The sequence below is a fragment of the Oxyura jamaicensis genome, chromosome 1, assembly GCF_011077185.1.
Source record: "Oxyura jamaicensis isolate SHBP4307 breed ruddy duck chromosome 1, BPBGC_Ojam_1.0, whole genome shotgun sequence".
Classification (NCBI taxonomy): Eukaryota; Metazoa; Chordata; class Aves; order Anseriformes; family Anatidae; genus Oxyura; species Oxyura jamaicensis.
The window spans coordinates 87100231-87237753 of NC_048893.1; the positions used below are offsets into that span (position 1 = coordinate 87100231).

The window sequence follows — 137523 nt, forward strand, 5'->3', positions numbered from 1 at the left end:
GCTTAATGTTCTCGCAGCAGGAAAAAAGAAAAGAAAAGAAAAAAAAAGCGCCATGCAGGCATTTTGAGCAGCCTCAATACTGGGCTGTGTGTTTCCTTAATGCGTTTTCAGGAGAGACGGTTGTTAGGGAGAGGGAGTAGGATCCCATTTTGTATGCAGATTTCAGTGCTGAGGTCTAATGTCTCATGATGCTGGGGCAACAGATATCTGGCCATTCCTTCTGCAGTGATCATCAGACGACCTTGAGATTTACCCAACTGGGGCAGTGCAGTTTCTATAAATACCCCTTCTTCAGGATTGTGTTTTCAGCTGCATCAGAGAAAATCCTAGTGAAGAATCAATTCAGTTGGGCTCTCCCTCCCCCGGCCCTTAGTCTGGGTTGTAAAAAAAGCCTCGGAGGTTTCTCTTGTAGCACTGACCTTCTGAGCAATCTAATGATGAAGATAGGAAGAGGCTGCAACCAGACAGAGAAAAAAGAAAAGCCTTTGGCTAGGAGGGAAATGTGAGTAATATACACATTGTTGGACACTGGCCAAATCACTCTAGTAACTGCTGTTAGCTCCTCTCACCAAGAAAATGATCAAATGAGAAAGAGAAGCTGCAGTCGGGTGTCAGAAATGCTGAGTCGCAACGGGAGAGTGCCGCATCCGATGGAAATTTACCCAGGAGCCGGCGACCTTCACTTGCTGCTGGGGACAAGGAATGGGGGCTTGCAGGGATATCCTGCTCTCACTCACACGCAGCTGTACCACCTCCGTGTCACTGCCCAGGTAGAGCACAGCCCGAAAAAGGGTGCCAGGATCTGAGCTCAGGAGCTGTGCAAGCTCCAGGACAGAGTGGGCTGCCAGGACAGCCCCCGCGGCACAAAACGGGGTGGTGCTTACACAGCATGCAAGGATGGCTGTCCCCACAGCATCGCCTGATCTATGGTGATTACTTGCCTCAGGTGATTATTTGCTGCTCATCTGGCCACTCCCCTGCTGCATTGGACACATGGTCCAGAAATTAGGCAGTTGGGTCCAGGTGACTCGTGCCTGGGGGTCTCCCACTTGGAAAAGGCAGGTAGCAAGTTGACTCCACTGCTCCCTGTTTTTAGGGCTTCCCTAGGGGGAGCTTCAGTGGGGCTTCTGTAGCCATTTTCTCCATGTTTCGGACACTTATGGTAAGCACAGATAAGAATTACTCTAGTTTCACCCTTGTCAGAGGGGTCTGAGGTTTGGGATATCATCAGAACATCTCCCTTCCTCCTCACCCCAAGCACTGGAACATGGTTGAGAGCTTTGTGTACAAGATTGCATCCTCTCCTTGAAAGAGTAGGGAATGGAGGAGGATGTGTAGTTATGCCAGAGGACAAAGGATATAAGGCAGTAATTCAGAGTTGGAGCTTAAAATACAGGGCAACTATTTGCCCTATTGAGTTGTAAGATGAAAAAATAGGGAGAAAGAGGCAGTTGGTGATGCAATGATGGAGATGCTGGCTAGATGGTGCTAGCACATACTCCTGTGCATTTGTCAGAGACTAATACATTATTACTGATTTTCCTTTAGACAGAGGTTTAATTTCCATTGCAAAAGCCTGAGGAACTACTGCCAGTTGATGGTACTGCTGACAGAGAACTGGTAGTCCCCAGTGAAGTTCTTGTCCCTTTCAAAATCTAAGGGCTTCTGGAATATAGGAAGGATAATGAACTCTTCGCAGTGTGATGAATGATACGCAGATGACTTACTCAATCCAGTACTCCCATGTTGGCTAAACATAACACAAAAAATGGTATCTCCCTCACATCATCCTTGAAATCACCCCTTCTTGCACAGCGCTGCAGGGACTTGTCCTTAATCCTCTGGACTATACTGGATTAACCTCTCCTGTTTGCACTAATAGAGCCAGCGCCAGTCACCAAGGCAACAGCAGGCTCCTTGGCCCGTAAAAGGAGCACGTCTACATGGCGAGGTGAAGACCTTGGCCCAAGCACACCCGCTCCTATGATCCACGCACTTTCCTTTTGTATATTGTGCTTTTAGTTTGACCTCAGCCTGCTTGTGGATCTGCCCTTCAGAAGATCCAGGTCCAGGTAGAAGAGATCCTATGTCTGCAGTGGTGGAAACCAAAGTGTTTCTGGGACACCTGCTGGTGCTTGACCCACCAGGCTGTGTAAAGGATATTAGGATGATACTCAAACTCCAAAGCTTGGATTACATGCCCTCTAGCTCTTACTGAATATCTGTGTGTGAATGACATAGATGGAGGGTAAATTGGATCTTGGAATTAGGCACAGACCTAAACTGAACTCCCTATGAAGCTATGCCTTACAGAGAGCCCAGTCACCACTAGAGGGAACAGAAGGCCACACTGAATGACAAAATTGTAAGATTGCTCTCTAAAATAAATGCAGTCAACTGGAAAATACCACCAGGCATTCTCCATTAAAACTAGAAAAAATGAACCTGAAATACAGATACCTCCTAATCTGCTGGGAGGAGAAAGCAGAAACTGGAAATGGAGAACAAGCAGGAATTTCAAACCTCCTTCCAAGCTCCATCACCAACTCTTCCATATAAGCAGTGGAATAGAAGTGAAACCTTTATATCTAAATCTCCCTGAGGCAGCTTAGGAGGCCATTGTCAGTGGAGAACTAGGCCAATGAAGGCTAATTAGTGGTGTGGAGGAGTACAATACTGCAGTGCCAACATGTTCCCACCAAGATCTAGACTCCCAAGAAGTTAGGCAAAGCTATAGCCTGGGACAGTGTCTGTTTGGGTGAGGAGAAGATATCACCTTTTCCATTTGTAGCATAAAGATCCTACAAGCATCCCAAACCCTTTTCTGTAACGTACTGCATGTGGAAGCAGAACCAGCTGCTCTGCAGAGGTGCAGCTCTGCAGCGGGATGCATTTTTGCGTCCAGGTTTACCATGCACAACAGTGGAAAAAAAAGGCACCCAGCTGATGAGCTAGAAAGCAGAAGTAAAAATTTGCCCAAGGCACTAGAAATAACCTCAACTTCAGCAAATGGTTATCCAGCACTGAGACGAACAGGAACAAACAATGAGACCAAACAACACAAATCCCTGCGAGTCCACGCCTGTCCCTACCATCAGCAAGAAAAGGGCTTCACCAGCCTCTGTTGCTGACTGCTCCTTCAGGATACTGCGACACAGCAGGACACCTTCCTGGGATACTTCACACCAGCCCTCCTGCTGGCTGATGGCCAGCATCCCAGAGGCTTAAATGGACTACAGGGGCAGAGCAGTCCTTTTCACTTGGTAATTCTCCCTAAAGGTCAAGGTTGGCTGGCCAGTGCTGTGGGAAGAAACTGCACTCCTACTGTCTCTGCTGCCAATCATTTTAATGTACCTGTAAGTCTTGAGGGCTGTCCCTTTCCTGGGTGATGGATTTAGGCATCTTTATCCTTCAATACACCATGTCACACCAGTTGCTCTGACTTCAGCCGATTCACTCCTGATTTACCCTGCTAAAATCAAAAGGAGAGGTAGGCCTCTGTGTTACTGTTCCTAGGAATGAATGCTGAAAGTCTCTTTTGATCTGTGCAACAGCTACAGGGAAATCTGTATTAGAAATTGGCCCATTACTGCCCTTTGTCCATATGACTCATCTTGATCCTATTGCTGTCAGTCATTAATGTAATTCCTAAGATTTTTTTTAATTATTTTTATTTTTTAATTTCTGGCTGCCAGCTTTAGTTCCACCTCCTTCTTATGCACTAGTTTTCCCCTAATTTCTGTAGGTGCTACCCTGCCTGGCACAGAGTGAACCTCTTCCCCTCACTCACACAGGAGCATCTGGGCAGCCCTGTGCAGTGTGTATTGAACACCTGCCAGTCATCCTCCAGTGAGTAACTGGGTGCAGAGGCCCCCACCTGAGAAGAAACAGCCCCAAAGCCAGCTAATGGGCAGGTTCTTTTCTGAACCCTCTCCTCCGCTGGAAGGAGAGGACAGCCTTAGTTTAAATGTGACTGGTCACTGTGGCTGTATGACACAGAAGTCAATGGAACAGCAGTATTGATCCAGTCCAGTCCCCGTGATGGCACTTTTCAGGTCTTGAGCTGCCTCTACTCTTCGCCCCAACCCTCAGGGCCAGTCCCATGACTTCTGTTGCCTGCCAAGCCCAGCTTAGTTCTGTGTTCAGCTCCTAACTCGCAGACTGACTCACACAAACATACACACAGTGTTATCGACACCCTCAATCATGGCCTGTCTTTCCTACTCTCTCCTCACCCCAAAATGCGAGTTGCCCACAGCCACAGGGCAGGCACAGATGTACAGAGGCTGACTCACTCCAAGGCTGCATGCTGCAGCCCACCCATGCCCCATGTTTCCGAGCAATCCTCCCAGGCCATCTTCACCTCAGAGGTCAGCCGTGAGTAAGAATGATGTGTTAGACGAGAATGCAAAATTCTTTTGCCAGTGACAAGGAGGACTCGGGGTCTCATTTGACTTAACACTGCTGGTGAGACAGGCTGATGCCACACAGCACAGTACTGGGAACAACTCAGAAACCAGGGAAATGCCGACTTGCAATTTCACGCTCTCTGTAATGAGAGAATGTTCATGTGCCTCTGTCTAGATCCCAGTTCAGCCCTGAAATTTGAATCCTGAATAAACAGCAGAGTTGGGTTTTTCCCCAGTCTTTTCTGAGAGGTGCTTCAGGACTTTTCCATGCTGCCCAATGAAGAACATTGTTGCCTTGTCCCATACAGCTCTAGAGTCTCTTATCAATTGTGTGGTTGTCATCCACTCTTGACTTGGTAACCACAGATACACCATTTCTAAAATAAAATATCTTTTAACTAAGAGAACATATCCTTCTGTATAGAAGCATATTAGCAACTTAGAAAAATCTGGCCCATTCAGACTTCTGCCATTCACCATTTCTAGAAGGTCAAGTTTTGTGAACCTTTGGCTTGGTATGTCAACTGGGAGCTTGGACCTTTATTTCTGTGAGGCCAGAGTTTATTTCAAGGGCATTTCATCCCATCAGAAACCAAAAGCACTGCATATACTCCATGCACATAGGTCTTACTGTCTCATTCAGGAAACTGCTGTCTCACTGGGATGACCATGAACTGACAAGACATCTGTGTGCAACAAAACTACCATATCTAGGCCTTAATTCTTCTGAAAATGTTTGGCTCCAAGAGCTATGCACAATAAGCTGTTCACCTTCCCTTACCTCTGGTAGAAAGTAGGCTGAATCAAGAGAAGAATTATAAATGGGACTTGGAGAAATGTTTAATTCTTCAGAAGTATTTGGGCAACAGCACGATATAGTAACTGCACACTTCACCAGTCTTCCATGTGTTTGTATCTTACCATCTTCATGAGAAGTTTGCCACTGCCCTACAAGCAAGAAATGGCTGAAGCATTTGAGGTATGAGAAAGCCAAAAGAAACGTGAATTGTCTCACAAGCCAGCTCTGTAGTTGTTAAGCCAATCCTCTTTCCCTGAAGCCATTCTGATGCCAAGATGATATTGCCATACCTTTGGCAGGAAATCACACTCCAAGAAAGGAGGGGGAAACTGAAACAGTAAAACCATGCTTTACCTTACAATAATAACCATCCTTACATAGGCAAGCCTGCAGGGATATGTGGAACCTGTGCCTTGTCATACGGAGAGAGAATTGCCACATGCCCAAGGGCCTCACTGCAAAGGGGTCCATTTTAGCATCTGAACTGTATATGATCACTGATAGTTCCTAATTTTCAAGGTAAATATATATGGTATTTTATTAAATAAGTAACTGCTTGCAATCCTGTTACCTCCTGAGCATATCTTTACCTACAATGAGATTAAAGTAGAGGTTGCTCTCTCTGAAAGCTCCAGTAAGAAGTGCTTCTGTTAGACAACCTTCCTCTCACTCCGATGTTACAAAAACATCACTGCTGTGGGTTGCATGATCACCACCAGTGGACCTCAGCAAATTATGAGACAGCTCAAGCATTGCTGACCAGTGATTAAGAATTAACAGGAATCCAGCAGAGGTACAGCAAAAGAGGACATCAGAGAACAAGGAAAAGAGCTGCAAAGCTCCAATCAGGGAGAGAAAATGTTCCATCTACATGGCAATGCCGTTCCCCTTCCTAATCTCAGCAGATCCAGCCACTTCTGCAAGAGTTCTCTTTGCAAAGTCAGTAGGGGTGAGGTTTAGACAAGGGGAAAAACAAACTTCCTGAGCATGAAATGCAGAATGCAAAAGACAAAATCAGCCTGAATAGTCTAGCAATCCATTAACATAAGGTTACATGACCCATATTTTCCATGTTTCTAAAACACATCCAAAGTAGCTAACATCTCGTATGTGGCGGGTATCCAGAGAAAGCCAAGCCAAAGCAAGACCGGGCAGTCCTCCAGCGGAGTGGTTTAGCTTCAAAAGCTGAAGTGCTCTTAAAAACTTTAAGGGGGAACAAGAGGCCATCTTTAGGTGCTGTTTCGCCAACTGTACATGGATTTCCAACCCGATGAGAAGTTCCTCTCTCCAGATTAATATTCCACCTTTGTGCTATAGTTTAGCACACCTGAATGGCCCTATCTAAGCAACTGGAATGGGTTTCATCGTTCTATGAATTAGCACAGCTGACATTGCCATTTCCAATATACTCTCTGCTCTGTATCCAGGGCAAATTTCCCCCAGCACAGAAGCATATCTACTTATTTAGCAGCAGTCCAGGGCTCAAAGTGGGGAGGAATGGTTTTACAAATGAAGAGTGCTGGAGAAATTCTGAGTAAGGCAGAACATAACGAGCCTCCAGTAACAAGTGCCACAGAAATGCATGGATAAGTAATCGTATGTTTAGAATAAGGCTGTATCAGCCTCTACTACTGGGGAAAATAGCATAGCACAGAGCTCTTCTTTCATCCCATCTAAAACTACAGTTTCCACCAGCACCAGAGTAACTAAGATAATGCTGCCGACAGAATGTTACTTGCAGTGTAACACTCACAGTATTGGCTGACTCCCTTGCAAATCTCCCATCCACATTCTTACTCCAGTCGCTGATGTTTTTCTTGGGTAGAGGTAACTGGCACATGCTGTAACACTGGACCAGCTGGTAGGCAGCTTAGCAGAGTGGGGCTAATAACTTTTATGGCTGTTTTGCCTTGCCGTGTTCATCCAGGTAACTGGTGAGGTAAAACAAGTAAGAAGAAAACCAGGTCTTTAAAGAGTTTTCCTTCTGAGAACACTGAGATGGAAGACATGGTTTCAGAGATCTTCTAATATCCTTAAGGGAGAAAGAGGGGTAGAAGTCATTTTAGAGAAGATACATACAGCCAAGGAATTTCAGCCTCAGCAGTCTGCAGCATGCATCATGCATTGAGCAGGCTAAAAAGGATAAGGGGCTGTAAGGCTGCTCATATCAACCCAGCACACGCAGCAGCACTATTCACATCATAAAACCAGTCATGACATCAAACTCTGCTTTGCTGACAGCAGTAGTGAAGGAAGCAAGAGCTGATTCAGCTTGAAGACTGAACTCCCACCTCTATCTAGTGAATGTGAAGGAGTAGAAGAACTGGAAAAGACCAGAGGAGTGGAAAGGGAAAAAAAAATTCATCTTCTCATACTGAAGCTGGCAGACAGCTTCCTTGGTGTCCTTACATTGGCAAAAAGCCTGCCCTCCTCCTTAGCAGCTGCCTCTTGTTTCAATATACTAATATCAGGATAACAAATGTGTCCAGAGAAGGCATTTACACAGTGCCTAAAATACCAATGCCCATGTCAATAGAATTGCAGAATTTTGAGTTGACTCCTCTTACTTCACAGAGCACATTGCCCAGAGCAGGTGCAGAAGTGTTTTTTTTTTTTTTTTTTTTTTTTTTTTTTCTGGAAGGGTTAAAAAAACAACCGACCAACCACAACAAAATCCAAACCCTAAACACCTCCCTTTATTGAGCTATATCATATTTTATTGACTATCTTTGTTGGGGCACACTGCAAGGCAAACACTGAAGATTTCATGCAGGATGCATTTCAATTGTTTCTATGTGGGAACAACAAGCAAATCTGCACAGGTAATCTTTGTTTAAATACAGGCTGGGAAAAGATCACCCTCATCCTCACATAGTACTGCAGGTACATACAACAGACACAGGAGAACATGCTCCAAATCTACACACATTCCAAGCAAGCTACGGAGCTTTTCAGAATGGCCTGTTTATAAAGCAAAATACTTATGCCTATAACACAAAGTTAAATGCCACCACTGTAATGGGCCACCAGAAAAAAAAGCACGAAAGATGAGAATTACTGCCAGCGTCCAAGGTCTTTGAAAGAGCTGGGACTTTGCGATGTGAAATTCCTAGCTGTTAGCATGTAAAAAAGAAACAGGATTGGCAGTGTGTAAATGGATTGCCATATGTGCAAATGAAAGGAGTGGTTGGGGATCAGATCCAGATTCACAAATCTGGAAAACAAAAACACTTTCAGGCATAAGACACGCTGAAAGTGAGGATAAAACAGGGGCAAAATGGTAGAAGGGAAAGAAGATAGGAGGGAGAGAGGATACAAAAGAACGGAATGGCTTAAAACAAGGGAAGAGACGGTGACCTGCTTTTGTTATTGCTAATGTTACTATAAACTCTGTGCATGACCTTGATGACAAGTTAATTTTATTATGCTTTTCCTCAGTTTCCTGCAACTGTAAAATAGATACAATAACATTTCTCTACCTCATAGGTATAAATGCCTCAAGTTCCTTAAATGGAAAGCGATGGCAAGGTATAAAATACAAACTACAGTGTTAAAAAACATCAGGCAGGCATAAAAGAGAAAAGCCAGCTCAGAAAATAATCACCAGTATCTGTGGAAAAATATCATTCAGGGTGCCATAAAAAGCTAAGTCATTCTCACAAAGAGACGTGGCTGAGGAAAGCAGTGCTCTATCCTTATTATCATTACCCTTCTCAGCACAGCTTTCTATTGAAAGGACATTCGATATAAACAAATAAATGCTGATGTGATAGTGACAGATGAAGGCAGATCAGGATCCCATTGTGTTAAGCACTGCAAACACCTAATGATCCTTACTCGGGAGTTGCTTATTTAGAGTGTAAGCAAGAGACAACAACAGATAGAGTATGCTGCTACGAGATATACATACTGCAATGATTTTTTTTTTTTTCTAATTAGGTTTCATCTTGGTGAAATGATAAGTGATCCCACTATCATACTTTTGGGAATCTGGATCTGTCTGTTCTGTATGAAAGCAGCCAGCAATTCTCTGCCACAGAGGGCAGAGACTGCATCAGACAATTCGCACAGCAGTAACTATATGCACATTATTTTCTCTGCAGTGGATGACAGGGAAGAAGGAATTTTTGGCAACACTCTCCAGACTTTTTTTCTGTTCCCCAGTGAATCTCTGCTTAAATGAAGGGCACTTTCAGGGTACATCATTTCCTTATTCCTGCAGCTTGGTCATTATTTTGTCTGCAACGCTGCAGGGATCTTAGCATGCAGCTTTGGATTCTGCCAGTCAGTCTTGCCAGTATTTAAGGAAAGCAATGAAGCCAATGCAGCAAAAATGCTGATTGTACTATGGTCTGGGAGTAGTGCTATTCACATTCAGCTCACGATGAGGCCTGTTACAACATCATAAATCCTCTGTAGCTGCAAGAGCAGGCTGAGGGAGAGAAGCCTGCTGTCTCTGCCTTTCTTGCATAGCCTATTCTTGTCACTGTATGTCACGCTCTCCTTCATCACCCTCCATCACTTCTGCACAGTTCAGGCAGATCCCAAGATCCAGGTTAGCAGGGTTATGAGTTAGCAAAAGCCTTTTTCCTCCATGACCCAAAAGCCACAAAAGCCAGGGAGTTTCCTGCTGTTGATCCACATGCTTGTGCTCTGAGTAAATTTGACATAAGAAATATGGAGTCCCCCATGGTGCCAATATTAACAATTTTCTGAGTACAACAGCACTTTAAGTGGGAACAGAGACAAGGCTCTTGGAAGAAATAAAAGCAGCTGTAAATGTCAAATTCATTTAATGTTGGGAAATCATATGTCTAGAGAGACAGGTTCATAATAGTTATAACTGCTGGGTAAGAAACATTTTTTCATTTTCTGCTGAATAGTTGTAAGCTTTTTTTTTTTTTTTTTCCATCTTGCTTCACAATGGACAAGACAGAGACTCTTGAAAGTTTTCCTGTGAAAACACAGCAGGCTGCAACAAATAGTTCATAGCTAATGAATATGGGCATTTGCTTGGGGTTGCAAGACACTGATTGTCAATTCCATAGTAACAGACGGTAACTTAACAACTAAGGTTACAGCATCAGGCTAGAAAGCCAAAAATGAGCAGAAAGACAAAAAGGAAGAGCCAAAATAACTTTCTCAAGGATATGGAAGAGTCTAGCAGCAAAGCCAGCTTGAGCTGTGACCAAGCCCTGTGTGTCAGGATTTATCAGTCCAGGACTCCAGGATTTAGTAAACCGGCACCTTCCCTTGACCTGCCGATATGCTGAAGCTTAGGTTCAAATCTATGAAAATACTGTTGGAATGAAGACATAAAAAGAGTTTCAAGCAATTAGCAGTTCTTTTATTGGGTGCAAGGTTGCCAGGGCACTTGGAGAGTTGCAGCACTACTGAGCTAGGGACAATGACAGCTTCCCAGGCAATTGATCTAACACACTGCTGACATAAAAAAATAAAATCATGCACTCTTTTAAATTGCTGGCTTTTGCATGCTTCATACTTAACCAGGTGGGAGCTGGCAAATTAGCCTAATAGCAGCTGAGAAAATCTTTGACTCGCTGCATGTGTATCATGCATCTGTACCTGGGCTGCCTATTGTTTTATGGGCAAAATGTACAGCTTTCAATATACCACTTATAACGGGATAGCGATAAAGACAGCTACAGAGCAGAGGAGTGCAGAGGTAGCAGAGTAGCAGGAGCTTGGATTCTGTTACCAAGTTCATCAGGTCACAAAGATATTACATTGCTATACGCTGTAACTTACACATTCTGTTTGCAGGTGGAAAAACTGGAGGTTGTGCATTCTCCATCCTTGGAGGCTTTCAAGACTGAGTAACACTGCGAGCAGCCTGGTCTGACCTCTGCTGACCCTGATTTGAACAAGAGGTTGAAGCAGAGACCTCCAGAGGTGCCTTCCAATGCCAACTATCCTGTGCCCATCACAGCACGAGGACAAGGTGCTGCTGCCCACAGTTAGCAGAATGGCAGCTTCTGGCCCTCACTCCCTTCAGCTAGTGCTAAAAATTTGTTGGCTCCTGAAGACAAACCCCTCCATTCCCTATGCTCCACCAGGAAGTGTCACTGAGGGTATGGCTACAGAAGCAGCTTAACCTAGTGGTGCAAGAAATATCCACCCACACCTTTACTTAGCTTAAATCATGAGCTCCAGACCTAATGAGTGCTGACACTTTGCATTGAGCTGCAGGGACATACGATTTAGCCAGGCCTTCAAGTCATGAGCAGAAATTTCTCTTAATCATGTCATACTCTCTTGAAGGCAGTCACACAATACAAGCACAAACTATTCTGCTACTGCTCCTCACGCCTGCTCTTCTAATGCCTCACCTTATGAACAACCCAAGCACGTAACTTTGTTTTCTGATTTTTTTTAGGGTTCTGCTGATTCTTTTTCACTCTTTCCATGTTTATCTTTACATTTGCTGGCAAGTATTTTCTCTTCATTTATCCACATGAAACAAATAATAATGCCAAGTTTATTCACTCTTAAGGCTATTCTTCCACAGAGAGACCCCCAGTGATCTCTGATGATGAACAGGGGCTGTAAATACACTAAAATGAGAAGAAAAATGGGGAGTCTGCTGCCTTAATAAAGCTGTTGGAGCTCTCAAGACAATAAAATAACCTAGAGCATACAGCAAAGAGAAGGAAAAGATGCATTATTCTGTGGATGTAGTTGACAAGCCATCAGAATTTGCTGTGATTAGAAAAGCTAAAGACAGTAATAGCCACGTAGGCATTTTCCTCCTTGGTGCATACAGTTATTGCTTGGATCTAGCACAGTGTCAGGCTTGGCAACAAAATGCAAGACAGCTCTTACAAAAACAGCCTATCATGTGGATGGGCATAAGGCATGGTAAGCTGTGTGGTGTGATGGTAAATTCTGCATGTTCAAAAGTTGAGAACAGGCTCAAGATCTACATGGCTCAAGCATGCAAGACCAACTACTGTAATAACATTTCAGGGGCTCTCAGTCACCCTTGCTGTGGTGATGAGGAGAAACTGTTCTGCCCATTTGCCACAAACAAGAAAAAGTAAACTAAGAAATAGGCGATTTCTAGCAATAGCTATCATTCTAACTGCCTGTAACAACATGGGAGGAGGAAAGCACATCACAGATCAGAACTAACTATGGCAATGTGGAACTACCACAAAAAGGGTATGACCTTATCCTAAGGACTTGGGGTACCTCTTTTTATCACCCTGAGAGTCAAAAACCAGTGCCTAAAAACCAGGGTGCAGAACAGGTCAAGCAAACATATTTTTGGTTTTATGTTAACTCTGTCAGAACGGGATCTGAGCCAGGACAGCATCAACTCCACCTATCACGTGCACTGAAATAGTTCATCACCCAGTTGAATTGCGGGACTAACGGGATATCTTTGCTACCTGACTGTTCTCCATTCATTTGAACAGATACAATGACCACAGAGACCGGGTTTCAGATATCATCGCACTCTCCATGTTCTGATTTCTCATTTGAAATCCCAGATATTTCCTGGGGGAAGGCAACCTTCCTTTGAGCTTTCATTGTGATGTCACCTCTGCACAGCAGGTGAGCAGGAGCTGCTCATAATTAACCAGAGTAGCAGGAAGAATGACCTCCAGCCAGCCCCTGCTCACAAGATAACGCAGCAAGATTTGTCAGTGCCATGTAACGAGGGCCTTGACAACAGCAGTTGCCAGTCATGCTTGGAGAAAAGTCTGTAATCCTTTATAAAAGTGAGGAACTTATAGCATGAGTAGGCATATCTGACCTAGCTTTAATCCACCTGATTGAGGTATCCTCAGCAGCAAAGACAGAACTGCCAAAAAGAGAGAGCTGCCACATAGATGGGCAGGGATCCAGATGGTTTTGTACGGCCCAAACTGAAGTCCATCCTACTGCTTATGTGCTGCTATAGCTTAAGGTGGCTCAAGTAGCTCTTCGTGTAGCTCTTCACGTGCTGTCATTGTTTTCCCAATTCCAGCTGAGATATTGCCTCGGTTCCTCATGCAAGTGCTTTCCGCGACGCTGCTGCTGAGCCAGTTGGGTCATGGCAGAGTTTGGGGGAAAGCTTCAGCCTCACAGCTACACTCAGTGAGTGTCATTTCTCCTTAGGAATGATTTGGGCCAAAGTGCCTGGCAGAGGTAAAAAAGCACAGGGCTAATGAATGTGGGTGAGGCCACTGTCCTACAGCAGGAAGGAGTTTTCATCCTCCTCTCCACCTTTGACACAGGACCAGGTAGAATAGGACAAAATATCCACATTCCCAAATGCCACAAAACAACTTCTTACTATTTGGCCTAAAATAGAGAGTCGCATCACCATGATGGATGCCAGCTTGCAGGACCAGAAAGACTCACAGATGCTCTGAAAGTAAGAAATGTACGTAAGGAGACCTGGGCACCTCTGAGGTGCTTGCATGAGGAGCTGCCCAGGGCAGAGGGGATGGAAGAGAGAGAGACGCATGCAGACTGAGCAGCAGGGCCTCTTCTGGGACTGGGCAGATGGAGCTCATTTGGCACAGCCATGGAAAGCCACCTTTATCGTCCACCCACACAGACTCTGGGACTGTCGGCTTGATCGCTCTCATTAGCAGCCTCACTTCTCAGAGCCAGCAAAGAGGGACGGCGTGTGGAGGGGAAGGAGGGTGAAACAGCACGGAGAGGACAGAAGGAGAAGAAAGCAGGGTGAGACAAGGGCGCTGGATTACAACAACAGGAGAATGGGACTGTCTCAGCACATTTGCTGAGGAGCTGCTTCTGGAGCAGGACAAAGCAGGCGGCTGTTTATCAGCAAACAACCACTTAGGTCCCGAGCTGAAGAAGGATCTGCCTGCAACAAGAGGGTTAATTTTAAGTTGGCAGAGAGCTTCTCAGACATTTTCACTTCCACCATCAAATCTCTGGGGCTGGCAGTTGCTAATTACAATAATGTGAGGTGACAGTCACATGACATGTGGTGGATGGCTGAGCTGGGCTGAAAATCCAGAAGGTCATGATGAATTGCAGTGACAGGATTCAGAAACCCCTTCCCCACATTTTCTCTCTCTCCCTCCCTGCTTCTTCCCCCACCATCTGCAGTACCACAAAAGCAGAAAACGTTACAAAAACAAAAACAAAAAAGGAAAGAAAGAAACATTCTAGTAACTAGAATGCAAACAGAAGGAGGGCATGAAGAGTGGGGACAGGAGCTGGGTTTCAGAGGACACGCTGTCACTTCAGCTATCAAGATTCCCAAACCATATGCCCAAAAGAGCCAACCTAAGCATCTCTTTTAATTTCCCACATAGCATGGACCGGGAGACAATACCCTGCTTTAGGGACTGTTAAAGTGGTATAATTCTGAACTCTTTAAGATTTTATTTTGACAAAAAGAAGCCTGCAAAGAGAGGGCACAAAATGGGTATAAACACATGAGCTCTGAGTGTTCCCACTCAGCATTCACATTGCACTGGCATAAATGATAGGGTCATTTATATACCCCAGAGACAGGGTCCTTTGCATCATTGTAAAACTGAGCGTCTCCTAAGTCACATTCTCACCCCTTCCACACCTTATCTAGCACGGAGAAAAACGTTTTTGGCTCAGTCCCATTCCCATGACCAGTAAGCGAATTATAGCTACTGCCTTTCTCACATCAAAGATCAATCCAGCCCTGACCTTAGACTTACCCCGTGGGCCTGTCCAGAGCTATTATGAGTGATTAGTTCAGAATTTCCCCTGCAGCATTTCACAGAGATGTTATGATCTGCAGGTCACGGTAAGTGCTAGAGAAAGCTATGTGAAAGCTTTCTAATGATATCAAAATTATGTGAAGGAGAAACCTGCTCACCATCCGCAACATCTCCGTTCCAAGACACGGATCACAGCTGAATGACCTCGCAATGCCAGTCAGTCAGATGGCTGCCATCACACCGCTGGAAAACGGGGGCCCATAGTCTGTCCACATATATTGAAAGTGCTGTAGCTGGCTGCTGAGGTCTTCTTTAAAAAGTTTCTCATGGACTATACTGCAAGAAAAGGTAACTGAGCCATAAATGGGAGCAGTGAGATTTACAAAATAAAGGAAACAGGACTTGCGCTTCTTTTTGATCTCTTTTCATGTTATGAAAAATAGCTCAAGAATACTTTGATTGCTTCTTCTAACTTATTCTGCATTTTTTTTTCTGCAGTTAAAGGTTGGACTGGATGACCTTAGAGGTCTTTTCCAACCTGAATGATTCTATGATAATTTAACATTTCTCCTACCTATTTTATCACAACAGATTTCAAGAATCAGCTGAAGCTACAAATTTTGAAGGCAAACTTAAAACAAACTTGGAGAGGGAGAGGGTCATTTTTCATAGATCTATTCAAAACCCCTCATATATCCACATTCAGTATCAATTTTATTCAAATGTCCAACAAGCCCACTGCAGAAGAAGCATCTTTCTGAGGGATAATCTTAAAAAGTTTTAGAACATTTCTGCCTTCAATGATCTGGTGATGACTGCTCTTCCAAGAAAGCTCTCTCCAGATATTTAAAGAATCACCAAATTTTAGATAGCACAGAAGTAGCCAAGCTGGAATTTAGCCCACAGGGCAGGCATAAATGACTATATGAAAAATAGATGAGGAGATCTTTGATGAAAAGGGGGATTCAGTTACTCAGCTCATGTATAAGAAGGTCCTAGAAAAACATTGCCTGCTAATTCTGTGAAGAGGTTCGGCACTGACTCAGACCGAAGCATCTGGCTCTCTCCTGAATCAATGCCACCATTTCCTGAAGCCTTAAGGATTTTTTCTCTTCTTTTGGCAGCTTCACCTTCAGACACTGCACCCTGCTTGACTCATCTTAATATGGGATTGTAGCTGGAGACCTGTTACGGATTTTAGGCATACATGCTAAAATAAATAGTGATAACCACAGCAGCAGCAACAGCAATAAGAAAAGACCTTTTTAACAAAGAATACTAGGAAAAAACACCTATCTTTTAGCAGTGACATGCAATTAGAAAAACACTGTGCCCTGTCCTGACATTTGAAATTGTAATTGCAAACACTCATCAAATTGGCTTTTCCTCATTGTAATGATCCTGAAGAGTCACTGTAATTGCAACAGCTCTGTAATTTGCAGCAACTTTAGGGGGTGAATTTATTAGCACAAATGGTAGGAGTTGTAGGAACTTTTACTTTTACTATAGGGCAACTTTTACAGCCTGATGCATGGCGTGGAGAGGAGCAGTTATATCACCATGCTGACAAAAGCCTGTATTTCTTTGCTATCAGTGGAGCTGAAGAAATAATGCCTCATTTTCTGTTCATAAACTGTTTGTGACTTCTTACTACACGTATGTAATTGTCAAGTTACATGGTTCCTCATGCCCAAATCTGAGGAATGGCTGTATCAGAAATGGGCCAAGTGCCCCCTAGTAAATCTATTTAAAATTATTTCAGGGGTGAGGTCTGTGGAAGTCAGTAATGACAGCGATAGGCTCCTGGATTACTTAACTGAACATCAGAATATTATGTGTGGACATCCAGTGATGCCTGCACAAACCCTGCAAGATGATAAGCATGCCTCCCCTTGCACAATTTCACTTTTCCCTATCCTGCTCAAAGCTTCTACCTAGTTTTGGGGGTAATTTGATCAATCTGCGAGACAGTTGTTCACTGATTACTTGAAAACTGTTTCCAAAACATTAATTTCAGCATTGCAGATGCAAAAGATTTATCATAGCATCCAGACAGTTTTCCAGACCAGGAAAGCTTGCTTCAATTAGTTCTGTACTAATGCTTATGAGTGCAGTTTCCTTATCCTTTTCTCAGAGACTCTATGACCTGAGGTTTGAATTTTCCATTTCCTACAAAACCCATGATTTAATACCACGTATTCAGGGAGAAACCTATTACAAAATAATCCAAAAGGCTAATGATAACCTTGCATAAACAGCACTGCAGTTAGAGCTTTCTTTCTCCACAGCGATATTTCAGACGGTATCACATCAGAATTTTCTACAGCTACTTTCAACGAGGAAATGGCTCTGCAGTATCCTCTAGTATGCCAGGATCTTAAGCAGTACCTGCCCTTTTACAAAGAAAGAGCAATACAAAGCAGAAGCTGAAGCCATGTCTCCACAGGGAAGTGACAGGAAGAAGGAGGTGGGAAAAGGTGTGCTTTCCCACGACTGGAGGCTAATGCTAATGGTCTAAATTAGGGAATTTAAAATCTGTTTCTAGCCCTGAGGTGCTGTCTGACATTGGGCAGACCACTGGACCAACTCTGTAACATAAGGAGGTTTTTTTTGAACATTTCGTACTTTTCAAGAACATGAATGAACTCAATCAAAGTACTTTGAGAACATCAATTGAAAGACACTAGGAAAAAATACCATTAACAGTAGGAAATCTTGGCAAATGAATGAGCTCCAGCCTTCACCATATACATTACTCTCAAAGAAGGCAATAGCGCTGAGCTAAAAAGTTGACAAGGATATATCTTTGTCCTTTGTGAAGCACAGCCCTCTGGCAGCTTAATCCTTCTCAATACTACCAAGGCTTCTGTAACCTCGCTTCAAAAATGTAACAAGGCACCCCAAATCCACACGCCTTTATGAAAATTGACAATGCACGCAGCTTATAAGAGGAAATGTCACACTGCAAAGATGATTTGGAAAAGTAATCAGCAATTGAGTTCAATTTACAGCTTTCAGAACGTGCAGCCTCCCTGACTCATCCAAGCCACTCTGCTTTATCGGAACTGCCAGTATCACTCTGAGACAATGTATAATAAAATATGGAAAAAGTGTTTGAAATGTGTGACCTCACTGATGCAATGACATGAAAAACACTTTCTTCTCACTGTGAGATGTAATGATGTGGTTGCATTAGCTTGGAATCAGACCATATATTACTGCTGCTGCTGCCACTACTTCAGCCCTACCATTTCATGTCCAGCAGACTTCACGGTTCAGGGCACGCACATCCAGCCTCCTTCCCCAGTACGAAACGCAAGCTTCACTTCTGGCTACAGTCCTGAGTTATATGGGATGGAGCCACCCCTGCACATCATAAGGATGAAGTATTGTGAGACAACACCCTTATACGCCCCTTCCGCCCTCAGAGAGGGGCAGAAAATGGGTGTCCATGAGTTACTCTTTTGCAGATGGAGGAACATCAAATTATGATTTGCCAAATAATAAATAAAGCTTTTCTATTCTTTCCTCTATTTTAGTATAGAGCCTGGATGCTAAAATAACCCCCTGTGAGCTGGTTACTGTTATTCATTTGAATAACACTACTGCATTTATGATTTTAGTTCCAAATACTGCAGTCTTTCTGCATTTCATGGCTGTAACATACCATGGTGAGAGGATACTGCAGCATTTCTCCTAATGGCTCCAAAGCGCTACCAATGCCTGCAGTGCTAGGCAGTGCTGCATACAGTATCTGCAGAAGGAGAGAAACAGAATAACTCAGGTTGGAAGGGCCATCTCTCTTAAGGTTTCTAGCTCAAACTGTGCTCACAGAAGAGCTAACTTCAAAGTTGGGCCAGGGAGGGAGGATAAACAATAATCGCTTTCATCTGCCACTCCTGGGCAAGATAGAAAGTAAACACTTGTTTACATAGATTAAATGCAGCATTTCTAGGAACTGCTAAAGAACAAAATCACCAGGCAGTATAGATTTCATAGCAAGGAACTGATAATAAAAGGTCAGCCCTAGCACCTCATATTGCTACTTCACTGACATTTTCTGTTTTTCTAAAAGTCGAATATGCAAGCTAGGCAGCTGCCTTTTTTTAAGTCAAATTAAAAGTTAGGTCATTTCAGAGAGAGGCAGATTTCTAAACATCCTTGAATTATTCTCCCAGTGCAAACTCCAGCTGAAGCCACCCAAAGTCAATGCTGCAGACTAGTTTGCAGCTCTTCCAAAGTCTGTTTCAAACCAGTAGCTACTGGCCCTTCAACTGCTATGCTCAATTTACTGGTCAGAACACCATAAGGCACAGCGGTTAGCGTGCCAGTGAGTCAATGGAAACACATTTAAGACTGCAACTCTCAGCACTGGCAACATCAGTGGAATTATCTGGGTTGGAGCAACAGTGTGAAAATTTAACAAAACAAGCCTCATGTAGCCCCAGCTTTGCTCCATGAACCAAGCAGCTGAATGAACATTACTCAGAATGAAAACTTGTGTACGTACACTATTCTTTTTTTTTTAACCCCTAACAGGAGTTTTCAAATCACAGCTCCTCCCACTCCCCAAATACCACCCTTTTCTAAGGTGACTAAAAACTATCATGTCCCTCCTGTAAGAAATTCTGCTCTCTCTTGTTTTTATTCAGTATCAGAATGAAGCATGAAATTATTCAAAGTTCCCAGAAAGCACTGGAGTCAAAAACACAGAACTGGGGATTTTCAGGTAGTCCCTGGTCAGGACATGTCTGCACTGCCACAACAGCTACAGGAGTTGTAGCTCCACACCTTTCCTGCTCACTGTCTTCCCTGCACTCCTCTTCAGCCAAACTACTTCTTGATCTTGGTGCAGCATGGAGGTGCCACCCCAACCACTAAGAGGGAATGGGCAGAGTAGACCTTATGTAGGAACAGTGTCAACAGACACCTCGAAGCTTCATGTGCATGTCAACTGTAGGCAAAGGAAGACCGTCCCCTACTCTCCATAGAGGCTTCCTTGCACATCCTCTCTTTCCCCTGATTTTGTGTGGGTTATCTGAGGACTTCAAAGAATGGTGCTTAGAAAGGGTTATGTGGGGTGACGATCATATATATGATAATGTGGCACTTCCTGCTCAAATGACTTCCAGAATGCCTCTCGGGCACAGAGAGCAGTGTGCAGCGCTCCCAGATGTTGACTACGTGTCTAAGGATATAAGAGGGAAAAAATGTACACAATTGAGTTAGCTGGAAAACTTATGTGAGACTGGGCAGTTCAAGTCTGTACTCTGATGCTCATGGGAACAGTATGTTTCTTCAGTCTTCAATTTCCTCTTTCTTTAGACTTTGGCTACCTATGTCCCCTACTATTACCTAAGATCTTGAGCAGGGCAGCTCCAAAGAAACAACTGTTCTGTGTTGTCTGTATTTCCCCTTCCCCAAGCCTCTGCTACTGCTTCAGCTGGAGCTGAGGTTCTGAGCTTGATGACCAGTTTTAGGTTGCCCGGTGTATGTGGATCCACACTGGCTGTCAGCATGGACCACTTAGCTATTGCTCTACTGTGCTCTGAGCAAAGAGCTCAAGCCCTACATACAGTTACGTCAAACAAGGCTAAAAGCACACAGACACCTGGCTAAAGAGGTTGAAGGCAGCTTTTGAGATCTGGCACTGGTTAGTAAAGGTGTCCATCTCCTGGGATGCCTAAGATCCTGCAAAACAATGACAAAACAAAGTATCATGGGTTTGGAGATGCCTAGAAAAGAGCTACCATTTGGAACAAATCAACTCAGTTACCCATCACAGATCTTCCTTCTGAGAAGATCAGTAACAGAATGAAAGCTCACATGGAATTGTTTTGTTCATGGCCCAAATGGGGAAGAGGGGTAATGGAAAGGGTGGGAGAGAAATTTGCAGCAAGAAACAGTTTCTGGATCCTTCAGGATTATTTCACTGGAAGAGACAGGATCTGAATCTGGAGCCATTCCAATGGTCGTACTTTTCAATAGTAACACAGTAATGGCAGCATATGCATATGCAGAGTATGTTAGGTTGACTTTGGACTGTCTCACTTTCTAAATGTCCTCAAGTCTCATAGTTTTCTATGAGTCAAGCACTCAGCTAAATAAAGCACACCATTCCATGCTCTCCTGAGTAGGGTGGTTTCCTGATAGAGAAATTGAGAATATGGCATACAAGCACATTTCCAAGAGGCAAGGCATGGTTTGAATTTGCAGCACAGCAGTTCCTCAGGTGTAGCTTCTTGTTTCTAGCCCACGATAAATGCGAGGTAGCTTAAGAGGTCACGCTCAAAGATTTCAATAGGCCGTAGCGACACATGAAGTTTTTCTCAATGTAACTTCCTTATGTGCTTTATCTTCACATTAAAATACCCGCCAAGTTTTACAATGCTCACACACAGTCACAGCAAAATCAGCTTTGCATGGAAGCCTATGCCCTGCTTTGCAGCGTGGGCTGTTTCCATGCCAAGCCAGATTCTCAGTCATTCGGGCTCCACCTCTCCTCCAAGCAAATCAAACCAAAATGTCTAAAGGATTTTTTACAACAGGAGCAGGGAGTTCCTCCACCCTGCCCTATTCCCCTCTTTCTAGGAACTGGCAGGATCCCTTCGCACATAGTTAAGGGAAAGAGAGAGGGGGGTAGACACGATCACATTTTGTAGGATGTTATTAATGATGGAAAACAGCTACTTCAAATAGAGCTTTAATTTCAAACGAAGTAGTTTTCAAACTTAACTGCTGTCTTGCAGATAGAAGTGGGATGTCTGTGACAGCTGTCCTACAATGTGCCTCTTGCTGTATACAGTAGCTCTTCCATAAGGGATTGTAGATGGTTTGTGGTGGTGGGAAGCCCCTGCTCCTAGGGCCTACAGAGTTACTGTACTTGCAGAATTCCACCTTAAAAGCAATTGGACGTGTCTGTAACTCAGAGCAGTTTTGCTAAGCAATGACACATTGCACTTGGATCTGGAAGCATAACATCTGGAAGCCAAATGTTAGAGACAATATAAAAGGGCCAGCCCAACAAACCAGTGGGGCATTTCTAAGCCAGAAACATCCTCAGGATGGACCTTGTCCTTCTCTGGGTGTTCCTGCCTCTGGTGACAGTGGCATGGGGCCAGTATGGTGACTACTACTACGGCCCCTATAACTATGGAGATAACGATGAATGGGTCAATGTGTACCGGCAGGGTTTCAACTTCCAGTGCCCGCACGGGCAGGTGATCGTGGCCGTCAGGAGTGTCTTCAGCAAGAAGGAAGGCTCCGACAGACTGTGGAACTACGCCTGCATGCCGGCAGCCCAGAGCCTCGGTGAGCCGACAGAGTGCTGGTGGGAAGAGATCAACAGGGCGGGAACCGAATGGTAGGACACCCCGAACCGTCCTGGGAGGGCACAGCCCTGATACCCTGTCTGGAAGGCGGGTGCTCGTACTGCAGCCATAGCAATGGCAATGCGCAGTAACGTGATCCTAGCCAGAGGCTTCGCTGCCCTGACCGACTGCCTGAGGCCCATTAATCACGATGCATGCGTGAGGGTCATCAGCAGCACCCCCTTTGCCTTCTCTGTAGTGCTTTCTTGCTGGAGGGTCTCAGTGCGCTGTGCTGTTTGGTCACTTGCAACCTCAGCTGCCAAGGGGTTTGGTCTCACAAATGTCACTTTGCAGGTTAGGAAAATGAGGCACAAACCTTCAGAGAGTACAGGACAGAGTTGCTCCTGAAAGGCCACACACTGAATCAGTGACTAAATTGGAGAACAAACTGTTTAGCTCATGACACCGACCTCCTGTTCTTATCACTAGAAAAAAAATATATATATATATCTCTGTATTGTGCTGGCTTTTCTCTTTGTGTTTTCATTGCTGAGCTTTTTGGCTTAGGCCCAGTCAAAGGCTGTTTTCTAGTCACGCTGGTATTACAGGAACCAAAAATCCACACTAACGATGATGATGGTGGCATATATATCCCTGATAATGACAGCATACATATCCATGATAATGATAGCAGAAGATCATATTAATTCCTTCATACAGCCACCTTGGGTACACTAAACATTACATTTTCTGTTACGCTTACAGGCAAAAGTGATCATATTTTGTAGCCACAATAATTTTTGGAAATATGTATGGCATTGCATGTTTAGGCAGTATATACCCAATATTTAATTTTCTACTGATTTCTTCATGAAATGTGAAACATTTTCAGGAAACTCTGAATATGAAATATTCTTTGGACAAAATGAAATGAATGCAAGAATATTTTCAAAAATTTTAAGTGGTTGTGCTCCAGAAATTGCAATGTGACTTTTGCAAATTTCACATCATATGGGAACAGGTTAACAATGAAATGTTAAGCTTCTGCTTTTTAAATGATTCAAAATTTTGCCCTGAATTATTCATAGTATTTCATTTACCATGTGATACATTCCTATGGCTGATGCAATTTCTAAGGAAAAAAAGACTGACCCCATACTTCACTTTTAAGAACTGAAAAGAAAGGGGGAGGGCTGCAAAACAGACAGAAAGAAGACATTGTGATAATACTGGGAGACTTCATTTTTCATACATTGGTGTAATTTCTACATACTGCATAGTAAGTTTGAATTAGATCTTTCTGTTGTTCAAAATAAAATGGTTAGTCTCTTTCCAAAAATCCCTGACAGCAACTGCTCAAGTTTTCTTCTTACAAACAGGGTAGTGTACAAGTCTATACAGAATGTTTTCTTCTGCTAGCTGAACCATTGGGCCATATTCATTATCACACTCCGTGTGCTTAGCATGACTACAACCACAGCATACCATCTGAATCTTATTTTCTCCATCTCTTATAAAACTCTTTTCACTTTGTCCTCTTTTTTGCTTACATGTTTCCTATTGCCATTCATTCAACCCTATCTTTCTTCCAAACATGTTTCTTGTCCAAGACCTCTTTAATGTTTTTAACTCTAACTCTCCCTCCCAGCTTTTGGAGTTATTCTAGTTATTTCTTCCCTAGCTGACCTTTCCAGTCTTACATCCTTACATCTATTTGTCTGCTCTGCATAGATCTCTTTCTTTCTTCTACCTGTTTTGGAGGTGGAGTGTGGGGAGTGTCAAATGCATCAAAGTAATTGGGGAACACATATCTCTTTGCAAAGGTGAACCTGTGCTCCTAATTTCTTAAGCTATTTCTGCACATCTTAGCTAGCTGTGCCTGGTCATGTTCTGCAGTTTTCTGTACCACAGGGCTGAGCTGGTTGCATGTAGAGTGCTTCATGGAGGATGGCTTGCAGCATACCAGCACGTCCCTCACTGTGCTCAAACGCTGCTATCCAAGAACCCAGTCAGCTCATCCCAGACTGGAGTCAGTGTGGGCCAGCAAAATAATAATAATAATAATAATAATAATAATAATAATAAAATAAATAAATAAATAAATAAATAAACAGAATGGGGTGTCTGAGACCACACCCAAAGCTCAGATTGGTGTGACAGCATGGAGGTAATCTGTGGGGCCTGTGATAATCCCACACCTACCCTTTTGGCAGTCTTTACACTGCTTCTCATAGCTGCCTCTTTTTTCTGCCTTCCATACCCATTTTCAGTGCTACTTGGAGCCACCCCAAGCTCTAAAAAGATTCACTCACTAATCAGTTTGGATTACAAATATGAGTCATAACCTGTATCAATTCCTGTTTGGCCAGCCCTGTTTCTGCACTGATTTCCTAAATAACGAATGTGTTTGTGAGCAATATATCATCTTCACATCAGCTGACACAGCACTCTGCTGGGCTACCTAGTCCATTTCTCTTCCTGGGAGGATGAACTGCAATATTTCTTCTTTGGCTGCAGTCACAGGGTATTTTGTCTCACCTTGCACATCACAGCCAGGAATATTCAACGTCTTGTTTCACAATAACCACAAAATTGCCAAGTTTTTCCCATAATTTAAGCTACATGTCCTCTGCTGTAATTGAGGCTTTTTATTCCCTGCCCTACCTTCATGGAGTAATGAGAGCAAGCACACTGCAATCTTTGCAAAATCTCTTAGTAGGTAGCAGCTATGCCTCACCTTCACTCATGCTTTTGCTTTCAGACTGAACACGTCTCTGTTCTTCTAGTTTTCCTTTCCAAGTTTTAAGATTCCAACGTACAGCTCTCCTCTGAATTCCCTCCAGTGTCTCAGCCATGTCCCGGAAACACCAAAAAAAGTTTCTGGCAGAAACCAAAAAAATGACCTCTGACAAATGATGTTTGTGGCATTTCACAGATCACCATTTTTGACTGCTGTGCAGCTGCACAACAGAGCCAAATCCAAGCGAGGTTTCTTTAGAAAAGATAACAAACCAAAAAAAGCTATAGAGAGAAAACTGAGTGGAATGCAAAGCCATTAGCATTGTGGGGAAAATGGTAGACATGAATGTAGGGAGTGTAGGGCTGGGAGAGCTGGAGGTATTGGAGGGCAGGAGGCGACCACTGACAGAGCTGTTTTAGGTAAGTTTGCTTCCTACACTAACACTAGGTATTATACGGACTTCTAGGATTAAATCCGTAAGACTTTGCATCTCACAGATACAAAAAAAAGATTAAACAAAAAGAGGGGAATGACACAGATCCACATTAGACATCTAATTAAATAATGTGTGCATTTGCGCTTCTGAAGAAAGCATGTTCCTCTGTGTATTGCGGAACCTGTGTTCTTTTGTGTTTTGCTGAGAAACGTCTGAACGTGCTATAAGACTCACAAAGAAAATTTTGGCAAAAGATTTGATTAGATGACTAATTTCTTCTCAGCCTTCCCCGCTCCATAAATCTGTGAATATATTTAAAGTGAAGTATGCGTACAAAGGCTTTGCTAAATCTGTCCCAACAACTTACTCCTGGTCCTACTGTCTCTGCAGAGGCTATTTGCTAAGCCAGATGCTATTCAACACTGGGAGCAGAACCTGTTCCTGAATAATTTGGAAATACTCGTGTCTGGAATAGGGAAGTCCTCAGGACATCCCCTCATCCTACACAGTCCTTGGCCTTATGGTTATTTATTTGCTGTGACATCTCAAGGATTTGTGCCTTTTCAGAAAGAATAAAGCATATGTTTTTAGCTTGACTTATACTGGAGGAAATTTGACCTTGGGTATTTCACCACCTAAGGAAATGTAAGATCTAAGGTCTAAGCTGGTGAGACCACTTCAGTGCTTCCCTGGATACTACAAAGCTGTCTCCACAGTCCAGTCTTTGAACAAGGTACTTAAGAAAAACAAATTTTCTGGCCTAAAAGTGATCGTATCAAAGGACAGGGATGAAACAAGCAAATAAGCTGAATAAACTAAAGCTTATAAGTGAAAGGCAACTTTCCCTTCCAGGAGAAAATGTTTGTTTTACACCACATATGAGATGGAACTGTGCCATATCCCCAGTATACTCCCCGTTATCCATACAGCACAAAGTAGAAACATTTCTAGCAAAGAGCTATTTCATGCAGGTTTATTGCCTCTTTTCCTTGTTTAGGCTTCTGAGAAAGTGTTTGGATGGAACTTGGAAAAAAAGGATATCTAGATTCTCCCACCCCACTCCCATTCTCGCTCTTTGCCTTCTCTTTATGCACACAAAGACACAAAGACACACACAGTGATCCTTTAAGCAGGCATGCAACCCTATTTCCCACAAACTGGGTGCAAGGACAGAACATGAGCAAAGGAAGGCAGTGTCTGTAATAGCCTCCTGTTCAGATGCTGGCAGCTCACCCCAGTACATCTGTGAGGAACTGTTTTTGTTCTCTATCTCTGACCAATCCCAAGACACAAATTTGAGGCTGTATTACCCAAGCCTGATAATCAAGCTGCCTTTTAAAATATTCCCCTTTGTGCTGTCTACACAAACAAGTTAATTTCTCCACAATCCTAGGTTTATGTTAAAGGGATAGCGCTCCGGGCTTTTAGCACAGCTGCAGTGAACTGAGTCCAATGGGAGCGCTTGCAGAGGAGGGGGGTCTTTCTGTGGGTAGGGAGGTACCACCAATACCTGTCAGAAAGAAATCAAGAGGGGGATTATGACCTTGCCTTCCCTTTGCACAGTGAGGAGAAAGGACAGTCAGCACTTACCCCTGAATTATTATCTGGCTCTTGTGAGGGAAATAAAACCATAGCAGAAGTTCACAGAGAGGTTGCCTTTGGCGTGTGGAAGTGGATGACAACATCTCCCCACCCCACAACAGATAGTGAAGACTCCTTGTAGAAGTGGCTGCTGGAGACTGGCATGGCCTAATCAAACACACAGAAGTAGTTCCCATAGTCCGACTGCAAGTGTTCCAAGTGTCTTGAGCCTGCCCTCAGCCACTTCTCTCTCCTCACTCATCTGTAACAACAGATGGATCATCAAATTAGCTTTCATCATGCGACTAACCGAATTACACAGAGGGAGGACAGTCCACAAAAATAACCTGGGACTACGGGACAGGGCCTCCCCTCCAAAACTGTACCAAAAGTTCTGGATACTGAAAGCAACAGGTTTGGGTGAAACAGCACAACAGGAAAACAGCATATCTAATGTCTCATTATCAAATGCCTCCCACACTCTGGCCATGGTCCTACCAGCTGCATGTGGTTAGGCCACCTCTCTCCATGTGTGCTCCGGGCAGGACTGCAGATGGAAGCATGCAGATTTATTTCTACTGGTCAGTTTGTCATGTCTGACATCTCTCCATAATATACAGAGCCATTGTGCTCTGACAGGCTCCAGAGAGGCAGCTTTAAAGTAATTAATGATACACATTTTACAGAAGCCATCTGCTCCACAGCAAAAAAAAACAAAACAAAACAAAAAACAACAACAACAAAAAAAACCTGGGACACTCGCAGGTAACCCTGTTATAAGGAACAAACTGCCCTTAATGCAGCATGACCACATGCCTACTGTGTGTCAGACTGCATGTTGCAGGACAGCTTTGGGGAGCACTACCTCATCAGCATGGCAGGGGCTCAATATGGGCTCTAAAAGTATCCGTTACTGCAGCTTGACAGATTTTTCTTTAGGTCATCATCCTCAGGATACGCATGCTACGCAGGCTAATTTCTAACATATCTGAGGGACAGAGGGCCTCAGGGACAGGTTTACAACACAGCATTGGATGGGACACAGCACTCTGGGGCATTGTCTAGCAAAGAACAAAAATAAGACGCAGGCATAAGTATGAAGTGTCCCCACAAATGGTGCTTTTGTTCAAAACAATAATACTATTGCAAGCAATATTTGTCTTCATTTTGGCACGCAACTGTTGAGTCAAGGAGCTATATACACTTGGTTTCTGAGACTGTATCAACATTTGCAAATACTGTGGGATGATTTAAGTGGTTCTGTAGGGTGAAACAGTTTGTGCACAGCACCCAGAATCCACACATGCATTTTGAGTGGGTTTGCTTCAGACCACTTCTCGTCTGGTCCCATGGCTAAACGTGAATCGAAGAACAAGGAAAGCTTTTGAATAAATTTTCCAGTTAAGTTTCGTTGGCATGGAATTCAATTTACATGCTCCAAGATCATTTTACAATGGGAACCAAGGAGCAGAAAGCAAGGATGACTGGGAGACTTACTTCGGATGTACAGTCTTGACCTGAGCTAAACTGGTAATGCAGATGCACCCTTTGGTTGCTTGCTTTGACTGAACTGTACAACACTAATTACTAACCAGGTCAGAAGAAGATTTGGAGAAGGGGTGGCTTTTCACAGCAGTTGCAGCAGGCAGTGGAAAGTCTCGGCTACCATACCCCTCCCTGTTACTACACAGAAATCCTTCCAGAACAAGGTTCTCCACTTACTCTCCACAAAACACAGCCACCGTCTCCACCAGATGTAAACAAGGGAAAGGAAGAGCAACTTCGCATTCAACAGCACCTGACCCACACCACCACCAATCTGCCCACTCCTCCATCTACCAGCCAGCTCACCTCCTCTTCTCCCAGTACCAGCTCCAAAAGGCAACGCTTCATGGAACGCAATTTGAGCCAACAAGAAAAACAAAACAACCCATCCATTGCCAAATTTAATCCCACGCACTTCCAGCTGGTTTCTCACACTCTTCTGCATTCACCTTCTAAAAGGTATCTTAGCAGTGTCAGGACTTCAAGAATGAAGAGAACCCAGCAACATTATTTCTGAATTATCTCTATAACAAGAAGTGCTACAGAGCGGGTATGGTGAAAAAGGCCATTTTTTAACTCGGCCATAAATCAAAGGGCCTGAATCACTGTTTTTTATTCACCCTATGTGTTTGCAGGATTTACTGTGACAGGAAAAGTGAATTCAACACAGAAGGAAGAAATCATCGCAAATTAAGTCTTGTTTTCAGATCAGTGCATATAGCATCTGACTAAAAAGGTGTGTGGGGAGGGGGTTGTTTGTTTCCTTTGAAGACTTATTTTCTGATTGTAGAGAAGAGGCCAACTGGGAAAAGAAAAACAGAAGAAAAGAATTTACATGAACTCACAAATACGCGTTCCACCTTCTGAGAGCATTTCCTCATTTCTAGAGGAATATTAGGATTTGACTTGAAATTTCAAAGACTGGAAGAAAAATAATCTTGTATTATCTCAAAGCTAAAGAGAAGTGCTTCAATTTCACCATTATCTTTCTCTCACTGAACCCAATACTAAGCTTGAAAAATGGACTGCAGTGCTTTATGTATATGAGACAGAATTAAAGAGGGAGACATGAACATGAGATTAAAAGATCATTTCACATTTTCCTTTGAATGTTTTAAAAATAAAATAGCAATGCAATTACAAGGCACAATTTATTTCCACTTATACTCTGCAACTAAGAAACTAATTTTTAAGGAGACTCCAAATATATGTGTGTATGTATACATATATATATATTTTAAACACACTTTTTCATGAGAAAATAGACTCATGATCAAAAATAATGAAATCTTCCTGAAGTCTGGTGTTCAAATATCTACATATGTAAGCATAGGAGTGTTACATTAGCCACATTTTTTTTCAAACCCCTAGAAAGAGAAGGGTCCACCTGTGACAACTCTGAAAATGGATCTTTCCATCAACATTTGAGTGCATTAGTAGAAGTGTTAAGAAAATAAAAACAGTTGTAGGGAAAGGAGAGCAGGGCTTTCCAGACTGAATGTGACCAGGTGGGGGGAGAAAAGGGGAAGGAAGAACCTCTCACAAAGACAAACGTGGGTAGGAATATCGAGTGCTGATCAATGGAAATGGAAAATTGCACGGCAAAGCCAAGCTTCTGAGAGGAAATGCAAAAGAGAAGAGGGAACAAAATAGTCACAGTATTGCACCTATACACAACAGCTAGAAAATCTCCCAGGGCACAGGGAGCAGAGGAAATGCCTGCAACTGAAGGGGGAGAGGAAGAAGAAAATGAAGAGACACAAGTTTGGTTCTACTTTACACAGATTAATGCAGAAAAGTGCTCATTTAGCAACAGGTACATTCATTCCCAATATTTCTGTGCATCAACCTTTCTTCCATCAGGATAACACCAATCATCTGACACTATCCAACATGTTTACACAGAGTCTTAGCCATATGTTCCCGTGGCCCATGTGCCAAAAAACAGAGCAACTTCCTATCAAAGTCCTGCTGAAATCCTCTGAGTGTGAGCCAAGCTGCCTTACTTGGTGCGATACCATAGCAACTCAGAGTCCCCATCACTGCTTAATTCTGAAGGTCCTTGAAGGAGTCTGACAAAGCACAGCACATATGAGTGACCCCAGCAACGTGGGAGATGCGGGGATACAAACAAATGTAAATAATCTTGTCTGAACAACACAGCGCCATGGAAAAGACATACAGAAGAGACCTCTGGCTCAAAGGTGGAAGCTGAAAGTCAGGCAGAGGAATTCATCTATGTGCTGGTCAAAACTGATCACTTTTTCAGTTTTTGCATTCAAGCCCTTGAGCCTCACACTTCGCAAGCGCTAACACCTGTATGCACAAGTGAATGACTTTCAAAACACCAAAGCGTTAGATGATGTGTGTCTCTTTCTGGAAAGGTTCATGCATCACAGAATCACAGAGTGGCTGAAGTTGGAAGGGACCTTCAGAGATCACCTAGTCCAAGCGGGTTTTGAGTATCTCCAAAGAAGGAGACTCCACAACCTCTCTGGGCAGCCCATTCCAGTGCTCTGTCACCCGAACTGTAAAGAAGTTCTTCTTCATACAGTGATGAAACCTCCTGTGGTTCATTAGCCTTCTCCCATTACCCCATGTCCTATCACTGGACACCACTAAGAAGAGTTTGGCCCTATCCACTGTACATTGCCCCCTCAGGTATTTTTAGAGGTTGATAAGATCCCCTCTCAATCTCCTCTTCTCTAGGCTAAACAGGCCCAGCTTGCTTAGTCTTTTCTCATAGGACAAAAAAATTGAAAATAAACTATGAGGTTACTGAATGAAACTGTGATTTATTTTATTTTATTTTATTTTATTGTATTTCTTAATCATAAACTTACTTCTTGGATATGTCAATGTATTTGACTTTAAGGTATCACAAGGAAGGTTTGCTACAGGTGGCTACACTTTTCCTTGATAAAGGGTGAAAGAAAATGGAAGAAACTGAATTCCTGTAATTTTCCCCAATGGGGAAACAATGAGGCTAGGAGGGTGCTTGAGAGAATGAGTGCTCATCATCTGAGTTAATGAGCTCTCTGTTTTCTTGTTCTCCTTGTCTTTAGTCTCAAAGAAGTGAGCTCTTCAAACTCTGATTATTACTTCAATTACTTTGGGTACCAGTGTCCAGATACTTGTAGCGTGAGCAGAAAGAGAGGACTGTATTTGCATGCTTGGAGGCCATGCATATTCTCCTTGAAGGCACTGACTTACCCATATGACAGAATTCCTGAGTACATGGAAAACATGAAGAAACACATTTTTCACAAAATTTATGTTAGTCTTATAATTTCATAAGACCTGGTCTCAATTTTCCTGATATAATTGTTATCAAATCATCGTTTCATCACAAGCCTGTAATGTTTTGCAGTGACTGCCTTCTCCTTGAAAAAAATAATTGAGAAAGAAATAAAATAAAATACATTGATGAACTTCTTATATAAAAGAGTTTCTAAGGTATCTTTTTTGTAGAGAAGCAGTCGAAAAAATTACTCCAGTGAACTCTAAATGCTCAAACTCCAACGTAAAGGTATTAATGGACTACTTTGAAGTCAGTCTCGTGATTTGTAAACAGTTGAGAATGGCAACACCACAACAATTTTCTTGTTTCACTGACATATTGGAATGTTTAAATACTTAAAAACAGTTAAAACTGTTGTAAGTGCAATGTAAACACTAAGACATTATTTGTCAATTACTGCTGCTTTCTTATATAAACTGGTAACTAAATATACAGCACATTCATCCAGTGCTTCACAATACAAAGCAAAACCCTTAGCTTCTGCCCTGAATCAAAAATGCTGTTTCCAGAAGTGCTTGAAACTAGTAAGGAATCTAAGACAACGTCTTCTTTACAAGTTCTCTTCTTTCACTTCTTTTTTAGGTACCAGACATGCTCAAACAATGGGCTGGTGGCTGGTTTCCAGAGTCAGTATTTTCCATCTGTGCTTGACCGTGAATGGCAATTTTACTGCTGCCGCTACAGCCGGAGATGCCCATATTCATGCTGGTAAGTTCAAGCTGAAACCAAACCTATTAGTCTCTTTTCCCCAGCAGTTCCTGTAAGTGTCTTTGGCCACATCGCCCATCAACATTTTTTTTTTTTTTAAGAAAAAGTTAACTGTGTTTTATGGGACTAAATAAGTTATTTGTTATCTGACCACAGGCTTCTTGAGGATCCATGACTTAAGGGAAGAAAATGAGAGTCCTGAACAATACAATACAGTAGCTAGCCCTAAATAAACAGATCTGGGTACCAACAACAACCTAGCTATGCTGGAAACTATGACAGGAATTTCCAAAGTGAAATTATGTTTCAAATATAGCTCCTATTACCTGATCCAACACATTTACAGAAGCACCTGTATGCTACGCTATTCTGCCACGATGACTCAGAGAAAAAAAAAAAAAAAAAAAAAAAAAAGAAAAAAAAAAAAAGCCTTCTGTCTGACAGCCTGGGATTTTTGTATTTTTGGTACATAAATATTGCTCCCCCTCTCATGGCTGTTCAAAGCCCAAAGTCAAAATGAGCTCCTGACCATAGCTGGAGCCTAACAAAAAGGTGGCCTCACCTCAACACAGTATCACAACTGGTGCTGGCAACCTCACAGAGGCTATAGGAAAATAAGCTACACATCCTGAGCTTCCCTGTGGTCCCCTGGGCGTGGTTCCTCTAAATTGAGATGGAAGCAGAGAAGGGAAAGATCATATTGTGTAGGGAAAGATCATATTGCTCCTGTCCAGTCAGTGTAACAGAACTCCTGACTTTAGGCTCCAGGGCTATGAATCTAGCTATTCTCACTGATACAAAGAATAACCCCTGAACTTAAAAATAAATAGTAAATAAATAAGAATAATAAGAAAAAGGGGGGGAATCTGTGTTTGAATCTTTGCTTCCAGAACCCAGCTTTGAAGTAAACTTCCCATCGAGATGCATACAAACTGTTTACATGCCCCCTGGTCTTTCTTTGTCTGGCTGGCTACTGGCCAAACACAACAGCAGTGCCTTGCTTTGCAGACTTCAGTCTCTTTGCAGCAAGGAGGAAAATAGATATGTTTTATTTATTTATTTCTTATTATTTTTAAGGATTTTAAATGACAGGAACACTATAAAAGTCTTTGAACATTCTCTTGCCCCCTCTCCAGCCTACCTTGCCTACGGATGCTTTCTACCTCAGGGTTTATTTACACACCTGCCCAGGCTCTTCCCTCTGAGGAAAACTAAAACTAACTTTTAAGCACTTCTTCCAAACTCTCTTACTCCTCTAATGCTGCCTGTATTTCCAGTGAAAGAGCATAAATCCTCTTTGACTTCTTTTATTGTTGACGGTTCTGCTTCCCTCAGATGTTGTCTTGACAACTTGGAACAGCTTTGTCTTTGCCTTGCATATTGGCATTCAGAGTAGCGCAAAGCCCAAATGTAAATGTTTGGGGTTACTGATGTCTTGCGTTTCCATCCCAGCTGCACACAGACTCCTATACTGCCCTTCTGTTCAAAACAGTGACAACACTCCACTTCCCATGCTTGCGAAAGAATGCCTTATGCAGTTCAAAAGCTACTGTCTTTCCATGCAGATAAAGACAACATTTGCATGGCAGGTGAAGTGTTTCTGCCCTAAGCATGGTAGGAGTCCCATATGCTCACATCCTTCTGGGAGTGGAGAACTGGACATCACAGTACAAAACCTCTGGAAAGATCTTCACCTGGCTTGCAAAAAGCTTCTGGCATGTAGTATATGATCATGGATACATTACAAAACCATTTGGCACTGGGTATTACCAGCCTCAGTCCCTCCATCTGGAGCTCCGTTTGTTCTCGTCAAGCTACTGGTCATTTAAGACCTGTTTGGAAAAAGCCCTAAGCAGCCTGGTCTGACCTTGTCGCTGACCCTGCTTTGGGCAGGGTGCTGTACCAGAGATTTCCTGAGGTCTCCTTCAGCCAGAGTTATCTTGTGATCCTAAACAGAAGGGAGAGTGGGCTGGCAGGCCCGTGTCATGAAGATAAACTCCCTCTTCTCCAAAACAGTGGTCTCTTGCTCCTGTGAACAGCTTCTTTTCTGTTTTATTCCCTCTATTCTGTCCAGACAGTGTCTGGGGAAGTGCCAGTTTTTATGCTAGAATACGAACAACATGAACTGCAATGTGGTAGCATGAAAACCCATGCCCTAGAACCACTTCTAGTACTACAGATATGTCTAGTCTGAACTGCTACACTTCAATGTACAGCAACTAGACTTCCCGTTCACTAAGCAGGGGCTCTCACTCGAAATTCCACTTCCAAAGGCATTTGCAAGAAACTGTCAAAAAACCTTGTTCGTACATCACATTTCTGGTCTGTATCTTGCACTCAGTTTAAGATGCATTTGCCACTGAGGCTGTTCTCCAGTCTGCCAAACAGTTCCAGGCTACCAGGGGTAATACCTCAAAATGTACATACATACAAAACAAAATAAAAATGTGTGTGTGAATAGGATATTATTGCATTTTCTACCCAAACCTATAATGATATTTATTCTGTTCCTGAAGCTAGTTGTCAACAAACTATCTGTGGAGAAATGGCTATTAACCTGCTGATGACTCATATTTCTTGGTTGAAGCAGCTTACTTTCATGCAAAGGCATCTATCAGTACACGGCCATGTGGGAAAATAACACCAGGAAAATATGTGATGACATGGTGCCTCGTGGATCATGTGTGATACACAGGAAAATCCACATATTGGATTAAAAGACAATTCACATTGCAGAATTTCTTCAGAGCCTTGAATTTTAACTTGCAATGAATCTCTCGTTATGAAACCAGCTATAGACAGAAAGGCATATCTGAGGAAAACTGAAAATATTGAGGGCCTTGCTTTAAATTAATTCTCACCTTGGGTATTTGATCCCTTCTTCTTCCAGTTGTCTCCTTACATGTCTCTCTGGCAAATACATATAAACAACAAGACAGATGATTTTTATGTATGGTTTCTCTTGGCTCTTCTTCTTCAGGAATATATTTGTCCTTAAAAGAGCTGTTCTTCCCTACAACGAAAAAGACAGTTTTCCCCCGTGAATATGAGCCACGCAAATATTTTGTTAGAATTTGACCCAGTTTTTACAGCCAGAACCTTCTTCTCTGTTGTTTGAGTCCTGATGACACTTATTGGAATTCTAATTTATGACACCATCATGCAGACTAAAATCCACTCTTAAACACTTTGCTTAATTTAAGCACACAGTTAAAGCCAAACACATGCTTAAGGACTTTGATGCTTGGTAGCATCCATACACTTACTCTGAGGTCCCAGCACTTCACTTTTGTTTCACAGTTTATCTTCTCACCATTAATTCCCAGTTTACCTGCACAGTAATCCCATACTGCAAATAAATATACTAATCTCTTCCAGTCTCACAGTTTTACATTTGCTATTTTATTTTTTTACAAGCACTTTGTTTCCTTCATTGCCATGCCAAGCCTTGTCATGGATTCTGCACATTTTTACCATTCTGAAAATAATTAACATCCCCCACAGGAGGCAGAAAAGCTCCAATTATTTTACCTGGCTGGGGAATGCTACCACAGTAAAATAAACTGTATGCTTATTCAAACCATAAAGGAAACACTTCCATTGCAGATGCAGAGACAGCATTATTAAATGGTCCCATTAGACCTCAGATTTTTCTCTTTGCCAGGAAATTGAAAGCTTGACTCCATACTCTCAAAAGCAAACACATGTCACAGAGCAGCCCCAAGTCTGCACAGACTGTTTACGACTGATTCCCCTCTCCAAATAACCAGCAGTCCATGTGCCAGAAGGTCTGTCTGGAGCTGTGGCTGCTCTCTGTCACAGTGACACTGTCCAGGCAAACAATTACTTTTTCCAAGAGCTACGGGATTAAAGAACTTATTTGTTTTCTTGACTCAACCTGCCTCCAAAGCCATATTGAAACTGATGAGATCCTAAGCAGGCTTCTCAGAGATTACCAACAGCAGAGAGATAAAACCAGGAGGTGAAGTCAGAATAGATGTGGAGGAAAAATAAACTTCTGGAGAACTCAGTTCCCCTCTGCTCCTTTTTTACTGATTGTATTGTTACCCCAGGAAAACCTTACAGTCCAGTCCCCAGGACTACCTTCCAGAAACATCCTAGGAGAAGCACATTTGGCCTTTGCTTAACACAGGAAAGCTGACTGATGTTATGTCAGACACATCTTCCTTGAGGAATGGGCAGAAGATGCCCTGAGCTCTCAGGTGCTGCTTTTATTTGAATTGCACTATTTTCTGTGGGCCTTCAAGAGCTGCGGTCCCATTGTGTTGACCTCATGGCTCCTCAGCCCTGTGAGAGTTTATGGTTTTCACGACAACAGTAGAGACGTGCCTAAGTGAATCTATGGTCTCAGAGCACAACCGGAGCAGCAGTGAAGCCTGAAATTAATCCAGAAACACACGTGGCATGGCTGCAAGAGAAAACTGCTCATCTCTAGGGCAGCTCCAGGACATCTCTCCTACCCTGGCCGGCCAACAACCTGGGGTCTATACTGGACTCATTGGCAGGGATTTCTGTAGTCAGTTTACTAAGACCTTCTTTGGCTTTTCAGGACAGCATGCTATTTAAAAGGGAATGCCTGCTGTCTTCCTGCTGGAGGATGAATTTAAATTGACTAAAGTGGCACAGGATTCCCATTTTCATTGAATGTGGCATGCAGGCTCCCAGTCCTTGAAACAAAATTCTTTGAGGAAATCCGTATTCTTGAAGCACTTATAAAATAGCATCTGAAAGAGTAAGGCCATTCGTAGGACACTCCTTGTCCTCAAAGGTCAGGAAGTTAATGTTAAAGCTTGCATTTCCCTCCTGAAATGAAACAGAGCTCCTTTTGGCTGTGGCTTTGTTGGAGGAAGAGTTCAGCAATGAGGAGGAAAATGAAGGTTAGAGACCAGCCATTCATCTTGCTAGTTGCACAAGAAGAGAAAAGGGTAACACACACCAAAACAACATACTTACTAGAAGGGAATAAGTACATTCAACAGTTGGAGCAGGAAGCTGTGAGCTCTACCACTGGCTGTCTTTGATATTTCAAAAGACTCATTTCTTTTGTTTGCTTCATATCGGAAGGCAAGGTATACCCACAATTACCTTTTTACTTCAGTAAGGGGTAATAAGGCCTCGGTGTGACCAGATCTTCTTATCAGTGACAAATAGATTCATGAGAACTATCTTTGAAGTCAATCATTAAAAGAGTGCTAAGGATCACTGTAGATTAGTACAAAGCATTCTTCTCAGTGCTAAGTGAATAACCCTGTGTTTTCTATTAATCCCTAACATAGTCATTCTTCTCCATGGAAAATAAACAACAATAACAACAGTAATCCTGTTACAAATCCTGACTTTTTCATTCCCTTTCCTGCCCTGAGCAAGATTTGTAGGATTATAGTAAAGTATATCAGAAAAACGTGGGAATGGGTAGGGGGTGGAAACCAGTCAGAGGAGATGCCATCCCACACCAGCTAAATACCCTGTTATGAAAAATACCTTTTCTGCCAGGTTTTCCTGTTTTCCTTCATACATGTTGAACCTCTTACATTCTTTCTCACAAGCTTTTCTTTCCCAGCCTTTAATGTAGAATTTCCTGCTTTTTGTTCTCAACAATGCCCCTACTGCTCCAAGCATCTTGTGTTCAAACATCATACAATTAATACTAACCTGAAATAGATTTGCAAAGCAGGAGCAAAATTTCTTTGCCTTCTGTACTAATTCTTGCAAATGGATGATACAAACTAAAAAGACAGTCACTTGCTAAAACTATCACGTTATTATTTCCTCCCCTACAATTCCTTCCCCAAACTTAACACCTTTGTGCATATGTGGTTTTAGGAAACAATCCCACTGCATTCAGCTTGCAAGCTTCAGACTGATCCTCTTGCTCCTCAGGGTTTGTTTGACATCCAGCTACTCAGTGCCTAGATGCCAAGATCAATATAACGCAGGTCTTCTCACTGCTGCTCTGCAAGCCTCTACACTAGTGTTTTCCTTCGTGTACCCTTCTGGGCACCAGAAGCACCACTCTTTATTCCTGGAGGCCTTTGGTCACTCCAAATGGCTGCAGCAGCTTTGTCTCAGCACCCAGCAGTTCCCAGACTTCCCCATCCTCCCCTAATCCTTTTTTTTTTTGGTAAGAGGTCAATGCCAGAAGTGTATCCACACATGCTGCTGTGGATGGGTCTTCACAAATGGGCCTTGTTTTTGTTCTTCAAGACTCCTTTGGGTAGGCAAAGCCTCACCAATGGGCAGAAGGTGTCTTTTACTTGTTTCATGAGTCTTCTTGAGTATAAACCACACATTGCCACATGTGCCTCACAAATATTACCGCGTCTGTAAATAAATTATGTCTGTATGACCCTGGTGGGTAGTTCAGAGATGATATGCAGAATCACATCATTGAGTAAAACACAGTGTTTTTAGTCAAAAGACTGATAATAAAATTACACACTGAGCTACAACAAATGCTGTGGGAAGCACTGCCCTGTGCTGGGCAGACTACTTGGAGAAGCCCTTTAATGCTGAGTTAAATGACCATTCTCTCTTCTGTGACAAGAAAACCAAGTACCGAATATCCCTACGCATTAAACTCTACTGCGTGATCTCTCGGGGAGATACATTTTATGAGACTTATCCCCAGGTTTCCAAAAAGCAGGGATAACAGAGAAGGGCTGGATAACACCGCAGAGCCCTGCTTTGCGGATAACGAATTGCATTTCCTTCCAAAGGATACCGCTCTATCCAGATGACCTTGAGATGCACAGGCTTAAGGGAATGGTTCCATAAATGAGTGCAGCAAACATCAAAGAGAACAGAATGAGACAGACAGACCACACGGACCCAAGTGAACTTGAACACTGCTTTCAGAGCACTATTTATAATTTTTCTCTGCAGAGCGAATGGAGTCAATAGGCATCTGTCCGTATAACAAGAAAAACTTCAGAGCAGCGCTCAACCCTGGTTTGTTTGTTTGTTTGTTTTCCTTTTTTTTCTAATTGCATATGCTTGCTGTTTGAACATATCTTAGCAGAGTTGCCGTAAGAGGCGGAAAAGCAATGTGGAGACGTTAGTTGAGAGGGAGGGGTAAATGATAGCAGACAGAAAGAAAAGAGTGGGAAGCTAAATGAAGGCTCTCCCTGCTGCATCCACTCGCTTCAGAATAACACTGCCTGCTTCTGCAAAAGGTCTGCAGGACCCTTCACAGTAATTCATGAGCTTGTCGTCAGATTCACTTTTCACGTGAAAGGCTCATGAAGCAAGTTCAGAGAACCGACTCTCAGTTATTCATTTCTGCCTCTGAGTAGCGCTGAAAGCAGATTTTTAACCTTGTGTTTTGCAGAGCCTGGCCTGCCCAGAACATAGTGCTGGTCAAGATTACAGAACATTTTCCTCACTGTATGCCAAACAGATGTTATGAAACACATTTGGTGGAACATATATAAACACACGTCTTAGTGTCTTCTCAAAATAATAGCACAAAAAAAGCCCCAAAACCTGGAGCTGATGGGGTAAAGTGAAATGAAATCCTGATCCATATCTGGTCCTTGTGTCATGTTTTAAAAACCTACTATGACCCAGGAATCTTCAAGGATGCACTATCAGATGCTCAGGCTACAAATTAAAATTATGTAAGGGGGATCTCTCTAGCATAGGGAACCGGCCACACTATTGAACTTTCTTACTCCTCAAAACAGGGTGTCCACATCCTGCCTGTTGGGAATGGTACCACACATGCTAACTCCCAACCTGCATCTTTGAGTTTTCTGCAAAGACCGTGCCAGTTGGTCTGGGCCAGAAGTGTCCCAGTGTTATGGTTTAACCCGGCAGACAACTAAACACCATGCAGCCGTTCACTTACTCCCTGCCCCATCCCAGTGGGATGGGGGAGAAAACTGAAAAGTGCAAGATCTCATGCTCTGAAATAAAGACAGATTTATGAGAAAGAACAACAACAAAAAAGAAAATTATAAAAAAAAAAAAAACAACAACCAAAAAAAAAAAACAAACAGCAGCAACAAAAAGAATAAACAAAACAAGTGGTGCACAGTGCCACGGCTCACCACTAGCTAACAGATGTCCAGCCAGTCCCTGAGCAATGGCAGCCCCCCAGCCAATTCCCTCAGTTTCACTGTTCAGCCCAATTTAACATGGTATGGGACATCCCTTTGGTCAGTTCAGGTCAGCTGTCCTGGTTCTGTCCCCTCCCAGCTTTTCATGCACTCCCAGCCTCCTCGCGGGCAGGGCGGTGTGAGAATCTGGAAAGTCCTTGGCTTAGTGTAAGCACTGCTCTGCGACAACTAAAACATCAGCGTGTTATCAGCATTACTCTCATCCCAAATCCAAAACACAGCATCATACCAGCTGCTAGGGAGAAAATCAACTCTATCCCAGCTGAAACCAGGACACCTAGGGTTTGTTGCTACACTTTGCAAGCCTAGGCAATCAAATTATGGTACTCAGAAACAATCTCCAGTGTTGTTTAATTTACTAGTACAGACATAGCCCCATTTTCTCTGGTTCTCCTGCTATGGATCCAGAAACACTCTCAAGTTTCCAAATTCAGATCCATGGCTTCACTCATGCATGCAAAGAAATCCTCCTCAAGGCACTGAATTCCACAGAATTGAACCAGGTAAACTACAGTACGGGTAACAGAGGTCAGGCTTTGTGAAGTATACTCCAGCTCCCATCAGAGCTCTGGACATGGAGTGCAGAGCCCCCAGAGCAGCTCTTTGTTAGCTGGGGGGCTTTCGGCAAGTTGGCTATACAGAGGGACCAGCTTATCCTCAGGTTAAGGTCCTTTTATGGTGTCATAAAGGTGTATTAGATATTCAAGTCACAGGCTGTCTAGGTAAAAAAAAAAAAAAAAAAAAAAAAGTACTCAAACCTGTGCTGTAAGCTGTCTGACACTGACAAATACATATTTGGGAACACAAGAGGAGATGTCCTGAAAGCAAAAATGATACTGTCAGCCTTCAATTGAAAGAGTGCCTGAATTATGTTTGCGGTGGTTTGACAGAAACACATTAAGGTGACAATCTTTAGTCTAAGAGAAATTACCAGCTAAATGGTGAGAAGCCATGAGAAACAGTTTTATAATATTTGTAATTATTCTTTCTGTGGGTCTGACCCAGTTCCCTTAAAATCCACATCTCATTTCAGACTTTCATGAGAGTTGGACTGAATACTGTAGCTCTGATTTTTCCACTTGCAGAGCCTACTGATGACTCTACCTACTCATCCATCCTCAAAACTGCTGTCATATGCAGTTCCTTCCATTTCTCCTAGTGCGCAGCAGCTGCCAGCATGACCTATGAAATACTGCTGCTCATTTCTCCTCAGCAACGCAGCGCTAAGAGGGCTCTGCAAATCCTTCAACCCTTGGTCAGAGCTCTGATAATGAACGCTGTGACCAGCCCCGATCTTCTGCTTCCCAAACACGCTTGGGCATGGGCATTCTTGTACCACAGCTCGTAAGTTGTTTGATGACTGTCATGGCAAAGGGCAGGAGGCATGAGAATGAGAGATGTTCAAAGAAGTTGACTGTTGAGACTTGGGGATCTCTAAAGCCATGCCTGAGTTTCAAGTTTCATCCTATTTTTCATTTGGTAAGGAATAATGACTGGTTTGGAAAGATGTTCTGAGTGATGATTTTCTTTTACTTTGAAAAGCTGGAAATGACCCAGAATTTAGTCAGATCTGCTTTGCAAAGATTTAAACAGCGTAAAAAAGGGGTAAACAAAGTGATCAAAAATACATTTAAAACATACAGACAGTGGTGGCGATTTCAGAGGATTTTTTTTTGTTATAGCAAGTACATCTAGGTCAAAGCAGTCTAACTAGTCTATATTCCAGTGTTCCTCAGTTTTCAGGTAAACTCTCAGTTTCTGAGTATTCCAACAGTGAGTGGTTTGGGCCCCAAATACCACCAAAGCACCTAATTTTACAAACTTAAAACCATCCCCCAAAATTATATTCTAAACGAGTAAAGTATTTAAGCACATGCTCAAATCCCACTGGTTTAACACTATGCAAACACACACGAGTGTTTGGCTGGGATGTGCTAGGCCCACCTTCAAGTATCATTCAAGTACTGCTGCTGGGCTGAATTAAGTCAGAAACTGGGTGCCAGGATTTTGGTACCGGCATTTTAACCCTTTTAGTCCGCACAGAAGCTCAGCCAACTTTTCAACAGGGACAGCATTTTCCTCACAGGGGACCCGATTCTTCCTGTGCTGTCCTGGAGCAAAGCTGATTCAACTCCACTAGCAACTCCCACATAAAATGGTGTAATGCAGGGAAAGACTGAGCGCCAGGTCTCCATTCCTGACCTCTAACATAATGTTGACATAAAGTACTGGTCAAGGTCCCAGCCTCTCCCTGCATCTGTTCATTAATCTGTAAAATGTCTGTAAAACCAAGTGCAGAATTATTTGGTATTTCCCAGGGAAGCGGCAACCGTAATTTGTTTAATAAGTGCAGAAGCCCTTTGAGCTTCTTAGATAAAATCCACTGAACAAATATTGTCCGGGCCAATATTTTTACATCACAAGCTAGGCAGAAAGTGGAAGGAACAAAGAGGAATGGATTAATTGCTACATTCATTTAATATAATTCATAAATGGATAAATGCTTGTAGTTATTTGACTTGGCAACATTTACAGCACTTTATAGCAGTGAACCAAACAGACTGAAACAAGGCCCAAGCAAGTCCCTGCAATAAAGATGTAAGTAATAGACAAGCGTTAAACTGTTGTTCAGGCTGCTTTTATCCTACAGCTGCAGATGTATACACATGCAATATTCCAACTTGCTCTGAACAATTCTAAACTTACTGAAATTTATTCAAATAGCTACATGAATTAATAGTATAGAAGAGAAATGCAGCCTCAGAGGTAAAACTGCATCTTATGGTGCTATAAAGAAACATGAACTTACAAAGAAATAGGAAAATAACCTGAGTTGCATCCAATCAACTGGATTTTTAGGTAAGATGGTACATTATTTTATCTTTTTTTCCCTTCATCTAAAGGTTAACAACAGAATACCCAGGGCACTATGGAGAAGATATGGACATGATGATGTATACTTACGACTACTACATCCGCGGGGCAACGACAACTTTCTCTGCTGTGGACAGGTTTGCTTTTCATCTATTTCACTAGAAATTGAGAGAGAGAGAGAGAGACAGATATCTTCCTTTCCTATTTCCCCCAAACAGTACACAGCCCCACATCATCTGTAGCACTACTCAGTGTCAGGCTTGTACTTCTGAGGACCAAAGTTCACAGTGCACGTGGCGAGTTGTCCAGGGCAGTGTATCAGGACACTCTAGGGACCCCAGTGTAAGAAAGACATGCTCCTGTTGGAGCAGGTCCAGAGGAGGGCCACAAAGATGATCAGAGAGCTGGAGCACCTTTCCTGTGAAGAGAGGCTGAGGGAGCTGGGGTTGTTCAGCCTGGTGAAGAGAAGGCGCCAGGGAAACATTATAGCAGCCTTCCAGTACCTAAAGGGAGCCTACAGAAAAGACGGGGATGGACTCTTTTGTCAGGGAGTGTAGGGATAGGACATGGGGGAATGGTTTTAAACTAAAAGAGGAGAGAATTAGATTAAATATAAGGAAGAAATTCTTTTCTCACAGGGCAGTGAGGCACTGGCACAGGCTGCCCAGAGAAGCTGTGGGTGCCCCATCCCTGGAGGTGCTCAGGGCCAGGCTGGATGGGGCTTTGGGCAACCTGGGCTGGTGGGAGGTGTCCCTGCCCATGGCAGGGGGTTGGAACTGGGTGGGCTTCGAGGTCCCTTCCAAGCCAAACCAGTCTGTCATTCTGTGATTCTATGATCAGGAAAAGGGGATTTTAATGCACAAGGGGATCATTTGCCTTGTCCATTTGAGTAGAGAAATACATAGTAATGGTAGGCTTGGCTAAATCTGAGCTCTGCAAAGTGGAACATCTTCAGGATTGTTTCTCACCTTTGTCTAGCTAGGAAATATTTTATCTATGCTGGTGAAAACTCATCCTGTGACAACCTATCCTTTAAGGGGATGAAGGACTCATTTTGGACTAACTTTCTTTGAAGCGAAATGAGGAATTTGCCAGCATGCAAAGAGAAGACCACAAGACCACATAAACTGTAATCTGAATGCTGTAACTCACCTGATCCATTGCAACACAATTCTAACAGATATGAGCACACCAGGAAATACTGTCAATGGAATGTGCATGGATCTCTTTCCAGAAAATGAATTCACTAATTTTTCTTGATCGGTCCTGGTCATTACTTGTAATTTGCTATTCTTCTTGAGCAAAGCTCGTGATGCTGCAGTCATGCAAATGGATTCATAATCACCCCGCTCAGTTAAAAAGATGCCTTTCCTCCTCTCTACTATGCATGCAAAGTGTTAAAATTTAGACCAAGTATAAACTCAACAGTGCTGTCTGCATGGAACCGTAGAGATCCTAATAGAGAAGGTTTAAGGAGAGTGTGAGCAGCCACTGAAACCTGACAGTGGAAGAGAGGTCTTTCATCTCGAGCTGACCTCTAATTCATCAACTCTGTGAGCTACTTCTTTGCTGATGTTTTTTATCAGACACCTCAGTCCAGTAGTATATTAAAGCATTTGTTATCCAACACAACACAGACAACAAGGCAAGGTACACCGCATTGGCTTACCACTGCCAAGTCTGGCTAAAGGAGAAGGGGAGAGAAACGGGAGTTCAAATATACCGACATTTCAAGCTGTCTCTAATAACACGCAAAAGAGATAAGATGCTTTTGTCACTGGGATGTTTTCAGCTTGCTGGAGTTCACTAGGGATCCCCTGAGCTCAAGGATTTCCTAAAATAAGACCTTCCTAGAAATGATAACACACTGTCAAACTGCTGCAGATTCCTAACCATAATTTTCTGGCCTACTCATTAGCCGATTTATTAGAAGGTTGGAGCTGTGTCTGCAATTTATTCTTACAAGTGGAAGAGTAACCTTCATAGTTGACATGAAAGTATCTTTTTATCCAGTTCAATAAGTAAACTATAAGGCTGCAAGGAACACCCCTATTCCTTTTAATTATTATTTGTTGGTTGGTTGGTTGGTTGGTTGCTGTTTTGTTTTGTTTTGTTTCCTTCTCTCTCTTAAATATTCCCCAATGCTATTCTTAATCCTGGTTCCCCATGGCCCCTGCAGAGAGCCGGAGAGAAAATACAGACAGTGCTCTCCCCTCTAGCTGGATTCCAGCCATCATCGGATGTGGACCAGGGTAATGTCAGGAGTCACAAAGACATATCTGGAAAACAGAGCAGCTGAGGTAACCAAAGCCTCTGAGTAGATTTCTGCCTGTGAGTGCTGAAGCTTACCACAGCCTCCTGTGTGGGCCGGCAGCATCACGGGGATGTCGGGAGGTTGTGGTTCCCCAGTACATGAAAAAGGGAAAAAACCACCACCAACTCTGTCCTACCACTGCTGTGATGGCAGAGACAAACCTGCAATAGTAGCGGGTGAAAACTACAAAGAACACATTCTGCAAACGTGATCTAGGAAGTTTTTTTGAACTGATGAATATTCTGGCCTCCAGCTCCCAGAATGCCTTAAACTGACTTGTTCTGGTTAGCATATGAAGTGAAAAACTGTCTTGCTATACCAGTTTGCAATTCAGATTCATGCAGCAGCTCTCTCAAATGACTCTCACAGAAGCGGGCAATGTTTGTTATCCTAATTAGCTGGTTTTTTTTTGCAGCTGGCTGAGGCAGAATACGAGCAAAAGAAGCGACTCCCAGACCCAGCCTGTCAGAATCACACACACATGCAGCTTGTCTGTGCAAACGCATTGTAGATCTTGAGACTGCTTTTCATCTTCAAGCATGTAAACCTTGTGTTCAGGCTATTTAACTCATGACAGGCAATGTTCTCAAGCTAACAAGAGGCACAAAAAAACCTTTGAAGATATTTTAGTTTAAGCTTTCCTAATCACTTCAAACAGTTAGGTATTTTTAGACTTCTTTTTTTTTTTTTTTCTAAGAAAAAATGACTATCCCTCTGCTTTTGAGAGCTAAAAGACTCTCTGACAATACTTGCTAGTTTAGCAGGCCATAATTTTGACCCATAAAATCCTGTTAATCCACGATTCACCTTTTTTTTTTTTTTTTGTCTCTCTGAGCTATCTCAATGACCAAAGGAATAGTGTTTTTGAAAAGCATACACACAGTCCAAATGAGGACTTCCTAAAATAATTCTAAAAATTCCTAAAAAATATTTTTGCATTTCATTAACCCTTGGTAATAGTTTTATGAAAAAAATACAGTAAAAAAATATCTAGGAAAGGCCTGAAGAAATAAAAATATAAACCACTACATAATTAAGCACAGACTTACTGACAAGTATGAGACAGACCCTATTCCAAACGAGAATCAGCATTAACCTGTGAATTAGCGTAATAAGTTTTCAACTAAAAAACTTCAGCAAATGAAAGCTGGAATGAGAGGCTTTATGCATACATAGAGCTTAAAACTCAAATTGATCTTCCTGCAGGACACAGTCACCCAGGCAATGGAACCACAGAGGAGCAGCCATTAGTAAGATGTGGCCTTGTCTCAGCACATCTCTTGGAGATGGCCACCAGAAAACCAGGACCGTGAAGGGGTCTCGTAAGGAAAGCTGCTGCTGAGCCACTGTTCAATGGCAGCACTATCCATCCCATGTCTCAGGTTTAGGAGACCACTATTAGCAGAATCCAAACATTCAGAAGCATGTGGGAGTACTGCTCCTTGCCAGTTCAAATGACTGCTGCCATCTTCAAGGACTGCACTTTAGATCAAAACTCCTCAGCCTTTACCAAACAGCCTAAATGGAACATTTGCACTGTGTATGCTCCACAGCACGACAGCATTTGATCCTTTGAACTCATGCCATTTTGTCAAGGGAAATGTAGTGCACAATAAGCTAAGGTGGAAATTTGCAGCTTGTTAGCTATTGAACACTAAATCACTGGCCTCTGCTGTTGAATCCTGCTGCTCCAGCCGTGCTTCCTACGAACAATTGTTAATAGGTGTTGTATCACTCTCCTGAGGAAGAGTACAGACATCCAATTACTCACAATCCAGGAACAGCATGAAGTCTCCCTACACCTAAAAATGTTTTTTTTGCCTCACATGTGACTTGTGGAGATAAAGGACGAGAACTTAATTTAATTTCTCTCGATATTGATTCCTTCACATCTTTCATAAAGGTTGCTAACTAGCGGACCTATCAATAGGAAAAAAAAGTGAATTTTGCTACGTGGATAACTCATCTCTTAAAAATAACTTGAAACTCACCTACATGTTTTACTTCATACATATTTTGGAATGTTGCATCATATGACAATAACTTCAGGCAGAACCATCCTTTTCTTCTTGATCACTGATTTGATGTCGATGTAGGATTGATCAACATCAATAGTCATTGTCTTCTGAAGGATGTTCAGAGACCTGATTATTCAGATAGCTGATTTTCTTATCCTGTAGGGGAGTGGGAAGGAATTAAAACTATCAGGCATATTTAATCTCCTTCCATCCCACAAAAAACATGAGGTATTCAGAGAAAAGTTGGCTAATGCCAGACAGATGGTTTTTTGCCACAATACCTTGCGTAAAATTTTCTTCCTTGTACAGTCTTATCCACTGCAGTTGCCTTCTCCATCTCACTAACATCTTTCTCTTGTCTCTCTTCCCATGCAGGGATCGTCAGTGGAAGTTCATTGTCTGCAGGATGACAGAGTATGACTGCCCATTCCAAAATGTTTAAAAAGATTGAGTATACCCGAATTGGAAAGCTTGGGAATGGACAAGGTGTGATGAGGGTCAGTGATTATATGGGTGAAGGGCAATTAGGCTCACAAAAGATGTACCAAGACTCATCAGCTGTCTGCTGAAGATACAATTCTTCCCTCCGGAGCTATTAAATAAATTGCCAGCCCACATGCTTGCAACAGCAGTTTTGGAGGATTCCTTTGAGCTGCACAGGCAGCTGTATCCCCCAAGTAAAATTGCTTAGGACACACACTTGTTCATGACACAAAGATCTATGACATATGCACAATTACCTTTTTTTTTTTTTTCTACATGTATATATATATAGCCATTCTGAACACATACAACTTTCACATAGCAACTTTATATAAATTGCTTCCCAGCACAGTCACTCCAAATGAGGTGGAAACATACTATAAGCTTTCCAGCATGCAGTAGTCTTTCCTGTCTTCTACTTCCAACTTGGAACCAACCCAGCGATATCCACCAGCTTCTCAGTGTTTAGCTAGAAGTGTGCTGAAAACAGTACCGGTAGGTCTTTGACATACTGCATTGGGGTTACCTGCTACAGCTCTCAGCAGAACTCTGTTGCTGCAAATGTCTACCTACCCTGGGGAATTCCAGCTATTTACAATACTGGAAGATGTCCGTACCTGATTAAAATGTCTAATGCAGCTTTACCGAGAGCCTCCTTTATATTGTCCTAAAAGTTTTCGGTGACATAGCTAGCTGGGAGCTCGGCTCTGGGCAAACCCAGGAGCGGGTCAGGCCACTCTCCCTCTCAGTAAATATACATGCTGCACTTGTCAGGAGTCTGCTTCTCATGTGGACTGGGTTTCCACTGTGGGTGCCTATACAGCACCCATCTGCCCTTGGTAATGTATTCTTGGCTTAGAACAGACAAATGAAGTTAATGGCTTAGATGATCTCAGTTCCTCTGACTTGTGCATCTCATTCCCTGTAAATGGGCTGACCACGTTTTCAGAAGACTGCACAGCACTTGTGCAGCTGTAATCCAACAAGAAAGAGCGCTGATCTCCTCCAGGAAGATCTGAGGTAGGATTTTTGCTCTTGAACAAACCAGAATTTAGAGCTCTGTTTCTTAGCTCATGAGGTCAATGACAAACTTAGCAGTGGCTTCAGCGGTGCTGGCTCAAGGGCCAGCTACCAATCTAAGACTAAGCTTCATAGGAAACAGTGCTGTCAGACAGTCAGTTTTCAGGCTCCAAGCATTTTTAACATATTTACTAGCATACCCTCAAGTGTGAGCATTAAGACTACACTTGTCCAATAAATGAATAATAGGTTTGGCATTGCTGTAGCCTTGTCCTTTTTTTGATTATACACCAACTTACTAATTTGCACACAAAGAAACCTCTGTCATTCCCGGCAACCGTGATGGCAACTGGGGAGTTTCTGTGAGAGCCAGCTGCTGAGACAAGCAAGTAACAGTGGGCAAGAGAAATTAAGAGGCCCAGGGAAGCTGGAGAAGCTTCTTAGCTGACCCTGGTAGACAGGCAAAGGAAGCCGTGAGAGCTCCAAACAGGCGAGCACCAGAGGAGAAGGCACTCATGCCAGGGAGTTGAAGGAAAAGGACAGGCACTATAATTAGGCACAGAAGGATCTTCTGCGGGAACACCTGCCCTAGAGATGGACACCAAAATATTATGCAGTACATCCTTCCCCCACCACAATCTTTACTGTGACCACTCAGGCTCCTCTCTACTCTGTGTGCATGCTGTGGGCTCATGCAGGCCTCTGAGGGGACAGCGCAATACCAGCTTAAGCTAATTTGGGTTTCCAGCGCTATGGAAAGAAGCAGCTCTGGTCTCTTGTCCACTGGAGCTGCAGTGTCTTGTTGTCCCACATGCCACCCTTCTCCCTCAGCCCTGTCCCAGTCACTTCCTTCCACCCATGCTCTATTCCCAGCTCCACCCTAGCAGTGCATCTGTGTGGGATGCACTTCACAGGACTCCTCTTCAGAAAGTTAAGTAATTCTCAGATGCGGAAAGGTGTGGGTGGGAAACAGAATGTATCTTGGGTGAAGGCAGAAATGGGATGTGGACAAAAAAAAAAAAAAAAAAAAAAAAGCAGAACTGAGGCAGAGAAAGAGTGGTTCCCATGGTCTTAGGTCAGCTGGTTAGCAAAGCTAGGAACTGAACTTAGTTATTATCTAAGTTGCACCATCCACCTCTAATGCTTTGGTATTCTTTGTTGTGGGGGGCAGACATGACTCGAAAGCTGTCAAGGGTCCAGCCTGAACTCCTCGGTGCAGAGCAGGATGGTGATGCACCTGCCTTGCAAAAGTTCTCTAGCTTTAAAATCTGATCAAGCCTCCTTTGACCTTTCTAACACCATACTGGGAAAAAGAGCCTTTCAACCTCCTCAGGCCACCCTTCCGTTACCTGAACCATCTTCCCCTCCTGCTAACACAAACCAGAGGCCGCTGCAGGGAAATGAGCAGCGCTGTGACCGCTCAGACCAAACCCTGCCTGGAAGCTGTGCCCGTGCACAGTATGGGGAACCCACGGCCCCCCCGTAGCCTCACATATTCCACAGCACAGGGGCAACCACCCCACTCTGGCGCAGGAATTAAGAGTCACCCCACTCTGAGAACAGCACAGCTATTGTGTTACCAAAGTCACATGCAGGCCTAGTGTTTTAAATCAAACCTTACTTTTTAAATACATAAAACATCATCAAAGTCTTATTTATTTCATAAATAACAAGAGTTTGTGTTCAGCTTAAACACCAGAGAGAAAAGCATTCTTTTGTGAACGCTGAGCATTGCCCCAGCCATGTTACCAGGGCTGCAGATGGCATGCCAGCAGTGTTGCCAGTGATTTTTTTTTAGCCATCCTAAGGCAGACAGAGTAATCTTCACACTCACAAAGCAAAATGCAGCAAACATCAAAAAAGCAAAACAAACAAACAAAAAACCATAACCTTCTGAGCTATTCTAAGTCAAAATAAAAAAGGTGAAGAAGCAGAAATGTAGGCGTGAGGACTGGCTGGAGTAGAGAAATATCAACATTTACTCCCTTGTTGGGTCTCCTTAAAACTGGAATTCAGTCAAGGTTGATGTAAGCCAAACCTGCATCTGCCATTTGATCCACTCCTCCCAAAGAGAGGCTTGAGTAAGAGAACAGGAGAAGTAACTGGGGCAAATAAGACAGTTCTACCAGCCCCAGACAATCACAGAAAAGGAGGACTTGACTGCTTTTCCTCCCAAATCACGAGATTAACTTAAAAGCCATGGGACTTTTGCAGAAAAAAAGAGCTCCATTTTTTTCCATATATTCCAATTTCTCATTTTTTAGGGTACATAAGCAGTTCCAACATTTTTCAACGTTTTTCATTTTCAGTATTTGTCAAATTCTTCAAATAGAGTATTTTTCAACTACTTCTCAACAAGTCTGAGCCTAGAAATGTGTTTTTTAAGTGATGGCTAAGATTCTTGTTTAATCACTAGTTTTGCAGGACATCAAATACTATGAGACTAATGATAAATATATCAGACTTAGCAACACAGCAGCAGTTAAAAAAAGAAATGTCAAACCCTCGCCATTGAAATACGTTGTAGAAATGCAGCCCATTGCCCGTAAAATCAAGAGAGAGCTTTCAACTGCTTCCAGTCCAGCGTTCAGGGTTTTGTAATACAAGATAAGCCTGGCACAAAGTCATGGCAGCACCTAAGCAGAGAGATGCCAACACAGCTGAAGGGAAACCAGTCTGCGGATGAAGGAGAAGACCTGGCAGAAGATCAGCTGGCTCTTAGGAGAACTTACTTAGACTTGACCCTTGACTCAGAGCCACTGAATCATTTTCTGTTTTTAAACTTTATTTCAAGTCCATGTTTATCACAGCAGCAGCACGTTACTGTACTGGCCTGCATCTTTAAGGCTACGGTACAGTTGCAGGCAGAGTATGAACATCACTGGTAGTGGCACTCAGTGCCAGAGTTGTTGGCGTGAACCGTAGGCAGGAGGACTTCTGTTGAAAACACATTACCAACGATAAAACACTGCTTGTGCCGAGGCTTACTTTTCAAGACACAGCAGTTAAACTGGGGACTGCTGCTTTATTCCTCACTATTTCAGTGTACGGGTACGTGTTCAGCTGATGCTTCACACAATAATTATGATCTGAGCACTGAGAAGTTTAGAAAAGGTAGAACGGCTGCCCACATGCTTGAAGTTAAAGACATGCACAAGTGCCTGTGGGTCAGAGCCAGCAGGCTTGGCTCAGCCTTTCTGAGCTGCATACCTGAACAGCATTGATTTCAGTCTTATCCACTGAAATCAATGGGCTGGCCCACTTGTGAACTTCAGCCAAAATCAATGGAGTTCAGTCTTAAGCAAGAGTCAGGCATCTAAATACTTTTCAGGATCTTACCTTAGCTGGTGCATATTTACAAGTAAGACTGGAAAAACTGTGCCATGAGTTAGAGGGAATCAATCAAAGAGTCTTCTGGGAAACAAGGGGATTGACAAGGTGCTATATGATCCGTTCTTACTTCAGACATAAAATTTTAATTGATTTCATCTTGTGGAGACCAGGACACATTCTGCCTTATGTTAGCTTTACATTATTTAAAAAGAATAAAGAGCAGCTTTGCTGTAGGAATAAATCCTAGATTTCCTACCTGCATATCAGCTTCACAATAACTGTTATTCCACTGACTCCAATGACAGCTTTGCCCAAGTGCTCTGCTATACCCCAAGTTTAAAAGTCGGAGTGTAGCATAAAAAACATGTCAACAGGGTAAATCCCATTTTGTTAAAGAGAAAGACACAACATTTTTTTGGGTAATGTGAGCTTTCATTGACATGCAGGCCTTGTTTGAACCAGACAAGTCACCACACTGCAGGACCTCGTCCTAAAATGATCAGCCCAAATGGTGGGGAACGCATAAGACAGAGCAGAACAGGGATGGTTCTTTGAGAGAGAAAATGGAGGAGATGAGAACTGAAGAGATAATAGTAGATGAGAGACATGACCCCACGTGAAGAATTATGCAATTCCTTAAAAGAAATGCATGCTCCTGTATCTTGAGAGATGCAATGAGTAGTATAATATCAGTAAAATTACAGGAATTTGGAGAAAGCTCCCAAAATAACTTTACAAAGAGCTAGCACAGTATATCAAATACTCCCCTTGAAAAGAAGAGGATTTGCCAAGTGAATCAGAGCCAACTGATAATGTTAATATAATTCTTTTAATCTATCTTGGGAGCTTTCAGCTCTTGACCAAAGAAAACAGAGAGATGAGAAGAGAAGCAATGAGCTAACAGTAGTGTAAGCAGAAGGAGGAGGTGAAATCACAGATGAATAAAGAGGGAAGAAATATAAAACAAAACAAACAAACAAAAAAAAAAAAACAGAATCAAATAAATCCTCGACAAACTAAAAAAAAAAAAAAATACACCAGCACAACATGTGGCCCCAGAATTGAACTCTTAGCTTTCTGTGGTTGTATGAGGCTGCATAAAAGGTTTTGCTTCAGCTAATATAAATATATTGCCCAACCTCGTTCAAAGTTTGAAGTTGCTTAAGACTCTGGTTTGGCTTCAGACCCATCTTAGAGTGAACAAGCTTTGACTCAGAAATTGATATATTCATCAGCAAAATCACTGCCATAATAACAAAAGCAATCCAAAATTAAGTGCTTCTGTCTTCCACTGAAATCTAACAGATGCCATGGCTATGTCCTGGTGCAAATGTACTATAACCTGGAAGGCAAGAAAATAACATCTCCTCTGCCATTGTTGTGGCCAAGCTTCTCCTCCTTTACTTAGTTTCATATGATTTTGCTGCCTGTTCTTGTGCTTCCACTCTCTCTCTCTCCTCCATCCATGTTATTCTTATAGCTGCTGAAAGATTCTGGGGCAGCAGGCTTCTCTTTCTGCATGGCCTGTCAAGTCACACGCAAATTAACTACATACAACACCATACAAATGGTAAAAGGCAACAGCTTAAAACAGCGTATCATAGTGTAATTTCCTATGTACATCCCCACTGCCCACTGTCCTGGTCCAAAGGTCACTGATACTGGTGGAAGGCTCTCCATGAATTCTTATAAGGTTTGCACTATTCCTTGTGTGAGGAAATAGAGCCATCTCACATGGAAAAAGTTCGTGGATCTTTCCCAGTCCATAGCTGGCACCAGGCAGAAAAGCACATTTTAATAAGGTGTAAAACAGTACTGCTGTGATAAGGAAACTAACTCTCATCGTACTCTTGCAGGGAAAGTTCCTTTCTTACTTTGTTTATCCTGATTCTACCTAATCAGAGTGAATTTGGCACTGGTTGAAAATAAGGTGTCCCTGGAGAAACACTTAACTATATAACAGTCACAGCACTTCTGTGCCACGTATTTCTGACCTCCCCTGGACAGATCTCTTTGGTGTCTAGGAGAACAGCCAAGTGTCTGGGGCTCACTCACCAACAGCTCTACTGCTGAGGCAAGCTTAACTAATGCGAGTCACTGGGGCTTCTCTGCTAGGAACTGACTCGTGACCACAAACTTAATTCAAGATCAGCAATCAGATGCTCAATAAATTGTAACAGGCTTGCAATTGTTACAGCTCACAGACTGGACTGCAGCATCAAGAAGAGATTTTTCCAATGGTTTTATTTGCCGAGGGTACTGCATTGGGTTGGAAAAAGTCACCTATCTCAACTTCTTTAGCTGCAGTCCAGGGAGAGAGCTACATGAGACAAGATTGATGCAAGCAGCCTTCTTTACTCCACTCAGAAATGCCAAATCTGAACCTTTCTAGCAGCACTACCTGCATTTTGCTCTTCTGCTGGTTCAATATTGCCCACTTCCCTGACGCCTCCATCTGATGCCTGCCGTCACTGCAGGTGAGAACTATGGCACATACATCACAAACTGCACTTAACGTTGCAGCACAGCAAACTTTGCATCACAGGCACAAATACATCAGGGCAATAACCTGAGCTATCAGCTGCTGTTACTCTCTGCATTATTTACCAAAACAGTCATGAGAAAAAGGACTTTGAGTAATGAAGTGCTGTTCAGCAGATACAGTAAATACACAGATCACCATGGCATTAATTTGAAACGGTGACATTAGAGAGCAACCACTCTGCAACCACTTCATACAGATTCGGCACATTTGCAGGATTACCAGCAAGAAAGGTACATCATGACTTTAGTCAATCCTTTCCTGTTAAGCTGAATTTGTCTCCTGGTCCCTTGCCTAGTACAGGCAGGCTGCAGTAGTGGGACGCCTCCTGCTCGGTGCGAGCTGAACACACAGCCACACTGTTCGCTCTGGGCCAAGCAATCTCACACCCAAGGTCCCTGTTCAGCCTCTGTGCTCTCCCTGAATTGTGCTGCATGCCACGGGCTGCTCCACAATGCACCTGCTTTCAGCTGCCTCCTTTCAAGCCCTCTGAGATGCCCATTTCACCCTCTTTCCTCTTGCACCATACTAACAATTGTAATGAGTAAGCAACAAAAAATCATTAACATCAACAAATCATTGACACCACAGGGAATTTCAGGTATTTCAACGCAATCCAGTGGGACCTCCTCGTGCCCATTTCCAACAAAACAGAACCTTTACACATTAGGAGCCACTAGTCTGGTGCTTTTGAACAAACCTTTCTCTGATACCAAGATTTCTCCTTTACATCAACATTTGGGCTGACTGCTCTATCTCACGTTCCTTGTATTAGCTGTACACCCAGTGGTTGGCTTAATAGGTTGGCAAAGATTCCTAAGACAGACTTAGCTCAATCAGTTCAGGGATGCAGTATGTGAGCGCGCTTGTTCTCCAAGTGTTGTGCCTGTTGATCTCATTACTTAGGTTAGATTTAAGCAACCCTGTTCTGCAAAGCCAGATACATTCACTTGTACCACAACACCCAAATTCCATGTACATATTCAATAAAGCTAATAACATATTTCCATAATGTGCTCTATGAATACCTGCAAAGATAATGAGCTGTTGTTACATCTTTGTGAGCTGAAGTTTACAGCAGCAATGAATTAACTCTTTTGATCAAGCAAAAAGAGCAAGTGAGTAATATATATTATTCTCCAACCTGCTCTATTACAAAATTGAGTCAGTCTGTTGCTTGAGGACCATGCCGAATAAACAGAGAGCATAATGATGTGGTGTGGGATGAGCAGAACTAAAGAAAATCATGATTTAAATGCTTTTAGAACCAAACACCCTGAGCAAGAAGGACATGCCATGGAAGACACACCTCGGTTCCCATGCTGGTTCTGAATTTCCTTTGTCTCCTTTGCCTCCCGTTGTCCCCGAGGGTCACAGCCACAACAAAGAGCAGATCGTTGTGAGGTGCTGACACACCAGAGCATTTTGAAATGAACCTGCTTGTCAGAGCAGTATAATTCCAGTTGTCAAGAGCTTGGCATTAAGTATCTTAGCATGCTTCTCCAGCTGAGTTAATTATAAACTATCCAAAATGGCTGGTGCTTCAGAGATATCTGTCAGAAAACAGAAAAAAAATATTTCTACTGCTGGGGCTTCCTTTCTGCTGAGATCTACTTCTTCCTGATACAAAGAGAAGGTGACACTCTTCTAGAGGAGGAAGGTAAATTAGTGCACTGTGACCCATCCTGTCATAATCAGATACATTTCTCTATTCTGTATCCGAGCTATTACGCTTAGCATTTGCTTTGATGTTGCTAGGTGGTACTCTGCTCAGTGCACAACTAATGTTGTGCCAGTGTTTTATTTAAATATTACACATTTAAATATTACACATTACATGATGAAGTGTGAACATTTCAATTAAAAACAAGTTAAGAAGCAATATTTGTTATGAGGCTTTGCTAGTAAAGCCGTCAATTGTCTGAAATTATCTTCCAGTCTTTGCTTGGGCAAAGGCCTTTAACTGATTCATGCCAAGACCTTCAATTTGGGGAACAAATCCATTACACTGTTTAAATGATCATGCTCCACCAAGTTGTTCCACTTTCAGTTTGTGTCTTGAAAGCTTGTGCAAGCCAAAAAGATTTGAGTCGTGCCAGCAACTGTTTCACAGAAAAAAGAAAGAGGGAAGGAATGGATGTAGGAAAGAAACCTCCACAAAGACAGGGAGTCCCGGGGAATAAGCATTCAGAGCGGTGCAGAGATGTGTTTAGTCCCTTGAAAAACCCTCTCATAGACCACTGTGAACAGTCTCCATGGAAAGAGTGCCCAGCAGCTGCAGTGCTGGCCAGGGACTTGAGAGGCTCCAGTCTGGTTGCCGTGCTTTGTCAGCAACTCTCCACGTGAGCCAAGCAGGCCACTTAAGTATGTTCCCGTGGCACAGTGCAGAACAAGGCTAGAGATCACGCTGTGAGCTTTGAGCAGGTTGGTACTCCTAAAAGGCCCCATCCAGAGATGCTATCACACACTTTCAAAGCAATACTCTCACTGTGTCCAGACTAATTAATCAAGGTGCATCCTTCAACCAATGTGGCTTGCCCAATTCCAGGACAGCTTGCTTAATACTAAGACTGCTTTGTCTCATACATAATTTATGTATGTGAAACGTGCCCTGTGTCTCATTGCATCTCATCTCTCTCTGCATGCAGATGTTGTCAATGAGCTGGCTGTAAACTAGGCTTGGCCATCTGCAGCCTTTAGGAATCACTCTGCTGAGGAGATAAGGTGCACCATTGGTCTAGGCAGGCATCAGCTTAGCTGTGCCAGCTCTCTCTTTTCTTTCAGGACAGAGCTGTGGGGCTACTCTGCTGCCTTTAAGCTACTAGGGCTGTGAATATTAACTGTTAAAGTGCTGTAGGCAAGACATAGGGTACAAAGGACACCATCCCCTGTCCCCATCACACAGCTCTACTGTAGCAAGGAGAGAAAAGGTTCTTAAGGGGTCAAAGTGAGTTTCAGGTTAAAATGGTTTACAGTTAACAAGCTAAGGAGCTGCTAGGAATATCCCCCTTGACCAACCTACTGATTTTATACCAGCATATAAGACATAGAGCTGGCATTTAGGAAGTGTGCACACTGGGATCTACTTGTGGTGCTCCGTTATTACTAAGTAATTTCACGTATTTCATTTTACAGAGGTGACTCCTCAAGGTATAAAAATGGATTTCAGTCTCACTCCAAAAATACTAATAAACCCTTGTTATTTTCCTTTGCTCTTCTATTCCATGTTACCTAGCACCTCTCCCTCTGGGAAGTAAGACTTGCTGAGGTTGGCACATGGATGTTTCAAACAGCCAACTTCATATTGCTTTCATTCAGAAGAGGAAAAGCAAGACTCCCCCATCAGGGGGTGCCTGATGCCTTTTTTCTTCCCCAAGGATTTTTTTTTTTTAAAATGGCAGAGTACAAGACAAGGTAGTGCAGCTGAAAAGCATAACCAACCCTGGAATCCTGGAAGCCAGGCAGAGCTCTTGGGAACTCTGCTCAGTGTAAGACAGACCATGCCTAAATGAAGGGAATAGAGTGCTTTAAATAAGCACTTTAAATAAGGCAGAGGAGAGACCTTAAGCTGGTTTGCCTGTATCCTAAGTAAGCTTAAGCACTGCTGCCTTGTGCACAGCCTGAACCAGACCGCTGTTGTCTGGGAACATCTACTGAATGGGGTCCTGCAGGTGAAAAATGCCTGAGAGTCTTGCTGGGTTTTAAGGCTGGAGCCAACTGAAACTGAACAGCTGGGTTTGTGCTCAGTGGCATAAATTAGTCAGGACTTTCCGGAAAGATTCATACACACGTAGCAGTCAGGCACCTCTGACTGAAACAGCTGCTGGCTGAGGTTTGAAAGGAGGTGCTGAAGCACCTGACTGGGCACTTAGGCTTCTCAGTGGAAGTGGCTCTTGAAAAACAGTGCAATTGTACACGCATGTCCTGTGGTAGCCCATACAAAACAGATCAGACTCTGGGCCCCGAGGTCCTGGTACTGCTCAGTTAAGAATCTCACTCTGGAAAGTCCCAGGCCAGACGCTGAAGGTCAAGGCTAGATGTAACTTGAAGACGTTGACATAAAGCTGCTTGATACAGTAGCCAAGAAAATGTGAACCCTTTTTAGCTCCATGTTCTCAAAACTTGTCTCCATAGATAGCTAGTGACACATGGGAACAGTCACTGTTCTAGTTAGCGGAGCCTTTTACAGGCTCCAGAGCTTAGAGAAACTTTGAGTATGGAGCAGTTTGAAATAATACCCACCTGCTGGAACTGGCATTGGCTGGTTGCTTAGGGTAAATGCTAACAAACCAAGCCAAAATGTTCCACAGCTAATGACTTGACATTAAATCATATTATTCTATGGAGGAGGTTGCTATGTTTTTGTAATGGAAGGTTTTTCTACTTGTAAACAACCGAGTGTTTGAAAGCGGTAACTTGATACTGATAATAATAAAGGCATGAGTACAGAGTAAAGGCACTGCATTTTCATAAGGCCAACCTATAAAGATATTTATAACAGTCAGCACCCTTATAAACTCCAAAACACAGCCCACAAACAACCATGAAATGGATACGCTTAGACGACTGCTGGGCTTAATCCAGTGCAAGCTGCAATCAATGGAGGGACGTCAGGGATGCTGGGCAGGGTCCAGGAGTGAGCAAATTAAAGCACAGCGCAGAGTGATGATCTGGGCAGTCTTCATCCAGCAGGCCAAACACATCAGACAGTGGCAGACTTGACAGGAATTCTCTATGGAAAATCCTTCCTAAAGCAGAAATGGCCTCATTTTTGAGCTATTACAGGCATGTTTTTCAACACCAAAGCTAAGGTCTCAAGCCACAACTAAGGCTTTCCATGGAGCTTAGGGGGTTTACAGTGAGTCTAGTTTAGTACAGTATCACTCCCTGCTTTGCAAATCCTGTTAAATTTTTTCCACTCTCTCACTACTGTTTCCAGTAAAGACAGTTTAGCGTAGGCTAAAGGAAGCAAAAAGGAAAACTTCAGTTGCTTAGCAGTAAAACATAGACAGTTTCTGAAGACAGCTTGGATGTCTTGAGTGCTGAAGGCCAATATTTGGGTTGTTTCAAACAGGCCTGGACAAGAGAAAACTTTCGCAATTCTCTATATTTGTGTATGATTACCAGGTACAGGCGGAGTATTTCTGACACGTCTGTACTTCCGTAGACATTTCCAGTAAGAGTTGCATAAAGGTGATGCCCCTATGGATCTCCTAAACAGATCCTAAGGACTTATGTCTCTCTCTCCATCCTCAAAGGTAACTAATGGTCCATGCTTGTGGCCTCCTGGAGTACTGCCTGCTTGCGACTACCTGGGAAACACTCTTCCTACACGTCTACTTGCTTCTGATACTCTCCTCCTGCCTCTAGCCTAGAAAATGAAGATGATCTCAGCTGACAATCTGACTCCCCAGGAACTCAGTAGGCTTTAGACTGATGTCTGCATGGGGACATAATATGAAGCTGTGTTAATTTAAAGGTGTTGCTATGATTTGGGGGTATACATATACTGAGGGTAAGATGACTTCTTGCTTGACTTAGGGAGGCAGCATGAGGACACAAACGTAGACACACACAGAGCAACACCTCCTGCTCACTGTGACTCAGCATCAGAGCACTGTTGCTCCTTCTGCTCTTTACCTTCACCTAATGTAAAAATATCACCCAGACAAACAAGACATGAGATACTCACCGTACAGGGAAAACCCAAGCAACATGAAGCTCCATTAAGGGATGCTGATTTAATGGACACATGAATGATAAATGCTACATGCACAAAGGGAAACAGCCCAGCAGAATGGTGAAGTGCTGTGCAGATACAAGACAACACGGTTGCCAGCTAGGAAATTAGGCAAATATATTAGATATCAGAGTTATTTGCCTTCTGAGATCAACTTAACCTAAAGTATTATTTCTCTATTCTCTCCCTTTAACCTGAACAAAATGCTAACAATACATTTATTATGCACAATACAATGTGTACATCACTGCCTCTAACCGTGTGCTTGTCAGGGAAAGCCCAAGTAAAAAGTCAGGCAAATTATGAAACTTGGCTGAAAAATACTCATCAGACATCAAGCAAATCTTCTCCTTATTCCGCTCAAGAAAGTGCAACTAGCTATTAAATATTCTTACTGATGATAAGTATAGCAGAACTCTAGTAAACCCAGAGCTATGTCTTTTATAAAGACCAGGGTAGGCTTTCTAGGTATAACAGTATGATGCACTTAAGTAGAGATGAAGCTGCATAAGATACAGAAGACATGTTAGCATCTGTGGTGTATCCCAGCTGAGTATACTGATTGTCTTGAACAATTAATAGATGCCAATTATTAGCTCTCTTGACCATATGAAATGGATGTAGGAGCTCTTCTTTAACATGAATTCACTGGGGGAGAAAAGCTGTCGATTATCAGCTGCTGTGCACAGTCATAAAGGAGTAAGCGTAGCCATGGGCATCTTTCCACCATCTGCTGTCACTGCTCAAGAAGTCTGTGGAGGTAAGAAGTTTGTGGAGGAGAGAACGAAGACAAGCAGCTCCTCCTTCAGGAAGCACCAAATGACCCCAGCCTCCTCTATAATGCATCACTCACAGATGAGAAACCAAGACACCGTAACTTGATCAGGGACCAAATAATGATTTGCATACAGACCACAGCTCCTGGCGCCAAGCCATGTTCTATGGCATCAACCGTCCCCTCTCCTCGGAGCACAAGTATCTCCAGCACGCAGCAGAGGCAGTGCAGGAGCAAACAAACAAATGAGAGAGAGGAGGTGGGGGGAATATTTTAGTCTTCATTTGAAACTCACCGGAAAGTGTCCTCACTGCAGCACTTCCTGCCGAAGCTCTGATCAGGCTCCAAGCCTTGATCCCTGGCTTCAGCTTTGCGTGTCTTCTTCATCAGAATTAGCCTGACAATGCAGGGAAAAATGGCAAAGGGATTTGTTTACACTGTACGTGGACTCCCTGCTCACCTGTTACACGATTAGGTGGTTACATAAATGGCTCAAGGTGTCACATTCCTTACCCGGGCACTGACCCTTGCAATAATCCAGGCAATGTGACTCTGAGTAACTGGTGGGTCTATTTGCGACAGGATTTCATGAGCGGGGCCTGACACAGGGAGTGTTCTTTCCATTTTTATGTCTGTGCTCATCACTAGATCGTCATCTGTGGACAGAAAAATTCAGGGAGCACTGATGCAGAGAGTTTCCGTGATCCACTCCCAACTTGTCTGAACTCTAATGGGATTTCAATGCTTCCCTCACCTTCCTTTTTTTCTGAAGACCAGCATGAAGAACAATCGTATCCTAAGTTCACCAGCTTGCTTCATTGTATAAAAACAAGTAGATCATGACCTTGCTCAAGGTTTTTCTCTCTTCCACCACAATGATTATCTGATTAAAAGCCCAAAGAAACCTGTGAAAACTTCAACACAGACTTCAAAGAGATCTATAATCAGCCCTTTTTCATCTATCCCTTTAAACACTCCTGGCATTTTATGCAGCACATTGTATTCAACAAATCTGGTGCCATTCCCCTACAGACCTCAAAGCATTCCCAGTCATTAACAATCCATGATAACAGAGGTAAATATTATTCTGTGGCTCATTCTACAGCTCCTGAAAGTGAGGGGATTTATCCAGTCTCCCACTGAGTTAGTGCCACAACTGTGACAGGGATCTTGCTCTCCCTGCGCTACGAAAGAGCCTCCTAAGAGACATTTCCATCTTGTATACTGGATTCATTTTTAAAAGACTACAAAGGCAACATGCAGGGAACACCATCTCTGTTTCTCCTAGCAGAGCCCTGAAGGCGTTTCTCACGTGTTGCCCTCTAACTCAGTATCACAGCAGATCGTCCACTTCTCAGAAAGAACAAGGCACCTGGGAAAGCCTGATGGTAACACTAGCAAGCAAACAGCTGATCCCCCCAAGTAGCACCCGCCCCTCAGATCTAAGTCTTTTAAGCATAATGCTGCATCAGTTCACACACAAAAAGGAGAGGTATAGGAGCTGTGAACAGAGCTGCACTTGCTGCTGAATTCACGCAAATAACAGGAACAGCGCTTGTTTGGATACATATTCCCCAGACAGACGCCCTGTTGTCCTGTGCACCAGAGACTGGCAGCTCTTCCAGGTGAGACTTCACCTGCTGGTAGCTGCATGGACTGCAGGCAGACAGCAGGGCTGCTGCTGGTCTTTCATGCCACAGGCCCACAAAAACTTCCCTCTTCTTCTGATGCAGAACAAGTTCACTCACAACAGGAGGCTTACACCTTCCTCTTCAGCATTCGGACAGCCCCTGTGGCTAACCAGCACAGAAGTCTTCTCACGTCCTCAAACACAGCAGCGTCTTTGTTCTCATTAAAAGATTATCCAATATTTCATGAAAGCTAACAACCTTGTGGCCACCAAAGAATATTTTTTCTTCCTTTTTTATTGGACAAACATTAAGAAATTATTACAAATGTAAATCAAAATGAAAGCTAATGTAACCTCTTACATTATAGTTCCCAAATCTTTGTTTGGGATAAAGAAATCTTTCCAAAAAATGTTTGATATCTCCCAACTGATTTTAAAGCTCTGGGCCTGCAATTTCAGTTTTTCCCCATGTCCACTACAGGTGAACTTACTCTAAAAGAAAAGTTACCATGCATCAATTTGCTATGTGCTACAGTTTCTCTTGAGATATGGGATCTGATTGATCTAGTAGATTATAACCCAGAAAGGAGCAGCAAAAAGGGAAGGGCAGGTTTTGGATTAAAGCATCTCTTAGAGGAGCTGTGACATGGTATCTTGCAGCTATTTCAATAGATGGTCTCTCTTGCACTTCCAAAGACAAATGATACACAAAGCAGTCTAGCTGCTGCTAACTCTATTCTAGTCTACAGAAAAACTGGAATTTTGGAGAAGGTAGAGTATGGATGATCTGAAGGTTGGCTACAACTCCTGAATTTAAATCTGTATTACAAACCCATGTGGCACCCAGTTGCAAAGCTCTGGAAAGGTAGAGCTTTAATTCTTCAGAACCTAAGAGACCCAAGGGTTTAAACTATATCAGAGCTGCTTCTCAAAAGATTGCAAGAATAACACTTCGAAGTGCATAGAACATAACACGTAAACTCAGTGTAAACTCATATAAGCTCAGCTGCTTTACCTCATTACGCATTTTTAGCCCATGATGCTTTGAGAAAGAATAAATCCCTTCTCTAATATCCACAGGCCTTAATAAAACAAATAAGCAAGGTTATATTAATTTAAGAGAAACCTACCATACAGATGAAAACTGTTAACATTTCCCTAGTTTCATCAGTATTGCATGGAAAAATCTTGCTCACAGCTGAACCTGACCTCACAGACCAGCAGACTGGTCAACAATGACATTACTGCTATTTGATTCAGTTATCAGACAGCCAGAGCAGATCGTGCAGCTAACAACAGAAAGGATATTTTTCTTCTTATCATGTATCCCCTTCTTAATCTAATCACCCACAGAGCAGTTTACCTACTTATTTCAAATCAAAGTAACTTCAGTAAACAAAGCTGACACCTTACAAGGTAGCAGTTTCAGATAGCTTTCTTAAATGAAGCAATATATGGAAGAGTTGAACTGCCGGTTTAGGTTTTAAAGAAAGGGGAGCTTTACCAGTGCCAATGTCAAGGCAGCCTTTTTAACAACATGTGTTGGCATGCAGATGCACACACTGCCATCAGAAACATTCTTCAGAATAAAAAGAGAACAGAATGGAAAAAAACAAGATCCTTAGAATACAGAAACTATGAGCTACTTTTGCTCTGTTACTTTCTTTTCTGAACCTTGCAAGATTTTTACTTCAGCTGCAAGAATGAGTCAACAAAGTAGATACTTGCACAGACTTCCCATCAGCAGGTGTCTCCCAGATAGCACTAGGTTAGTCGCAACCTGGCACTGAGAGCCTCTCTTCTTCCCTTCTTGGGTGGCCAAGAAAGCTGTCTGGCTTCATTAGATGTTGGTAATGAAGACAGAGAACACAGAGCTGTCTGGTAGTTTCTTATTTCTTCTTTTTACACATTTAACTCCCACATTCCATATTTTGACACTCCCACATTTTGGGAACCAAACCTGCAATCTAGTTTGTGAAAACACCTTCATGTAAGGCTTGCTGAAGAGGGTGGGCTTCAGCCTAATCATACTAGGAAAACCACTGACGGAGAAGTTGTGTTACAGCCACACAGCCTCTCGAGACCATACAGACTTTCAAAATACCCTGACCAACAGGGTCTCTCCCAGGGGAAGCTTGGAGAAAAGCAATTAATCTTGCCTCAGGTACCATTACAGGCCAAGGCAGTCATTAAAAATAGCTAATGGCTTAGTCAGTCATTAAACCTTGTCACTTGCCCATGCATCCTATTACCTTCTTTCAGCACGCTGGAAATAAATCTAACTCGTCTATGAAAATCAGGGACATCAATTCATCAAGCAAGAAAATTAGGGAAATAATTGGGTAAAAGATGACGGTTTTTACATCCACTTCTGACCTAGGAGCAAACAACTGTTTTTGCACTGTAACAACATAGAAACCTTTCAACAAACTAAATTTCTGCCAAACTATAACTCTTATTTGGGCTTTTCTCTTATTATTAAAGGTTAAAAAAAGGAAGAAGAAATAACTTATAAAGTGTGTAGGTGTGTGTATACACAAGGGAATAGTCACCCAGTTTGTTCCCTATTCATAACAAATCTGTGAATGATTTTCAGGGTAAGAACTCAGCTGGAAACTGCTGTTAGCAAAATTACCCTTGGTCAAAATGTTCGTGGCACCCGTACACTCATTTTTCCCCTTGTATTTCATATCATATACCTTATCACAGAATGGTTTGGGTTGGAAGGGACCTCAAAGCCCACCCAGTTCCACCCCCTGCCATGGGCAGGGACACCTCCCACCAGCCCAGGTTGCCCAAAGCCCCATCCAGCCTGGCCTTGAGCACCTCCAGGGATGGGGCATCCACAGCTTCTCTGGGCAGCCTGTGCCAGGGTTTCACCACCCTCTGAAAGAATTTCCTCCTAACCTCTAATCTAAATCTCTCCTCTTTTAGTTTAAAACCATGTCTCCTTGTCTTGTCATTATCTAGCTGAGCAAATTCTTCTAGTTATATCTTCTAGTTTACTGTAAAAGAGGCAGCCTGCTTGACCATTTTATAATGACAAAAATGCAGTTATAGTAGAAATAAAGAAAAAAAAAAAAAAGATTACACGAAAAATTAATTTCACAGAAATTAGTAACAGCTATTGTTAGTACACAAATTAAAATTAACTAAGGGAAAGCACTTGTAATGATGAGGAGAAAACTGGATAAATCTGTCTGGGGCAATGAGTGATTCATTGTGGTTGTGATGTGACTGATAACATTTCATGTCCACATGTCCAATATAAATCAGGCCCAGCTTCATTCACAGTGGTCCAAAGTAGTATAATCTGATGCGATGTTCTCTGGCTTCAGAAATCAGCTGATGATTTAAATCCAGTTCCTCTCAAAGGGCAGGAGTCAGTATTGTAAGGATGCCGTCCAGAAAGTTAAGAAGGCTAGTGTTTATTTGCCCAAGCAAAACCTTTCCTGCTCATTTGTGCTTCTCATCTAGCTTAAGGGGAAGTCTGACCAACCTGTTGAACGCAGCACAGCCACACCTGTCTATTTATTTACATACTGAAACTGTAGTAAATCTCACTGAGAGGCAATTAGAGTAAAGCCACTGAGAATACACACATAACATGTCTAATCAATTCAGAAGCCATTATTTCTGTCCTGAGAAGAGACTCACTAAGTGTGGTACTTTTTCATTCAACCTTTATTGCCTTCATTAACTGCAGGTGGAACTGAGGCCTGTAAAAGCAAAGATAATATTCCTTTCATTCCCCAAGTGCTCGCTTTGCAAACTCAAGCACGCATTTGCCAGCAAATGAAACCAACACTGGTCAGTGCAAAGTTTAGTCCTGCATTTTGTGACACAGTCATAGTTCTGCAGCTCTCTGTTTAGATGAAGGTCATGTCATGGCTGTCCATAAACCTCTGATTCTGACAGGCTCAATTATCACAAGGTCAAAAAACAGTTCAAACCCTGCTGATTGCATGGGAAGCACACAATATTTGTCTCTCTGTCTTATGAAAAAGTCAATTTGGAGAGTTACAGGGAAGCAGAATCTGTAAATATTTATGCTATTTGTTAAAATTATAACACACGCAGGACTCAGAATGCACCCCACACATCAGCAAAATACAATAGCACCAGGTTCCCTTGTCTTAGAAGAACGACTCCTTCACACCCCATCTCCACTCAGCCAAAACCTGCTGAAGAAGCCAGTCAAATCCTAGCTTTACTACCTAGCGAATGTCACCAGCAAAGCCCCATTGTGTCAGGCCCAGGGGAAGGTATTTTCCACCTGAATATTACCTGTCCCCTCAATCATATTGAGGACCTCTTGATAATCTCCCGATTTTTTCTATCCTGGGAAAGATACGAAGTGTAGGCAGACAGTTCAGTTTCACAATTGCACTTCCCTGTATAATGAAATTGAAATGAAGTTACTGTGTCATTTACTTGATGCTTTAATACCCATCTTACCTCAAATACATGAGTGCCAAAAAGAAAAAAAAGTGAAATATATACTTTGTGTAAGACCCTCAATCAGCTACGAACACCTCAGCCCATGGAAAGCCAGAAGCATGGCAAAACACATCTTCCCTAAGTATGAATTTGGGAGGAGCACATATTGGAATTTTAGTGGGAAGTGCACACAAGAGCAGCTGATAACAGGGCACTTACAATGTGTTGCAAGATGCAGGTCAACCACAAACACTGCTGTGAATTTTTGCTTCTAGGATATTACTTTTATAGTACTCTGAGGCTACATAAACAGCAGTCAGGAAAAGTGTACCACAGCACAAAATTAAAGAGCAAAAGTATAGACCTTCCAAGTATAAATTTGCAGTCAGGGCAGAAGCAGGCTCTAAACATTCCCACAGCCTGTGCCTTACCACCAGCATCTCCCATTCAGACCGATCTTCAACTGAAAGACTACTCTCCAACTCTGTTGCTCTAACTGCTTTGCATCAGAAACATGGAATAAAAAAATGAAGTCTGCTAATACTTAATGACGTGTAAATCCGTCCCATGTCATCCAGTAACCTTTTTGCTTCTTGAACCTTTCATATCTCTCCTTATGATCTACATCATATGATTTTGATCGAAAGATAACTTTAAGAATTTTTATGGAATAAGCCCAGGAGAGCTGTTTTCATACCATAAATTTCCCAGTCTCTCAGCAAGCTCATGTTCTTAGGTTGTTGCTGTTTCCTTGCCCCTCATCTATTTGTGTGTACCTCCACCTTGAGTAAAGGGACTGTGCCAGTTCTGTGCTCCACTAGAGAGGAAGCTGGTCAGAGCTCCATCACTGCAGCAGGAAGGGGGAAGCCCACAGGCTCCATACAGGACCGTGTGCCTCCCATTCTTTCCTTCGCTCAGATTTCTGTCTTCTCCTGCTTTCCCCATGTTTCTCCTCCAAGAGATAAAGCAGCAGTAACACAGGCAGGTACTGCTGTGCCCTATCTGGAAAGCAGCTGGCCTTACTTGCATCTTTTTGCCAGCTAGCCAGAGAACATTTGCATTTTCAAGCCATCACCCACAGTGATTTTACAGGGAAAAAAAAAAAAAAAAAAAAAAAAAGCAAGTATTACCCAGTGCTATTCAAAAGCATTAATTATAATACAAACCCTCTTCTCAGGCTCATTTGCCTCCTCCCAGGCTTGTACTGGAGCCTGACTCACACTTCAACCACAAATTCCCACTCTTCACCACTGAGGGCCAGATAGCAATTTGGTGGACATTAAGGATACCTCAAGCAGCACAGTTTTTCAAGCCAATTCTACGGGAACCAACTCTGTGGATGGAGGACAATGAAATGCTGCTGGGCCCAGCTCCAGTACAAGAAAGTGCTGCAGAGGTTTGTCTTCCCTCTGCAGGAAGGCTGATGAACCAGAGTTAGTTGCAGACCCTATGTCCCCTATGGAAAGTAAGTGGCCTGCTTGGTTTCCTGGAAATTTTCCTTTGTTTCTCTTTGCAATTCTAAAGTCTAAACTCTTTTTAAGATCAGATGAGAGAGCTAATTCCACAGGGTAGTATACAGTTCAAAATAACAACCAAATGCATCCAACAGGAAAAACAAAATCCCACTCGTGAGCCTGGCATTTCATGCAGCAGCAGTTTATTTGCTGCTTTCTGAGATAGAGCTGTACACAGCTAGTAGCGATCAAGTGCTGCAGACCACTTACCTGCCACCACAACTCTTCATAAACCTAGTCTGTCTTTTTCATTTATTTTGTTCCCTGTTAGGCTCTAATGACCTTAGCTATTACTGCGATATGAGTAATCCACTTTGGAGACTTTGTGGAGGTTGCATGGCTTGATTTGAGATGGTTTTGCACTGGGGGACCATATAAATCACAGGAAAACACCCAAAACTAACTAGCAAACTTAAGGGACATCATCATAGTTATTTTTCTTCTGGCCAATAGGATTTATAGTCTTGCATTAATAAGACTAATTGCACCTCAGTACTGCCAGAGTGACAGCAATAAGCATTTCAACTTACCTCACAGCAAAACTAGAACTGAAATACACACACATCTAAGTATGATCCAAACTGGCAATATGAGAAACCTTGGCTGGAGGCAGGAGAATGAGAAACCTCTCAAAACATCACCTCAGAACAAAACATGTGGAATGCAAGAACAGCCTTTAAACAAGCATGGTGATACTGTATTTTCCTTTAAATTTGCTGAAAAAAATGGACCACAGCTTGAAAACTCAGACAGATGGATTTTCTTGTCTGACAAGCAAACTAGCCTACAGATGAATAATTAAAGAGTAGTTTTCCAGCACCCTAAGGCATATATTTTTCTCTTCATTACACTCACACTAATATCTGCAATTGCTACAGCAATAGTCCTTAACTCTTTAATCCCCTATTTTCAGCAGAGATTTTTGCCAGATTTCTTCATCGCCTATGGTAACAACATGCATTTGATTCTGTGCTTATATACAGAAAACACCCTGCACTTCTGATGGTTGCCTACAAAAAGGGATGATTCTTCCTCTAGTGTCAATGTAAACAGTATTCCTTACATTTCCTTTCCCTGAAGGATATGTCTGATGGGAGGTTAAGACCTACCACCTTGACCTAGCTAGCCTAGTTTTGCATCTAAGCCATGTGTTGAATCAAGTTATAAAAATGTAGCTGCCTACCTGGGGTCAAGTGGGCCTATATATGATAAACAAAGTGCAAGAGAGTAGGGAGGAAGAAGGCAAAAAGAAGAGGAAATATAAAAGGAGAAAAAGGGTGGGGATGGGAAAAGCAAAGGAAGTAGCAATGAGAGAAGAAAAACATCTGTTTGGTTAACAGTTTGTTGTATTTGCTATGTATCTCAGTCTGAGCATTCTGCAACATACACACTCGGTTTGTTGATTGCTCAACTCTGTTAACTGTGAGGTTTCATTTCCGTGCCTAGTCCAACCCAATATTTACAATAAGAAGCACGGTAAAGCAATCACTAGGAGATCAAATCTCTCTGGAAAAGAACAAGAATTCTTTAGATAGGAAATCACAGGAGGTGCCATGAGAGGAATAATTCTGGATTCAGACCAATTAACAACTTACGTATGACCATCAGAATGCCCTTTTTTGTTTATTAATTTTATATGAGAACTGCGAAGTAAGGGGAAAATATTTTTTACAAATTCCTTAAAAACATACAGCCAAATTTAAAATAATCCTGCTGTATGAAAGCTATAAATAATATGGTGAAAATGTTTAACAATATTCATGGCCACAGGTACATGTTAATCATGAAGTAAACATTAGCTGTGACACGTGACCTCCTAGCATTAGCTTTTTTTAAAAAATTAAGCATCTAAAATGCAAGTAAGGAAATGAAAGTTACTTTACTTATTGCCCTTAAGTAGGATGTGTAGACACTTCCAAGAATGCCATGAGGCACCTCTGTGCATCCTTAGGGATCTAATTGTGTGTAAAAACGTGATACCCTTCACTTAAATGAGGCAAGTTGTGTAATGAGGCTGCTGGGAATGTGAAGTTGCAAATGCATCAGTCTGTTTGTTCCCCTTCTATCTTTGCACAGGTCTGTGATGTTTTGTTCTCAATAAATCACTTTTTTCTTTTTTTTTCCTCTCTCTAAACCATAGGCTGTCTCTGTAATGCACCGCAGCATCAGTGGCTGATTGGTAGGTGAAGATTAACTGTTGAACTCATCTCGATGCCTTCATGCCAATCTATAAGAGTTTATCAGAACAAAATTGCACAAGAATATTCTTCAGTGTTCTTTGCCAGGTAAAGCTTTGCCCTCCATCCTTCAAATTTACCCTCCCATGACCTTCTCCTCTCAGATAGGTGGTATCCCCACTCCTCTCTTCTCAAAACGCTTGTTTCTGTTAACCTCTGCCCCATTCTGCCATATTGCCATTTATCATGTTCAGCCTACCCAGAGAGACTCTTTGGGAGTGTCTCTGGTTTTCTTTTTTTGACTTACTGAAATGTAGGATGCCCATTCCAAAGTTTGGGGACTCCATAGAATTGCTCCATGGGCTTTACCTGCACATAGATAGGAACTCAGCATCAGCAACGACTTCACTGAAAGAGCAAAGATTTTACATATCATAAAATGCTCAGACTGCAATCGGGAAGAGGTCTGCAGCAGGATCCTGCTAGTCCTTTGTTGTATCGGAGACTGTATCATGCAGAGAGCCTAACTCTGTAGGACAATAATCTACTTCCCCTCACACTCCATTTTCTTGCACTTCTCTATCACAAATCTTGTTACCACTTTGAAAAACACAGAGCTGAGAAGAGCAGTCTTTTGAGTGACTAACTCTCCAATGCAACTTTCAAAGGAAGCCGTCTAGATTGCTCAGAAGCGCACATCTCTCCAGAAAGCCAGGAGCCCAGTAAGAACAGAGTAACATCCAAACCACGGAAAAAAACTTTGGCACTACTAGTATAACAACAGCTGCAAATTTGAGAACACAGAAAAAAGCTGTGTTTACAGGGTGTACTGTCCTTATGCAAGAAAGCCATTATATTGTCCTTCCTCAGGGCACACTGGTTGCCAAGCCAACTTATGTGTTCAGAAAATGAACTGAAAGTATGTCTTTTTTATAATGTGTAACATGCAATCTATCAGTTCGCAAGAAGAATAAAGCAGTATAACCACAAAGATGAGTGAAGACCATTATTTCATTACTTTTGTCAATCAGTAGAGAATATTCACTTATACAGCCATGTACCTACCAGACAAACACATAAGAATCAAATCCCTTTCTCACTCATTAGCCCCTAAATTTATATCCCTCTTTAACCCCACAAACCTTGTTGACTCCCTGTTTCCGAACTGGGTTTATCTTCAATTCGAGATGCTAATGGCAGTTTTGGAGTGGAAGAATGAACTCTAGAACATGGCCCCAGTGCAGACTACAGTTTTAGATTGCAACATCCTGTCTCAAAATGTGATCTTGTAGGATCATGAAGAAAAGTTTCCAAATGGAAATCTCTTCCCCTTCAGTGAAGTTCTGAGGTCTACAAACTGCCTGGCCCAATGGGCCTCAGAGGGGTGTATGTTATTGCCAGGAGTGGACACAGTGATGGCAAGAACATGGGTACTGCACAGATGCACAGCCATGGCCATGTAACCTGATGCAGTTGCCCCTTCCACACTGTCAGCTGAGAGGAACAGCGACACAAGGAAGAAAAGAGCTCAAAAGCCACAGCTGTTCAGTGAGTCAGTCTGCCTTGCCTGACATGTAGAGGTCAAGGAACTAGAGAAAAGCCACAGTGATGTGCTGGGAAACTCTGAAATCTGATGGTGTGATGGGTTGACCTGGGCTGGCTGCCAGACATCCACCACCCAGCTGCTCTCTCACTCCTCGTCCTCAACAGTACAGGGGAGAAAAGATCCTTCCTCACACCTTGCCCCTACTCCCATGGGGGTGCATTCCACAGGCCACAGTTGTTCACAAACTGCTCCAGAATCAGTCCCCCATGAACACAGATACTTGCCTTCAGAAAATATCTACCTGCCCCACTATGGTTTCTTCCACAGGCTGCAAGGGAATCTCTGCTCTGGTGCCTGGAACACCTCTTCTCCCTCCTTCTGCTCTGACCTTTGTGCTTGCAGGGCCATTTCTCACACTTTCTTCCCTCGTTCCTCAGCGTGGTGCAGCACTTTGCCCTTTCTTAAAAATGTTTTAAAAGAGGGGCCACCATCTTTGCTGATGGGCCCAGCCACATCCTAAATGAGTTGTTTTGGGGTCAGCTGACTCCAACTGAGTCCAGCATGAAGCACCCCTGGTCTCTTTTCACAGAGGTCACTCCTACAATTCCCCACTGACAAAATCTTGCCACATAAGTCTAGAGACAGATGGCAATATTTTTTTTCACTGGGAACTAGACCATGACTTGGAGAGCTTAGAAGCATGAGTTGGTATATTGGAAAGTAAAGGGCCAGCTCCCACAATAAATTGTTACAACAGACACAGAAGGAGGCATGTACACACTAAAAAGGAAAACATATAATTAATCTATATTGACAACATTCACTATTTACTTACATGGCTGCATTTTTGTTGTCCTTCATCATCACCAACCGGGTATCAGGCTCAACCAGGCTCAAGCCTCTCGGTGACAAGGCAGTACAATTATCCTCCATTTCGTAAGTGGAAAGCCACAGCAAAGTGACAGGGAGTTTGTTCATGGCCTTACATGGAGTTCATGGCAAAGTAACAATGCTTTTGGTTGCCACTATACTCCTCAGGAGCTGAGATCTATCTTCAGTTTGCAGTATTTGTTCCGCAAATCATCACCTGTTTGAAAAAAAAGTTGGAAAAAGTTCTGAAAGTCTGTAAAAAAATAACAAACACATACTATTAGTAAATGTGACATTTTTAAATTTCCACCCTGTATCAATGACATGGATTGAAAGCTGTAGAGCTGAGCTGCTACAGCAACACTAGTAAGGTGATTTTTAGATTTATTCTGATAGCTAAATGCTCTGTTATACTACTAGACCTCAGAAATTAAATTGCTTTAGAAATAAATAATAACATGGAATAAACATCGGATACCAAATCTATACTTAACTGAGCATTTTATGTTAAAAATGAAAGAACCTCTGGCCAAATCATCAGCTATAGTTAACTGGTATACTTCCATGCAGGTCAACACACCGAGCAAATGTTTACCCACTTGAGATCTGATCGTGTATGTATACATCCACTTCTGCTGGTAAAGCATCATTGCATATAGTTTTCTCTGCAATTGCACCAAATGTCTGAAATGCAGCTGTATATATCCTTTTGATATGTCTCTGTATTTTTATGTCAGTCACTTAGCAACTCATTATGTTAGAGCAAAAAGAAAGCATCCACCTTAAAGAACAGTGTCATAGAGATGGCAGCAGTCTCTTTTTCGACACTTCAGATATGTTTCCTTCACACCAGAATGAGATTTTAGCCTAGCCCTGCACTCAGAGAATAGCTTTGCCTCCTCACCATCCTAATAGTTTCCCCATTCTGATAATGAAAAAACAAACAGGGCAGCAGCTATGCTACTACTGAAACTCTTCACCAGGAATGTAATTGAAGCCATCTAAATGCCTAGCACAGAGTACCTTAGGAAGCCATTAGAAGTAGGAATTTTGTGGGATAGAATGGATGCATTATGCAACAGGTGAAAAGAAGTGTCTTCCATTACCTGTTCCTAGGGCAATTTTCCCCTCAGTCACTTCCACTACCGATGTGTAACTCAGCCGAACAGAATCCTGGCAATGCTCTCACCTATTCCAACTTGTATCAGCATTCACTACAAGCATGAGCTGAGATTTCATATGAAAAAACTTTTACCAAGGCCTCTTACTAATGTAAATGATATGCAAATAGCCAAGCAATTTGAGCAGGGTATTTATGTGCATTTCAATGGCTGTTCTAAAGTAACAGCTCTTTCATCCGTACAGTTATTTCTTGTGTCCTGAAGTTATGAAGATTTGGGAACAAAATATTCTCGCATGGAGAAACGACACTACTTGGTAATTAACCAAGTTGTAATGCATGGCACAGAGAAATGCCTACAAGGAAGGATTGTCCTCTGACTAGGATAATAGAAAAGACTTCAGAAAACAAACCCCGTTTTGCCATGGTTTCTCTGATAGTCTCCTCAAGGCCCTACTCTCTGTCTATAACACAGAAAGAACAGTGCTCCCTTGTGAAACAAAGAAGCTGATCTCATTTGTGGAGTCCAGAGGATGCTGTGGATGTTATTAAACATTATTACATACAATTAATAAAGTTGAGTTTCTTGTGGTGACAGGTACAATCAATGAACAGTGTCATGACATTTCCAAGAATGCCACAGAAAAGATGAAAAAAAGCAAAATCTATACAGGCTAGAGGTAACTTGGGAAAAACAAGCTTTGTACATGTGGTTGAATACCTGTGGACCATTTTTGATAAATGGGCTGTGGATTCTGGAAAAATCTGTAATGAAGCCAAAGCAGTTGGGTAAATGTAACTAGGCAGATGGAAGAAGAAGCATTGTCACAAACCACAAAACAGAAAATGCCACCAAGAACATTTTTGTGGCCCATAGAACTAACGCATTCTCTGCTACATCAAGTCTATACCCAAAATGAAAAAAAAAAAGCATAAACATTGATCATCTGCAAAAGCATCTCAGCAAAGACAGTAGAAAATTGATGAAATAACAAAGAATAGTTCTCTAAAGAATTCTCAAAAGAATAGTATGTGAAATATATTAGCAAAGCAAAGATAACAAGAAGTGCCTGCAGCCAGAGTTCCTCTAAACTGCCAAAAACTTTGAAGGGTCACCTCAGTGTACTAGCGAAGCATGCAAAAAGCAGCCAGAAAGACTCAATAACCTGAAGCACCTTGAGCAATTTGGAGGATTAGGAATTAGTTTATGTTTTCTCTAGAGTTCACAACCTTGCCTGCAGGAAGGAATAACTGAAGTTATTCTAGTGGCTATGAGCAGATGAGGTGTGAAATGTACCATGTGCAGCTGCCTACTCAGCTATAGTTTTCACTGACGCACAATACCACCTAGGTAGCCATTGCCTTCACTCGTGCTCTTAGTGTACTACACAACCTTTTTTTGAAAGGAACTAAAATGCTGTTGACACAGCGCTGTGGCCAGAAGAATTCTCACTTATCTTGCTGGATTATGTTTCTCTGCAGATATGTGAAATTCTATAAACACCTCTGCAAAATAATGTAGAAGAATTTTAAGTTAGGAATAAACCTTATCATTTTAAAATGAGACACAGATTCTAAATAACAGAAATCTGGGGAAAGATTCCTCAACATATGGTTTTGCGTATCTCAGTAAACCATGATGCTCTCCCTTGACTGGACCAACGATGGTTAAAATTACCATCAAAAGAATCCAGTGTGGGGATTGTGCAGAGTTCATAGAGGGTGGAAATATGGCGGGCATTTAAATAGGATTAGGGAACAGCAAAGACTTCTAATACCTGTTACAAATCCACCTGGACAGATACCAAAAACATGGTGGTCCTGGACAGTGGTAGCATAAAGGACTCTTATCACTAATAGTGTAGTGAACTTCCATTTACATAGCCCAGCAGGGAGAAGCATAGCCTGAGGTCTTTATTTATTGCTCTGATTTCTCCTCAAAGCAATTTTGCATGACCTTTACAAAGGCACAATTAAGCAGAGGAATTGCATAGCAGGAACATGTATTTTTAAAGCAGCCACTTTGAACAATTTGTAAGCAATGCCTTAACAAAGCTTAGGTGTGAGTCTAGGGCTTCTGATCACACTGGAATAAGCTTTCTCCTCCCAGTTTGGGATTAGGTCTTCATGAAAGAGCCATCCCAGACCACGCACTGTCTGTGTTTACAAAAAAACAGAGAGGAGGCTGACCTTGTCTGCAGAGAGGATCAAAGGGCAGACTCCTGAAGTCCCCTAGCACACTTAAAATCAGCATGCCTGTTGTTTACAGCTTTCTTTTCAAATTCAGAAACAGAGCCTTTTTCTCATCTCACTTGTTCCTGGCTGCAGAAAGGTCTCCAGCTATTTACTTATGTTACCGAGGTGCCAAAAGACACACAACACAGCTGGCAGCTTCCAGGGGGCTTGGCTCCAGTAACACTGCCACCATCCAGACTTTTTTATAAGCTACTTTATTGCAGCAAATCTTTATTTTTATTTTTTATTCTTCCTAGTAGGGACACTTTGATCTGAGAACTTTATATCTACATGTGTATATAGATATATATATGCATGCTTCCTGATCTGATATACATTTTTAAACTTCAAAATTAGAAAAGGGTGCAGAACGACTTCACTTCCTTGGTAACCTGTTAACAACTCTTTAATTATTGGTAAATGGTGTAGTAGTTATGCCCTTCTTACATATAACGCATCCTTAAATCTACTGTAGCAAAGATGTATGCAGAGATGAGGAGCCATTGTTTCATTCTGTCAAGAACAGACTGGCTAAAAGCTTCAATTCACATTGTTCTTGTTTGCTTCTCCAACAAACAACCCTTGCTATCTTTAAAAATAAAAAAATAAAAAATATGAAAATATTTGTAGTAATATTAAAAAATTAACTTTTTTTTTTTTTTGAAGAGCCCTAAAACTGAATTATTTTTCCCTTTCTTCTCTCTTTTTCTTTCAATTTGGGGAAAAGGAAAGAAATCAGAGAAAGAACATGATGGAATTAGACTGTAATCTGTTTGCATCACTTCCCTTTGCGTGCTTGAGTTAAACAGTCTACAAGTAAAGGAGAAACTGAAAAGACTGGGGAAAACATAATTTGTTTTTCTGTTTTTCTCCATGACACTTTTTTTTTCTACAAACTCTTCCATGGTGAACTCAGTCATGGTGAAACACTTTTTACCCCCTATCGTTTCTGGGTAACCTCAATTAAAAGCCACAGAGTGACAATGAAGCATTGTCAACACCTCAGTACATGATACAAACAGTTTGTCTTTCTCAGGTGCCTTTGAATGTTATGATATTCCTCAGGTCAAAGGAAGTAAGAAGGGTTACTTCAATTACTTGTTACCTTCCTCTTACTTTCCTCTTTTCCAGTTTCCCCATCACGCTACACCTCCTATATACGTGTCTCATTAAGATGCCCTTCCAATATCACCAATGACTTAATCACCAATGACTTCAAGCAGAAGTCTTCCTGCAACTTCTCACCAACCATCTCAAGACTGTCTCTACCTCCTTTCAGAGCAGACTTCCCTCAGCTGCGGACAGCCCCTTAGCTGCCATTCCTCCCCAAGATCCCATGCATGCCGCCTCTTGACACCATACTCTGATGCAAAGGTGAGTCTCAAACAGGAGGAGATGAGTAGTTCTTGGGCATAGCAGCAGCTTCAGCCAGTCACTATGCACAATATGCAAACTTCAAATGGGGACTGGATGGGTATTTTAAGAACCTCAGATACACAGTTGGAAACCAGCCCGTTTAACCCACGGTGATACCAGCTGTGAGGGATGACACACAGCAGCACGTACACTTTAACAACAGAGTGCTCAAAAGGATGCAGTATTTCTTAGTGCAATTCAAAGCCCACTGACACAGGCTCGCCAAGCCATGACAGAGCTGTATTGCATACAGACAGTAAATACTAGTGTGTTGTCCCCGAACAGTAAAATAATACGGGATGTTAAAAGAAAATGTTAGCATGTACAGAAAACAGGCAGATTCACTCTGGAACTGCAAAGCAGAAGTGGATCGTGGAGGAGAGAAAAGCTACTGGCAAGGGAGGAAACAGTGAAATAGAGAGAAGACAACTGCGGGCTAGAAATCACTGTGAGGAAAACCCAAGCACATACCCCTGACAGAGAGAGTCCTCCCCTCTGCTGAGCTTCTGGGCATAGAGCTTGGGCATAGTCTCAAGACACCCTCAGCACACCTCAGGCCCTGACTGAAAATATGAGTCATCGGCCCCCGGGATGACTCACGGCCTCCCCCCTCCACCCCGAGCGGCAAACGAAAATATAGATGAAGAGGAAGGTCGGGCTGAGGACAGCACTACAAGCCAGGGAATTTCTCAGCCTCTCACTATGTCAACACTCATGTCATGAATCTTTTCACGTTCAGCAGTTGGTGGTTGAGGAGGAGACAGCAGTGACCATCTGGGGAAGGAGAGAGGGGTGCCATCCTCTCTCATGCTGCCTGCCAGGCAGGGAGACATTTTGGCAACAGAAATAAGTACCTGAGAGACAGAAAAGGGGAAACTGGTACTCAGCAGCTAGTTAGCAGGTGAACTAGGAACATGAAGGGAAAAATCACTGTTTTGTATCTCTTGGCTACGGCTGTGAGGAGAATGGCACTACCAAACAGCATGCCAAGAGGAAATCCTGACCTTAGAGTCACTGGGAATTTGCCTACTGACCTGGGCAGAGCTGGTTTTCACCACAGCTTTGGTACCACATGATACAGAGAAACATCACAGATTGGAAGTCCAAGTAAAGGCCAAACCATGTTACTGCTCAGAAGGGCCCACCCCGCCATACCTCCCGGGAGCTCCCCGCTGGCCCCTCACTGGTGTCCCAGCTCTGCCTGCACCCCACGGCTGAGGTGATACAAGGGTGATACAGGCCCTGGGTCCCGAGCTCTAGGACATCACCTCAGTGACTGCCACACAGCCAGGACATAGGAAGCTACTTGGCATCACCCTGCTGCTGTAGAAGCAGTTATGCTGCACCTTCCTTACATCACCTTTCTTTAAGTATGGCTTTATTGGGAAGAAAACCATTTAGCAAACAAGGCCTCCTTTTCCTTTGGGTCTTGGGTCTACCATGGAGATAACATTAGATCATTCACACGCTGTCTGATCACACATCAGAGCTGGTTTTTTTTGTACTGAGTCTTTTCCCGGAGTCCTCAGGACAGCAGCTGGATCATTACTACTCCGTTCCCATGACAAAGTGAGTTGGGTCATTTAGTAGCACATAAATTAACACAAATCTGAGCACCCCGATTTTTCAGCATTTTTCCCAGACCAGTGAAATTCAGCATTAACTCTAAGTGCAGTGAAGCTTTCACTTCATTTAAGTACTTCATCTTCCTTACTTACCTTCAGCATGGAAACCCCTTCCATTTCCATTCTTTTCTAGCAGCTTTGGGCCCCCACCTAGAATAATGCCCTCTCTTCTCCCCACACCCCCTCCCCTTTTTTTTTAGATCAAAACATTGCCATGAATATGGGGCCAGAGGCTGTTAAGATAGATATACTTTTGCAGATACGCTTAATAATTGTGTATACAAATGAACACCCAAGTCAGAGTGCACTTTACGGGTGACAGACAGGGGAAATCAGAACTGGAGCAGCACAGGATAATTTTTGTGCCTGCCATTCATGGCAGCAGCGTGCGGCAAACCAGTCCTGCCCCTGGATGGTTCAGGTTTCGTGACTCCGCAGACAGCAGCAGTTACTGATTGCTTATCAATTTGTTCCCAGCCACAAGCTTTGCTTTGCTGCCTGGATCCAGCCTTGCTCTTCAGAGATGCTTCCCTCTTCTCCACTGCTGCACAGATTCAGTTTTGAGACCTTGCTTCCAGCTCAAACAAGTGGTCAAAAGCCATCAACAGCAACTCATTACATGCACAGAAACTCTGCCAGGAGACACAGGCAAAAGGAATGCAGTGCTCACTCCAGTCTGGGATATTGCTACCAGGCTAGAAACATTTTTCCCTTTCCAAGGACCAGCCCACACGCAAGAAGCAACTAACATCTGAATGCAGTCCTGAATGCTTTTAACATGCATGGTCCAGGCATCTCACAGAAAATCTGGGAAACTCTGAGGTGTAGTGAAAGGTCTGCTCTTTTTTCTTTGCCCTTGCTGCTTTGTTCTCAACCCTTGGCTGAGGTTATGCTCCTTGGTTTATAACAGTATGATTTCCTCTATTGCAACTAACCTAATTCTTCATTTAAAAAAATCAGAGATCAAGGTATTGGAAGACACAAATTGTCCATCTAGACCAGCACCCAGCAATCTGCATCATAACAACGGTTCTCTCGGTGCAATGCTCCCTCAGAAAACTGCTCTAATGCCACACTTCAAAATAAGACGTAACGGCCGCCAGTTTTCCCTGTGCTGTAGTAACCACATTGTACAATGCTCTCTAACGGACGAAGGGGTAAAAGAAGGTGAAAAAGGAAGTATTTGTGCCTTGTGGCTGACATCCTGAAGCTTGGTGGCCTATTTTAGAATCTGCAATTTGAATAGCTTTGCTTGTTTAGCCCAGTCAAGTGAAGGCTGGCACAAACCATGATTATTCCAGGTATATTTATAGACGCGATACATCAGGGAGGAAGAAGAGCTAATGAAGAACAAACGGTACAGGAACAAATGGGAATAAATGAGCCACAGTAACATTAGGCTAGAGATTAGAAAATGATTCTTCCTGTGCTATTCTGGGAGAGTCTTCCAGGAGAAGTACAGGGGGACGAAAAACTGTGGCTACTTTCAGGAAAGAACAGGGTCAATTTAGGAAAGTTTTACCACTGTATGACCTGATGGCTATAACAGCAAGGGATCACTTCAGGAATTTTCTAGCTCTCTATACTTCTCTTTCTACAGCATCTACATTTCATCTGAAAACAAGTTCCCACAGGGCTCTTCAAATACCCTGATGGGGTCTTGTCTCTGTAATGCAGTAGGCTTTTTGATCAAGCTTTAATCCAATCTTGTTCAAGGTGCAGACTCTGCAGACTTGAATGAAAAAAGGACAACCGTGATTTGTTTGACCAGAACTGATCTGATGTTTGTCCAAAAGACGCTTTTAGATTCACAAAGGAATTAAATCATATGGCCTGCAGTACGCAAGAGGCAGTCTGAAGTGATCACCGAATACCTACTCATACTAACCCCATTAACCCCCCGGCAGCACAAAAGGTGTTCAGTGCCGGCACCCCTTACCATTTGAATTCGGATTTGCTTTCAGACGCAGTGAGGCACAGTCTGTGAGCCCTCTAGCGGTGCACACTGTGCTCGGGGACCTGTGCAGAGCCGCACAGAGGAGAATGGCTGCAGTCGGGGTGCCACCATGCCCACCCTGCTCATCCACGTGGTTGGGGGCCAAGTGAGCGAGAGATGGGACATATTTCCACCCCCGGAAACCTGCAGCCTGCATCACCTGCACTGATGCAGGACCCAAAGGAGAGTGTCCCCAAATACACTATTTGGCTTAGCGAATGATGTTACATGGCCTTACAAATCTTGCCAAGTTGATACCAGCAAAGCTTTGGGCAAATGAGAATCAGGCCCTTTCTGTTTACAAACACACGCCCATTTCTGCAGATATGATAGATAGATATATAAAACTGTACGGCAGAGGAGTAAACAGCAGCCTAAATGACCCCTACAGAGGGCTGGGCACCTGGGGATGCTGCACCAGGCACCTGAAGCCACCACCTCTGTGCACCCACCAGGCTGCCAGGGCTGCAAGAGTGAGCAGCTCGCCTCCATCACAAAGCTCAGCCTCCTCCCAGCGCCACTCAGCTCTGCAGCTCTGTCTGGTCACGTTCAGGAATCCCATGATAACTACCCTGATAATATATTAAAAAAAAAAAAAAAAAAAAAAAATCCAGCCCTGCACAGGCCCCTCCATTGTCACTGCTGCCTGTCCGGGGGGGAAAACCCAAGGAGGCACTTAGCTGTGTTTCTATTTCTGTCTCCTGGACTGCAGAGCACTCATAGTTAGCCAGTTACTTGCTGAAGTCTGACTTTCAGAACACTAAATATAGGAAACGTGCACTCTGCAGGGGCTAAATTTAGCTTTGCTGCGTTAGAAGGGGAGGTACCTCCTGACTGGAGACAGGAATGCAAAACCACTGCAGGCAGGGAAGCTTGGGTGATGCAGTAGCAGCCACTGCTCTATTGTGCCAGTGCAGGAAGGGATTGAACTAGAAAGTTCAGCTCCGTTTTTTTCTTCTTAAAAAGATCTGTTCGGTGCCATAGTGAGGTTTTACAGCACCAGGCTGTTCACCTCTTCCACAAGACATGACATATCCCTCTGTTATTCCTGTAGAACATTTAGGAATTTTGCTCATTTAAATCAAAGAGGAATACTACAAATTAAAATTCAAAGTTGGAGGCACCTGAGCTGGCTAAAGCTGGCATGTAAAGCCTCGCACAAAGACTTTCACATGCAGTAAATCATGACTACCTGACATAAGCCTGGGCAGGCTTTTCAGGAATGTTAATCACTGCTAAACAAGGCGGCCTCACAGCTGCAGCCTTTCACCTCTAAGTCACCTATTCTATCATACTTGGCAGGGGGCACACGATCTGGACTCTGCTCCCAAGCCGTGCTATTCACCAGGGATTAGACTACATGCCTCGCTTTACCCACCTATCAGCTGGGGCTAGCAGTATTTCCCCTCCACCCCCCACTACAGAGTATATTCAGTGCTGAGCAAAGAGTTAAAGCCACTAACCTGAGCTGCCTGGCTCTTTTTAGAAGCCACAAAGGACTGGGAAGATTGCAAATACAGGGTTTTGATCAAAACACTGGGCATAAAAATGTCTGCTTGGTAACAGCTTTCCTAGGGGATGCCATCACACATGATTCAGCAAAGGCAGGTGACTGCCTTTAGGCATCAGACCCCCCTTGCCTGAAGGGAGAGGATGCGCAGAATCTGCAGCAGCACCATGGGAGATGTAGTTCAAGGATGCGGCCCCAAACTAAGCAGGCAGCCAGAGGACTGGAAGCAGCTGATACAAAACTCTTTTCAGGAATTACGATGACATTTCAGAAGTGTGATGGTTAGGGGCTTGTTTGTTTTCTTTGCTTTTCTTTGTTTCACAGTTTCAAAGGAGTCACATTTATCCACTACCGCTCTCATTTATTTGCAGTCTTTTCAAATGGGAAATGAGATCGTGACGAGGAACCGTTTCCAGGAGGGAATTATTATGCAATAGAAAACAAATGAAAACGCCACCTAACATTAATTGTTTCTTCTTATACAGATGATGACACACACTCTACACCATGGAGGAGATGACCTGTTCTGAAAAGAAAGTAATGCTAAACTTTCTGGTCGGAAGCAAATAAAAGGACCAAAATTTGTCTTTTCCAAGTCCATATTAGATTCAGCCCTGGTTAATTCATAACATGCAACTGCTTCACAACCGTTCACCTTGGACTGACAAAAATACATTAACTCACTGGATACCTAATGTCCATCACAGAAACATAGAACAGTTTGGGATGGAAAGGACCTTAAAGATCATCTAATTCCAACTCCCCTTCCATGTCTATACCAGGAAGATGAATGCACCCAACACTTGTTCTCTAGCACAGACTGGCTCCCTCTTTAGCTGCTGCTCTCCTCTCTTACAGACCAAAGCATTTTGGTCCTTGTTAACTTTCAAGGTGAGCATGGGAATTGTCTGGTAGAGTGTTATTTGGCTGTGGCATCACTAGACATCACTAGAGCAGTAGAAACAAAATGATACTTGGCATCTGGGAACCTCTGGCAGTGTTCAATTTATTAGTACACAGGAAGTCACTGAGCATAAGGACATTTGAATTGTCCATCTTTGCCCTTTGTTTTCATTTTGGTCCCTGAGAGGCTGAAGGTAGGTTTACTTTCTTCAGCCTCCAGTTAAACCTCTCAAGACCCTGATATTTTTTCTATATTCTGAATATTTCGATTGGTATAATAAAAGATGTCACTATTTCCTTTATAATTTCTGCTTTCTCTCATACCAAGAGGCCATGAGCACAAATCCAAGGAGTAAGACAGAAGTGAGAAACCATTTGTAAATGTGAACAAGGAAACTTGCTTTTTGAGATCCTTTACTCGTGCTTCTCACACATGCCAGTGGTGACTTCAGATACTAATTATTCACAGCCACACAACATGGCCAAGGAAAGCACAGCTAGAAATGAGCCTCATAAAATATGCAAACATCTTGCTTTCAGCTGGGATAGTGTTAATTTTCCTATTAGCTGGTACAGTGCTGTGTTTTGGATTTGAGATGAGTGTAATGCTGATCACACACCAATGTTTTAGCTGTTGCCAAGCAGTGCTTGCGAGTAGGCTGGGGGTGCACAAGGAGCTGGGAGGGGACAGAACCAGGACTGCTGACCCAAACTGGCCAAAGGGATGTCCCATACCAGACCATGCTATGTTGAACAGTTAATATGGTGTGCCTGAATGGGATGAGGGGGACTGCTGCTTGAGGATGGGCTGGGCATCAGTCAGCAGGGGGTGAGCAATTGCATTGTGCATCACTTGCCTTGTACATTCTATTATTATCATCATCATTATTATTTCTCTTCCTTTCCTATCTTATTAACCTGTCTTTATCTCAACCCACAAGTCTGTACTCCCCCCAGTTATCTCCCCCATCCCATGTGGAGGGGGAAGGGTTGGGGCAGTAAGCAAATGGCTGTGTGATGTTTAGCTGCTGCCTGTCGGGTTAAACCACCACAACAAAACACACTCATCATACCATAGACCAACGTTAATGAAACAAACAAACAAAAAAACCAACACAGCACACAATTACATAGAGAATGAAAAAAGGCTGAAACTGAATGTGTGGAGCCAGGTCTCTGAGTTTTCTTGTTCATAAACTATGACAATATTTTTTTAAAATGTCAGCAATTCCAGCCACTCCCCATGCTACAACCAACAATTCTTAGTCCTCCATACTTCTAAAAGGCAAAGGATATTTCATCCCTGGCCCTTCAAGATACTCAATAGGTAGCCTTGCAGTGGGTTTTATCTGATGGTACTTCAGCTATAAAACAAGGATAACATTTCCCTTGCACAGTATCCTAGTCTGCATCTTTCTGCATTTATCACTCATACTCTTGGTATTCATTCTAAATTTTCATCTTGTTGGATTTAATTCTTCGTAATACCATTTCCCCCCTTCTGAATGGATACTCCCCATCCTTACAAACATTAGTATGTACTACCTTTTAGTTTTCATACGTGCTAATTTAATCTTCAAATCAGGTGTCAGTTGGGAGAGAAATTTTATGAACATAACTGAGAACCCCAAGTTGTTTTGTTGTGCAAAACAGACTGGTTAGCTAGCTTTGCCTCCTCCAAGAAGAGCATTTTTGACTTCTTATTTTTTATTCTGTTACCAGATTCAGAGTTAGTTTACCTACTTTGCTATTCCCTTCTCTGTGTATGTGAGCAGTAAAAGCACACAGAATGAAACACAGGGGAAGTCCAATGAACTCTGGCTCAGGCCAGCATTGACCACAGAAAGTTCTGTAACAGAAATCCCCTGAAAAGAAAGCACTGCACTACCTCCCTGTGTTCTGACAGGCGAGTGAAGGAGAAAGGGGCTAAGAGGTCTTCCTTCCATCCTGTAAATAATCTAGTTGGTACTATTAAAAGAGCTATTAATATTGTATACTTAAAAAGACACACATAGGCCTTAGCATCCTTACGTAAAAATATCTCTACAAATCTCATATGAAATCTCATATGTATAATATATTTAAATAAATGTTTATGAGGTGCACTAGACCTACAGCATATCATGAAAACTTTTGACATAGTGACAACTTCAGTGTTTTGTTGAGGGCTCTTCTTTTAAAAAACGGTTTTAGGTGCCTGTTTGACATGGGTCTTTCAGCTTATTCATTTAGTTTGTAGGCTTGCCCTTCACAGAATATTCTTCTATCATATATTTATTATCTGCCAAAATGGTTCTTGGTGCAAGACTGAGGTTCCTGGATCCTACTGTGATGACAAAGAACATTTTTCCTAAGGCCAAAAAAATAGCCTTCCTTAAGCTTTCAGTACGTGATCCTTACATTTGTATGAAGCAGTTTTCTCTGAATAACTGAAGAAATCACAGACACAGAAAATATAAGATGCACAATGCATTGGAAGAATCACCTACATTGATCTAAGTTGTGTATAAGAAAAGATGTAATCAGAGAGTCAATGCCCATCTCTGAGTTCATGCAGCCAATGCCATCTCCTTTGGAATCAGAAGTGATTTGTTGATTCTCCCTTGGCAAGAAATCAACAAATCCAACACTGAGAAGGACTTAAAATGTCTTATAACTCCTTGTCCATGAGGTAATAAATTGCAAGACAAACAAGTGTAAGCTATCTTCAACCACAAATTCCTCACATTAGGAAGAACATTGAAATGAAGTTAACAACACACAAACTAGCTTGAATATTTCTGTCAGTATTCTGTCTTTTACTGTGAAGATAATTTACTTAATCTGATAGCATCCTGAGCCCACTTATCTTGCTGCACTAAGATAAAACATCATGAATTCATACAGCATGCCAAAGATGAGAATGATACGCAGTGATAATTCTATTTAAATAGGAGTTCATGATTAGGACAATTATTGGCAAATCACATAAAACTAAATACTCTTCATATACACTCAAGTTTTCTTTTTATCCTATGGAAACTTTGTGCATTTTAGCCCCGTTTGACATATCATTCCAACCTTAAGCATCAACAGTAAATAACCTGAAGAAAATGGGAGAAGCTGAGGCCAACTGACCTTGGAAAAGGACAGAAGAAAGCAAAGGAAGTACAAACACTATCATCTTGTAATAAACCATGGATCCTATCACTGTTGTAGATGTTAGATGCAACATTATTTTTCTTGCAAGGGACAAAAATAAGGCAACTGGTAAAATAGAGCCTGATTCAGTATAAATTACTATAACTAAGGCAGTAAAATGGAACCATTAGCAAATCTGTTTGCTTACTTTCTGCATTTCACTGAACTTGAGAAGGGCTCTTTGTGGAATCTTTTCACAATGCAACTTTATATTTTCACTATGCCTACATTATCAAGAGACAGCAAAAAGTCTCTTCATTTCTGTTAAACGTACATTGAATCATTTGTTTGTTTGGGGGGAGCAGAAAATAAAATAATGAAGCAATCAAAGCAATATTCCAAGACTTCCGTGTACTAGTTCAACCTCCAGTGCCAAAAATGGAGCAGAATACAGACAAATTTATTAAATAAAAGATATAATCAGAATTTGAGTCATGTCTCTCCAGTTTTTCAGATGTTTCCATATCTACTCAACTCTGCATCTACAAAGCACCCCCTCTGAACTGGCAGGAGAGGTAGATTTGCCACCAGCAAGGAGGATCCCACTGGTACAGCTCCACATCACAGATACACTAAGCCATCCGAGGAAGAACAGAACCTCCTGCCACATGAACGCCCCATCCTGAAGAGGCATAAATCCAACACCAATTAAACATACACCTCCTGCACAGAGCTCAAATAGATTCTGGTAATTTAGAATACAGGCCCACGATAAACAGACCTCTTAAATTAGTTTCAACACGAAGGAGAACTAGATTTGTATTGTTATTAGAAACCTGAGTTCTTACTCCAAACCACCCACGACAATTTACTGTAATCACTACTGACTTATTTTCTTTGATTTCAGATATATTTATATTTAATGAGGAAGCCTTACCTTTTTTGAAACTTCAATTTATTGTAAGTAAACAAGGCAGAGAAAAATCCATTATTCAGAATTGTAGAAGTAGAGGTTTTCATTTTAGTTAAATCTTTCTCTGGTTATTACTTCACTATCATTACTTTAAAAAATGAACCTTTTTATATCCCAAATGAACATAAAATAAATGCTAGTAATTAAGTATATTACAGTAAATTAAGACATTGAAAACTGCCATTTATTGAATCAGTGAGCTTTTGAAGTAGTTAAGTAAAAGTTTTTATAGAAAGAACGAGGTGAAATATCTTTAACTAAATTACCATATCACACTTCCTAATTAAAGTACAATAAACTATTTCCTGAATTAAGAAAGTTTCTATTCATTCAAATGTCAGCACCTACAGAGTTTCTATATTGGCACATTCACTGCTGTTATCCAGAATTCTGTAGAGTGCAACTTTCACTGAAGATTTCAAAAAACTGTTCAGTGTGGAAAATCTATTAAGCTGTATTAGAGAAATTAAAATGTTAGCTTTCAATGGATGAATCTGAATTCCAGGCTCCTTCCAAAATTAACTTGATAGAAAGAGTAGGTAGGAAGTTAATTGTGGCATAAATATGAAACATATCATTCACCTTTCCCTGTCTACTAGAATGCAATTACTAAAAAAAAATATTAAAAAAATGCTTAAGTACATACAGCTATAGAATACATTTCTTACTGGCTGAAAATAAATCATGTAAAGATTTTGGATTACAATAATCAAATAAAATATTTTATCATTAATTCTACAATTCTTGATTGATGTGTAAAAGATACATAACTAAAGTCACTGAATTCAAAGACAAATTTCACATTGTTGATTTGTGAAAGCAACTTAAATCAGTCTCTCAGATCCAACAGTCACTGGTAGAAAACACTTTAACCCAGTGAAGTTTTCATCATTCTAAATTGAGAGTAATTTGTGAAATAGCTCCTGGACTAATTTATTGTATTAAGCGTAAATTTATCATAACTGTGGGCCTGCAATTCCTTCTCTATAGATTATTTCAGTTCTAAGAAACCAAAATTCAAATTTTGAGCTGAATATATTCAGCCTTAACTGGACACATTATGCAAGTCAAACTGCAGTCTACCATTTCTACACCAGGTAAGCACACTTCCTAGGTGTAGGTTTCCAGCAGAAATGTTTGCACTTGTGAATTCACTATTTTTTCAACTTATATTCTCTACTTATCAGCTACTTTTGCTTAGGTAGTTATTACGCAGACCTCTGCCAAACAGACAGAAAGATCTCTAAGAAGCAAGCAGAAACAGCAGTGTAGGAACCTAAACAAAGGTCCCTCTCTTTCAGAGTACCTGGACTAATGCTTTTATGCTAAACTGAAAAAATGAAATGCAAATCACTTCTGACTATTAGGATGTGCTGAACCCAGAGGTGTCTGCCTTTCCCCAGCAGAAATGTATCATTTGTGCACAATGGTAAAAAAATCTCAGCAGTTCTTTCAGAGGGAAGTGCAAAATGAAGTTGAATACTGTTCTGTCACTAATTACCCCAGAAGGAAGGTCCTTCTAAATAGACAAGTCTGTGACAGAAGCTCTTCACTGAAATCCATCCCGCAGAGATTTGGAGTATGCACAAGAGTAAACAGAAATTGGACTATGTACTATTCCCATTCTCAAAAGCTGTTTTCTGTACTGTTATGCTCTATAGCTACAATACAGCACCATTCACTTTCCCCGCAGGGAAAAAAAAAAAAAGCATATCAAGAAGGAGGAATTTCCATCGCAGTAGATCAAAATCTAATGTATGGTACATGAGAAAGATGAGAACTAGTGGAACAGGGGATATCTAGTCACACCAGCTACAAGCTGCTCCTGATTTAAATGAAGTCAGGCACAAAAGTCAGCAGCAGTGGGTGCTCCTGTACCTGCTATAAGCTGCTACACCCATGGCTCTGCATGCCCTGGTGCACCCAAGGCCCTAGCAGTGCATGCCCATGGGGGTCCCTTGCTTCATAGGATGGAAGCGTTGCTTCCCCCAAGCCACCCGGCATCCCTTGTCAGCAGTACAGCAGGCCCCCAGACCTCATTTGTTCAATCAGGCCTGCGCTGGCTCAGAGCTGAGGCCCCATTGTCACAACACCAGGCCCATCAATAACTCGCACCGAGACAATTCCTGTTAAGAGTTTATTTATAGGCAGGGCAGACCTTTAAATATCCAGGAGATAGGCCAAATGCCATAACAGAGCCTTTTCCTTCTCTCATTCCACGGAGTGGCACCCAGCAATCACCGGTCAGTAAAAGATACTAATGAGGTGTTGCTTCCTGGTCACAGAGCAGCCGAGAGAGAGGCCAAGGACATTCCCTCTCCTGTAATACCACAGCAGTGGCACCGAAGCACAGGGGCTGGGGGCTGCAATGAAGCATTACTAATGTGCTCAGCAGCTTAGGTATTAAGTTCACTAAAGTATAAAAAAGGCATGGAAAGAACACGTAGGCAAAATGTAATGGATAGCCACAGGTGGGAGGAAAAATCAGCTTTGAATTCTCCCTAGAATAATTTCTTGCATAAGACTTTATATAAGCTGACAGCCTTTCACGTTCTCAGAATAGGATCCCAAAAATCACTGACAAGGTTTGTAGCCCCTGGTAAAAATGGACCCAAGGCCAGAGCCAGCTGCTACCACGTTGTTTCCCTGGGAAAACAGAAACAGTCACTTTCGGGTGGGGTGGGAGCAGAACTTGGAGAGCGTGCGGGATTCTGCACCTCCCCTCCACGGCATTGGTTTACAAGCCAGCTCACCTAGAGGGGCACCTCGCTCCCTGTTTGGATAACAGCTATGCAGGCAGGGGCTGGAAGGAAAGCTCACCTTGATCAAAGCCTCTTTGGAGTCCTGGCTTTTATGGAAAGCAGAAAAAACAGCCACAAGCTCTCTGCCTCCTGGACTTGCCACTCTGCAATAGCACAAGCACGGGCACAACCAGCCAGCACCGAGGCACCTTGCTAAGCTAGCAGAATGTGTGAGCATGCACTTACCTGCCAACAGCCCAAGAGAAGCCTGAGCTCAAACAGAATACCCAGCGATGAAAGGAAAAACCGTGAAGCCTGTCCAGCTTTTGCCATTTGAGAACATTTTTGCTCCAGGGTGCTTTAATACATTTCAAACCAACCAGCTGTTTTATGCACAAGACCTCTGCTCAGCATGTCATTTCAAACCAAGTCAGAGGCACAGCAGCAGGCAAAGGCAGTGCTGGGCTAATACCCGTCTCAGTTTTTTGATTACTTTGAACCATATGCCCAACTGAAGCAGCAGGGAGACCGCAAGAACTGTGTAATTTCAGAGCAGTGCCCGAGGGACTCATCATCTGATATTCAGCAGTGCCAGAACTCCTAGTCCAGCCAGGACAGGTGCATTTCCTAACTTTGCCTCCCTACTCTCTCCCAAGGTGAGCACCATATCCCTAAATACTTCAAATTCTCGGCACAGAAAAGCAAAGCCCTTCCTTGACCAAAATAAAAAATAATAAAAAAAAAGTGCCCCATTTTTTTAATCTAACCATATCTTAGGGGTCTTCAGCTGCTAAGAGATCAGGATTGGAAAGTTGAATATCATATACTCTCAAGAGATTTGGGTATATGTATTAAGCAAAGAATACAGAGAAAGTAAAAAATATCCTCAATGGACTGGCATAGCCAACATAGGCAATATGCAGAAGGTTACAGGAAGAAATCAGACTTCCTGAGTATTTTTCTAGTGCTTTCTGAAAAATATATATATATGTATATGTATATACATATGAAACTCTTTCTTTGCATAAAGAACAACTGTGATAACAGAATCTCTTAACCAAAGCCACTATCAAACAGCAAGGAGAAACAAAACCTCTCCTGGAAAGAGCCTGCTGCACAACCCCATTGTGAAGGGCAGTGATCTCTACACACAAGCTGAATCCCCAGGCATGAAATGGGACAGAACAGAAGTAACGAAGACAGAATGCTTTTAAAAATGTTCCAAGTGATCCTCACAAAGTCAGTAGGTCCATTTACATCACCATTTCATACTTCTGGTAGGGAATATTATTTACTCTTTTAAACAGACTATTGCAGATTTCTGGAAAGCTTGTCCAGCTTCATCCGAATCAGCTTCTAGATGGGCTTAAACACTTTGACAAGCCAATGCATCTTATTTCTGAGCCTTCAAAAATTATCAGTGAAGAAGTACTCTCGATCCTGATCAGGATTTTGAAATGCGAAGATGGATGAGAATGGTTAACTTTGTATAAACAGGTTGTTGTTAGCTTGAAGCTGGCTATTTAACCCACATGGCAAGGGAAGGAGAGGTCCCCATTTAACAACTACAGCAAAGATGTCGGAAGATCCTGAGTAGCAGCTTTTTCTTCCCTTCTCTACTTCAGCTGAATGTCTTTCTCTACTCTCCAATTCCTTTAAAAGTCAATTAAAAGGGATACAATTCCACGCATTACACAGATGTGACAAAACATATGCACTCCTTCATGCATAAAGTGCTGTTCACGAGTTCACTTGTTCACACTGCAACTGTACCAAGCAGGCCTGATCTCATATCTTCATACTGAGGGAAATGGAAAAAAATTCCTCTGGAGCAGGTCAACCCTATAGTGAAAAGCGCCTTAGAAAAAAACAGCATAAATCACCCAGTTCATTCAGGAATAAGATCTTGATGTGGCTGAGCAGGAAAATGTATTATTTTTATTGCTCTGCCCAAATCAAATCACTTGCCCCTGTTCTAACCTGGAAATTAGAATCATTTAAGTGTGTCCCAATCCAGTCACGTTGATTTTCAATGAAAGCTGTGATCCCTCACCAATCTGTAATGCTTTCAACATGTTCACCCCCCAGAAACCTAACTTGGGGAAATAGACTTCACACAATGAAACCAAACCCACTGCTAGGTTTGCCGTACTTCCACTGTGCACAACCCTTAGAAACAGCCCAGAGATCCCACTTGTGTCCAGTACTGCAGGGTCTGACACGCAAACAGACCCTGTTGCTCTGTGGTACATTATTCACACCTTTGTCTGCACTGGGGAGTTCAGCCACTGGCAGTAAATTTGGCTACGAAGTGGCAGCACAGGCAGGCTGGTGTCAGTGCTGGTGTACAGTGCGGTCCAATTTCAAGCGCAAATGAACTACACCTCAGTAGGTTTTGGCAGCATATCAAGCAGCGACCAGTCCGAGCTTGTGGAAAGTCTTGCAATCCTGCCCTGCCAGTGCAAGAAGCAAAGGAGATCAGGACTCTGTATTTTTACATATGTGCCTGTAAACCAGACTTAAAAAACAGCATAGAAATAACACTAGAAAGGCGATGTTCCTCAACAGTCAACTGCTAAAAAGAGTTTTCATACTGAGACATTGTTACTTGAAATTAAGGCCTTGCAAAACCAGCCCTGGAAGTCATTTCTGTTTCTTTCTAAGAGACTAGCACATCACCTCTGGCTAGTACACCTTGCTGATTTTTAACCACCTCTGTTCTGCTTCACCAGCTTCAGGCATCGCTGGACTCCAGCTAGAGCTACACACACAGAGCGAGCAAAGTGCAGGGGGCCCTCAAAGCTCAACATCAGGATCACGAATGTACAAAACCTTATTCTCACCTGTTCAAACTCTAGTCCCCTTCCCCTACTGTGAAGGTACCTAAGCAAGAATGTGCCCAAAGTCAGCTGAAACTGGATTGCTGCAATGGCAAGCTCTGCTGAAGGCAAATGTGCTTTAGTAGTGTTTCAGGCCAGGAAGGAGCAGCAGACCATCTGACCTGACCTTCCTGAGAGGAAGACTCCTCCTTCTACCTTACAGTGAGGTACTGGCAGGCCAGGGCAGGGCCCAGATCAGTCTCTCCAGTCCCTGACTGGGACGAATAAGGGATAGTCACAGCTGACCAACACTCTCGATTTTTCCTCACAATAAAAGCAGGCAGCTCAGGTTGCCCTTGACATTCATTTTATTAGGCTGCATTTCCCCAAGGCAACTAAGCCTCTAAATCTCTAACATTTCCTCCTCTCCTCCCTCCAATACTTGCCTGCCAATTTCCTCTCTCTGCAATCTCTGTTTCCCCCAGTTCTTCACACTTGCTAAATGTAGGTTTAAGGGCCTGGGTCTATGACACACCTTTCAACCTTTTCTTTCCCTAAGGTAATGCTTACATCACCAAACAGAATAAGCAATAAGTGAACAGGTAAGACATTAAAGACTATAGCTTACCTGGACTAGATTGCAGCTACCTCCAGCCACTTCCCCCTACATTATTCCCTGAAAGCACCATGTTCCCTCCCTTTTCTTTGTACTTACCCACTGCAGACCAAGACGGTGAGTCCTTGGGGAAGAATGGCACAGCAGAAGTGCAACATTGCCTATGCTCACATCATGAGCTACATACATTAGGACTGAAGGAAGGGTGCAGGGAGTAGGAGAAGCCTCCGTGACCCACCTGTTGCACCTCACTCACAGGAGAAGCAAAAGGGCACTCAGGAGCCTAGAGAGTTGGCAGAGCTTCGGACCTCAACCCCATCAAATTGATTTTCAGTGAGAGCTGTGCTCCCTTCATGAAGAAGATACAGAGGAATGAGATATATTTAGTTAGAGGGCACAAAAAGAGAGATCAGATGGGAGCACGAGAGTGCTTAAAGGCTGAATAATAAATCATGATTGTGAGGCTCAACCAAGTTGCTGCCAGAAGGATCAAGGTACAAATTCAGAGACAGAGACAAAGATTTTGCTAACTTCCCAGCTCTGGTTCCCTGTGAGGGAACTCCTGAAGTTCTGCAAGGAGCACCAGATTTGCACATCTCCTGTGGGCTTCACTACCAAACAATAAAACCATACATACAAGTCATAGATTCACAGAATGGTTCGGGTTGGAAGGGACCTTAACGCCCATGCAGTTCCAACCCCCCTGCCATGGGCAGGGACACCTCCCACCAGACCAACTTGCTCAAAGCCCCATCCAGCCTGGCCTTGAACGCTTCCAGCATTGGAATAGGCACAACAAATACATATATATACACTGAATGCTTCTCTAAACAATATGTGGATGAAGGAGATATATCTGCAGAATAATTCCTCCTGGTTGAATATGAAACAAGATGCTGGTAATATTGCATTGTAATTGATAAATTGGATTTGCAGGTCCCCATAAAAATAAAGGAATGTGACAAAGTATAGGCAATGCAGCCTCAGCATCCCTACAGCCTGGACCAAAATATAGGCATTCTCCCCTCTCTGGTTACTCCTTTTAAAAACCATAGCTAATTGCCACAGAAGAATGATAGTACTAACTCAAGGTAAGAGTTCAACTTCTACTTATTTTTCAGTCATTGTTTCCAAAAATCTTTGAGACTGAGGCTGTAGACCTTATCTTACTTCTAATTGACTAAGCCTTATCCCCTGACAGAGCAGAGGACTCCAGTGAAGAGAAGTGGTGCCTGGTGGCTGTAACACCCTCTCCACAGCCCATTTGAGTGCACTGCTACAGCACTACTTCTCTATTCTGCCAGACCTGTTTCCCCTTTTAGAATGAGGGGTCCCAGTTATACTTTCTAATATTCTTAGAACTTTTTGAGAACCTCAGGAAAGAAACACTGTGCAAAAACATTATTACTGCTCAAAATTAATCTGCTGGTTGCACGTGGTGAAAGGAGGTAAAATAGCTCGCAGGTGGACTGACAACAAGAAGAGCTGGAGCAAGATACAGACTGGGATAAATAGGGCAGTCCTTGATTTTTGTAACTAGCTGCCAACAGCCGACAGCGGTCCTGTCTAGCTTGGGGCTGCATCAATACCTGCTTAGTTCAGAAGTACAAATTGCTCTGTCAAGCAGAGATTAGGTCATCTATTGCTACGCATGCCTGTATATTATGAAATCGGTAGCCTTTTCATTCCACATATTAAACAGGGCCTGGGCAGCCTGCTCTAGGTGGCCCTGCTTAAGCAGAGGGATTGGACCCGATGGCCTCCAGAGATCCCTTCCAACCTGAACCTTTCTGTGATTCTGTGAAAATAGCTGCTTACTTCATAGAAAGGTAATATATGCGATGGAAAAAAAAATGTACCCTAGGTCAATAAATAAGGTAGTGAACATACAGCAAACTGATAATCTGAAGCTAGACCTGGCACAAGCATGTGGCCTTACTGGCCACCTGGACATGTGGCTAATTTGGGGTGGTTTTGTTTATGGGAGGAAAGTGAGAGCAGTCACCAGGTTTGGTGTGTTTGGCTAGATTGTGCGGAGTGCTGCACATTGGGCCACATTGAACCATAGGAGAGGGATAAAGTGGCCTGTGGCCATGCCAAAATCATGTGAATTAAGTGCAAGAAATGTGACAGCCATGGGAGGGAGCTCTTAATTTATTGCTGTCATAGACACAGTGGGGTTTTCTGCAGCCCTTAGCGAGAGATAAAATTAGTTTGCAAAGGAAAAGTGAAACAGCATTTAACAGCCACAGCCACACTCTCTGAAATTACAAAGTATTAAATGAAAGCTAATCTGGGGGGCGGCAGGGAGGAATTTTCCCATCTTGCCTCCCACATTGCATCACTCACTGCAGTGAGCTCAGGTGAATAATATAGACTGGTGCATTTGTCTAACACAGGCTTTCATACTCATAGTGATGCTGAGGGGAAAAACCCAGAGAACGAATAAACCCCAAGGATTCTTTCAGAAAGTTCTGAGCGGAACATTGTCAAGAGTAGGTGTCTGCTGCAGGACCGTGTGAGCTGAGTTCTTTTTTCCTCACCCCTGTCATTTAAGCCTTCATTTGCACTGTGACCCTCCCATTGATACTGGCTCACTGAGCAAATGGCTAAGGAAAGATGGAAGCCAAATGAAAGGAAAGCACTTCTCAATCTGTATCAGTGTAATGGTACAACTGCACAAGCACCAAGTTTCATTTTGTAGAGCAGATGATGGTCAAGTGCTATGAGCAGTTTTAAGAAATATTTTAACACTTCATAGAACAGGATGTGGCCCAAAATTGTCAGATTATAGTAACCAGCATGAAGAAAGGCAATGCACCTCACCAGTAGCGTGGTTAGAAAGTGTGACAGTGCTTCATCTGAGAGATGAACTAAAAAAGTACCTCTTCGAAAGGCTATGCCTATTATAACTCTTTTTGAAGGAAGGAAAAAATCCTCATTAAAAAGAAATCCCCTGATTTTCTCTTGCAAAAGTACTGGAATGATCCCTTCCTACCTTCTTCTCCCATTTGTTTTTGTTTTTTTCCTCTTCTCCTCCTCTCCTGGAAGCCATAACAGCAAATTAATATCTAGCAAGCTTGTCATAGGACTGCATGAAGGTTTTGTTATTAAAAACACTTATAACTATTTTTTTAAGCAAATGAAATCACCTATGTGGGGAAAAACAGAAGAAACCTTTGCAAAGGTAACCTTTGCAAAAAAAAAAAAAAAAAGGCAACCTTTTCAAAAAATAATTCTTCAGTATTCAACTGCCTTCCCTCTATTTTTAATTCACTAACCAATTTCAACTGATGTTAAAAGAAAGAAATCCCTGAAAGTTTTGCAAAAGAGTAGTCTCTGAACAGAGAGAAAGACTCAACATGCTGTCTCCACCATGGGGAAAAGCCAGGAGAATAAGGGCATGCACTGCTTGGCAGCAGGCCAGTCAGCACACATGAACTGGACAGCCACAGGACAGCAGAGAGCACATAGGGTTTTCTTTGGCTGGTAAAAACACATGCCAAGGAGTTAGAATAATTCTTTGGTGGAGACAAGGGGAGTTAGCAGATAAGGGACTGAAAGTTGAGTCTAAGCGTCCTGGTTCTGCTTATTGTTTTTCTGTCAGGAACCTGTCACTTTGTTTGTGATGTTCTTTTTATATAGCTCTCAACTCCAAATGTTAAAATAGTTACAAACTACAAAAATTATTCCCTGACAGTGATAAGAAAAACCCTGCATTCTTGTAAATAATACTACACACACAACAGATGAGATTAAGACATACAAGTATCACTGATCTGTGTTCTTGTATCTCTTCTCCCCAGCAATCTTATTTCTTCAACATATTCTCTGTGGTGATCATCACGGAGCAAAGGAATTTGAGTTCGTAGCAATTGGCCAAGTGGCTCTCTCCAGAGTGAGAGGTACAGCAGAGGAAACCGTCCCCACTGAGAAAACATAAGAATTTGAGTTTCTTCAGTTTTCTGAGGAAAGCTCAGGTTTACCCAGAAGCATGATATTGGTTCAGATTTATCCCCAGTGTCCACAGACATAGATATCTGTGGTCAGACAGGTATACTTATTTTTCACTCAAAAGCTTTAACTCTTCTCCTGAAGACTTACAGAGTAAGACATGGTTCCCACACCCTTGATCCTACAGATAAGGCACGCCTAGAAAAAAAAAAAAGCTAATCAAAATCATCTCCATTGTTTGTTTTACTTGAGAACTAAGGAAAAGGAAGAAGAAGAAAAAAAAAAAAAAAAAGGAAGAAAAAGCTATAAGGATGATCTGAGAATATTCCACGAATTCCCAGAAAAATATAGTACAATTCTATAAAGGTATTTAAATATGGTACATGCTGAAACAGGAGTCACAGTCACCTTCACAATTCTCTGCAGCTATAGCTTTGCATGGTGTTCAGCTAGCTTCCTGGAATGGACCTCATGAAGAACTATAACATACAAGATCAAGGTTACAAAGGTTACAAAGTTGTGGATCAGAGACTTCCTCTTGGAAACTCTTGGGAGACTGTAGAACTCCTCATTTATAAACATGCTGAAAGAAATGAAAGACTTCTGTATGAAAGCATGCATTTAAGCTGACTTAAAACAGGAGCAAACCAGGAGTGTGACTGCATTCAGCTGTCTTTGTTTGGTTGGTTCAAGGACCCTTTCAAACTAAATCATTCTCAGTCTAATTTTACATATCTGAATGCTTCAAGTTGGATGCCTGAGGGAAAGATTTTGTAACAACTTCTTATTTAAGAGCACATGCTACATCAGGAGAGGAACGTGTTAGCAGGAGTAAGGAAAAGGTGGCAACATAGTACTGGAAACAGATGGCCTACAAGCAAAATCTCTAATATGATTAAGAGAAAGCATTGTTAATATGGTTACATTTCAAAAGGAAGCGTTCTGCCAAAACCAGCACAAAACAGACTAGTTATTAAAGATGTGGTTTAACTGATCAAATTTGTTCAGAAGTCACTGCCTCTGAGCTGTGACCACTGACCATGTGTTTATTTCCACTCCATTTTCAATGAATGACAAAGACTGAACACAGATTACCATTTCCAGGTGAGTGGCAGAAGCTTCCTAAATAATTCTAATGCTGTCATCAGCTGTTACCTGACTATACTTCAATGCAACAACCCAAGAAAAAAACAAAGTAAGTACCAAAGTGGGTCTTTGACTGCAGTGTGTCTTCATTATACACCTAATTTGGACTGTTTAGCAGAGATTAATCCTGATGTGAGTTTAAGAGTAAATACTTCAACTTGTGCTGAACTATGGAGCAAGACTTAAACCTGGTGGAAAGGCACAGCATAAATTTGAAACCAATTTCAATAAGAAAGTGAAATTAAATGCCAGAAATACCTATGAAATCAGCATAAAATCTGAGACCAAACGTGATGACAAATAAAGGAAAGGGGGGGGGGGGGGGAAGAGGGGGCATGCAATCATGTGGAAATCACAACTGGATGTCATTTGTCAGTATTTTTTTTAACCAATTCTCCAACTGTTAAGAAACAACGCAACACCGAAATATATTAGGGTCAGATTCATCATACCTAACTTACTTGCTTACTGCATTCAGCATAAGACATATGTATATTGAATCTGCAGTTAACTAAAACATACCTCCTGATGCTAATATCTCCCACCCTAAAAGCAGTAGCTTGAGATACATATGTTCCTGAAAGAGGGTATTTTTCTGTACGGACGGTAGGTTGGTTGGTCAAGATTAAATGAGCTGAATAAGAACTAAAAACTGGAGCAAACATTTGTCATCAGCTTCAGGCCTTAAGAAGGAAGGATGGAGAGAGAGAGAATACACAAATGAATTTCAGGCGGCAGTTCATCAGATACAAAATGCCACAACTGCTGTGGTCACCATGCATGTACTGAAGCACAGTAGCTGATGATGTAGCCTGGAATACATGAGCCAAGTAACCTGGAAGAACAAAAATAGTCTTCATGTTCAAAGGGCTGCAGAATATTCACTGAAGATGCTCATTTCTACGAGTGTATAATTTACTTATTTCTAAAGACGTTAGCCCATCTCTTTGAAAGCTAACTACAGTATGAGAAGGTGCAATACTACAGACTCTTTACCCTGGTATGGAAATTCTCGTAACAGGCCCAACATTCTGCTCCATGCATATTCTTTTTCCTTCAGCAGGTTTGCTGACACAAAACAGGGTATGTACAATAATTATTTTCAGTTTAAATGACCTGACCTTATAAAATATTAAGAAAATGATTGCATTCATCAGTTGGTTAGGAGCTGTACTGGCAGAGCAGGCTCTGACTTTGCGTCCTGCTGTGCGTGATAACTCTCACATGCCCCTTTCACCCCTCTACACCCCAGTTGCTTTATTTGTGAAATAGAGGCAGGCTGGTCCACAGAACCAGGGGCTAAAAGGGCTTAGAAGAGCCCTCGAGTGTCTCAAGCAGAAATTTGCTGTTGCTCTCCTGGGGCTGTTTAACCTGCATTGTTGCAGCTGCTGGCAAAGCAAGCATGGTCAGCAGTGAATGTTTTCAGCCAGTACTCTTTGGAAGAGGGACTAGAGCTTACGTCTCCCTTCTTCCACATGAGAGTCTGACCCAGCTGTACAGTGTCTTCTTCGTATCACTTAATATTTACTAACTCGTTCTATTCAAAACATGCATCATTTCATACTGAAAAGTCAGACAGTATCTTACAACTTTGAACCCAAAATACTTTATTGTGAAGGAGATGAAGGCTGTGGGGGTCAAGTATATTTAGGCAGAGGAAAAGTTTCAAACTGGCTGTCAATCATCCTGAGCATGTGCTCTCACTTAAACAGAGTAAGAGAGACCGCAGGTAGCAGCGTGCCCACTGCCTCACATCCTGCCAGCCGCATTCTAGCGGAGCAGCTTGAGCAACGCTCCAGGAAAGGCCTCAGGGCTGCAGATCCCAATGAGAAGCAAGGTTGTTCCCACAGCACCAAATCCAATCTCTTCCATATTTCTTACTAGACACTTCCTAATGCTTTGGGCACACTGTAGGTGACTGGTTCTCTCCCCACATTGTATAGGAAGCCTGAGAGTCAAAGTCAAAGCCTTTGTTTTTTTTGTAGTTCAGTAGGCTTCAAATGTTAGGTACTGACACACCTACATACCCACACCTGCCCTATCCACTGTACGCACCTGCTCCCTGTAGGCAGAGGGCACGTGTTAACCAAGAGGTATGGCAGAGAAGGGCAGTTGTCATGGCACGCAAAGCAGCAGACATGTAGACAAGAGCTTGGGAAGCACCATGGTCCAGTTAATCATCTTTATTCACAATTCAGACTATACAATCAAGTAACTACAAAATCATACTATCTATTTCAACTGTGGCTTTACCACATGCTGCAAATGATCAGTTCACTCCAGCACGCTTCCAAAACATACTACGATAAGTGAACCACACAAGAGTCAGCCAAGTGGCAGACAAAAGGCAGCTTCACATAAGAACAGCCCTAGAAACCACAGCAAATGAGAACTATGAACATAGGAAAAACCTGCCACAAGGCAATTTTTCCACCCTGCATCAAGAACAGTGAAAAACTGAAGAAGCAACAGGCTTTCTAACGCCACCTCAGGGATCAACCTACAAACTGCAGGAGATTCTGTGAGAAGGACTGACTTTTTCTGAGTTGGCTCATGCTCAATCCAGCTGGCAACCCTTTTACTCAAAGCTATGGGTACCATATCAGTGAGTATACACGTGTACTGTATCAGTGAGGAGAAGTGGGGGAGCATCTCCTGTCCTAACAGGGAGAAAACTTCTTTCATCAATGACAGGGCTGCTATCTTCCATCCCCAATCTGCCACATACCAACAAGTTGGAATATCTCATTCAAAGAGTTATTTCAGGCAGTGTTCAGCAGTGCTTGGACAAAGATGTAACATTAAATTTCCCAGTAGCACTGCTAAGGTCTGTACAACTACTCCCCTGTGTGGCATTAGACATGGACTTTAGGTTCTTTGGGTTGAAGCTTTAGCTTCAAAACTCTGCATCTAGTTTTCCAATTTAGTTTAACTTATGTTGGCATTACAAGTGGATTTAACAGCCATTCAAACAAAACAGCAACTATCTCATGCCTGCTTACAGTCTACTTTTCCCCTACTCTTCTCCAGATTGTGTGTCATACATAAGATGAAAGAATCAAACCACAAGGAACAAATAACATGCATATATGTACAAGTAAACCAAGTAGCATGTTCTCTAACTGTAAGAGCTACAGACTATTACTGGGGTTACAGATCTTAGCTCCATCTAACTTCCCTGAGCAATCACTGGGAAGTGACTTCTGCATGCTGTACTTCCCCGTGTAAAGCAATTTATATTGATGTTATAAAAAATTTCAAAAGCTGGAAGTAACCTGCTGAGATGAGGCCTGGAAGTCAGATTCCCATTTGCTTCAGGCATTGCACTGACAGCTACTCTATACCGCTGCCTTACTGGTTCATGCATCAGACAGCTTAGTGCTCACCTATTCATACAAGACCCAGCTGTAGGCCTAGCAAAGCAGGGCTTTTTCTACTGGGCATGAGGGGATATTTCTCCTGAGAGGCTCCAAACAATGATGCCAGCTCAGGTGTTGCTAAATGCATTCACTGGAGTTCCACAACTTGCTTGGGAAATATTTGCTGGTGCAAAACACAAAACCACTGTCTTGTAACAACGCTGTCCAGTAACCCAGACCAGTCCAGTAACCTCCCTTCTTTGTACTAGAGAGACCACGCCGTAACATACATATATAAAATGAACCTCTTATCTGTGAAACCATAGTATTTTACTTATATACAACTAGCAGAAGGGCTAGTGAATCTGGCTCTATTAATAGAAGCATGTTTTCCTCTCCCAGCACATTAGTGATATCAGCTTTGGCCATAAATCACAGAGAAAATAGAAGCTTTGACAAGTTCTGCCACACATAGGAAATGGGACTGATAGCACTCCAAAGCTTATGGGGAGATCATTTTCTGTGTGTATGTGGTGGTGGTGGTGGTTTTGTGTGTGTGTTCAAGCACGTATTTTTATGGATAGTATAAAGTCAAATGAGATCCTCTTTGGTGTAGGAGATATTTGAATTAATTTTGTACATCTGTAGGCAACTTACAAAAAACAGATCTTAAGTACTGGGGAAAAAAAAAAAAAAAATCACGGCTTTTTTTTTCCTCACAATTGATGATAACTACATATTAGATCTGATTGCACTCAGAGATTCTAGTTTGTATCATTTTGATTTTTTTCAGGTGAAAGTTAAATGTTTGACATGATCAGGACTCTTTTGGGTGTGGAATCTCCATTCACGGAGATATTCCAAAGCCCTCTAGGACACGGCCCTGGCCAACTGGCTGTAGGAGACCCTGCCTGAGCAGGGGTGTCAGACCAGATGACCTCCAAAGATCCCTTCCAACCTCAGTCATTCTGTGATTCTGTGAAAGCTACATGTTAAGTTGCACGTTCAAGTGACCAATAATCTATAGCTACTACAGAAAATGCCATTTTTTTCCTGTTTCCATCATCCATTAGCTCACAACTCCCCTTTCAAGGGGTCCATTGGTCAAAGAGGTAACTCTGAATGTTACTCTGTACTTCTGTGGTGGGACTTAGCTGCAACTCTGTAACTCGAGGTGTGAAAGGACAGGAAAACTTATTAAAGGTTTCCACTACAGAACAAGAGCTCTCACTTTTTGCAGCTTGAAATAAACCTAACTTGCAACAAAGAAGCAAGTGCAACCACAGCAGGGTTTGAGCAGGAAAAGCCTTCACAGGGGGGCTAGTAAAGAATGGGTGGGGAAAAGGAGGTGGTTCTGTCACCAGAAAAAGTACTGCCACTCAATTTTTTCCACCAACAGTCAACCCCACCATGACGCCCCAATAAACGAGCACAAGGACTGACCACTGAGTGACAATATATAAGCTGTGTGAAAGGGGGCTCACAATAACCACTTTCTTCTCCGTCTTGACAAAGAAGCCACCAGCAATGAAGCTCCCTACTGCAGTCATCCTGGTCATCTTCTGGCTTGGTGTCTTCACCATGCACACAGCAAAAGGTAAGTTTATAACCTAAGAGAAAGACAGGAATTGTTCCACGTTGTACTAGTGGGCTGTCACATTCAGGCAGGATTCATTCTCAGAGCTGATTCATAAAGTCACGCTTGCAAGAAACCAAGATCAGAACTACAAGAAAGGCAGCTATAGCATGAGGGAATTTATGGGAGAACTCATCTGATGTCTTACCAATTAGTGCTTGGCTTCTGCCTTAAGGCAAAGAGAATTTCTATGCCTTAGTACACTTAAAGGGTTTTTGTGCCTTATTATCTCTCAAAATTGTGAAAGCTTGAAGATGCGACATCTTTTAATCTCACTGATGCCATATGCATTAAAAGCATTTTTATACGTTATTTCTTGAATCAGCTTCAGATTTATTCTTTTCCTTCTAATAGTTATGCTACGTTTTTTTTTTTTTTTTAATGTGTCCTTCTCAAACCATAAAGCCTTTATCAACTGAATGTCCCCAGTTGTTAGAAGTTCTTCCAGTTCTGTAGTGCGTATTACCTTTGTGCTTGTTTTTAGACAAATATTGTGGATACAGGCAGGCAAACTAAGAACGAAAAGTGTAAGGGAAAGCAAGGGATCTATACAAGGTTTCCTCTCTTTTCCTGATTTCATACAATTTAATATATTGTTTAAGAACATTTATGAGCACTGAAATGAACTATGTTTGTTAGCCATGTTCCAAGAGGGTTGTATTATAGTGACGTATATGACTTTCAGATTAAGCCACGCGCATCTTGTAGAAGACCTACATGTAGAACATACACACAAACACGTACACTTACAATCAGCTTTATGCAAACAAGCTGATAAAAATCACAGAAAACACTCATATGCAAGCCCTACGCAAACCCACAAAAACATGCAGATATAAACACCCAGAAAAGGCATCTTCACAAAACCACACCAAAACCAAAGTAAGACCTGCTAAGCATTCATAAGATTATGTAGCTACGTGCTGAGTACTTTGCCTTAGTACCCCTAGAGCTGGATCATGCTATGTTCTCACAGATTGACTAGTGCTACTGCTGTCCATCTCAGCACCATGTTTCTTAGTACCTCAGACTGGCTGTTTGTACTGCCCAGGATGCTCCAGGGCAGTACATGCTCCAGGATGCTCCAGGGCAGGCATGCTCCAGGATGCCTTATTTGTCATAAATATTATCCACTCTGAAATGTTATGTTGGGATGGTGTGCAAGGGGTAGAAAAAGGATTAGAAGGAGGAATGACAAAGGAGAGGAGAAGAATGGGAAAAAAGGGGTAGTTACAGGTCCAGATTTTGTGCCAGGGAAAACTTTGGTCTTGTTCCCAGATTTACAGAAAGTCTGTTGGTATTCTTTGTGTGCATTTCCTGGAAATGGCTTAGTAGAAGAGAGTATTTTCAGGGATACTAAGGATTGTTTGATCTCTTTGAACTCTTTACCATCACATTTTGAAAAAAGAATTCGAGCGATGCAGTACTTAAACTGAATCTCAAGAAAATATATGGCATTGCACATGACTAATACAAGTTCAGAAGAGATATTCCTTCAGGCAATGAAAATCCCAAGAATTAGCAACTCTGCCAGTACCCATGCACTGGCCATGCCACAGCTTTGCCAGAAGCTGAAGTGCATTTACTTCAGCTATTGCAAGTGCTTCAAACAAAGAAATACTCTCAGATAATGAGATTATGTGAAGCAGGTTTTATACTTAGCAAACTGTAAGCTGAACAGCTCTTGGACTTCAAGGCATTTTCTCTATACATTTCTCTAAAATAAACCTCAGAGTACAGCAGCATTCTGTTTGTTCTCATCGCGTCTTTCCAAACCTATCTTTGAAGAGTGGGGGAAAACAAATTATCAAGCAAAGGCTTCCAGTAATATATACGTACACTCCAACTCACTTAAACAAGCTGCCATTTTTCATTATTACTATGCAACATGACAGTTGCACAAAGAATTTTATATTGATGATGCCTCCTTAATAATTTCCATTGCATTTCCTTGAAACATATCTAAACGATGGAGAAAATATAGGATTAGGTAGCACTCCACTACCCATAACACTAGACTTGTAGCAAGAGTATGCAAATACTAGGCATCCTGCCAGTTAAATCTATATTTCGAGTGGTTGTTGTTGTTGTTGTTGTTTTTTAGGCTAGTTTTGGATGCCCAATGAGACAAGTAGCCTTGCTTTCCTTTCCTTTGTGTGGAAAGTAGGGGCAATTATATTGATCCACATTTAAATAACATTTTGAAATCTACCTAGTGAAGGTGCATTACTCTATATAGGAACTTATACGCAGATGATAACAATGAAACTTCAGAGACAGTCTCACAAAACACACCTTGAGGTCTTTTGTATAATTAGTATTCTGGCTGCACATCTCATGAGACACCCCAGATCTAACCATAGCTGGGAATCATCTGGAGTTTGTAATTTAAAAGCAGTTTTTATGGTTAAATGTGAATATAGTACTGACCAGCTTTGTCTCTGTCTACCTTTCCCCTTATAGGAAGTGTTGGAAGTCAACCAATGCGCAAATTTGCTTGTGTAACTCTATCTACACAGAAACTGGACATCAGACAGCTTGTCAACTATGAAAAGCAACAAGTTCCATTAAATGCTGTCATGTAAGTATCTGGTACAGTGTCCACCTTCAGACCCATTTATGCAAAGAAGCTACCATCAAAAGGGAAATGGCATCAGAAGACACTTCAAAGCCCAACTTGCTAAATCAGGCTAGTTCAGGTCACTCTTCCAGTTCCCACATGAAACAGTAAATCGGCAACTGAGGGGGTGAGGGAGACAAAGGGGAGATCCTGGAGAGCCTGAACACATGTTGCTCACGAATGCTGGTAGAAGTCTCACTGAACAGCTACATCTTTCTGCCCAGAAAGTTGAAGAAATCTCAGGGGGTAGGGTAAAGCCAGAAGCCCAATACACAAAGCCAAGGGGAAAGATCATGTGAAAGAGTTTGTGTTAACTATGACTTCTGCTAGGAGACGTTTGGTCTCTTGACCTCTTAAGCACATGCTTTTTAATCAAATCTGGGACCTGCTCCTTTTTCTTAATTGAATATCACTATACATGCATATGACCATATATGCTACATACATACCTATGCCACGGCTATGGAACTGATGTTATTAAGCACTGTTGTACCAAGTAACTACTACAAACTCAAGCATGTGATATGGTTTTACCATACAGGTCCTCATGCTCTGCATAAAAGTAGCACTTCAAGCCTGGCTTTGTAGACCAGAATTTAATTGCTGTCTGACTTTTCCTTCCTGCAGGTTTATCACCACAAAAGGTATCAAGATCTGTGTACACCCTGATCAGAAATGGGTGCAGGTTGCTATGAAGAGAATAGACCAAAAACGTACCGCCAAAAGAAAATAATCCTGTCCTAGGCAAGCATCTAAGACCAACAAAATGGAATCATCATCAGTGCTGCACATACCAGGGAAGAAAGCCTTAGTATCTGCTTGTAGTCCTTGTTGGCAATAAATTCTCTGAACAAACATGAACTCATCAGAATCTATTCATCACTGGCTGAATATCTGCTGACTTAATTTTATAGCTGGACTCTGTTATACTGTTTATTTTCTGAAATGCTTGTCAGTATTTATTTACAACTGAATGTAGGCATCTCCTCATCCTTGCTGACCTGACCCATTCAAGGGTGAACAGCAGATTGTTTCACATGCTATAGAATAGATTACCTCTCACAGAGATGGATAAGTATAGACTTCCGTGATGATGGAGCTCAACGTTCTGCATTGAGTGCTGGGTTTCAAGAGGTTCTATATAATTGTGTGGTTACTCATACCTATATAAACTGTAAGAAAGATAACATCATGCTTCAGGCTATTGCCTGATCAGTGCAGTATTTAAGAGGGGGATCTTCGGGCCTTCTATTTTTATATGTCGTATTACACTATTAGCTTTGACTTTAGTCTCAGGCCCATGTGATGTATGGATATGCTCACCAAGGGATGACCTGGGGTAATTCAGGATAACTTTAAGAAAGCAACCCTATTCAGACTTGTACTTTGGAAGACTTATCCTACTCACTGACTTCTGTGAAGTTCCTTTCACCTTCATTTGGGACAGAATTAAATATATATATATATATATATATATATTGAAGATATTTTGTTTTGGTTTTCCCCTTTGTTTTTCTTTGAATAAGCAAGAACAAACCACAGCTGAAGTCTTTACTTCACAAAATCATACTTTGTTCTCTCGGGCAGGGAATTCACATATGTAAATGTCTCTTACATTTTCAAATTTGATAAATTCTACTAATAGTAAGTTTTGGATTTTAATAAAGCTACTGTGAGCCTGGAACCAAATGGTACATGTCTGCTTGCACATAATACAGATGAAGACTATCGAAACAGGTACTAAGATGACAGCACAAATCTGAGACCTTTCGGGCAAACCAGCTAGAGCTGACACTACTCCCAGCTCATGACTCAGATTGTCATCAAACAATCAGATGCTGGGCTGAAATACACCATATTCAATGGTCAAACCCCTCAGTTCAGACAATCTTTCTTCAAAAGTTTAGGTACTGTCTGTCACCCTAGGGATGTGTGAAGCCTGTCACATTATCAGAAGTAGATACAGAAGAGCTCTCAATAAAGAGACAACTCCTTGTGTTTGGGGAACTTGAGGGGTGGAGGAGACATATAGGCACAGGTACTCCAGGAATAAACCTCCTCTTGTACTACCCACATGTATGTAGCCAGCACTATCTAAAATGTGGACTTTTATTACAGACAACATCTTGGTGATGCATGTGAAATGATAACACTTCCAAACTATCCTACAGAAATAAGATCATATTCCTCTAAAAGAAAGTCTTTACAGTTCCCTGCCCTGGTCAAATCTGCAGGCCAAATTTGTCTCTTGGGACTCATGTTCTATCACGGCTTAGTCTTGCAGAGGGAAACTCATTTAGTTTTCATTATCCAAGAGAGAAGGTTTTAAGGCAGTGCTACTGCTCAGGCATGGAAGCGAAGGATGGCTGTATATGTTGCCCTACAAGCCAAGACAGGCTGATGAGCCTCCATTATGTGGAGCAACACCTTCTTGCTGAAATTGTCAACAGCTACACTAGAAAAAAAAAAATAGATGCTACAACAATCTTGCTAAAAAGAGTTCCAAAGGTAGAAAGAAACACTGAGAGGTTTCTGGAATACGGCAATTTACAAATCACCGTTCATTCATTTTGAATTTCCTAACTGAAGACCGAAGATCCTCATGTTATAGACAACAGAAACAATTCTGTTCTTTTCAGCATCATTAGAATACTAGCAGGCTACAAGAACAGGTTACCTATAAAATCATTTCTATGGTAATTTATCTCAGAAGAATACTATCAGCTCCCACCAATCACAGAATCTATAAGGCTGGAAAAGACCTCCAAGATCATGTTGTCCAACCATCCCCCATCACCCACTAAACCACATCCCTAAGCACCATGTCCAACTTTTCCTTAAATAACCCCAGGGATCAAATTCATCCTGGACCAGAACTTACTAAAAAGTTGCTTTTGGCAAGCAGGGTGATAAAGCCTTTGCTCATACTCAGTAGTACCTTATCTTGGAATTAATCTTGCTGAAGTGAATAGGCATTTTTTTAATTAGGAGAATCACAACCTGAGGATATATTAATTAAACATCACATAGCAGTTAATATTTTATACCTGCTCATAATCATCACAGTTCGTAAAGTGATTAATAATAGTTTCTAAGAATGAATCATCCTACTTAATTATTGCATCTTGCTTGTTATACTTTGCAAGATCTGTAATGATCATTCTGCCCTTCCTGCAAGTTTATTATGGGTGGCCAGCACATACAACATTTCTTCCTACTCAGCCATTAAATCACAGGGACTTTCCTGTCCTTCTCTGACCATTCCTTACCCCAGTCCTTACCCCAGTCCCATGGAGGCAAGTAAGAACCCCGATCTTAGTCTCCATAACATCTTTGGGAAACATCTCACTTAGAAAATAGAAGGCTCCAGGGTATGTTTGAAGATCTGGGGCTGTGGTTGCACTAATGTCCTCCTTGCACCTGGATGCCCACCCATTTCTTCTCCAAATGAGGTAAGGAACAGGGGGCTCAAGGTAACAGCTTCCCTTCCTGTTTCATCTTCTGCTAGACTGTAGCCTGTAATACAAACATTAATTTTCTTTGACTCCTTTTGTAGAATCTGTGGTTCCTGTTGCCCGAAAGGACTCTCCAAATATACATGGCAGACCAGTGGGCAACAATATTTGAAAAAAGTCAACTATCTCTCTTCTGCCATACAGTTTCTGAAGGGGCTGAAGGGATGTGTTGCTACAGACCTTTAGCACAGGAAAAAGACAGCACAGAGCACAGCAGACAAACCCTCAACTACTGTAAACATTCATAGCTTCATTATCTTCAGGGGCAGACAGGACACACTGTCCCTTTGTGCACAGCAGCTTTTTGCATAAAAAAATACTTACTGGGCAACAAATTATGTAACTGCAGCTGTACTATTTTCACTGTTTGTTTATAATTAAGCAACTAGAAAGTTAGATTTACAATAATCAGCTTTTGCTGAAACCATTATTAACCATTAACTCAATCCCAAACCCCCAGTGATGAGCTGGGGTATTCCTTGATTTCTACATGGAGACTCCACCATTTGTGGATTACTTTACACTGAAGGTTTTCATTAATCAATCATATTTTAACAGGTTGTTCAAGACCCTATATGGGAAGACGAAAATGGAAGAGGACTGGGTACCTCTGTACAAATAATGGCATGAAAAGTAAGGCATGTCAGCAAACACAAATACTTTCTTTCTCTCACCCCTGTGGAGTAATGCACTGGGAAAGATAAACCTTGTATTTTAAATAGCAAAATAATTAGTTACTTAACCTACGTTATTGGGGTTTGCTGCCAAAGACACTGATTCAAATTTTATGGCAGGCCTGTACAGTAGAAGGTAAGGGGAAAGGTAGGGAAATAACATAAGAAAAGAGTGGCTTGGATTTGTTACAGAGAGAAGTGGTATGAGGTAGCTCCATTAAGCCCTTATTAAGTCTTTAAACAGCTCAGTTGCTCCCTTATTACCTTTGTTTTGTACCATGTGTGCTAGAGCAAGTCTCTAATCACCATGGGGTAACAGAGGCCTAAAAGATGCTCCATAAACCTGGAGGCCCTAAGCTATACTCCCACTGGCAAGTCTCTAGGAATCAACAAATGGAAAACATCAGAAATCAAATGGTCCTCAGTAATTCAGAATCCAAGTTTCAGCTGAGCATTTGATTTGCATGCATGGATAAGACTGGTAGTGCTATGATGAGTGACATCACGAGTGCCCTCTTGAGTAAGCCCATCTGATCTCTAGGCATGTCTAAGGCTCTTCTTGCAGCAATACTTGACCTCTTCTGAGGGCACTCTCCTGATTCCCCCCTTACCGCCTGCTACAGTGCCTGTGCACTTACCGAGAGCTACTTATGCCTGCTGTTTCCCACTCCATCCTATCCAGCCATCCATGCCCTCAACTTATACTTGGGTTTAGAGAACAAGGGAACAAGGGAACAAACCTGCCAGGACAACAGCTACAGAGGCTGTACAGAAAATTTCAACAGCATTCTGTTGTCATATCATGGCTTACCCTTCCCCTGTTTCATTTGAAAGTTAAAGGCAGCAGAGAAAGAGGAAATAGCACAACAAAGAGCTAACACCCAAGCAGTGAAGAAAACCTATTTCTCCTCATCCTTCTCACATTCTGTTCTAGAAAATATTAAAAAAAAAAAAAAAAAATGAACCAGCATGTTCACACTAACAAAAAAATAGTGTTTCCACATTTATACAATCTGCCTATGCACTTCTACACTCTAAACAGGAAAGGAAGTACTGCAAACTCACTCTTCTGCTATTAATTTTGCCATAGTTAGAAAGAGAATACATCAGCCCATACAAGATCCCATCTACAACATGACTAGAGCAAACCATGGGCACACTTTCCAGCACCTGAACTCCAGGAAGCTTGAGAAGCCTGTTTTATGGAACAGTAAACAACTACCCTAACACAAGTATGGGGAAGCCATTTAAATGAACCTCCTAACTTCAATGGGTTTATTTAAGACATTTCCAGAGCATGTGCTCTGGTTGAAGTTCTGCTTATTTCCTCCACTCTGCTCCTTCAGAGAGAACAAAGAAAACAGAGTTGCACAGCAGGCCTTTTCCTAGTCAAGTTTTGTGTTTCATCTGTCAGGCTGTGTCTTAGAATAAGAAATTTCAGATCAAATTATCACATGTTCATTGTGCAAAGAAGAGGCTGTACCCATCACAAGAATAAGAGTCCAAAATACAAGTACATATCCTTAATTGTTCGTTTTTGTGCAGTGGCTTTCACTTGATTTGGGCTGATAGTTTTATATCATATTGAATATTTCTTGCATTAAGCCCTTAAAAACTGAAAAGAGAAAAGACCACAAAAGCTATTTACCTTTTAGTCTCACAGTACTTGAGATAGATCTAAGAACTTTCTCCTTGTCTCTGGTTTTCTGAGCCTTTTAGTTTTACACTGAGGTTACAGTTTCCGCACAAGGTAAAAAATAAAAAATAAAAATATAAGAACAAGGACTTGAAGCCTCCCTGAGACCGGTGTTGAAGTGAGTGACAGCAAGATCACTTGTAGGCAACCATTTGTATGTACATACATGTGAATATACTTGCAAGATGAGGCTACTGTAGGCTTCTCAGTGGGGAAAAATACCTGTATCTTTCCCAACACCTGCTGCCTGATGTCCACCTTGGTGCCAACTCCTACAAGCCTGCTGCTCTCAGATCATTAGAGAATTGCCCTACTCTGTGTTGTTTCCCCTGTGGGACCAACATTGCCTTCTAAAAATCCTCAAGTGACCTGTATTGCTCAGTGCCTCTCTGTGCAGTGTATTAAGAAAATGGCTCTTACTATGGCCACAACCTGACTCCAGGATCATCCTAACACTACCAGTAAATAAGCACTTATCAGGAACTGCCACAGCACGAGCTGCTGATTCACCTGCTACTATCCTTAGGGTGCTTTTTCTAAGGTGCTGGCCTGTTGAGGGTTGATTTTTAAGGCTAACACGAGCATCTCTCATGAGGACCTACAAAATACTGCAAATCTCTATTTCTAGGTTTTTATTATGCTAGAAAAAAGTTAAGTGGTAATTTACTGGATAGTAATTGACACTTTTAGTCATGGTTTATGTCAAATTACATTTGGAAGGAAAATAGATTTCCATTTAAAATATAATAAATCACAATACCTTAAAGCCATTTTTCTTATTTTTTTCACCTGCTTTCCAATCTGCAAAGTCTAGTGCCATAGAGGATGACCTAAGGAATGGATTAAAACAGTAGAAACCATGAAATTTAAATTCCATCTAGTTCAAAGCCTGATAATTACACAATAGCCTTAACCTGAGAAATATTAATGTACAGTCACTACAACAAAAGCAGATAACAACATTCTGAACTGCTTGTCTAGACTCTCTTCTGAAGTCAGAGAGAAACAGATGCTTCCAGGACAGAAACGATCTAATTCGCAGACTGAACTCAATATAGATCAAGTTAGATGTCAGATAACAGCCTAAAAGCACCAATTTCATTTTATTCGCTAAAAAGTGACACTATGGAAACTGATACTCTTAAGAAGTCCACTTTTTTCTACATCTAATGAGATAAGGTGAGATAAAACCCTTCCAAATACTGCCTTTTTGATAAACCTAAAATCTGTAAGTAAAGATGTTTTTTTTCCTGATTTTCTACATAAAATCTGTATTGTATGTATCAACATTCACAACAGCTTGTTGATCTAGTAAGTCACTTTTAAAAATAATATAAGAATTTTAGTTTAAAGTATATCTTTTAGGGGCTCATATTTAACTTTTTAAATGAAAATATATTAAGTTGGATAAAACACTGGTGTAAACTTCACTTTTAAGACTCAAACTTTTGATTCCTTCCTGTTCTGACTACTCACAGTGAATGAAACAATGTTTAAATTCAGCCTTTAGAACTGCAGTCATAAGAAAGTTATCAGAAAATCTTGGAAGAAGCTTTGTGGTTACAGCGAAGGATTTCAGTAGGATTATAACTGGGTTGTTTATTTCATCTCAAAAATCATTTAAGAGATCTCAGGACTTCAGCTGACAGTCTGGAATTCCAGAAACAAAGCAAAATACGTTTTAGAGAACTTGCAGATATGAAGCCCCACCGATTTCCCTGTGGCTATCTAATACAGCCCCTACACAAAGGAGTGATTCCTGAGGTGACTTGTGGAGATGGTTATGTTCTGCAGGTGAGAGTCTTCTGCACTTTCCCTCAGCTGGCCAAAGCACTTTGTGGTATCAGCCTGGGCTTCCTGGAGGTCAGGAGAAAGCAGAAAAGTTTTGATGAGTTCCAGTCCATAAGGGGGACATGCGGTACACCTCTTGCAGAGCTGCTTCTAAAGATACTATTTGAGAGTGATCACTGACTTATACAGCCTGCTATGACTGAGGTACCTCATTGCTGCTTCCATTAACAAGACTTGCCTTCCCTGGGTGCCTGGTCTCTTTTTTCAGTGGTCTGTTGGTCAAGGTGATAACTTTATCATTATGTGCCTCTGTGGGACTCTTTATGTACAATGTTCACAATCTAGACAGCACAGTACAGCAGAAAAGTCACTGAAATAAAACTTACTTCAGAGAACTTCAACCACAACAGGGTTTGAACAGGAAAAGACTTCATAGTGTGGTCGCTAACAGGTAATGGACAGGAAAGAGGTGGCTCTCTGTCAACAAAATTTACATTTTCTATATATGTAACCCCTTTCCCACCACTCCATTATCTGTTTGGGTAAAAAGGGGACCTGACCAATGTACAACAGCACAAACTCCATGAAAGGGGGCTCATGTTAATCACTTTCTTCTCTGCCTTGACACAGAAACCACCAGAAACTCCGCACCACAGCTGTCCCGGTCACTCTTTGGTTTGGTATCTTCACCGTGCACAACAATGAGACACGAGTTTTTAAGCCAAGAGGAAGACAAGAATTCTCAACCACATTGCACCATCTGTCTGACAAGTGCAGGATTCACTCTCAGCCAGAGCTTATCCATGAGCTCAAAACAGCGATAAATGTATAGTATGAGTATGTACAAATACATGTGTCTGCAACTTATGGACAACTGGTGTTGATGCCTGGTTTTGTATGGCGTATGTGATGACAAATGAATTCAAAAGATCTCATTGCAACATTTATAGTGCACTGTGGGTTAGAAATCAGAAGTGTAACATCTGCTCAATTTTGCTTCTCCTCTGCTAGTTGCTTACTACAGCTCACTGCAAGATGAGGACTGACCTCCAGTGGGTACAGAATGCCATGAAAATATCAGACATAAGACTTGTCAACAAGGGCTTTCCAACAGCCAAAAGTGCCAGCCCTAACAAGAGGCAAGTCAAGATCCCAAACAAAGTCAGTCCAAGAGCACCCCAAGAAACGACTTCATTTTTTCCAAGGATCATTCCCACTCCTAATACTGCTTCCAAGACCATGTCATCTTCCAAATGCATTCATAAGGCTCCATTTATTCCCAAAGCCTTCCCTCCCAGTCCCAGATGCTCCCCAATATGTACCCTTGGGGCCACGTCATCTCCAGAACCAACTCTGAAGGCCACATCCATTTCTAAGACCACTCCTGAAGTTACGACCACCCTGTCTCTCCCAAATGCACTCTGAGCCACAGCACAGACTCTCTGAAACCTACTGATAAGCAACAATACAAACAGCAGCTAACTAAGCATGGCACCAGATATAGCAGGAAATTGCATACAAACCATACACCAATTTCATGAAACTGCTACCTGCTAGGCAGCAAGGAAGTCTCTGAAGCTCTAAATGGACTCCATTCAACCCCACACCTCCACTTGAGTTTTGGAGGAATTAACTGTAAAGTTAATATAGCTCTCCAGTTGTAATTACACCCCACGACAGAATGCATATATCATACTGACCATTGCTAGTGAGATGGAAAGATGGGGTTTGAGTTCTCTGAATGTCCAGAACGTTTCAGGTAAATCCAGTCTCACTGAGTAAGCCAGAATATGCTCTAGCTTCTAGGAGCTCTTATTTTACTCCAATAAAGACTGCTGCTTATGCAGGTGAAGAGGGCATTTTGTGGTTTAAACTTTGCTGAAATTTACAAAAAAAGTCTCATGTAGACAAAACAAATTGCAAATTCATGTTTACCTTGCCAAACAATTGAGCTGAGAATACAAACTGCTTATTCCACAAAAATCCTGAAATAATTACCTGTTTTGATAATCTGGATTTGTTTAATATTAAAATTAATATTAACATTTAAAATTAATTTTAAATTATATTATTTTTAAAGTTATACTTAAATCTCATGTTTAATTAAAAATACTTTGAAAACCTTGACAATTAAAGAAATTAAAGATTCGTTCCCCAGAAAATGTTGTGTTTTTTTAATTATTTTTATTTTTAAAGTTTGCATTTCAGTGTAACTTGAGACCAAATGTGGAAAGGGGATTCTTGCAAACCCTCACAAATCCTGGCATTGATGCTAATATGGTGTGGGATGAGGTATTATACGTATTAGTTGTTACAACTAAGATGAGAGAAGTCTGAAATCTGACTGAGGAACTGAATAAGTTCCAGTAATTCACTTTGCGCTGATCTATTACTAAATTAGTCCAACTTAGCCCATACAAGTAATTACCAAGAGCATTTTAGAGGGCGAGTACAGAAATGGAGGTGATCAGATATCTGAGGGCGGCAGATAAAATGTTCTGATTCATTTTTAAAGCCACTTGACATTTACGCATACAACAAAGCAGTGGGCTGGCAAAAGGGGGCTAATGGAGGGAAAAATACATCAAATAGGGAAGCCACAATGCAATTGTTGCATGAGGGTGGCTGTGGGAAGGTCTAACAAAACCTCAGTTTTACTCAATGGCTGTGGAAATTTTCTTGCTTGAAGCAGCTTGCTTCAGTGCACTGTCCTGATCCCAGCCAGGCACTGCCCTCAGTGAAGACACACATACAGATACCACCTTCATAGAAGAGCCGGAAGAGAAAATGGAACACAACTTAGCTGTATGATTGATTTGTAACTTAATATGATGAAAGATTATTTTTGACCACTTAGCCATGTTATGCCTTTCAGCAAATGTTTAAGAGGTGCCCAGGCTTACACTAGTACAAGTAGTTCATCCCTTAGAGAACTTAGTAGAAAAGGAAGGAAGAACACCCTTAAAATCTAGGAAGCTTGCAATTCTGGGACTGAAAATATATTTAACAAATATACTTAACATATTTAATATAATTTAATACAATTTAATATATTTAACAAATATACTTAACAAATAACATACTTTTTTTTTCCTTACAAATTTAGAGAAGCTGCTAAATAAACTAGGATTGCCCAGGAAATACAAATCCCTACATATACAGCACCTTGTCAAAGGAGGGAGGGTCTGTACCATTTTAGTCTAGGCCCACCACCAGTTAACAGCACCTGCAGCAAAGCATCGACACAGTCTGTTCAGCCTTACACTGTAATTAGTTCCTCTCCCCCTTCACCTCTGTTATTTCAGATAAGTTCCCCTGGACATGGTCCCTATCTCGCTGGTTTACAGTAAACGAAAAACATACCCTGTATTTCAGCTGCAGCAAAGCAAAGGTAGTTCTAAGGGCTCCATGAAGCCTCCCTTTCTCTCTGGATAAATCCACTTATTTGATATTACCTGGGGTTTGGTTTTGCGACCAACAGAGCAGTCCTTGCAGGCAGCATTGGAAGAGGAGGGATCCTGAAGGAAGCCTTCAAGAGCACAGCAAACACAAGAAAAAACACTCACCTTCCAAGTTTTATAACTTTAAAAATGCTGCCAGACCCTCTTTCCAAGCTAAAGAACTTATGGATGAAACATGCAGTGCTATTTATTTCTCTAATCCTCATCTGTCAGTTCAGCTGTGATTGTGGGACATAATCAAGTCCTTCTGCGTATTCGCTTGGTGTGATTTACTATTTGGCCAACACCAGTTACAGCTTCCTGGTCAGTCCTGTGGCAGAGAAGTGTTCCTAGTGCTCTTGCAGTCGAGCAGAAACCAGATCCAGAATTACATACTCAGTTTAGCAGCATCATACGATTAGTATCCTCTTACTCAAGCAAAATTTCCCTTGATGCCAGCACAAATTTAGCAGAACACAAATGAAGGGCTTGCTGAATTTGGCCCAGTAGTTTCCACTTGCCGAAATCATGATTGTTTTAGCGGAGTAGTCCTATGGGATTTCTTTCCACTGTTGTGCAAGTGGATTATTGGAAAGCGTTTCCATCTTCAGAAGAAGTAATTCAGATCTTATGGGGGTAGCAGGTGGGTGACTTTCAACTCATCTGGCAGAAAACAGTCCTGCAGTTTAGATTCCCAGATGACAACCTAAGCTACTTAATTTCTTCCTGTTCTTAGTTCTGAAAACACTTGCTGAACTGATGTGAAGCTTACAGGTCAAGAAGAAAGTCCAAGCACCTAAATAAATCCCTGCAGGCATACTCCAACACTCAGTCTTTCTACGGAAAGAAGAGGTCGGCATTTGGGAAGCCCGGTGACTACCTAGGTCTCCCATGCTTCCTCTGGGATGCAGGGTTGCAGTGTCCGAACATCCCAGCCTCTACAGAGCTATTATTATCCCAGAGACAATCCTCTACTAGTTTTATTTGCTTAGCTAAGCATAAGCAAAATTTATCTACTGTCACCCAACCACAAATGGTCCTTGGGTCATCAAAAGCACTTTTTTATTATTTTTACTTTCTGTTAACTATTCAGGAGGATAGTTTCCCACTGAAAAAACAGTAGGTCCAACATATGATGTGATGAGGAAAACACAGCCTATATCTGAGTGTGTTGTGTGCTGATAACAAATTATATGGACTAGAAGACATCTTGGGTTGCTACTGGTAACAAGAAAGAATCCTTCATAACAACTGAAACTATACAATCTACATCTAAAAACTTCGAGTTCTGTTTAGCAAGCCATGATACAGGGATTTTGATAAACGACGGACTGATAACAGGCTAAAAGGATTGCACTGCCCCCTTATTAGTGGTATGACCATACCTTCTGTAGATAAGAAGTCACAGAGAGTTAAGCAAACCCTTGGAAGATTGTTAACCAGGAAGGAAGTGCTTTTGGCCAGCCGATGGGCAGCTATCCATGCCAATACTACTTTTGGACATCACTGGAAGGTCTAGACCTAGCTCAAGGTCCTAGAACTAACCTCCCCACACAAATACACTCTGGATGAAATGAGCTGCTGATCTCCTGGCTTTTTCCATGCTTCATAATCTTGTTTGAGTGTTTTCATAGCCTGCTTTGGGCAGCTCTGATCTAGATTGTATAGAGAATCTCCCCTCCTGCTCCTTCATCTGGTACCCATTAAACAGTGTTGTGAATCCTGAGGACAGCTAGTTTTGAAGGTTCAGACTGAACACTCTGTACAAAGAGTACATCAGGTGCTAGGCCTGAGTCTAGATCCTGTCAATACCACCACATTGAATTATAAAACCAAATTACTTTTTACATGGGGGGTTGTCTCTGTGGTCACCAACTTGTGACTACCAGGAAACGCAGCCAAGGGCTGTAACAGTAAAGATGCCAACAGCGTTTCTATAGCAATCTTCGCAAGCCTTATCCCTTTTACAGCTGAGAAGGTGGGATGGTACATGCAAGGCTGGAAATTCAATCTGTGCTTGCTATGTGAGTGTAGTACACTTTCCAGCTATGCTCAGGTGACTGAAATAATAATACTCTCTTCCTTCTAAACCATACGATGAGCAGGAAAGAGAAGCCAAGCTCACAACATAAATAGGATGTTTTCTGCTGAGGAGAAAAAGAGGTCCTGTTTTAAAATACACATTTCAGCTATTTGCCAGAGGCAGATAAGCCCTTTCTCCATGTTTATTTATGTAATCAATGCTGAGGTGAGCTTGTTTCTCTCTTATTTTCAATTCAAGTCAGTCCATTGTTTTTCTTCATATCCTTATGTTACCCATTGTTTAGCAGAGTACAATCAATGGAAGCATTTTGTTACACCAATATTCCTTTGCTATGAGTTCTGAGACAATAGACCTCTCTTACCATTACTTTGCACCCACATTATCTTTCACCCAAGGCATCTCCAAACAAACAAAGCCTTACAAATCTTTATGAAGTAAAGGCTTACTTCTTCCACACAAACGCACAAAGAATTATATAAGCACTGAAATTCAGTAGCTGTGTGAAGCTGTTCTCTAGCAACACCCTTCAACAATTCAGTACAGACAGAAAAATGCTCAGGGCCTGCTAGTAAGCTGGGGAACGCTAGCAGTGTTGTCTTGAAGTCAGTCTAAGGGAGACCAGGGCACTGACTTGAAGTTGCATTATCCCAAAACTGTAATTAGAACTCGACATGAGTTTTATAACAAAGAGAACCATGATCCACTAAGATCAAGATTAAATATAGAAACGTCACAGCTTTGAGAGAGCTTTTCTTGATTCATTGTCTGCTTCCTTCCTACCAGCCAAACTGGCTCTAAAGAGACTCCACAAGGATTCCAACAGGCTTCCAGAGTTCTCCCTCAAGCTCAGACCGCCCCAAAAGTTTAACAAGAAACCACAAAGCACCAGACATTGGTGTAATGTTAATTGGGGTCCCTGACATCAGGAAAGCAGATATTGTAGCATTCCTCAAAAGAAATAGGATGCTGAATACCTGGACTTCAACTTCGGGAGCCTGAAAGGCCAAAGAATCATTGCTCAAGTCAGCATGACCACAATTTACCAAATCCACTTCCTTACCAAGGCATGCCAGTTGTCCTTAATTTCTTGGCAGTGGCATGGAAAATTCCTAGACCTGAAGCCAGGATGTGCTTAATAAAAAAGGGTTAAGGTTTTTCCCCACAAGACAGAAAAAAAGTCGGTTGTAACAGAAGTTCCATTTTTTTCCTGTTTCCAAATGGAAACACCTATTTTTTTCCTTAATTTCATGATTTCCTATAGGTCAATAACCTTGAGTCTCTACTCCCCCTAGCTGCAAAACCTAGTAACACTTCTATAGCCTTTCCTACCTGGCTGCATCTTGCTGCGTAATGAACATCTATTAAGATTTCATGGCAACACCAGCAGTCAGGTATTGATAAATCTTAGATATCCAGCATGCAACGAGTAAAGTGAGACACAGAAGTTGACCGGCCTATCTGTTGTTAAACTATTAGTAAGCATCAGACCTAGGAACGGAGAGAGAGTCTTTTTTTCAAGTCATTCTCAAGTCTTGGAAAACACTGCAATCCATATGCTCTTGTCTTTGTTACTGTTTTGTATAGCAATCCATCTAATTCAAAAATATCCTAAGTACTGCACAAGAGTTTCAAGTAGTATGGCATCTGTTGCTTACTTTCTCTTTAGTGGATTCTCCAAACGTATGTCAAGTCTCAAACACCTCCAAAAAAAAGATCTGCTGAAGAGAGACCTCTACTTTGTCTGAAATGCAAGCATTTTCTTACTGCAGTCAGTCCAATATGCACCCATCTTATGTATTTTTCACACAATCTTGTACGTATGTTCATGTCAGAGGACAAACGTTTTCTATATCTAAAAGAAATTGAAAAAAAATATGAATACGTGGAACATTAGAAAGCAGAAAGTTTGATTGTGTGAATGACAACGCAGTTGAGTTGTGGATTCTATGAAAACTTTCTATTGCTTTGTGCTTTGGTTCACTACAGTCCTGAAAATAATGCAAATGATAATTCTTAGGTAGAATTGGAATCCCACGTAGATCTGTTATAAAACTGGGTTCTGATTCAGTGGTGTCTAGCACTCATTTTGCACTAAAATTCATTTTTGAGGGTGGAGAGGGAGGCTTTGAGCAAGAGAATTGTTTTCAAAGCTTTTCACTAAAGATTTTTAACCCTGTAAGTCAATGACTTTTTTGAAGCTTCAAAAATTCAGGAGCGAGAAAAAAAGAGTCACAAAGATTTGACAATTTCATTAGGTCAGTGGTGCATTCACTAAACATGCAGATCACCTCTAGTTAGGGTGGCTAACCACTTTCTGGTTTATGTTTATTTCTAAGGTGGCAAGCCTAAAGGAAACTCATGACAAAGGAAGCTCTCAGAAGCTCTGAAGTGTCAGCAAGTACTTGTCTGAAGTACAGCAAGTTCTACTCCATTGTTTAGGTGGAAAACTCAAAAATATTCCCAAGTATAAATCAAAGTTGCTTACACCACTGAAGTCTCTCCTTTTTTCTTTATACACACACACTTTCAGAAGCTAAATGTCATCCAAGATGTTATAAGCAAATTGCAACTGAAAACATTGACAAATGGTGGCTGCAGAAAGACATCAGCTCCACCCTCATTGAGGGCAGTGATTTTAGAATGTTAGCTGTATCTGAAAAGCAGTTTGAAATAAACTGTGTATTAGACGTGCACAGTATCTAGACAGAAGCATGGATTGTTTCAGATGAGTGTTCCAGCACTGTTTCAACCTCCTCGTTTTGTAATAGCTACATACATTTTACACACAATCACACATACAGATTCTTACAGCTGTGCGCTGCCAGAAAGGGGTACGGCAGTCTCCCAGTAACTGTAGACCAGCCCACAATATATACCTACGTAACAGATACATAAACACATTTAGCTAGCCAAGATCCCCTCCTTTGTTGCTGACATTCCAGGTTAACTCCACAAAGGCATTGAATGGGCTGCTCAGCTGCACAGTGATTAGCAGGCTTTTTGTCTTGAGCTTTTCCAGCGAGTATGCAAAGGTGTTTCCCCTTGACAGTCTATTTCAGGTTTGCAAGCAAGTCTGTTCTGTGACTTATTTTAAAGTCCTGTCAGCACATTCCTCATCCTAGGCTCTGTAATCTGAAGGTTAGTCCCTCCAGCCTTCCCAGAGGCAGCAGATGTTTATTGAAAGCTTTTATGATCTTATGATGGATAAAAACCTATTAAAAATGCAGATATTTTCCCAATATTAAAATGAGTTTTAGAGCTTTTAATGGAATCAAAAAAATAGCAGCAGCTCAGAGTGCTGACTTGGTATTTTCCCTTTGCCAAACCTCTGGCCTATACTGGAGGTCAGTCAGCATCTCTCTTCAATCTCCAAAAAGGCCATCTCATTTTCTCTCACAGGAGCTGAGCTTGTACTCTGCTGTTGATGAGATGCTGCAAATGTGGCTACATCCCAGTATTATTTTTTCTGTGTCCCTAATCCTCTCCTGGCAACTGTCCCTTTCCTCAAACAGCACTAAGTGGCAAGCAGCTCTAAGGATGGATCTTCCACACCTACACAAAACCCTGCAGGAAGCAGTCTGCATTTTGTGTGAAAGCAAGGTGAGCCTTCTGTAGAATTACATTTAAGATGATGTAGGAAGTGGGAGCTTCAGCGATTGCTTTCACCTTAGTTTTCCTACCATACCTTCTGTTCCAAGCCTGTGTTGCTGTCCCATTTATTTCTGCTGCTTTCCTTGTCATCCTCTTTCTAGTGATTCCTACTGTAGGTAAGCTCTCATCTTTCTTATTTTTAGATCCATCTCTTCCCACACTGTGCTTTGCCCAGGAGCAGGCATATAAACAAATCTTACAGCCAACCCCTGAGCTCCTTTCTTAGCCTTCATTGTTCAATCTTTCAGGGAGTCCCTGTGCTCCATAAGTCAGCCTGGCTTTCCTGCGCAAGGCAGCAGGGTGTTACAGAACAGGCTGACCAGGTGCTCTCCAGACCATCCTGTAGCTGCCTTCAGTCCTGATATCTTGTCTGTCTTCAGCAGTCAGTGTACACTGCCTTCATCTAAGCAACCACCAGAAATGCTTGTGTGCTGTAGGAACACTTCTTAAGAGGTAAGGGTGCATTAGGTAATGTAACCTCCTCCAAGGTAGCATGACCCCAGATGAGCTGTGAAGGACACAGACATCCACTCTGCCAGCAGCCAGGTATAAGCCAAAGGTAAAGCCAGCCCTCTGAAGAGTATGGCTAAAAACTGATCATTCCAGATGCTGGGCAGTCCTGATCTCAAACTTCGGTCATGTGTAAATTGGTTTGTATTAAAGCAGTGAAACCTGCAGCTAACCACGTCTAGTACCAATGTTATTTATTAATGAAGCTACACATCCATACACAGTACTCTGGATTTTGAGTAAAGGATGTTGGACAGGTTATTGGAAGGGCAGACATGGTATGTTAGCTACATGAAACACGAACTAATCTACCTCTGTGCAGCCACAATCAAGACTGAGCAGGTGAGCACATCCCTGAAGCAGCCGTTGGATTCAGTTTCACCAATTCAGCTTTATGCTTGGTACTTTCTTTGAGAAATCCTTCAGAGGAAAGAAAGAACAGATAAAACCAGTAAAATATTAAACTACATTTTCCAGAGGAAAACAGCACTTGCTTCATTAATGAAGCAGCTCTATAGAAATCATCTTAAACTGGCCAGAGAAGCCAGACACCCTCAGTCTGTTCAAGTCTACTGAGCCCAAGTCAGGAGCAACGGTTGTCCAGATCTGTTGTAATTCCACCAACTTAGACCAGTGCATCTGTCTGAAGCTCCATTTCCCAAGCCCAATGTAAACTAATTTCCCAAGAAATGTAAACTAATATGCCAGACTAATATACCCCCGTAGATAGACTGCACATGCTCAAAGTCGTCCAAAGAAGGGCTGGTCTGTAAAGATATGAGGCCTATCAGTCTGGAAATACAGCATGCCTGATGCACTTCAGTGGAGTAGGATCTCTGCTGTTAAAGACAAGAGAGTCTATACTCAAAGACAACAGCTCTAAAGCTGAATCAGTAAAAAGTCCCATAAGCTTTGCAGAGCAAACTCTGACAAGGACAGTTAATGCACGCTGTCCAGTTAGCTTTAATGATTTTTCTAAATGTTTAAAACTTAAAATAAAAAGCACTAAAACATGAATCAGGGAATGAAAAGTCATTAAAAGCAGAAGTTAGAGCTACAGTCCATTTTGGTCCCCACTAATACATTTCTTAATGGAGCTCACATCCGTAGGCAGAACATTATGTGTTTCTACCCTTTGAGAAACTGCCCTTGACTGCTGGGCAGTTCAGCTCTGCCCTGGAGCCCCAAGCCAGGCCCCATTCCCACCTGCTGCCCTGTCTGCCTTTACTCTTCTGTGTGCAAGACTCAGGGAGCAAGGACAATCTTCCAGCCACTCCTGAGCACTGAGAGCCTCTCCACAGGTGATGCAGCTTTTGGTGTAACAAGGGTCAGACCTCCACATGGCAAATGTTATTGTACAACTATGATTAGTAACAGAAACATACTAAATTCATTAGGACTCCACTCCAGCTTAAGCCATTTTCTAGCAAGTGTCGAACACAGAAAGCACCTGTGACATCAAAAGCACTCCTTATGTTTGATTCCAAAGGGGGCTTCTTTAAACAGATACGCTTCTGCTTAGTACAGAGATAACAGGAGCATTAGAGAGAGAGAGAGACTTGAATTTAAAATAATTCAAAAATAACTTACATCCAAAACAGTCTGAAAAGAAGAAACAAGGGATACCAGACAAATCAGATCTTAACACTGCAAGAAACAAAAGCAAACACAAAGATTTGGGGAAATGAGTGGAATGAAATGATAGAAAGCACAGCTATATCTTCAGTTTTAGGTGTGACTTAAAGGTTGGTATTCCCTGCAACATGAAGTCTACAAACCCCCTTTGCATCAGTCTGAAGTTGGTTCAAAAAGTATGCAGGTCATCACCACCACTGCCAGAGAAGTACGGATGTCAGTGAAAAAGCTTCTACTCTGGTATTCACCAGATAGTTTTCAGTGTTAAAGGACATCCCAGACAAACATGACCTTTGCTCCCAGCAGCCAGAAAATGAATATAATATACATCTCTGAGCTCCAAATGCTAGTCTACTTTTTCAATTCCAATTCCTTTCTTCTGATACTTTGTTTACAGCTTCCTGCACATATATAATGCAAACACAGTAACTCACTTTGCCAGTGTTTTGGATTATTATTTCCAAACAGTCTAGAGCAAATGCTAGAGAACCCTCATTTCAACAGTCATTTGGCAAGAAGAAAGATTTATTTGATGATAGATGACATTTTTTCCCCCAGCAAGATTAGAGAGTGCATGGATTCTTCTACTGCTTCCAATTACCAAGTCGTTTGTCAAGAGGTGACAGTTCAAAACTCATGACCATAATTAGTTTCTCTTCTGACATCTCAAAGACTTCCATTCTGATGTTAGATCTGCACCAAAAATGGAACAGTTTATACACTGCTTCAACCCAGAGATAGCTAGGCTCCCTAGTCTCTTCCAGAGTGTCTGGCATGTCATCACAGCCCCCCCAAAAAAAACTCAAAGAAGTGTAAATGAAAAAAAAATAAATAGCTCTCTTCTCCAGCTGACAGAACAAACATCACTGGAATATATTTTATGCAAACTGTACATACATATAAGGAAGTATTTTTACTGTCAGCTTGACTTTCTTCTAGCTTTTAATCTTAAAAGGAAAGCTGCAGATACTATTCTAAAAAGAGAAAGATGTGCATAGATTTATGGCAGTCTGCTAAAAATTAGGTCGACTCAGGCAACGTGCACCATTTAACCTGCAAGGAGATATTTTCAAGGAAGTCTCCCTCCTCTTTGATCAGCAGCTGCAGGTGATGAATGCCTCAGCACCGTTTAATGCAGTGAGAAGCAAACTCTTGGAGGCTGTTTATTGCAGAGCCAAGCAGAGACAGCTCAAGGCTTTTCCTCAGTATACACATTCAGTTTGGATAAGCGGACCAGGGACAAGTTGCTCCTGCCTGGGCAAGAGGTGGGAAGGATGAAGCAAAGGACCTGGGACAAAGAACTGTGTGATGTGAAGCCCCAGCTGCTGCACAGCTGATGGCAGGGGGGAAGTCAAGGCCAGCCACACGCTCACACCTCTGGCAGCAGCGGTCGCCTGGCCTCACAGGGCTTTGGCACAGGCCCAGCAGGCAGCCCTCTCACTGCTCACAGCAGCCTGCTTACCTTGGGCAGCTGCCTGCTTATTGCTCCTACAACTGGCCCTGCAAATAAGGACAGATGACCATAAAGCAGGAATTCAGTGGTACTTGGAGACCATCCATTTCTGTGTTCTGTTTTATGAGTGATGTGCGTGGTTGTTGTTCTGTACCTCATTTCTGCCTTCAAATTCAGCAGGAGATCATGCAGGCCAAGATTATTTGAGAACCAAGTTGTAAGGGTGCAGCACTGCAGCCATTCATTCACAACAAAACATTTATTCATTTTAACCATCCATAAACATTATCTATGCCTAAACTGTATTGCATAACTTACTAGTAGTTAAAAATGAGCCAAAACCCCACATTTTTTTCAGTAATAAATTCAAGTGATAACACCTTTACCTTTACTGATAATTAAGGAAAATATTTGCAAATAGAAATGAAAAATCTCATTTCAAGCTTACACTTTTGGTTAGATGCAAAAAGATTTCTTCTGTTTCAAATTAAAACAGAATTGTTTTATAATTTTGGTTTAAAAAATAAGGAAAACAGAACTATTTTAAGACAGGGAAATAGAAATCATCATTTTACTTGAAAATATTGGTTTAACCTGTAAATATTCAGGCAGTTTTTCCTCACGGGAAATGCCTGGGTTTTGGTGTTTGTTTGTTTGTTTCATTTCTTAAATCAAAGACAGCCTTTTCCTGTGGAAATTTTCAGCCAACCATATCCTGGGGTGCATCAAGCATGGCATTGCTAGTCGGTCGAGGGAAGTGATCGTCCCGCTCTACTCTGCTCTGGTGTGGCCTCACCTCGAGTGCTGTGTGCAGTTCTGGGCACCACAGTACAGAAAGGACATTCAACTGTTGGAGAGTGTCCAGAGGAGGGCGACGAAGATGGTGAAGGGCCTAGAGGGGAAGACTTATGAGGAGCGGCTGAGGTCACTGGGCCTGTTCAGCCTGGAGAAGAGGAGGCTGAGGGGGGGACCTCATCATGGTCTACAACTTCCTCGTGAGGGGGAGTGGAGAGGCAGGTGACCTATTATCCGTAAACACCAGTGATAGGACCCGGGGGAACAGGGTTAAGCTGAGACAGGGGAAGTTTAGGCTGGACATCAGGAGGAGGTTCTTCACTGAGAGGGTGGCTGCACACTGGAACAGGCTCCCCAGGGAAGCAGTCACTGCACCAAGCCTGTCTGAATTTAAGAAGAGATTGGACTGTGCACTTAGTCACATGGTCTGAACTTTTGGGCAGACCTGTGTGGTGCCAGGAGTTGGACTTGATGATCCTTATGGGTCCCTTCCAGCTCAGGATATTCTATAATTCTATGATCCTATGAGTAAAATTACCACCATGCCAGTAACACAACAATATACAGGACTTTGTAGCTCTTAATTCACCCTGTACAGGACTGTCATGCTACGCCCATACACACACTTCCACCACTGTTTTCCTCTATTCTAAATAAGGTTCCTGTCTGTCCCATTTATGTTCCCAATCTGGTAAACATCCTCCCTAAGAAGAGGTAATGCTTATGCTGCTTTATTCATATATTTCTTTACTCTTGCCACACCCATTTGCTCGCTCCTCTCTGCTTCATGAAGAGCCTCCCTCTGCTGGCTCATGAGTCATGCTCAGGCCAGTCTCAGTACAAGCAAAGTGAGGAGGCTTGGCTGGAGAGCAGGATCAGGTAAGCAGGAGCTTCTCCTGGCAGGACAGTGACTTGGGGATACCCCTTTCCCCTTTACAGTGGCTAGTCCCCATCTAAGATTTATCCGGTCATCTTTACAGATTGAATGCAGGAATACAAAGACCTTAACAAGGTCACTCCGAAACAGAGGCGAGACCAACACCCCCTCATTTCCTGTTATTGCTTATCACTTGCATTGCAAGTGACAACCACGATCTGGGTCTCCAGTGTCCTAGGCACCAAGAGGCAACTCATGCACCACATGCTCTGGAACCTACAGAGACAAGAAGAATAGCAACTGAACATCTGTCTCAGCTCATTTCATACATGACACAAAACCAAAGAGAGAGTTGCTCAAGTAAACTGATCAAGGGACTGAATGCAGCACTCCTGCCTCTCAGCTCAGCTCTGAATGACACTCTTCTCACTCAGAGCAGTCCTGGCAGAACAAAAATTTATGCCTCAAAGATCAGTCCTGTCCTGGCTGGGAGATGAATGATATAAAGCTTAAAAGTACTATTATATCATAGTTCAGGTAGAAAAATAACCTTCCCATCATGAAACTGCAGCATATTTCTTTCACAATTCCTGTTGAACACTTATTTCCCAGTGAAAGGTGCTTTTTTTTTTTTTTTTTTTTTTTTTTTTTTCCAGCTTCAGTAGAATTGTAAAATGCCAGAAAACTAACAACTGAGAAAACTACTTCTGCAAGGTGTCTGCCCCAAGGCCTTGTCTAAAGAGGATGGGAAGGACCCTACAAGCTTTTCAGCCGGACCCCTGACCTTAGAAAAGACATCCAGAATCTCAACTGGACCGTATAAAAAATCAGTTATACGGGCAATAAAAAGTCAAGGCTATCAGTCTTGGCAAGTGAAATTTGTTCCTTGCTTATTCAGCATGTTTTACTTCTATCTAAAGCAACTACTCCACTTTTTGCAGTGGCACCTGTCCTTGGATTTCATCTAAGGAGACCGTTCATTGCATTGTAAGAGCTGCTGCAGTTTTGGTGGTGAGGGATTTCTTTTCCTCCTCTTCTACCTCCTCAAGTACTTGTTTTTCCCCCAAATGATAGCCTTTAAGACAAGCGATAATATTTGTGACATCACCCAATGCATTGGGATGAAAATACCCTTTTTTAAAAAAACTTCTCGGAAGACAGACTATTTTGTTTTGAAATTGTCAAGATTTAAGATTTCAGACTTCCATTTTAAAGGGATAATTTGGGAGAAATGTCTGTAACTAAAAGCAGCTTCCTTTAATTTAAGGGAAAAAAAAAAAAAAAAAAAAAAAAAAAAAAAAGCAATTATCCTTCCAAATGGACTATATTTCCATTCATCCTAAAACAGAAAGTACATGTCATGATTCATTCAAAAGCCTGCAGGACCATTAGAAGAACTTACTGCCAATCACTTCTAAAGATAAAGAAATACTGAATATAAAATAGCAATACCTAGAAGAAAGGTGTATCTGAGTTTTCACACCATCAGCTGCTTGCAAGTGAAACCACATTTTTACATGTTAAAGAGGAAGCAGGAAGCCTCTGCAACATTTGAGATGTTAAGTATATTTTGGCAGGTGTAGCCTTTCATGTGAATGGACAAAATATCTTTGTCTCTCTTCCTACCTTCAGAGAAGCTATCAGCAAGCTAGGTTACAGTAACTTGTGACCTTTCAACTTAGCATTAACAAAGATCAGGGAAGTACATTATTTAGCCTTTAGAAACGCAGACTGGAAGCCTTTATTTTATTTTTTTTTACCATTTTATCAACTTCCAACTAAACTGTAATTGCAAGCATCTGGATTTGTTGATTGAATCCTGAGCCCCTTCCATCAATGCAACCTCAGAAAAACTGTGCTATTACTTTTTGCTGTGGGTTGAATCAAGCCCTAAGTCTCTCAAGAATACCTGTTTAAAGATGAAGAACTACCTGAATGGGCATTATTGGTTTGGTTTAGGTATCATAACAGAGAGCACTTTTACAAAACTAAGTACTGCATCCAAAAACCCCACTTGAAGCCCCCCCAAACATTTGTACATTTCCGTGAGTTAAAGCGAAAGTTGTTTGTAGAAGGAAGTAGGTGTGGAAATGAATCTTAATCTCCCACGGCTGTAACCACAGAGCTGGAGCACCTGTGACGCTGATGAGAGAGACTGTGCAATCTGCAGCACGCAAGAGCCCTGTGCATATAGGCAAGGCAACCCTACTCCCCTGAGGCTGTTGAAGAGGAGGCAGATGGTGAAACAAGTGAATGGACTTGTCCAAATTCTTTCACGTTTTCAAAGATAGAGGAAGGCCCTCACTCATCTTTCAGTCCAGTAGGCAAGCAGTGTTTCCCCCAGAAGGGAAGAGTGTGAAAGGTTGCGTCTGCAACTGAAATCAAATGGTGTGGGACTTGCTTCATCCCTCTTTTGACATCTACAGTGAAGATGGAGACATCTCTGATAATCCCCTCAGGATCTGCTTTATCGTTTAGTACAGGGGAAACGAGCACTTCTACAGTGTCATTCGGTATCTTGGATTTAGAGATATACTTTAGGAAAAGAGCAAGCAAACCAACAATGTGGCTATTGCTCTCTGTCTCTGCTCTCTGTCTAAAGAGAGTCAAAGTGACCCGCTCAGATTGCAGACATCTACACTGGGTCAGATGAACTGTGTTTAAAAATAGCTTATAGGGTAAAGAAGCAGCATGTACAGTAAAGCTTTTTGTCCTTCTAATAAGGGAGGCTGTAAACTACTGTCAAGATAACTATTTCCCCCTACTTAGTGGTGCAATTGCATTTTAAAATATACCTCCCATATTAACTGACTGAATTTTGAAACTGCTGAAGACAAAGTAGCATCACAGTTCTGCAAGATCCTAAATCCTATTGCTGTGATTATTCCAAGTCCCACAAGTCAGGTATAAGACTAGAAACAATCCTCACATTCCCATTCTTTGCTTTAACCTCCTGATCACATTACCTCTGCTTTGAAAAGTACTTAAAACATATGAAAGATGTAAACCTCCCACACTAGTCATTAGCTTAGTTATTTGTAGATTGGCTACTAGGGATTGCCTCTTCGTGATTATAGCTTGTGATTATTTATAGCACTCCTGAAGAGCCTTGTTACTCATCTGCAGAAACTGCTGTTGATATGTCACATCTGCTTCACGGTCAGCTTTAAATGTTTCACCAAACGCAAGTGAAAGATGTTTTATTTCTGGACTGGGAACATATTTTGAGGTGATAACCCAGCTGTGTGAAAGATTCCCAGCAATGCTCAGCTGAGCATTGTGGTTAGATTTTTCAAAGCCAGTCCCTGTCCTTCCTATGCACATTAATATCACACCACGTTCCTAAAGGAACGAAGTCTGAACTGTGTTATATTACAGTCTGTCACACTGTTCAGTGTCAGAAGGCATATCCCGTTTAATTTTGGAGATGGTCCTACAGATTTTTCAGACTCGGGTTTTCAAAAGAATAGATCTGTTACCAGAAGTTCCCAGTGTGCATTTCCTAAAAGAATGTATCTACCTTGTATACGCATTTTTATCCTGTATCTATGCTCCATAATTATTTTCCTTCTGGTTATTTAAGTCCATTGATTCAAGTGCAGGAAACCACTGGTGAGCCTAGGTAATGCTCTCTCAAGTCATTAGTTTGAACTAAAATAGGCTTGAAAGACCAAATGCACACAGCTGAGAATTTTCAGCACAAACATAGGCACAAACTACATCCCAGACCATAAGCAATGTGTCAAAAAGCCTGTTACAGGGCTGAACGTGGAAAAGTCTAATACAAAGCTGAGTATCTTAACATAGTACAGAATTCGGACAATTCATTGTGGGCTGAAATAAGGCTTGATGAGCCAAAGATATTTTTAATTACCTGCCTTTTCTTCTTGGTTACCCACAATGCATTTCCTGAATTCCTGAACAGGACCTGCAGACTATGAGGAAAAGGGGTTTTCTCATAGGAATTAAGGCAACGGATGGACAAAAATGTAAGGTAAGTCAAAGAAGACTACAATGCTTTATGCAATAGGAAAACACAAACCATTTCTATGGCAGGGCAGGAGACATGTTGTAAGATCATAATTGACAGGAGAAGAGTTATTTAATATGGTGCCTAGTTTATTTCATCCTCTTTGTCTTTTCATACAATGGTATTATGCCATTCCTCCAACTTGTGTGCTGGCATACTTCTATTTATCTGGTTTTATAACAAATAGATGGAAAAGAAATGACTGATCCTGCGTACAAAATTGCCTTTGCCAAAAGTTAAATTCAAAAGCAAAGCAAACTGAGCCTGCAGCTGCTCCCTTGCTTCCCATGCCAACAATAATAAACAGTTACAATAAAACTGGATCTACCTGAAACAGAAGCCGAAGGTACCATATATATCCTCAGCATAAATAAATCAGTAGAACTGAAGGCATATTAGCTGGCAAGTTTTGTTTCAGCCTCACCTTGAATCCCCGTCCTTTCTCTCCAACAAACCTGGGAATGTGCTATAAAAGTAAAGACTTCAAAGTGCCTGCAACAATCCATCCCTGAAGTCTTGCCTTCACACAATTTACAGTTAGCAAGTGAGCCATCACACATTCCCTCTATCCAGCTCTAAGCTAGTGCAATGCAGTAAAGACCAAACTGTCACGTATTGCTCCATGCATCCTTTGGAAAAATTCTCGTTGTTTTGTTCTTTAACCAAAGAAAAAGTCTGCAGTAACAAATAAAAACCTGGGGGCTCATCACAGACCTACTTGGAATGAGAGGCTGCAAAGTTAGTGAAAAAGGCCATGGATACAAAGAGATCACCAAACCACTCTCAATGCTGAAGCTGGCAGGATAACAAACTTGTCCTTATAAAGCAACTCTGATTTGCCCCCTCACGGATTTTCAGTGCACCCTGCCCAGACAGAGCTCTGCTGAAAGAAAAGCCTGAAGTTCTTCTAATTTCAGTTTACAAGCCGGCTTTCAGAAAATGCATTTTGGAGACTAGCGAAGTGTCTGCAATGTGGTAAATATCACCAAACATCAGGCACCACAGATGCCTCTGAATGTTGCCAGGTAAATATGTATGCCTGTAGCCTTGTAGGAACAAGGCATTTCTTGGCATGTAACTAGACTTAACCTAACTGGCAAGAATTATTTGTTTAATTTTCAATTAAAAATAAAACCTCACAGGTGTCTTCACTTATGCTTGGAAACTCCTTCGCAAAGGAATGGAAAGAAACATTAAGTTATACACTTAGCAGTGTTAAATCGGCTATTTGCTCTTTAGCCTGAATTTTCAGGGATACGCTGACCACAGATTAACACTTCAGGACTATCAGTGCTTGGCTTTTGAGCTGTACTCTGGTGAGGTGGTAAAGTTATCAATATTTGAGTGGTCTGTCTAAGAAATTCATCCTAACAAGAGAAACATTGCTTTTGACTAAAAGCTGGTAGCCTGGGATTGTTTTCAGCCCCCCACTTCTACACTAAAATAATACTGAATCTGACACTTCTATAGGCTCCAACAAGAGCCACCTCCCTATATTGTAAATTGTGGTAGTTAACATGCTGCTTAATGAGTCTCATCTCTCCCAGGCATGGGTACTGGGTCTTTTTAACATACAAAGGATCATCTGAAAGGTTGGACACCTGCCTTTGTTAATATCAGAATGATTTCCACCCCCGCCTCCCTCTTTCTCTTTTCTTATAACTCTGGTCTCTGCAAATACTTGGCAGAGAACAGGAAAGCAGAGATCATCTCACTATGATCATATTTATCAAAGCTTCTGTCTGAGCTGTCTTAAATTGTACTTGTGTTATCATGTACCTGAAGTCACAATATTCTCCACTACTGGATACTACAAAATTAACTGGAGGAAATGTCAGACTGCACAGATGAACTGCTGCCTAAATCCAAGGAGATGTAGCTGTCCCAGGGGAAGAGCACAGCCATCCCAACTACAGCACACAAAAAGAACCTCTGCAAGATGGAAGAATCAAAAGGTTTCTCTTAGCCAAAAAGTCTACATAGAACCAAAGAACTGTCTCGTGCTTAAAGCCGCCAGACAAGAACTATGTATCAGACTCAGTCACAACCTCTGGAAGCCCCCATTTCAGAGAGCATCCTGTACAGCCCAGACAGTAAAAAAGTAGTGTGTGTGATTTCAGATCAACGTTTCAATCTGTCCATGATTCAACAGAAAGTCTTGACCCCAAGCCACTGCTTTAAAGCTACTAAGACTAGTTGAAAGGGAAGGAAACCCAACCACAGTGCATATTCTCCACTCTAACCATTCAGATGGCCACCCATAGTTATGGGTAAGTGTCCTCAAAGCACAGGTTACCTATTGCCTCAGAAGAGGCCTTATGACACCGTTATTCTCTCCACAACTCTCCTCCTCTGCAAGCCAAAGCATTACTAAGCACACAAAGCAGTCAAAGCCCACTCTTTCCTTCACTAACTCACAGCCTTCCTTACACACAAACCCTTTCCTACCCATGTACTACACGCAAACCCTTCCCCACACACTCCATCCCTCTGCTCAGCTAACACTTCCCCACCGAGTATAATGCATCATGTATGTATTTTCCCCCACACCTTACCACATACTTTACACCATGAAGAAACACTATTTCCTGGCCACAAGGCCGCTGCGCTCTTTAACAAGCCATGCTTTCACTTGTGAGACCCAGACTTTTACTGCCATTTCTGTAACAGACTGATTCCTGCAAGCACTAACGGCCAGTCCAAGAGTGGTCACTCTCCTCACAGCAGATGGGCCCAGATACCCATTCAAAACCGTAAAATGTGAAATGTATTAGTGCCAACAACATGTAGGTGCACAAGTGTCCAAAGTATTGAACATAAATTGTATTCCACGAGAGATAAAATTTAAACAGCAATGGATAAACCATTAGAACCTCAAACAAAGAAAAAAATGTCACAACCTCTTGCCTGAATTTTATCCTTGACTGGTTAGAGAAAAACAAGCTTTTTCCTCACAACTTTACCAGTAAGAATAGAGACAAAGATCTCTTCTCCAAACAGATAGAAACATCATACAGGTCTGTAAAATATATGGATATTGTCTGAGAAACCAATGCTAACCTTTCATGTCATTTATAAAGGGAGAGTCTAGTCTTTACAATCAAATTTCAGACTCAAAGGATGTGGACAGTGGCAAATTTCCACTTAACCACCTCAGAATAAACAACACTGAAAACCACACTTCTTAAACAACCTTTACAGCCAGTCCCTGAGTTCTGACAATTTCAGAGCAAACCAGCCAGACTGGCCATGTTTAAAACCCTAAGTGGCAGCGATATCATGATGGCAACTCCTTCTCATTAGCCTTCTTGCTCGATACCTTGCAAATTTTGAATCTCTCTGATGTCCCATTTAAACAGAAGACTTTCTGAAAATGCAAGGGGGCACTAGAGGTTAAGATAAACAACGGGCTCCTAGGGCTTACTGTGTCTTCCCTGGCAGATGTAGCCAAAATCATTTCTACATGTCCTACTAGATACTGACTAAAGAATTAGAGGCAGGATCATGGAGCAGATAAGGAACCAAACATGCAGTCGGTTTCCTGTAGGGCTGTCCCAAAGCTCAGATTTACAAAGTTGTGTTGATTAAACAAGTGAACAAAGCAAACATCTGGATGTTAAATGATACCAAATATTACCTGGTACAATTAAAATACAGTTTGCAACTCCAAAATCTATTTCTGTGTGTGGCTCAGCAG

The 137523-nt window shown here is 42.0% G+C and overlaps 2 protein-coding genes and 1 long non-coding RNA gene across 3 annotated transcripts; 2 read left to right on the forward strand and 1 right to left on the reverse strand.

The window, feature by feature from the left end:
* Positions 1-18489: 18489 nt before the first annotated feature.
* Positions 18490-95140, reverse strand: LOC118160329. Its single transcript, XR_004747424.1, has 3 exons — positions 95100-95140; positions 73892-74143; positions 18490-18645 (listed from the first exon to the last, which is right to left on the reverse strand). It is a non-coding gene; the product is annotated as an uncharacterized LOC118160329 (long non-coding RNA).
* Positions 21871-49616, forward strand: DPT (dermatopontin). Its single transcript, XM_035314929.1, has 4 exons — positions 21871-22254; positions 32387-32512; positions 43554-43661; positions 48232-49616. Exons 1-4 carry the CDS (start codon positions 21956-21958, stop codon positions 48296-48298), a joined length of 600 nt encoding a protein of 199 aa, XP_035170820.1. The 5' UTR covers positions 21871-21955; the 3' UTR covers positions 48299-49616.
* A 1248-nt stretch (positions 95141-96388) lies between the features above and the next one.
* LOC118160716 (lymphotactin-like) lies at positions 96389-109166 on the forward strand. Its single transcript, XM_035315647.1, has 4 exons — positions 96389-96495; positions 104975-105056; positions 107559-107676; positions 108343-109166. Exons 2-4 carry the CDS (start codon positions 104987-104989, stop codon positions 108446-108448), a joined length of 294 nt encoding a protein of 97 aa, XP_035171538.1. The 5' UTR covers positions 96389-96495; positions 104975-104986; the 3' UTR covers positions 108449-109166.
* Positions 109167-137523: the final 28357 nt, after the last annotated feature.

What these genes read in the sequence shown, in the direction of transcription:
- LOC118160716 (XM_035315647.1), top strand. Translation starts at nt 104,987, where the DNA reads ATGAAGCTCCCTACTGCAGTCATCCTGGTCATCTTCTGGCTTGGTGTC. An exon ending in CACCATGCACACAGCAAAAG is followed by an intron (nt 105,057 to 107,558) that starts GTAAGTTTATAA and finishes TTCCCCTTATAG; the next exon opens with GAAGTGTTGGAAGTCAACCA. An exon ending in GTTCCATTAAATGCTGTCAT is followed by an intron (nt 107,677 to 108,342) that starts GTAAGTATCTGG and finishes TCCTTCCTGCAG; the next exon opens with GTTTATCACCACAAAAGGTA.
- DPT (XM_035314929.1), top strand. Translation starts at nt 21,956, where the DNA reads ATGGACCTTGTCCTTCTCTGGGTGTTCCTGCCTCTGGTGACAGTGGCA. An exon ending in AACAGGGCGGGAACCGAATG is followed by an intron (nt 22,255 to 32,386) that starts GTAGGACACCCC and finishes CTTCTTTTTTAG; the next exon opens with GTACCAGACATGCTCAAACA. An exon ending in AGATGCCCATATTCATGCTG is followed by an intron (nt 32,513 to 43,553) that starts GTAAGTTCAAGC and finishes CTTCATCTAAAG; the next exon opens with GTTAACAACAGAATACCCAG.